We start from the raw sequence: 129251 nt of genomic DNA on the forward strand, positions 1-129251 counted from the left end.
AACCCACAAAACTCTTGCCTGCAAATTAAAGCTCTTGCGAGTAGTAAAAAAAATCCACCGTTAGCTGGTGCTTTTTTAATTTGCTGTTACTCGATATGAGTAATACTGCTGGTTTGAAATAAATTCTTGTGGATCATTTAGATTCGCTGGTTATACCAAACACAAAAACTTAAACGGAGGAACTCGTTTTGAAACGGTATTATAGTTCATTAAGAACGTATTAATTCATTAGGTCATTGGGAAAGCAATGTGTGTTTAAAAAAAACTGCAATAAATATTCTAAAATACCAATCAAATCAAACCTTCACTCACACTCCACGATGCCAGCTTGAAACAAACTAATAATAATCTGCTCCATTTTCTCACCCATTCTTCCTCTAGCCCTACAAAAAGCTACAAAGCATCAAACACTGTGTGTGTATATATGAGTATGTTTTTCCAAAGTCGAAAAATGTGTGGAACATAAACGCTGAAAACAATCCTGCTAGACCCATTTTTTTTTATTATTATCCTTACGATTGCCAATTCATTGTCGGATACGCCTGCTTTCGACACTTTACGCTTGCCATCCTTACCACCGCGTCTTCTTTGTGTACTGCAAAAGGACGCCCAGTTGGTGTGGAAACTAAACACAAACACACACGCCACATTGAGCACAGTGGACTTTATTTCATTACGTGTCACCGTAATCGAGCGACAAAGTTCTCTATCGAAACTTGATTATTCGCCGTCGTTGCCATATTTCATAAATTTCCCTCCCCCCCCCCTTTCACCGTTCTGTTTCGTCGCTTTAAATCCCTGACTTGGTTTTTTTTCACATTTTTTCCGTCGTCCCAAAATTGACTCGCAAGCAGTTGAGTGTGCAACAGCTGCGTGCTCCTTAGTGAGCGTTGCACGGTCTGGCTGGTCAAGCTTGTTTGATCGCTTTCATTTCATGCAAAGGAAATGGTTTCATTCGTTCTCGTTGGCTCCTTTTCTGTCCTTGCGAAGCAAACCACACTTACAGTACGCCCCCATCCGATGGTCAGCGAGCGGAGAAAAATAAGGAAATGTATCCCCTGCCTGATTAAATTATCCCTCCACATCGCAGTTGTCGCGCGGGCTAAATCCCGAAACACGAAACAATGGCCCGAGAGAACCTTCGGAACGTTGCAATTTCTTGCACAAGGAAACCACTGGACCTTCGGGAGATTGTTTCGTGTTCTGGGTGCTGGAAGTAAGCGCCGGCAGAAAAAGCACTCGATGGACACAACTCAGACATCCGCGCGAAACAATAACAATATTTCCATTGATTTTTGAATTATGATTTAGGTAACCGTCCGGACGGTCCAACAAGGATGTGGAGTGAATTGTCTAGGAGGGTGTGTGTGTGTATGTATGTATGTATTAAAATCGATGTCACTGTGAATTTTACGCTCGACAAGCTGAAGGGTGTTTTTGTGTGGGTATTTTTTTGGGTTACGGTAGTAAAAATATTTGACAAACTTCTCTCGAGCGCAGTATGAAAATCGAATTTACGTACAGTATCGGACATTAAGATAGGACCCTTTTTTTCAATGCACCGTGCACTTGTTTTGCCCCGTTACTTGTGTTTGTGTGTGTGTATGTGTGTATGTGTGTGTGTGTATGTGTGTGAGTGTGTGTGTGTGTGTGTGTTTGTGTGTGTGTGTGTGCATGTGTGTGTGTGTGTGTAGTAGTAGAAAGAGAGTGTGCTTTTTAATGTTTATTAGCAAGTTCGCGGGTTTGTGTCTGAAAAACATAGCTTGCCATGATGTCATATTGCGTTGAAATTATTCTTATTATGTGTGTTATTATGTGAAACATTGTGCGTTTTCACTTGGATAAAAACTAAAGTTTGCATCGACAGCAGCGCTTGTTCCTCGGACGAAAACGCAGGTGTGCTGTTTCATGAATGTGAATGCGACACCGGTGCGAAATGGACACGCGCACAATAGCAATGAACTCGGCATTCCCTCACAGGTGTTTCTCCAGTGCACGCCATTGAAAGGCCTTCGTGCATCTCTGCGTTGCACGTTGTGTGCGAATGGTAAACTTTGTGCGTGCATTGAGCTGGCGCGCACTTATTCTTTTCAATGGGCGTTTTGTTTCATGAGCGCGGCAGTATTCTTTTCTCGATTTTGAAGGGAAGACGCTTACTCGCGTACTCGTTGATAGTTTTTATCCATGCGATGTTTTTGCTGCTCCAAAACGATGTAATTAATCGCGTATAGAAGTAGAACGCAGGCAGAGCACGGGATCAGCCGTGTCCAAGTTTTTAACCAGTGCGTTCTTGACGGTCCAAGCAAGCAATGTTAGTAACAATGGGTCGAGGTAAACGTTGTACCGATCATCAGCGCCATGTGTAAAAGCGAATGGCTGCTGCTGGCATTAAGCGCAAAAGGATCGAGTTCGTAATGGAACGATCGCGCACTTTTGTGGCAAACGCGCTTTGGACAACCGAAACGTGCTTAGACAACTGAAACGCGTTTGGACAACCGAAACGGGCAAGTCAACCGGACGTCCTCAGAAGACCACGGCGAAAGAAGACCGTAACATTGTTAATACATCGAAAACACACTGATCGCGAGGGCGGTGGTCCTGCTTATCACACCAAAAACCTAACCCAAAACACAAAAAAACTACTTACAAATCTATTCGAAACGACCTACTTGTGAAACAAACACACACATCAATACACATTCAAACATACATCCACACACACATACACACACACACACACACACACACACACACACACACAAACACACACATACACACATACACACACATACACACACACACACAAACACAAGCACATACAAACCACACATAAACTTGGCCCAACGGGTGCACGGTGCGTTAAAAAACCAATGCCCTATCTTTCTGTCCGATACTGTACGAGCTCGCCTTGCTTTGCGGCGCTCAATAAGTATGCATCTTGCTCGGAGCGATGATAGTCCGAGTTCCCTATTCGCTTTTTGTTTTCATTTCCATATTTTCCTCCACTAGGACAACGCCAAACAGTAAAACTATTGATCACATGCTGAGAGCGTGTGCGTGGGGTAGGGAAAAGAGTATAAAAATGGTAGACGAGAGTTTATGACAGCGAAAGCCACTTGAGACATCGCACCAAAGGAAGGACACTCAGGTTCACGACAGGGACGACTTCGCTTCGAACCAGGGCCTGCACTAACTTCCGCCCGAAAGAACATGTTTGTCGACGCAGTATTTGGAGCAAATTATGCCGAAGTGGAAAATAGTAGTTTAAAACAACGGTTTGCCAGCGAAGGTTTCGAACGGTTCAAATATTTTGATTTCCACTCTTTTTTTTCTACTTCCTCCATTGCATGCTCGCGCTTTGTTCGCTCACGTGCGCATAAAAGCGCCCGTAAGCTATGCAACGGGTGGAACATTTTGCATTTATGTTCTGCTCTGGTTTCTTCCACATGCTCTGAGGACGACGGTAAGCTTCCCTATCAAAGCGGCGCTTCATGAGATGTAGGATTGCTCTGACGACTGAAAAGACATAAAACAAAGCGATAGTGATGGAGCCATGGATTTTGCGCCCGACTCGTACACAATCTGTGTGGGACACCGCAAAACGGGAACGTGTGGGAAAAATTACATCACGCATTCGTCACCTTGTGCCGGAGAGACTGGACCGAGTACGGTAGTAAAAATTTTGAAATTTTACGACCCCGGGTGCGAGAATTATTGAGGTTGAGTTTGCCGGTCACTTGGCTGTGTACGCCGCAATTGCTTTGCATTATCGATGACGCCTGTGTCCATAAGTGATCCATGCGCTACTGTGTGGCAGCAGCAGTTCCAATGAAAATCATAAAATGCTCTCCGCACAATAGCCATGCACAGTTAACTTTTGAGCTTTTTATGTTCAACAGCTGCAGCAAAAAAAAATCAATATGCATTTTGTTCGTTTAATTATTAACGCCCACCAGGGTCCACAATGCACTTGCTACCATTGCTGGAATTAAACCAAAAAAATAAAAAAATAAAACGATTTATTGGCACACTCGCGAAAGGATCATCGCTTACAAATGCATAATGAAGTACAATTTCCCACACACACTCAGACACATAGTGCTTGCGCTGCATTAAATCCAGATACGTTCTGCACTTAGATGTGCAATTTCCCACCCAAACGAGGGCGAACAAAAACTGCAAATATAACAATCATTTATTACACGGCAAGCGAAAAAGAGAAAGAGGAAGAGAGTCAGGACAGGCTGAAAATTACACCGCACCGGAGGAAAGGTGGAGAAAGGCTAGCGAAAAGGTGGGGACGATTTGCGCTGTGGTTGAGTGCATTATGCACTGGCAACATAATTGTTATGACAGCATCACGACTCCCCCGGAAATAGCGCTATCGGTAAACTATTTACTCCACTCCACTCAGGAACGGAAGAGGAAAGGAAGCGAGAGTGAGCTAGGGGAACGGATGAATTAGATTAGAAAAGTAAATCCAGCAGCCTGTGCTCGCAACAAAGTGGTATAACAACGCGCGTGTTATGCGCGCGCTGTCCATTTGCGGACGTGCCCGGCCGTTAGCCTACCTTTCGGGCGCCTGTACAGACGCACTGGTAAAGATGCGTTTTTGCTAAAACAACCGATTTACATATTACACACACACACACACACATACAACCCATTTGACAAATCCAGTTGCAGTTTCCTCTTCCAGCTTCCCTTGGCCCCGTTACCACCTTCACACGCACTAAAAACGCATCAAACAAGAGTGTGTGCGTGACTCATTGGGCCATCCCTTCGGCTGCAGCTCCTACGCAGTGCGTGCATTAAAATGAATGGGCAAATAATTTACATAGAACAAACCCCCCATTCAGAAACTACAACACGGCCTTTCTTCCGGGACTGTTCCCATTGTGCCAGTTTTGATTGAAAAACAACGAGCCATGCAACTGCAATTGCATTTGATGGACTTTTGTTCCCCGCACGTTGCACGTCATCTCGCCACGAGATGCACCACCGCTTCTTGTCATCGCCTGATTACAATCGGGCAGGCTCGATGGATTTCGGGGGGGGGGAGTGATGAAACGCAAAATTTATAACCCACCAGGACAATCACCATCCCCCATCACCCCCATCACGGCCAGGTTTAATCCATAAAATAAATTCGAAATTATTTTATATTTAAATCAAACCGGTTCGGCGGCTAGCAACGAGCCGGAGGAAGGCTGCCTGGCAAGCAAATGATCAACAGGGGGCTCTTACATGGTGATTGGATGTCGATTGCAACTGCCTCTCCTTCCGCTTCGCAACGTTCCACAGGTTCACTATCGCATTCCATCCATCCCTTGCACGCTGCAACTGCAATTGACTGCATGAATGTCCAGTGCCGAAGTCCGTGGATTTGCAATGCAAATGCTAACGACAGTGTCATTGCTGCGATTCGGGAAACCCTTGGCTTGAATGGTTTATTTCCATGAACTGGACGGCAGAAGACGGAAGATTCCCGATTAAGGACGCATCGCTTTAGGCGGCGCTCTGGCAGCCATCGAACAAGCCATCAGACTCGAAAAAACTTTACAGGTTTTTTCAAGTCAGCTCAATATCGTAACACTATTTTTCGAACACATTAAACGATTGTCAAAATCGTACATACAATTCGAATACATAAACCCTTCTCAAATTGGTAACAATAGGTTTGGGACTCGTAAAACCCTAAGGGTTACATATGGATCCTTTCTCTAAAGCTTTCAGAACACTAGCGCTATCTGTTAAAATAATGTGAGGTTTTTCATTTACGGTGGCTTCTTCAGTTGCTGTCATAATCGCAATAGCCTCTACTGAGAATATTGACGTATTATCAGGAAGCTTAATACTGCAGAGAGCATTTTGTAATATGTGATACCGCAGCCAGCAGCACTATTATATACCAAGCCATCCACCAGTTAAGTTTACTATTTTAGGAACTATAACAAGATCGAGAGGTAGTTTTCCACTACTGTGTTTGGGCTAGTGATAAAAGCTCCTGTATTTTTTCAAAGCAGAGTGGTACATTGCGGCTAACTTACAGCCTAAGGTGGAATTGCCCTTGGAATCGAATTCAATGCCGTACAATAATTTTGGAATAAACCAACCGTTAAAAATAGTAAGAAGTGTGTGTTTTGTAGATCTCTTATTTCCACAGCCTAACAAATGAAGAATATTTAATCTGCTTTTGATCATTTTTTCAATGTAGAGAAAGTTCTGTAGAAATTTTAATCTTGAGTCATTGATAATCCCTTAAATGTCTATTGCTCTTGCGTTTGGAATAATATCTTATTCAATTTTTATAGGTGTTAATGCCCTTTTGTGAGAGTTACAGGGTTTTCCAATTGATTTAGACTAGCCGCATACTTTTTTGGAATAGTCGCATTAGATTCTTGACTAGCGTCCTCTATTTTTGATTACGAGCAATGGATTATTGACTAGGAGCAATTGATTTCAACAGGTCCTTGCATGACAGCCTAAGAGCGTCGCGTTTATAACACCCGGTGTGACAGATCGACTTGAATAATAATCTGTGGATATTATTTAATTTCATCCGCTCATTAGTTTAACGTGTTTGTTTTACTACTATATATCGTCCACAAAATAAGATATATTTTATCTGATAGGTTTTTGGTGCTATTGTTTTGATTTTACATATTACACATATCTAAGATTTAATTTTTTGTTTTTGATAGTTCAATCTAGTCATGGGTAAAGTTGGCAAAAATCCGGAGTCGACTCCGATCCGACACCGATAAATTCGGAATCGACTCCGGAAGGTAGTTCCGCGCTGCAATATCCGGAGTCGTTCGGAATCGTCCGGAGTTGTACGGAGTGGCCCGGAGTCGCCCGGAGTCGAAGTCATCCGGAGTCGTTTGGAGTCGTTCGGAGTCGTCCGGAGTCGTTCGGAGTCGTCCGGAGTCGTCCGGAGTCGGAGTCGCCCGGAGTCGGAGTCGTTCGGAGTCGTCCGGAGTCGTTCGGAGTCGTCCGGAGTCGTTCGGAGTCGGAGTCGTCCGGAGTCGTTCGGAGTCGTCCGGAGTCGTCCGGAGTCGTCCGGAGTCGTCCGGAGTCGTTCGGAGTCGTTCGAAGTCGTTCGGAGTCGTCGGAGTCCTTCGGAGTCGCCCGGAGTCGGAGTCGTCCGGAGTCGTTCGGAGTCGTCCGGAGTTGTTTGGAGTCGTTCGGAGTCATTCAGAGTCGTCCGGAGTCGCCCGGAGTCGGACTCGTTCGGAGTCGTTCGGAATCGTTCGGAATCGTCCGGAGTCGTTCGAAGTCGGAGTCGTTCGAAGTCGTTCGGAGTTGTTCGGAGTCGTTCGGAGTCGTCGACTCCGGACGACTCCGGTCGACTCCGGACGACTCCGAGCGACTCCAACTCCGGGCAGATCTAGTGGTTCCATTTTGCCGGAGTCGGAATCGAACTAACAATAGTCGGAGTCGGATCGGAGCCGTGGGTGCGCTCCATACAGCACATCACTAGTTCAATCGTCAATTAACACCAGTGATAAAATTTATTGAGTGCTTTTTGTAGATTAATTATTTTTTGTTTCCGATTTATCTGAAGTAATTAGTATTATTTCACCAGCGTCGAATAAATTAGCAGGGATAGAGAGTAATATGGTTTGCATGCTTATTATAAAAAGGTAGGTGATAATATAGCCGTTCTTCAAAACCTTGATGTTAGAGGTATATGCTCCAACCAGTACTTTAAACGTTCGGTCTGTTTTTCTTAGTTTTTTTATTGTTAAAAGTTAGTCCTCCTCCAAACCCCCATTGCTTCAATTGCTCAAGAACCATCGGACGCCAGATACAATAGGTTGACTTCTGCTTCGATATTCGATAGGTTGACTACTGCACAATTATTATGATTATTTTTATTGTTGGCCTTAGTGTACCAGGGCCGATTCTGTATGCGTGCTGTTTATTACTCAACAAAATTCTGCTCTCTAGCTCCTCAATTAGTCGTCGGTTGACTAAACGTTCCAGGACTATACTCATACAACATAGCAAAAAGATCGGTCTATAACTGTCTGAAGTTGTTTTTTTCTGCCTTTGGAATTGGGACGATCAGACTAGTTTTCCAATTATTTGGAAGTTCACCTGTGTTTCATGTGTTATTATATTTTTGCGGAAAGCAGTGTAATACATAATTGGTTTACCGTTTGAGAAGCGGATAATCGATATCGTCTTTCCATCAGCGTTTCCTCTACATTTTCTCAAAGCACAGCATGGTTTTTTCTATGGAAAATAGTTTGTTATAGGATTAATTATTTGTATCATCATATGATACGCATGATAGTTTTTCAGTTTTGTGGGATTAGGAAGCTGAGTATTTAGAAATTGCAGATGTCTCATAGAAATATTGTGCAAAATGTTCTGCAACGCAAGATGGAGTGATTGGTTCATTGTTATTCACCAGTGTTGGAAATAAGAATTGACTATTTTCTGCCGATTTTTTTCAATATACTCCAAACTTCTTTGCATGATAGAGATGGGTCAATGTTTATGACGAACTTTTCCCAACTTACTTTTTTTTGCTTTTCCTATTTCAGTTTTGGCTAACTGCTATTGCTTCCTGAAGTGTATGTGTTTTCCCATTGGCGTTTGTTTACATTTTTATTTATATAATTTAAGTGATGCGGCCGGTCTGGTGGTACAGTCGTCAACTCATACGACTTAACAACATGCCCGTCATGTGTTCAAGCCCTGACCGTGCCCTCACACGTAGGACTGACTACCTTGCTATGGTAACAATAAGTCACTGAAAGCCAAGCTCACTTCACTAGTGGGTACAAAGGCAGGCCTTGACGGACAGCGGTTGTTGTGCCAAAGAAGAAGAATTTAAGTGATGTTTTGATAATTATTGATGTAAATAACTACAATTTCTTTCTTACCTTTATGTCTACAAGATAATCATTTAAACTATTAAACTTCATTTTCCAGTTGAAAATATAGTAAAATCCCTCATAACGAGTTCCCCTTATAATGTACAAATATAAATACTCAACAAACATCTCGCTTAACGCTTAACATTACTCGGATGCAGAATAAATTTGTTTGTAGCTTGGACTCGGTAACTCGGTAAGCTTGGATCGGCTGAGTATTTCTTTAATTTTAATAACTTTGTGCTCCGACAAATGAGTTTTCATTCTACGAATCGTTCAATATAAAACTATTGCCAGGAGGAGAAGTGCCTAATAATTGTGCAGAAGTGTACTTTATTAACGAGTGTTGTTTTGCGTTTCGCTACTCAGGTGTTATCAACGCATGATCTACCAACTGCTAGAATTTGTTGTGAAGACATTTTCAATTTTTCAACTGCATATACGCCCATTCTTGTAGCACATTTTTGACCCTGGAATGAATAATTTCACTTTTCATACAAATCATATGGAATAGAAACTCCCGAATACGAATTTTTCGCTTAACGAGTGAGCGACTGGAACGGATTAAACTCGTTATGCGGGGTTCCACTGTACATGTGTTTTGCAGTGCTTCGTCACAGGTCTATACAACATGGAACAGATGACAGTGCACCTATCGAATAGCGTAGAGTTTGTTGGTCTCGTTCGATGGCTGCCAGAGCGCCGCCTTACTTGCGAGTTTTGCAATAATGGTTGCACACCTTTCAGGCGGTTTTAAAAAGGATGCATTACTTTAGCCGGTTGGTTTCTTTGTTTCTTATCCAGTGTTAGTATTTCCCCCTTCCAACCGATCTGATGCGTCTCTTGTTTGTGGCTTGTGTGTTCTTCTTGATATTCTTTTTGTTTGCTCTTCTTCGGTGTGCGAATCGTTTGTAATTACACGCGTGATAATTACGGGCTTGTTAAGGCGATTCCGATCCCACGCCACGCCGATTCAGTGGCCACACGTGTGCGACCACAATCATACTCACACACACACACACACACACACACGCAGAAAGTGGTTCCGAAATCGGGACAAAGGCCGAGACGCCGTTTTGCGATTTTCGTTCGTGATTTCCAGCGCAACCCGTGTCGATGGTTTTAATTTAATTACCTTTACCCTCTTGTGTTTTTTTAAGCTGGTCAGCGTGTGGTCACTGCTGTGTCCCTCCTCCTTCCATTTTGTTCCCTTTTCGCACGCCGTTTCCGTTCCGCACGCATGCGACCACTCTCTGCGACTGATTGATTTATCGGCATTATCGATATGTGCGAAACGAGAGGGGTTTGCCCATGAACCACGCTATGCTGATGCATTTTTGATGCACCCAAAACCCATCTTTCTGTATGTCGCATGTCCCATGGGGTTTGCAGTCGATCGGTCAGCAGTGGTCAGCAGCGGTGCAAATAAAGCGTGTCCGGGGACTTGGTTATGGGGCGGGGACCTTCAAAAGTGATGAAGCTGTCAATAGGGTCCGTGTTTCTTCTTTCGCCGTGGCCTTGTGTGTCGCGTGTGTGTGTGTGCGCAAACCTTTTTCCCGCACTAGACGATCTTCCCGAGAGCTCGTACGTTGTCAAGTGTTAGCTTTGATTAAACTGTCAAATTCATTTGTCAATGGCACGCACCGGGTCGGACCATGTCTGGAGGATGGGGCACGCTCTGTGCTCAAGATTAATGGACACTAGAATGGCTGTGGCAAACCCGAACTACCGGGGAACTACTTAGCGAAATTAGTCCTCCCACAGTTCTCTGTTCGCCGCACACACACACACACAGTTTATGAAAATGTGATGCGGGAAGAAAAACAATCCGGGAAACATCTACTATTAATAGCCCTGAAGAACGATGTAAAGGTGCTGGATGGTCGGCTGCGGCTGGAAGGTGGAAGCACAAAATGAAGCCATAATCGAACCGTTTTCCCGGGCACGCTGTGAAAGAACTTCACTGGCACTGGTTTCGGATGACTTATGCTAAGTGAGAGCGTCATCACCTCCAAGCGCACAATACGGTCGTTCCACCCGCTTCAGGTTTGCGGTCTACGGTACACGGGATGATGCACACGTGGTGAATTGCCAAGTTCGGGTGGGTTTGTCCGTGGGCACACCATTTAATATACACACACACACACTGGCACATACCTAACACAACACAACGAAGCAACAACATCAAAAAAACCATTTATCATACTCACTTAGCGTTTCGAGAGAGACGAGCGAGGAAACGCTTTTCCCCCGTGCTCCGGCCTTTCCACTCCTTCTGTCATCCCTTCCCGACACGTACACACAGCACCTCAGTCGAGAGGGAAGGGAGTAAGCGGGACACACATATATGTATGACAGCGCAACGATTATTTATCTTCTCCAATTGTCTCCGCAGCTTTGACAAACCATTTTACTGGCAGGAATGCGGGAGGGTGGGTGTGAGGGAAGGAAAGGAGAAAACTATCATGTCCATCCCGTCCCGATCCCGTTGGCTAAGGCGGTGTGGGGGACGGTTCGTGGAAATCGTACGTGGAAAATATAATCCATTATCGCTCATTAAACTAAAAGCATCTTTTTCGCTCCGGTGGTGCCCGGACGATAGATGGCGGAAGTGGGACAATGCCATCCTTTCCGTCCCCACTCCCAAGTAGCAGCCGACAGTTTTGAACGGGTTCGAGATTGTTAATTAACTGTCAAAAAATTCATCAACAGATAAGTTTAACTTGCTAACGGGGGAAGAGCGTATTTAGACCTTCTGCTGAATTGGAAACTATCGCCAATACCAGCTATTGTGTTTTTACGGACTGTCGTTGACATCTGTGTGTCTAGCTGGAAGGTGGACTATGATTTAGAAACTGAAAACAAAGTAACATGATGAACATTTACTAAGAGTTCATCTGGATAAAGATCTTTCTTTGACCAGTACCAGTTTTGACCCTACCTCATCTAAACAGAAAAAGCCGAGCATCGCCATATAGTCATCATTAACCACTTTTTTTAAATATAAATAAGCAGTTTATTGGTTCCAATATTCATTCGTTCCCAACTGCTTGCGCCTGCCAGTGGGAATTACCCGTTAGGGATTTACCCACCAGGTTTAACCGTCCATACAGACCTTCCTTTCTTTATTAGTGATTTAATTAATTTAACTCGCAAAAAAAACGATACTGTGTCGTATTCCTTCGATTATTTTTTCCGTGAGACCTTACTGTCCTTCCGTAGCTCATCATTAACCACTTTGCGGAGTAATACCGTTATATGCGTTACGCCTTCTTTCGAATGGACCTCAAAAGCTCGACAGAATGTCGCCTTGCATTCTCATTAGATGACGCTTTTGTTGGGAACATAGTTTAACCTAATTTCCTTTAGAGGGCGCTCTCGCTAGATGTTTAATTTGAAAACATTTTATTCAGCTCACCGGCGACCCGAGAAGTCAAATCAATTTTGATTGCTTACACCTTTTTTAAGCCCAAATAAACAATATTAAGCTGATTTTGTAGATTGTTCAACTATAAGTAGACATTTGACGTCTAACTGAAATACTGATGCACAATGCCTGCGTAGGAACGAGGTCAAATATTAGCCAACATCGGTTTGGCTATCTTGGATGCCATTTGACAGCAGAATGAACTTGAACATTCATCAAAACCGCAAACAATTATTATTACTAGAAACATACATACTTTTCATGTAAATTTTTTGAACCAATTAAAACAATTTCCTTGCGATTACCAAACCGATTCATCATTATAATCATATTTAAAATTTGAATCAAAAAGGGCATTGACAGTTTGACATCTAAACTGTCTGCAACGAACTTTTGGCTACTTGTCAAATCGTTCTACATTACGGGACCTCGTTCCTACACAGTCCTTGACTGATGCCTATCTGAACTTCGTTCAATCGTAACTAAACAAGTGAAACCCCTAATTTGATCCGTACAGCGTTATGACTTTTGTTTGTCGCTGCATTTAGAAAAATTGTTTCAATTTATTTGCCTATAATTTATCTCGAGACCTTTAAAATTAATAATTGACTATTAACTTAGTACAAAAAATGAAATGAAGTTCCAAACAATTTAATTATTACAATTAAATGAATAAAACCGAATTAAATCAATCGAAACCGAGTGATATTATCATATGTTAGTATTCTTCTGCTTCTTCTATTATACATATCATGTACATGTATATGTTAATATTGGTTAAAGCAAATGTTAAGTAGCGATTGAAAATTGTTCAGAAAGGCATTTCATTTGTGCTTCATAAGTTCAGTTGACCGTCAAATGATTACTTATAGATGAACAATCTTCAAAAGTACCTTAACATTGTTTACTTGCGTTCGAAAATGCTTTATTACTCCAATTTTAGCAATCCGGTTGAGTACATTAGAGTGTCTCCAGCTTTCCATGTATTGAAAGAAGTCATAGAAAGAATTGTGCCAGGCATCACCCTATCCTTGTTATCCCTCCGTTTTCCTGAACTACAGTATGTAACATAGTATCGAGTAAGCGGATTTCCATCCCACGTTTGTTTGCTAACTACATCATAAAATCTAAAATAATAAATCAATTTATCATAAAATGAATCAATTTATCATAAAATGATAAATATAAGACTTAAGTGATGTGTTTTAATAAACATGTTATTTTACTTGAATTTACTTGAAATTCAGAAAATGTGTGTAATCCACAGGCATCATTCTCCGATTTTCATTCTTTTAATATCACCATCTTCAATTTTATTTTTATTTCAAGGTAATGGTCATCGGTTGATGTGTGCCTGCGATGCATCCGGGGTTCGTTTGCGCGGTCAACGGGGCTGACCGGCGAACACGCTGCACATGGTATGCGGCAAGATTAAAGAGCGCGCGTGATGGGGAACGGTGGGAAGATTGTTTTATGTAACTTTAACATTACGTTAGAATATATGTTTTATTATGTGTCCTTAGGTTAAAAAGAAAAACATGTGTACCTCAGTATCTACGACAGAAAGAAAGGAACATATCATTCTAGTTTGGAAATTGTTCCAAAATTGCGCCCATTAAAAACATGTATATACACGCCCATTAACAACATTTATTCATACAGGAAGGATGTAGAGCTTCAAATTATTGAAGAACTAAAAGGGCCTATGCATGTTTATGAATTCATTATTTTATCCAAAAATTTGAACCTTTTTTGCTCAATGTTTGGTTTCTCCTTCACCGACTCTAAAAGTGGAAAGTGGAATTATACATCCCAAGACCCATGCGGTGTAAAACGTGCATGAAGGTTGGTCACATCAAAAATGGTGTAAATGGGATAGAATATGTGTCAACTGTTGCAAACGTGTGACGTGTGTAAAAAACAAAGTGTGTATTGTGTGGAGAACCACACACCACCCTTGACAAAAACTGTCATATCTTCCAGGACGAAATGGAGATAAGCGAAATTAAAACGGAAAACAGTACGTATACAGAAGCAAAACGTATTAGAAGAAGGTAATGCCCTGTAATACCTAGACTTAACGCAACAGAACGTACATTTGCACGAACAGTGAATCCACCAACGATACTATCTGTATCCAATGCAGAGAATGTTAGATCCACCACCATTTAACATCTCTTGTGTTTTCTCCAGATCAATCCGTAAGGGTCCCACCATATGGAAATCCGCTTTTCTCATTCCCATTCACAAAAATAACGATCACTCTTTATGTTCTAATTACCGCGGCATTGCGATGCAATGCTCACTATCCGAAATTAAGGATTCTATTGTTCACTCGTTCCTGTCTCCTATTGTCTTCAGCTATATATCTCCTCTCCAGTATGGTTTCATGCCCAAGAGCTACCGGTAAAAACCTTATGTGTCTATTATCTGTTATATTGCCAGCTCTTTAATCCGCAAGCCAAATTGACGCCATATATACCGATATGAAAGCAACATTTGATAGCATACTACACAATCTTCTGTTAGCTAAGCTTAAAAACCTTGACTTTGGAGGTTACCTCTTAGATTGACTTGGATGTTATCTTCGTTCGTTCCTACAAAGTACGAGTCAGCGATAGTTTCTCCGAAAAATTCATAGGTCTCTCTGGCGTGTCTCAAGGAAGCGTACTAAGTCCTTTGCTTTTTGTATTCTTTGTCAACGGTTGTGTTTCTGTGCTCCCTAAAAATAGTTGTCTCCTCTGCGCCGATAGTGTAAAAATCGTTTAACCTGTTGCTTGCTGCCGCATGACTATAATGTCTTCCTGAATTTTCTGTTTGGTGTTGCTTCAATGGTCTCCTTTATCTCCTCAAAAATGCTCTGTCATATCGTTTGGTCGTTCATACCACAAAGTCCTCTCGAATAACTACAATTGTGGTTCTCAACTTGTTCGCGTCTTTTCCATCAAATACCTCAGTGTATGGTTAGACGAAAAATTACTGTTTAATTTACATGTCGAATTCGTCTTAAAAAAAAGACAACAAAGCTATGGCCATGGCAAGGCTAGAGAAAGTCCAACGCAAGTTTACTCGTGTCTCTAATCGCCGCTTCCTTCCCGATCAGTCGTCTATTCACCATACCATGTCCGTTGTCAGCTACTTAGTTTGGAACCTATCCAAGTCAGGCACTGCATCATCCAGTCCCATTTAATTGCCAGTCTTCTCTGCTCTGATCTTGATTCCCCATCTCTTTTTTGTCGCGTATACCCCTTTATGTTCCGTCTCGTCCCTTACGCCCCAGAGCTCCGCCATACATTGAATTTCGCCGAACCCATTACGGCCAAAATGACCCACTCCTACGAGCGTTAGCGACCTTTAATGGCCACTTCGATCTCTTCGACTACCATATACTACCTTCTCGTTTCTGCTCCTTGTATCGCAACACTATCACCCTTCCCACTCCGTAATTCGTTAACCCCGCTACATTCATACCTTTCCTTAGTTTTTAAGCCAAATATTGTTAAGCCTTAGGCGGCCAATTGACATAATTAAATAAATAAATAAAAAAACATAATGAATTTCCAAAATCACAGGAAAAAACAACTGCAACAAGAAAAGACGTAGCTACACCACAACAAGTAAGAACCTAAACAAACAATACTAATGCACAAGAATACACAGCCAAGAGCACAATCGAAAAACAAAACATTATGTACGAAATGAACCCGTTCGATCCGAACGATGCGTTGGATACTGTGGTACCCTCAATGTTTGTCTGTCTCGGTCCGCGTCCTGCATCAATCTTGCTTTATCATGTCGTCCCTTTATAGTGATGGTCCTTCATCCAGTCCCCTGTTCCATGTTGTAATCCCATCCGGATTGATCTAATCCGATCTTCTTTGCACCGCTAATCTTTGTCATCATGTTATGGTGATGGGTAGCTACAGTTGCCGTACCACATCACTTCCTTCTTTTTTTCTTTTTCACTGTTTGTTATGAATTCATATCTCTTGTTTCTGCATTATTTCTGTTTACCTGCCTTTCTCTAATACAATTCACAACCTAATGTTATATCACTAATCAATTTCGTAATCCGCTAATTTGGCTGGAGCTTTCCTTTGCCGTTGCCCACGACTCGTTGTTTCCTCTAAATTATTCCTAGTTTCTTCTCGAGGTTCTCTGAGTTATGATTCTCTGATGTCGGTGTTGGTAATTTTCTTTAAGTGTGCTGAGTTTCTTTTGAACTTTTTACCCGTCTCTGTATCCATAATAGTCACCCTCGGCCCTTCCTTTTCTTTTACGAGAAACTCCTTTGGATTAAACGTGGTTTGCAGTTTGTTTCCTGGTATTGTGTTATGTGTAATTACTATGTCTCCTTCTGCGATGGACGATCTTCGCGCCTTTCTTTTCCCATCTTCAATTACTTTACCCTTCCATTTCTTTGCTTGATCCTGATCCTCAATCTCCTCCCTAGATATCGCAGTTTCTATGTCTTCTAGTGCCGGTATTTTAGATCTGATAGTTTTTCCGTATAAAAGTTCAGTCGGCGTTTTCCCTGTAGTGGAATGAGGTGTCGTGTAATACATCATTAGGTATTCCTCCGAATCTTTCTTCCACTCCCTTCCTAGACCTGCGCTAATTTTTAATCTTTTGAGGAGCGATCTATTTTGGCGCTCGACCAGCCCATTTTCTTGTGGCCAGTATGGTGTTAAATGATTTAAATATATTCCATGCTCTAGGCTGTAAGCTTCTAACTCGGTACCAATCAGTTGTTTAGCATTGTCCAAAGTGATGGTTTTAGGGTACCCTAATCTTGTAAACATTTTCGATAATTTCCCGACAGTTTCTCTAGCTGTAATCCGACTCATTATTTCGACTTCTTTATATCGGCCGATCACTATTTGGTTGGCTTAGTGATACGTTGTAGAATAGCTCGCCCCCGCGCCAATGGGGGCGGAGAAAACACGCAGCCTCGGCTCAACACGGACTCTCTAAGGGACATTACTGTCCAACAGGAATTCCAAGCCGCTTTAGACTAGTCTCTACTACCAGAAAACAGATATGAAACTACGGGCGAGAAGTGGAACGCTATAAAAACAAAAATAATAAACTGTGCAAGAAATATACTCCCACCACGTCGTGGCAACACCAAATCTGGCTGGTTCGACGATGAATGCAGACAATTGACCGAACATAAGAATACTGCATACCGAGCAATGCAGCAACGGCATAGAACGCGGGCATGCACAGAGGAATATTCACGGCTCAGACGCGAAGAGAAACGAGTTCACCGCTTCAAGAAGCATGATTTGGACGAGCAAAACATGCGGGAACTCGAGCAAACCAGAGAGGCGTACGGACCAACACGAAAGTTTTACCAAGCGATAACAGGTCACCGAAATAACGTTGTACCTAAGGTAACCTGCTGTCGCAACAAGGATGGAGATCTGGTTAGTAACCAGCCAGAGGTCCTCTCGCGGTGGGCTCAGTACTTTGATGAATTACTCAACAACCAGTTAAACGAACAGCTAGAAGCGCCACTAGCAGATAGTGTCATGCTACTGCCACCTAGCATAGAAGAAACACGAAAGGCTATCCGTCGGCTGAAAAATAACAAGGCACCCGGAACCGACGGAATTGCAGCTGAACTGGTCAAGAATGGAGGTGCACGACTAGAAAACGAAATCCATCAAATAGTTACTGAGGTGTGGGATAGCGAATCGATGCCTTGTGATTGGAATCTCGGCATCATCTACCCCGTATACAAGAAGGGAGACAGGTTGGACTGCAACAACTACAGGGGTATTACGGTGTTGAATACCGCCTATAAAATATTCTCCCTGATCCTCCAGGATCGGCTTGTCCCGCACGTCGAAGAGATAGTAGGAAACTATCAAAGAGGATTCCGAAACGGAAAATCAACCACTGATCAGATCTTCACCATGCGGCAGATCTTGGAGAAGATGGCTGAATACAGAAACGACACATACCATCTCTTCATAGACTTCAAAGCCGCATACGATAGCATAGCCAGGGTAAAACTGTACGACGCCATGAGCTCATTTGGAATCCCAGCCAAACTAATAAGGCTAGTTAGAATGACTATGACCAACGTCACATGCCAGGTGAGGGTGGATGGAAAACTCTCAGGACCTTTTGCTACCACCAAGGGTCTGCGCCAGGGGGACGGGCTTGCCTGTCTCCTATTCAACTTGGCGCTAGAGAGGGCCATCCGCGACTCGAGGGTGGAGACTACGGGAACCATCTTCTATAAGTCAACCCAGATCCTGGCATACGCTGATGATATAGACATCATTGGTCTGCGGCTCTCCTATGTAGCAGAAGCCTACCAAGGGATCGAGTAGGCGGCAGAGAACCTCGGATTGCAGATAAACGAGGTAAAGACCAAACTGATGGTGGCAACATCAGCGGACCTACCAATAAATAATCCGAATCTACGTAGGCGTGATGTACAGATAGGTGAACGCACTTTTGAAGTCGTCCCAGAATTCACCTATCTTGGGTCAAAGGTCAGCAATGACAACAGTATGGAAGTTGAGTTGCGCGCAAGGATGCTGGCTGCCAACCGGTCATTCTACAGCCTGAAAAAGCAGTTCACCTCAAAGAACCTGTCGCGACGGACGAAGCTGGGACTATATAGTACCTATATAGTACCAGTACTCACATACGCCTCTGAGACATGGACACTGTCCAAATCTGACGAAACCCTCTTAACCGCGTTCGAGAGGAAGATGCTCAGAAGGATACTTGGCCCCGTATGTGTGGAAGGACAATGGAGGAGCCGATATAATGACGAGCTATACGAGATGTACGGCTACCTCACTGTCGGACAGCGTATTAAGCTCGCCAGGCTCCAGTGGGCTGGCCATGTTGTACGCATGGAAACGGACCCAGCCCGTAAAGTCTTTTTAGGCCGGCCACAAGGACAGAGGAGGCGTGGTAGGCCCAAATTGAGGTGGCAAGATGGCGTGGAGGCGTCCGCCATTAAGGCCGTGGTAACGGACTGGCAGACGAAGGCGCGAGACCGTGAGCGGTTTCGGATACTCCTGCGGCAGGCCAAGACCGCAAAGCGGTTGTAGCGCCGGATAAGTAAGTAAGTAAGTATATCGGCTAAAGTAGTCTACTACCACTAATAAATATGATCCGCATGGTAATGGTCCTAAAAAATCAAGTGCTACATCAACCCATGGTCTTAAAGGTAATGGGTGGCGCATCATTGGTTCGGGCTTACCTGGAGTTTCGACTAATCGACACACCTCACAGTTTTTGACATGCTGCTCAATTTCTTTATCCATTCCGGGCCACCACACTCTGTTTCTTAAACGGCGTTTCATCACCGATTCTCCAGGGTGTCCCTCATGAGCTAAGTTTAACATTCTTTTGCGAAGTGTATCCGGTACTACTAATTTGTTTCCTCTAATAACCATTTCTCCAATCATTCCTAGCTCTTCTTTGAACGGGATGTATTGTTTAAGTTCTATTTCATTCCAACAACCTGAGTGTAGACTGTGTTTAACCTTTCCTAGTACTTCATCTATACTGGCTGCATTTTCTAACTCCTGGACGTCAATTGCTGCTGATTCCATTATTACCCTTATCGTGTGATGTGTTTCTTCCTCGTATGGTTTATTATCTGTGTCCACTACTAATCGTGAAAATGGATCGGCGATATTATCACAACCTTTCTTATACTTCACCACATAGCTGAAAGACTGTAACCGTAATAACCATCTTTCTATTCGAGCACAAGGACGAGATGACGGTTTGAAAATGACCTCCAGTGGCTTATGATCTGTCTCCAGTTCAAATTTACGACCTAGTAAATAAGGCGCAAATCGTTCCACTGCCCATACTAGTCCTAACGCTTCTTTCTCGGTGTGACAGTATCGTTTCTCTGTTTCGGTCAGACTTTTGCTCGCGTACGCAATTGGCCTTGGCAAATTATCCCCTGCACCTTCGAACTGCACTAACACTGCGCCTAATGCAACCGGGGAAGCGTCAGCGATAACCCTGGTTCGCAAATTGTTATCGAAAAAATGTAAAAGTTTTGCATCCGCCACCAATCCTTTCAAAGTGTCGCACGCATCATTTTGTTTCTTCTGCCATTCAAACTTTACACCTTTACGCGTTAACTCGCGTAATGGAGCTGTTACTGTGGCCAAGTTTGGCAAAAATCTACCTAAATATGTGATAAGGCTTAGGAAGCTTCGAACTTCTTCCGCGGAGGAAGGAGCCCGAAATTTCCGTAACGCTTCTATTTTCCTCTCCGTCGGTTCAATTCCTTGGCTCGAGATTTTATGTCCTAAAAACTCAACCTCGCTTACTTTCATAATACATTTCTCTTGGTTTAATAGTATTCCTTGTGTCTTAATGGCTTCTAATACTTCTCGTAGGGCTTCATCATGTTCTTCCTCGGATTTTCCGAAGATGAGTATGTCGTCGATATAATTTACGGCATTTTTGCATTTCGCCAAAACTTGTTCCATGATTCTTTGAAAGACTTCCGGCGCGATCACTATTCCAAACATGAGACGTTTATAACGGAAAAGGCCCATGTGAGTGATAAATGTCGTTATAAAACGACTTTTCTCATCTAGCTCTACTTGATGAAAAGCATTTTTCACGTCCAATCTACTAAATATTTTGGCTGAAGCAAATCTCGGTAGAAAATCTTCTATGGTCGGCATAAAGTGTCTTTCTATCACGATAGCAGCATTAGCTCTGCGCATATCTACACACAAACGGACATCCCCATTGTCTTTCATGATTGGCACTAATGGTGAAACCCATTCGCACCCTCCCTCTACAGGTTCTATAATGTCTGCCTTCAATAGGTACTCTATCTTTTCTTCAATTTTTCCTAACAACGCTATTGGTGGCCGACGTGGGTGTTGGCATGCGGGTTGTACGTCCCTATCGATAGGGATTTTAAGCTTTATCCCTTTTATCTTAGGAAATGGTTTTACTCCTTGGAATTCTATAGCTCTTACCCCATAGGTACTAGGTAATCCTATGAACAGAACACCTAGATCCGTAGCTGTAATGCGACCCGAAGTGATTGCTCACTTCCTTTGATAATGTAGAATGTCGCCTCTCTGATAATTTCTTGCCCTTTATCCTCAATTCCAACTATGGCTTCAAATTTCCCTAAGACCGTGAGTGGTTTGGCATTTTCGCCATATGGCAAAAACACTTCTTTGCAATCATTCGTTTCGCCCCATCTTTCTAGTGAGTTTGATTTTAAATATTCCCAAGCCTTCTCACTGATAATATTCTTGTTGCAGCCCGAATCCACCAATACCTGTAACATTACTCCCCCGATCTTAATTCGAAATCTCTCGCCACCGTCACTGATATTGTAAATAAAGTTTCCATTTCCCCCTTCACTTTCACCCTTATTATCTACGGCTCTAACTTTTTCTGATCTAAACCGTTTGGTTTCTCTGTAGCTTTTCTGATCATCTCGCCTTTTCATCGACCCTGGTGTGCGGCATTGCGAACCGAAATGACCAACTTTCTTACACTTGTAACATTCCTTGTTACGAGCCGGACATTTCAAATCTAACGGAGTGTGGTCCCTTTTCCCGCAACGGGAACATTCTCCTCTGCCTTGCACCACCCGGTTAACCTGATCGTCGATTTGGGAGTAGTTTCGAACCTTCTCTCTTCCAGGTGCCAATATTTCCCGAGCTTGTCTTTTGATCGACTCATACGAACTGATAACCTGAATCATTTGCTCCATATCCATCGCTTTTGGCTGAAGTAAACGTTCCTTCAATTCGTTTGGAGCGAATAAGATAACCTTGTCGATTATGCTATTTGCCCTGGCCTCCTCTTCGGTCTTCCCGAAACAGCACTTCTGAGCTACACTTTGACACCAGAAAGCAAACTGCTCAGTTGTCTCGCCCTGCTCCGGTTTTAAAGTCCAGAATCGGTTTCGTTCGAACTTCGAAGACATCATGTTGTTTTGGGCAGAAGTACCCATCCAACTTCTCTATAGCCACCACGTACGGGTCAATACCCTGGCTCTTGTCTTCCGTCACTTCTGCCCCTGGCAACGATGCATAAATCTCCTGGACATCGGGTCCGGCTCTTGCCAAAAAAATATTCCGTATTTTAGTTCGATCTTGTTCTCCAGTCGCGGCAATGATGAAATCGAAATTCCTTTTATATTTCACCCATTCACTCCTTATGGAGTTTCGATCCATCGACCTAAAAAGAAAATCCATTCAGAAAAGTGTCCATTCCTTGAAACATCCATTCATCATTAGCACATGTTTCAGTTCTATTGTTCTTTCTGCCTCGCCATTTTCTTTTCCCTATCGGTTCTCCGACCGATCCTTTCGGCGTTTCCCATCTGCTCTCCGACAGATAACCTTGATTTATTTCCCCTACTCCAATTGTGAAAATGCTCTCCGGCATTCACCACCTAATTTTGTGATCCACGCAATTACGGTGCGATTCTAATATGTTTGCTCTCCGGCCTTTCTTTCCTTTTTTTTGTATTGTTCTCCGACAATCCTTTCTTTCCGATCACCCGCTCTCCTGCTGATGATCATAACACATATACTATGACACGGTACAATTGGACAATCACAACTATCACATTTATTTGTTAACCTTTTCTTTTTCACGTTTTCACTACTTTTCACTAATTTCCTCGGTTTTACTTTTATCCTCGTCGCCAGATGTGGTACCCTCAATGTTCGTCTGTCTCGGTCCGCGTCCTGCATCAAACTTGCTTTATCATGTCGTCCCTTCTTCTTCTTCTTCTTAAAGTTCATTTTATTTTTACACCTGTTCTCACTTTCCTCTGAATCGTTATCCGGTTGCTATGGATCGCAATCCATGAGAATGGATCGCAATCAACTACGTCTGAATCGTTGTCAGCTACGTTTGGATCGTTTTCAGCTACGTTTGGATCGCTCTCAGCTCCCTTTGGATTTTGCGGTAGCTCGCGCAAATTTCATTGCAGCGCAAACGTTTATTCAGTGACCGCGGGACACATTTGCATGCCAAGGAAAGAATTAAATAATTAATGCATTCAATTGTAAAATCTAATCGTATTTTTTATTAGAGGCTTACATCACCATTCATACTTCATTGATTATTTGACCAAGTTTTCCAAAAAAAACTGCACAATCTTCTTCTTTTTGACGTAACGACCTACGTGGTCATCCTGTTTAGGCTGTCCTGTCATGTTTTCGAGATTTAGTCGGATATTCCTGCTTTGCTATGGAGGGGCGGTCTGGATGGGAATCTATTCTGATGCGTAGAAGCCGACAAATCTGTGAAATGTTATTCATTGCCTAAAAATGGTTTTTCAACACAAGTTCTCAATTGGGTTCAAACATAGAACAATATGAAATTGTTGCTTTTCATATCGTCTGTTATGATGTGCAGTACGCCAAACGGCCACTAAATAAACTTTGCGCCGCAACGAAATTTGCGTGAGCTACCGTAAAATCCAAAGGTAGCTGAGAGCGATCCAAACGTAGCTGAAAACGATCCAAACGTAGCTGACAACGATTCAGACGTAGTTGATTGCGATCCATTCTCATGGATTGCGATCCATAGCAACCGGATAACGATTCAGAGGAAAGTGAGAACAGGTGTATGTTTACATTGCTGATATTGGGGGGTCCGCGAGTTACAGCAGTTTTGCTTTTCATCGCCTAATCTATTCCAATTAGTCCTGAGACCGTTCAGTTTTTGCAAGTGGAAATGGTATGAATTCAATATGGTATGATCTGTTTTATCTAATCCTAACTTATACTAATGTTTTTTTTTTATTTTTTTATGCTAAAGATTATTTCTAACTGTACAACTTAACATAATCTTACAAAGAAATGTTTCTGATAATATTATTTGATGAGTTCATACAAGATGTTCGCATTTTTTCTCTATTAGCTATGCTAATATCTTCTAAAGTTAGGGTTTTTGTAATTTCGTGGAGATAAGTTAGCCTAGTCCTTGGTGGTGCATTAGTTATCATTCTTAGAACATTGTTTAGAGTTACTCTTGTACTCTTTTTTTATGCATCATGGCATACTTTTCCCAAATACATATCCCATAAGTAGCTGTTGGGACGAATACTTGTTTATAAATTAGCAATATATTTTTAATTGAAAGTTTGGATTTTCTATTTATAAGGCTGTAGAGATTCTTTGTAAGTATTGCACATTTCTTAACAATATTAAAGGTGTGAGATCTAAAAAGTAATTTTTTATCTATAATTAATCCTAGATACTTAAGTTCGTTCTCCCATGTAAGTGGGATACCGTCCATATTTACAGTTATGCTAGGGTTTAGCAGTTTTTCTTTCCACTTATGTGGGACAATCATCGCTTGAGTTTTACCTTCATTGAGTGCAATTTTCCAGGTTGTCATCCACTTATGAATGATATCCAGGCAACGCTGGGTGGTGTTGCGGATTTGTGATAAACACCTCCCCTTAACTGTCACTGCAGTGTCGTCAGCATATAGATACAGTTGGCAGGATCTTGGCAGCTCTGGCAGGTCAGCTATATACAATGTATACAGCAGAGGGCCTAGTATGCTGCCTTGCGGGACGCCAGCCGGGATGTCTTTGGTAAGCGAATTGATCGAACCAAGTGAAACTTGGTACGACCTTCCGCTAAGGTAGCTCTGCATCAGCTTTGTGAGATGGAGTGGGATGCCAAACCGCATCATTTTATGCAGCAGACCATCGTGCCACACATTATCAAAGGCCTTTTCGACATCGAGAACAACAATGGCTGTGGATTTGGACGCTCGTTTGTTACATTGTAGCGTGTTGTGAAACCGTAACAGCTGGTGAGTGGTAGAGTGACCCTCTCGGAATCCAAATTGCTCCGCTGGTAGGATATTAAGTTCATCGACTACTATCCTGAGCCTCCTGTACACAATCTTTTCGAACAGCTTCCCCAACGCTGAAAGAAGACTAATTGCTCTGTAGTTGGCCGGAGACGTTGGATCCTTCCCTGGCTTCAGTATGGGGATTACTTTAGCGTGCTTCCATGCGTCAGGGAAATAAGCTAGATTAAGACATCTAGTAAGAATGTTACTTACTAAGGTGAGAGCTTTGGCTTTGAGGTGTTTTAGCACGATGTTAAAAAGCCCATCGAACCCTGGTGCCTTAAAATTCTTTAGCCTTTTAAGAGTACATGAAATTTCACTCACCGTTACAGGCGACATATCTTGTCGTCCCTTTATAGCGATGGTCCTTCATCCAGTCCCCTGTTCCATGTTGTAATCCCATCCGGATTGATCTAATCCGATCTTCTTTGCACCGCTAATCTTTGTCATCATGTTGTGGTGATGGGTAGCTACAGTTGCCATACCACAGATACGATGTCCATCTATGTACAAGAAATAAATGAGACACCACAAATTGCCACGGCAATAGTGAAAAAATATATAATTACATACGAGAAAACTGACAAATTTGATAAATTTCACAGCTTTAATTAGCGCACACAAGGAGAACTACTACAAAGTCAAGAACAGACCGAAACGAAATAATGATAATAATAATGAATGGATAGAATACAAGGAGACAAAACTGGTGAAAACAAACGAGAAACAATCTGCATAGTAATGTAATTTTTCCGAGGTAAAAATACTAATTACTGGGTACATATTAATTTGATCGATATTGAGTATCTCCATTTCAAAATGGAGTGTGATGGTATTAATATGAAATTTACAAATACCACGCCATAAGCAAGACAAAGAGGACTTTCTAACTCTGCTGATATTCCGTAATATTGTTTGGAGTTTCTGAAGTAATACTTAATAACGTTTTGTTGAGGAGCATCAGAAAGAGCAAAATTGCATCCTTAACCACTTGGTTAGAATACACTTGAGAGTCTTATTGTGTCCTTGCCGAGTAAACTAGATGTTGTGAATACCTCCACGTGAACGATTTCGGAAGAAGACAAATTGTTCGAATGTACCTAATAAATAATGTAATGTTTCGCATGTCAAACAACACTCAAATAAATAACTCTACAAGACCGAAAAGTTCACTATTATTTTTAAAAGATATTTTATTTAAAATTCCTGCATCTACTTGTTGCGCTTTCTAACCGCATCGTCTTCGGCCGTTTACTTTACCAAAGATGCGACAGCGATTCATGTACGTGGTTGTCATAATTTGCCTTGTTTGTATTTTTTATGTTCCATTCGACTTAACTTTGCATACCCTTTACCTGTTCTCCTCTATCAGGGCTCTAAGTTGGGCCGATAATCACGATTCAATCATGTTTGTTCGTACATTAATCATAAGTAAAAGTTCGATTTGCTGCTGCTGCTGCTGCTGCTGCTGCAGTGAGGATTAAGCTCTTTGTTTCCATGTTTTGTGTTTGCATTCTTTAACACGCCCTTGCAGCTCATCATTGGCTAAAATACTTCCACATACTCTCTGACTGCATTCAACGCTTTCGCAAACACACTGCACAACAACAACTCGCACAAGGGCTCAAGGCGAGAAGCGCTCTCCTTCCTCACTAGTCTGCTAAATAATAAACGAAATAAAATATGAGTAAAACTGCAAACACACACCGGCGTATATTGTTTTGCTTGATCAAGGGGTTCCATTTTTTTCTACTTCGTCTCTTTAAGTGGAGTGAGTTTTTTGATTGGGCAATAGAAAGAGTTGTTGTTATGTGCTGCTGAATTGCGGCACAGTGCGACGGACCACACGCAGCAGCAGCCCTCGTACGTATGTGTCTGTGTGTGCTGCATTAGACACACTCGAAAAGTAAAACAAGAGAACTTGCTTAAAATTCACAACTAAACGAAACAAAGAGAAACTACTAACAAGTGAGTTGTTTGTTTGCGTTAAGAGATTACGACGATTATTTGAATATTCTACACACTTAGCGGCTAGATTTTTTTTTAATATAGCGGCTAGTTTAATGATAAAATGTTTTTGTTGTTGCTCGTGTAATAATTATTAAGCTAATAAAATGGAACAATAGCGGGACGGGTTGTGTGGAGGGTGTTTTTTGAAGAGAAAAATCTAAAGAGTTCAAATTTAAATCGAAAATATCTTTCGTTGCCAACGTATAGGGGCGCTTTGTACGAAGGAAGCGGCTTAGCGTTTCCTCTGGAACGAATTCCCCTTCACACGATTAGACAAAAGTATCTCGGAAATGGTGCGAACATTTAAAAAAAATCAACTGATTAGTAGCAACTGTCATGCTTTTGCTCATGCGAGACAACGTTGGCTACGGCATCTGCAGGATTTCTAATTGTTTAGTAAGCTGCAGCGCTACCGCTGCATCGCAGACGTGAATAATGCACGGTTATAAAAATATATATAAAACATAAAGTACACACGTCGATCGTCAACCCCGTTGTGAATGAATTTAAGGGAAGAAGGTTTAGGACTGATCGCCAGTCGCATTGTTTCTATTTTTCTCCTCTCGCTCACTCTCTCTTTTCTCTTTTCTCTCTCTTCTCTCTCCATCTCTTTTTTCTCTCTCTCCCTCTTTCCCTCACACACACATACACTCTTATAACCTTTGTAAAAGCGCACTATGTAATAACATAAAATATATTACTCTTCCGGGATAGTCTTTTATGCTGCGCGTCCCGGAAGGGGACAGTGAGATTGTGTATGGATGCGTGTGTTGTCGAAGAGAGCGTAAAAAACACACACACACAGAGCTTATACAAACAATTAACAAACAGTTTCTATGTACAAAATCGAACCCCGCCATCGTCTGGCCCCAGCTGCGGAGTGGTAATGGTGGCGCGGCAAATGCAGTAGCAAACACCAGCCAAACCATTTCTAGTCCGGGGCGGAAGGCATCTGTTTTCGTTATAGCAGTCGGTGCGAAGTTTTGTTTTTAGTTTAAAAAAATGCGCGTGCACCACTCGGAACATATACGGCACCAAAGGATCGCTAAGTTATACAGCTACGTACTATAAAAAAGGATAACCCTAAATTATGTTTGTAAAAAAAGTCTAAATAAGGCTTCCTCACTTTTCTCTATTCCTCTGTCTGCTCCTTTTTTCTCCCATCTTGCTCCTGCTGTCGGGCATCCTCCTGCGAAGCATCTTTTCTATACCAGCTACTCTGCGTTTTAACTTACAAGCTAGCACGTTTGCTACACTACGCACTAAAAACAGATATGTGCAATTACAGCGCCATTGTTTAGTCCTTTTCTTCCCTCTTAGATTTTGCTATACACATTCGCGCATATCTCTCATTAAAACTTATATAATACGTTTGCTTCTGTCGAGTGTACTTTAAAAAAAAAATAAAATAAAATGTATCTTTCTCTTTGCCCTCCTCCCCGTTCGCCTACGGTTTTGCGCATGTTTTGTCTGCAAATAAAGGAAAGGGAGGATTTTGCCCTAACACCTAACAGCCCTAGCGTAACCTAAACAAAAGCGCACACAAAACGCGCAGTACGTCAACAACAAGATTCTATTCGGGTATTGTGCCAGGGACAGGGAAGGGAAAGCCTCAAACCCACCCGGCTCCGCGGCCCCTCGTAACCCAAAGTTTCGTTTGTCCATCCGGCCGCACCAGCCGCGCTAGATGTAGATCGCCTCGGAGCCCTTGTTCGCCTGGTGGCCGGCCGCACTCGTTACGTACACGTTGTTGGCCGGCGACTGCACGCCCTCGGACCAGTCGGACGTCGAGTGCGGCGAGGAACTTGACCAGTGGCCGGGCGATTCCGGCGATGGCGTTGGGTAGCTGTCGAGCGTCTGCACCAGATGCTGGGGCGTCACACCGCCGCTGTGCTGGCTCGGCGGGGTGAGATATTGGTAGAAGGATGATTGTTGTTGTTGCTGCTGCTGCTGCGGTTGCTGCTGCTGTTGCTGCTGCTGTTGCTGCTGCTGTTGCTGCTGCTGTTGCTGCTGCTGCTGTAGCTGTTGCTGCTGCATCTGATGATGAGCCTGCTGCTGCTGCTGCTGCTGCTGGCTGTTCAGCTGTGCCTGCTGCTGTGCAACCATTGCCAACACCTGCTGCTGTTGCTGCTGACTCAGCGGCGACAGGTGCGCGGACGCAACCGTCATCGCGGAGTTGGTCGTGCCGGTGGTGTTCTGTGAGGTCGATGCTTGAGATCCTTGACCTAGAAATATGGCAAAAAAGAAAGGTAGAGTTAGTGAACATTCATTCCCTTGTTTCCTTAACCTGTTCGCTCTCTCGCTCTGTCTAACGTACCAGTAGGACTGCAGAATCCGGCCAGCTCGAGCCCGCTGGAACCGTTCACGAAGTTCATCTGCAGCCCGGCCAGCATTGCACTGTTCGAGGTGGCGTTGCCGGTATTGCCCCCGTTGCTACTGCTCAACCCACCGCCCATCTGCTGTTGCTGCGGGCCGCCTCCACCATTGCAGCCTAAGCTGGTGCCACCCTGCTGCTGCTGCTGTTGCTGCTGCTGCTGCTGCTGCTGCTGCTGCTGTAGGTTGCTGCTGGAGATCATCTGTATGTTGTGCTTTTGCTGCTGCGCGTGCCTCATCGCCTGGATGTGGGTCGGTGAGGTCGGCAGGCTGGGTCGCGTTTTGGCGGGTGAGGGAGAACCTGCAAAGGCGTTGTGATCGGGAGACACTGTAGCGCGCCAAACGCAGCGAGACAAACCAAGCGAGAAAGGTTGAAACAAAGCAAGATAGAGAGAAAGAGAAATAGAAAGAGAAAGAGAGAGAGAGAGAGAGAGAGAGAGAGAGAGAGAGAGAGAGAAAGTGTTAGTAAGTATTATATCCATTATTGTAGATTTAAGATTAGATTATAGATTAGATTAGATTAGATTAGACTAGATCATAGCATATTATAGCATGTAACTGTACGGAAAGAAATGAGAAATAAAACCCGGCACTTCTCGTTGAGCCTTGCAAGTGATGATTATAACAGTAAGCTTGCAGAAGGGAATAGCGTAGCTGCAGCACCGAGCGGATTAGTGCGACACTTACCTATATAACCTTGAGGCGAGAGCGCCATGTTGCTCTGCACCGAGTGTGGTGGCGACTGGTTGGAGTACGGCGGGCTGAGACCACTCTCGCCCATCGTGTGCATGGCCGTGTGCATCAGGTTGTTCCCGCCCGGGCCCATACCGTTGGACGCGAGCGACCCGACGCCACCGCCGCTTCCCCCTCCGCCATTGTTCAGTGATCGCTGTTGGCTCATGAGCAGGTCGGAGAATTGATTGCCGCCGCCACCGGTGACGTTGCTCCCGAGCGAGTAGCCGTAGTTGTCGAGCTGAATATTGTGCAGCGATTGCATCGACTGTGCGCTCTGCAAAGAATACAAAAAAACATTAGTCATTAAAGCACACAAACCAAACCACAAATGCTGCGAGCAGCCACTTACCTTTATGCAGTCTTCGTAGCTGGGAGGTTTCTTCGGCATCATGCCGTTGCCGGCAACCGCTCCACTCCCGTTCGGGCTGATCGCGTCCAGCTGGTGGACGGTCATCGCGTTCGAGTAGAGGCTGACCGAGTCGTACGGGCTGTTGAGGTTCGCGATCGGCGACTCGACCGAGCTGAGCTGATCGTCCGCCAGCCCCAGCTCGGTCAGCCCACCGTGCCCGGGAGTTGCACCGCCGGAGCCACCGCCGCCGGACGCCTTCTTTGCCGCACCGGTCGGCTTCTTTGCTACCGCTTTTCGCCGCATGCTGCCCGCGACTAGTTCGGCCGCCCCGCAACTGCCGTCCTGCGGGCTGGTCGGGTTTTGGCCGAGCGACAGCCCGCCGCCCATGTTGGCCACTGCTGCCGCTGCCGCCGCCGCCGCCGCCTGTGCTGCCGCGGCTGCCTGTGCCGAAGATCCTGCCACTACACCGCCCCCACCGCCAACGCCACCGCCGTTCATCTTTTGCTGGCGCTGCTTCTTCTGCTTGCTCTGCTTCGCCGAAGCGATGATGGTCGGGTGCGTGATCATGTGGGCGTGCGTCGGCGACATGATCGTGTTGCCACCGCCGCCGCCGCCGGCCGTGCCCGCCCCGCTGCCCGCCGGTATCGTCGTCACCATCTGGGGCGACCGGGGCACGTGCTCGTCCAGCAGGCGCACTATGTCGTGATGGAGCCGCTCGCTCGCCACGTCCCGCGGCAACCGGTCCATATGGTCGGTAATGTCCCGGTTGGCGAAGTTGTCCAGCAGGGCCCGGCACGCCTCGAACGAGCCTTCGCGCGCCGCCAGAAACAGGGGCGTCTCGTCCTTGTCGTCCTGCGCGTCCCGGTTCGCACCGTGCGTCAGCAGTATGTTGACCGCGTCCACGTTGTTCACCGCCGACGCCCAGTGCAGCGCCGTCTTGCCACTGTTGTCCGCCGCGTTGATGTCCGCATCGGCCTGGATCAGATCCTCCACCATGCCCTCGATCGCGAGCCGCGCCGCCAGTATCAGCGGCGTCGTGCCATCGTGCATGCGCGCGTTCAGGTTCGTCGCCCGGTTGCGCAGCAGTATCTGGAACACGCCCATCGCGTCCGCTGCCACCGCCGCGTGCAACGGCGTCCGGCCCGTGTTGTCCTGGCTGTTCGCTTCTGCGCCCGCGTCCAGCAACCGTTTCGCAGCGTCCGCCCGCGCGTACCGTGCCGCTAGATGGAGCGACGTTTCGCCCGTCTTGTCCATGGTTGCGTTCAGCTCGGCGCCCTGTGCCACCAGCTCCGAGATGATCTGCGCCGCCGAATCGTCCGTCGAGTCAATGTCCTCGCCCGAGTCGAGGCCGCCGCCCCGGACCGCCGCCACCATCAGCGGCGTCATGCCGCATGGGCCGCGCACATCCACATCCCGCACATCGCCGTCGTGGTGCGTCGGCGGCGTCATCATCGCCGGATGGTCCCGTATGTCGGCCGCCTCGAAGTGCTGCTGCGCCCAGACGCGCGGTTCCGTCTCCTCGTAGTCCGTGATCGCCGTGTGGTCGCTCGAGTAGCCCTGGTCGATCGCCCGCATGCGCTTCCGGGCCGTCGGCATCTCCGATTCGTCGTCGCTGTTGCACCACGGCTGCCCATGCCCCATCATACCGTGGCCACCGGCCCCGCCAGCACTGCCATGGCCGCCTCCGTTCGCCACCACCATGTCCACCATCGACGGGTTCTTGTTGAGGTTGCGCATCTCCTGCCCGTCCGGGCGGCGGCGCGACGGCCGCCGCACGTTCGTGTTTGCGGTGAAGAAACCCTCCGGGAACCAGGTGATGCCGTGGGCGCGCTTCCGATTCACCACCAGCACGGTCACCAACACCATCAGCAGCAGGCCGAAGAAGCCCACCAGCACGTAGTTCACGTTCGTCGCACCCGGCAGCCCATCGTCGTCCGGATTGACGCCCTTCACCTGGTAGATCGGGAACTGCTTCGACAGCGAGTGCTTCGAGGCCGTGGCCGCCAGAAACTCGGCCGCCTCGTTCGCCGTCCCGAAGCATTCCGCGCCGCTCATCCCGATGCACTTCCGGTTGTCCAGCTCCAGGTACACCTGAATCCCGATCTGGCGCGTTTCCGTGTACACCACGTGGTGCTTCCGCCCGAACTCGCTGTCGGTCAGGCCCTGCAGTGCGGTGCCACCCTTCCACGGGTAGATCATCTCCATGCCGGCCGCGTTCTTCTTGATGCGAACCGTCGTCCGCAGCTGGTGCCCCAGATCGCGCAGGAACTGGATCGCGTTCAGCCGGAACGTGGCCGCATCCATCAGCAGTATGATCGAGATCGCACCCTCCGCCAGCTGGGCCGGCTCCTTCTCGTTCTCGCAGTCCAGCCCGTCCCAGTTGCACTCCGCATTGTTGCAGCCGTAGTCGCAGAACCCGTTCGCGTAGTGCTTCTGGCAGTACGCGTCGTAGATCGGATTGCACGGCTGCAGCTTCTTCTCGCAGTCGCGCCCATCGAACAGGCAGGCCGCATTGTTGCACTCCTCGTTGCAGAACCCGTCCATGAACACCTCCCAGCAGTTGATGCTGGCGGTGCAGTTCAGCCACGGATTGATGCCGAGCGAACAGTCGTTCCCGTCGAAGTCGCACGCGTACGTGTTGCACTCCTCGTCGCACCGGTGGTTGCCCTGCTTCTCCCGGCAGCCCTTCTTCACGCACTGCGACCGCTGGTACTCCAGGTCGATCGCGTAGATGTTTGGCAGAGCCGCGCCGCCATGCTTGTGCCCACGGCCGCCCTGCTGCTGCGTCGTATCGTACCAGCCGTGGTAGTGCGGATCGTACGTGCCGCACGTTTTGCCGCTCCACTTCGGCGGGCAGAGACACTCGAAGTCGCCCAGCTTGTTCTGGCACGGGGCGCCCTTCTCACACGGCGCCGATGTGCACTCGTCCAGTATGTCCAGCTCGCAGTTCACGCCGCTCGTGCCGAGCGGACAGTCGCACCGATAGCCACCATCGTCCGCGATCTGGCACAGCCCGTTAATGCAGGGATTGGAGTCGCAGTCGTGGCCGCTGAACTCGCAGTTCTTCCCGTAGTACCCGTCGGCGCACACGCAGTGATGGCCGGACTGGCGCGTCGAGCACTGTCCGCCGTTCAGGCAGGGGCTGTTGGCGCAAAAGTCCACCTTCACCTCGCAGTGTCGGCCCATGTGGCCCGGCTTGCAGTTGCAGTGATAGTCGTTCACCAGCTGCACGCAGTCGAGCGTGCCCGGATTCGAGCACGGATTCGACAGACATTCGTTGATGTCGCCCTCGCACCGGGCCCCCACAAAGCCGGGCGGGCAGCGGCACTCGAACCCGCCGACCTTGTCCACGCAGCTGCCATTGTTGTGGCAGGCGCCCGGCGTACAGTCGTCCGTGTTGATCTCGCACAGCACGCCGATCGTGCCGGGCGGGCAGGAGCACTTGTACCCGTTGACGAGATCGTGACAGATGCCACCATTTCGGCACGGGTTCGGCTTGCACTCGTCGATGTTCAGCTCGCAGTTCTGGCCCTGGAACCCGGCCCGGCACTGGCACCGGTACGAGCCGATCAGGTTCTTGCACGTGCCCCCGTTCCGGCACGGTTGCGACTCGCACTCGTTGATCTCGTGATGGCAGTACGATCCGGTGTAGCCGCGCGCGCACCGACACCGATGCGAGTTGCCAAAGTCCTCGCACGTCCCGTTATGGCAGAGGTGCTTCGCGTCCACGCCCTTCCGTGCGGCCGCATCCTTGCACGATACCATCTCCACGTCGCACAGCTTGCCCGTCCAGCCGGCGGCGCACGCGCAATGGTACGTGTTTTCCTGCTGCGTGCAGGTGGCACCGTTTTCGCACGGATTTTGCGAGCACCAGTCGACGTACTCCAGGCACTGCTTGCCGGTGTACCCGTACGAGCAGTGGCACGTGTAGTCGTTCTCGTAGTCGTGGCACGTGGCCCCGTTCCGGCACGGCTGCGAGTCGCACTTGTTGATGCGATACTGGCAGTTCGAGCCGGTGTAACCCGTCTCGCAGGAGCAGTTGTAGCTGTTGATGCCGTCGATGCAGGTGCCCCCGTTCATGCACGAGCTTTCCGTACAGTCCTCGTCGTTCGTTTGGCAGTTCATCCCGCTGAACCCGAGCGGGCAGGTGCAGGTGTACGAGTTGACGTACTGGTTGCAGGTCGCGCCGTTCTGGCACGGCATCGACAGACACTCGTTGATGTCGACCTCGCAGTGCTTGCCCTCGAACCCGTCCACGCACAGGCAGGTGTAGTCGCCGATCCCGTCGAGGCAGGTGCCCCCGTTCTGGCACGGGAACGACGCACAGTCGTCGGTGTTGATCGTGCAGTCCCGCCCCTCGTACCCCTTCGCACAGATGCAGTGGTAGGAGCCGTTTGTGTTCCGGCAGGTCGCACCGTGCCGGCAAGGCGACGACAGCGCACACTCGTTGATGTCCTCGTCGCACAGCCGGCCGGTGTAGCCTAGCGTGCAGGAGCAGGCGAAGTCGAGATAGTTCGGGCTCGGTGAGCATTTGGCCCCGTTCCGGCAGCGGTTCGGCTGGCACGGGTCCATCTTGGACTCGCAGTCGCGCCCGGTGAACGGTCCGCGGCAGACGCACTTGTACCCGTTAACCAGATCGATGCAGGAGCCCCCGTTGCGGCACGGATTGTTCACGCAGTCGTCGATGTTGATCTCGCAGTTGCGCCCGGTGTACCCCGGCATGCACTGGCAGGTGTACGCGTTGAGGCCGTCGCGGCAGATGCCGCCGTGCTGGCACGGGTTCGAGCCACACTCGTCGATGTCGATCTCACACCGCCGTCCACCGTACCCGGGCGGACAGTGGCAGATGAACTGGTTCACGCCATCCTCGCAGCGGCCGCCGTTGATGCACGGGTTCGAGGCGCACTCGTCCACGTCGCTCAAGCAGCGGGCGTCGAAGTAGCCGCGCGGACACTCGCACCGGAACCCGTTGACCAGGTCCATACAGACGCCTCCGTTCGCGCACGGGTCCGACGCACACTCGTTGATGTTCGTTTCGCAGTGGAAGCCGGTGTAGCCCGGCACGCACTGGCAGGTGTACCGGTTGATGCCGTCGATGCACTTGGCCCCGTTCCGGCACGGGTTGCTGTGGCACTCGTTCACGTTCACTTCACAGTTAGGACCGGACGTGCCCGGCTGGCAGCGGCACATGTACCCGCCGACCAGATCCTCGCAGTGACCGCCGAACAGGCAGGGATTCGATTCACACTCATTGATCTGTATCTGGCACAGGTAGCCGGTGTAGCCCGGATTGCACAGGCAGGTGAACGAGTTGTCGCCGTCGATGCAAGCGCCCCGATGGCACGGGTTCGACTGACAGTCGTTGATGTTCGTCTCGCAGGACAGGCCCGTGTAGCCGGGCTGACATTCGCACGAGTAGCCGGCGATCGAGTCGTGACAGATGCCGCCGTTACGGCACGGCTGTGACATGCAGTCGTCGATGTTGATCTGGCACCGCAGCCCCGAGAAGCCAATCGCGCACGTACACTTGAACGAGTTGACCATGTCGCGGCAGATGCCACCGTTCAGGCATGGGTTCGTCGCACACTCGTCTATGTCGATCTCGCACTGCGTGCCGGTGTAGCCTGAAACATGGGCAAAGAAAAGAGTGTCATTAAACGGAGAGTTCCTCAGGGATGTTAGATATACTAGCTGGCATTACAGGGTTTTCCAGGGGTTCTCATAGCTGTGGGACACTTTGTTGCCTCCTTTTTACTTGATATGAACTTAATCTAAGGCGAATTGGAATCTATGGCACCCTTGTTCGACAAATCTAGAAGGAATTTTGAATAAGCCTGTTCAAAAAGGGTACCATATAGTCCAATTTCCATCATATGAAGTTCACTTCCCATAAGAAAGAGTCTGGGAAGTGTCCCACAACTATGAGAACTCATGGACAACCCTGTATATGAATATGGGAATTAAAGAGTTTCCCGCAAAAGCGTGGGATATTTCAGACACTTTGGAATGATTTTCGTAAATATTAACGCTTTTGGTGACATATTTGTATCTTCTCGTCACAATAGAATGTCTTGTGTGTAAGAGACATGAAGCAGTGCTGCAAAATGTCATGAGCATCGCGAGATTTTCACCAACGAAAACAACGAAAACATATCCGTGGTAGCTAGATGCTCATTGCTGATACCCAATAAAAGTGCGTTATGACATGCCAAACGCGACATGCGAATTATTAAATCCAACGTGATACTCTGACTGACAAGCTGAGCTTAATGCCGTCGCAAGCATTATCATGACTTTTTCTGGCTGTGAACAATGCTGCCAGGTGCCACTGTTTCAGTCACCAACACTCATGACTGAAACGAAACTCAAATCAGATCACGTACATAACTGAGATGATCAGTGACGAGACTCAAACAGTTGGAGAATCAACCACATGCTTGGTAACATTTTGTTTAGCACCCAACTCTTGGTCACTCACTTGGTCACGACATTTTTGTCGATGATAATCACGACTTGGAATATACTTGGCGCGTGGGCTCAAGCAACAAAATGAGCATGCTATCTTCTTCTGTCTGTTTTGATGATTTGTCGGGTCGAACAGAGCGCGAAACCATACTCATTATGTTTCTTGGAACCATTCCCAAACACCGTATATCTCCCATGCCTATCGCGATGATCACCGACTGAAAATGTCGCGACCAAGCGATGGCATGAATGGCATGAAGCATGTATTGGTCACACCAACCATTCTGAGTATCACCTCTGATTATCACAATTTAGTACGTGACGCTGATATGGATTTTGTTTCTGTCAGATTTTTTTATGACATTGACAGGGACTTTCTGTAGCACTGCCAGCAAGAGAATAGAGAACCTTCTAATGCGATGTTCAAACTGATTATAATTACCCAATGCCGTAGGAGTTCTCAAACAGTATGCTTTACTACAAGACTTATAACTAGACTAGAATTATAAACATTTCATCTTCTTTCTTTTGAACGACGACTCCAAGCGAGAGACATATATGAAGCGATAAAGTCGAGTGATCATAGTTGCGAAATGCCACGTAGAACTTCTCAAATACTGTGTTGAAGACTCTGTTGGAATAACACAGACTTCAGTCTTTGGAGTTGATTAAGCTTAATAGGGGTGTTAACTCCGTAGATCCTAAAGATTTCCGAAAAAGATTTGAACGTTTGGGCACACAAGAATAACAATTGCTTGGACATTGCAACATTTGATAATATCGACTGAGGACTTCTCAAACACTTTGTTAAACAATGATCGAGTACTCTTCAAGAACTTGGACTTGGAATTCAAGATGTTTGCACGAACCAAGAATTGTATAATGTCAATTTCATTTTCCCTTTTCCACTGGCACCGCACGTTGTACAACGTGTGTCACTTGAACTCAAACGCTCGGTCCAGCGTTTAGCTCCGGTTCAGATTTCATGGACGACGTCATGAGAACAAACAAAATATAGCTCTCGATGGGGGCATTCTCAATGATGCATGTTTTCTCTTCCTCTCTCTTTCTCTCTCTCCTTCCGTCTCTCTTTGTCTCTTTTTTCTCTCTATCTCTCTCTCTCTCTCTTTCTCTATCTCTCTCTCTCTCTCTCTCTCTCTTTCTCTCTCTCTCTCTCTATTTTTCTCTCTCTCTCTCTGTATCTGACTCTCTAGCTCTCTCTGCTGCTTTCTTCATTCCGACATTGCGTCACTCAAAATTATGGTACAAATTATGTGCCATGCCTGAAGCCTGCGAACCGAATTAGAAGTAAGGCATACCGACCTAATGGCATCGGAATGGGGAGGATGGAATGCAAACATTCATTTCGCCCTCCCCGCCGGCCGAAACTCGGACCGCAACACAGCCCAAAACGTTCCGGGCGGATGTGTGTGCGAGCGCGCACACGCTCGCGAGACCACAGCCGGGCTCCCGCTCGACAAGACGCCGGTATGTGCGTTATTTCCGAGCGAAAGGGGACCAGGGCGAAGTGCGCGAAACCGCATCATCATTATATGACGGTTTGATTGCACGCGTTTCGCCGCGTTTACGATGTTCGCTTCGGCGTTTGCTGGAAAGGGAACCGAGTGTCCATCGTGAGATTTGCAAAACTGCGATATCCAGAATATGTTTCTCGCCGAGGCGTACCCCAAGAACACAGCAAGACCGTGAAAAATTACTCCACTGGCTACGACGTGAGCGTATGTATGTGTGTAGGGGGAGGAGAAGTAGGAAAAACCGCAAAAACCCACCAGACTGCAGGCAATTAACTGCCAAAGAAGAGCATAACAGGAATAGTTGCTGCAGTGCCAAGCGCTCCCAACGGCGACGAATGACGAGCGCGACCGCGCGGCCTAATGGGGGACGACCCGAGGCGAAAGGAAGGCACCAGAATTCGCAAACCCCGCAAACTCGCTGCAAGAGCTGACCAAGGAATGCAACAGAGTCTGGACACTGGAGCGGCCCGGGGTGGAATTGAAGTCCCGTTCCGAGGGTGGAGGCTTGTGTGGGGCATGGGAAAACTGGAACCCGATTCCGAACGAAAGCACAGCCAATACAGCGGAGCAGCGAGCGGTGCATACGATTGCACACACAGTGGCCAAAGGAGTTGGCGCAAAACGCAAAACTCAAGTGACTCGGGTACGGTTGCTGCGCAGGGCCTAGAGCACAAGTCGGCCACCGCCAATCCAGTCGTTCGTACGTGATTTGTATGTAAATTGGCCACCGCGACTCGCGAGAGTTAGCGCGTTCCGTTTCTTGTTTGGAGAGGCTGGTCCGGAGACCCCTCTGGCTGGCGCATTGCTCGAGCAGATACTGGCGGATACTGTGGGGGGAAGGGGGGGGGGCGGTGTGGGAAATGCCGGGAATTCGTCAAAGCAGACTCCAGAGCAATAACCGTGGGACACACTCGCCGCGCAATATGACAATAAACCATGTCCAAGGCAGGACCAGTTTTTTTTTGTCTTTTCTCCCCAGTTTTGCTCTCGCACAGCTTCGTCCCGCCTTTTGTTTCTGTGGGCATGCTCGGCCAGCAGAAATAATGATCCTGTGCGAGCGGAGCACGCGCAAATCAAGATCGGCGGACCGGCGACACGATCGAAATAAGGTCAGTGCACGGTGCGGATCAACATATTTATCATATCTGCGCGCGGCTGCCTCGGACGCGTTAGTGGACTTCCGCCTGGCGAGCTGAAATGGATCCGTCCGCTACGGCACCACTCCGCTAAGTACAACATTAATCATCAAGATGGAGTTACCGAACGGTGCGCGCCGCTCTAGCAGGAGTCCTGTGCTTTGAGCGCGTGGTTGTGTGGGCGGTTTCGGCTCGGCTCATGCGGAACAACATAAAGCGTTTTGCTTTAAAAAAACACTCCCCATCCTAGCAAGGAACCGGTTTCATGTGCGCAGTCGTTGGTTAATGTTTGTCTGCCCCCACCCTACACCTCTAGATGTGATTCTAGAGCGATAGGAGCATTACACAGCGGCCCCACGAACTACACAGTCCATGACCGTGGAGTTCCGGGAGGTTCGATAGAGACTCGCACTGTGGGGTTCGCTGTCTACTTTCGCGCACACTTGATTTGCTACAGACACTTACCTGGCATGCAGACACAACGGAAGGTACCGGGATCGTCCAGACAGCTGCCCTGGTTCTGACACGGATGTGACTCGCACTCGTTCACGTTCGTTTCGCACCGCGGTCCGGTGAATCCTTGCGAGCAGTTGCACGCGAACGAACCGGGCGTGTTCACGCAGATACCGTTGTGCTCACACGGCGAACCTGCAGCAAAAAATAGACAAAAAGGATCAGTTTTAGCCTTAAAGCCTCTTCCTTTTGACACCCTTTTGGTGACACTTACCTTGATCGCACTCGTCAATGTCTTCCGAGCAGTCGATGCCCTTGTACCCGACGGCGCAAGAGCACGTGAACGAGCCGTTGATCGGGCTGGTGTCGCAGATCGCGTCCGCGTGGCACGGGTTCGACGTGCACGCATCGTCCAGATGGCACAGCAGCCCCGTCTTGCCGGGCGTGCAGCGGCAGTAGAAGCTGCCGACACCGTCGATACAGGTCGCCCCATTGAAGCAGGCCGCGTCCACACAATCGTCAATGTTGTTGCTGCAGTCGGGCCCGTTCCAGCCGTTCACGCAGATGCAGTTGTAGCTGCCGTGCGTGTTGGTGCAGGTCGCCCCGTTCTGGCAGATCGATGGCCGCAGCGCACACTCGTCCACGTCGTTCTCGCAGAACTCGCCGGTAAAGCTGGACGGGCAACTGCAGTGGTAGGCGTTGATGCCGTCCACGCATGTCCCACCGTTCTGGCACAGGTTGCCCGGGCAGTCGTCCGTGTTTTCCTCGCAGTTCTTGCCTTGAAAACCTGGTGTAGGAGAAAAAATAGATAGAGAGATTGTGTGTGTGGGCAATTAGTTAACTTGATACGTATGTGCACGCGGAAAGTGTGGGAGACAACAGCATATCCAGCATCCAACCCTATTTAAAATGAAATTATAACAACACCAAAAATAGCGTAAGAGAAATAGAACGAATGACTTGAATTGTGCCCCCAACCCAACATTGCAGATGACAAGCGACGAACCCGAAAATGTCTCTGTTCAAATGAATTTCGTAGTCGTCCAACTTTTCGCCTCTGAAATTACAGTGATACTGTGCGTGCATATTCTCGGCGTTTAAGTGTGTGTATCTGAAAGATTGTAAAGCGTATTGATGGAACCTACAATGCATGACGTGATCAAACAAACATGCAAACCCTTCCTCCTCTCACGGTGCGCGGATGACCATTAATTCGTTTGACGATTAAACACAAATAAGAAAAACAACACACAAGCACGCACGCACACACACACACACACACAACAGACCATTTTGATTTGAGCTTTGTGGTAAACGAACCGTCTTCTTGAGCGCTGCAAGCAACGGTCGCCAGCAGTCGGTGCGCCAAACTATGCACAGCTATCGCGTGCACAGGTCATTTAGCCGTAATTGTGTAACAACACAGTCCGGCGCATTGTTGGCAGACATACCTACAGTCCCGGAAAGTTTTAACGCCCCTGAAGGAAGTGTACGGCATGATACATTTGCTACATTAAAATATTATGATCACGCATACGTGCGTAGATTTTCAAGCCCGATTCGGAGGGCATTATCATGAGCAGAAAGAGGCAGCAAGCAACGGCCAGCTTGGAACCACCGACACCGTGGTTTAGCGAGGGCAAGAATCGAACAGTGGTCGAAGCATAGCAACCCGAACCAACACACGAACACATCGTCCGTAAGGACAGGGTTTTGATTGCAGCAGCAGCAGCAGCAGCATCAGCAACAAAATCTAACAACGAGAGAGAAATGTTGATGCCCGACCGGAGAGCGTGCAACGGCAACCGCGCAGGAGTGGTGTGAGCAAGCGCGGCACACAACAGAAATAGAAAGGAATAATTCATCTCGATGGGCAGCGAGCGGTGAGCTTGGAGCTCTCCGCGCAAAAGAGTCGCACCCGGCCTGTCTGCCTAGGAGAAGGTCTAGAAAGAAAGGAAAAAAACGCGAACGCGCTAGCGCACCATCGTTCCATTCAAAACGCCCCGATTCCTCCACACATAGTGCGCACATACACACGTGTGCGCATTAGGAGAGTGTGCGTTGCGGAACGGACGCAGGGAGCAGCGGGCCAACAGCATCACGGGCAGCGACAGACACACAACAGCCACAACAGCTTGTCTGCGTGGTCGCTAAGCTAAGGGAAGAACAGTTTCCCACGGTTTCATATCTTGCTTTCCGTTTCATTCCCTCTCGATTACTTCTGCCTTAACATTAATCATCGATCGCTCTCTTTTCCTCTCGCACATTGGTTGTTTTTTTTTCTTTTCTGTGCCTGTATGCTCACTCACTCATTCATTCGCTCGCTCGCTCGCTCATTCACCCTTTTTGCTCTTTCTTTCTATCTCTCTTTTTTCTCATTCTTTTTCATGTTTCTCTCCCATAAACGACATCTGATCGAAAGGAAGTAATCTTTTTTTTTCCCTGTTATATTCATTACACTGCGTTCACGCACACATTTTTCTTGCATCCCATTCATCGGTGGCTGTTCGTTCGTTCATCCGTTAGCGGGCTCATTCGCCGTTGCTTCGATTCATGGCAAAAGAAACAACAACACCAATGTTCTTTTCAGCTCTTGCACTCACACATAGCTGCCTGTTTGGTAAAATTCGAGCAGTTTAACTAACGGATGAATGCGAAGTGTGTTCATTCACTCCTGCTTCACCATTCAACAGCGATTCCATATTTTTTTTAGACACTGAGGGATTAAAGAAGCGACTGAATATTGAATGTAAGATCAGACATACCCATAACATCACACATTCCAATTCCTTTTTGTGAAAATAAAAATAGCAACATGAAGTGCAGAAAACATTGCAGGCAAAACCCAGAGCAACTTGGCGAGGAAATTGATGTTGTTATGGAAGCGGGTTTGTCGCATTACCCCTGCACTATTAATTATGTTTGCTAAAATTATGCTATCACTCCAACAATGACGTCAAAACATTAAAGTGTATACCTTAATATCGACGTTTGGTTCTATTTTGTTTTAGTATGGTCTCTGTTATGTATTGTAAACGCATCACATAGAAGCCATACTAATGCTCTGCATTTTCAGTGGGTCATTTGGCCGGACAATCTCATTCCCGGATTATTTAAAAATACCATACCAGGGTGAACAAAAAACAATAAACAAAACAGAAAACCTTGCAATTTTCAGCTGCAATGCAGTACATTGACCACACCGACAGGCGCATCTTAGAAGCAAAGCAGCTTCTCAACACAAAAGGAACAGATCTGAAGAGGACCGAAAGAATCAAAGCCGTCCCTTTGGAAATTAAACAAAACAAAAAGCCGGCAACGCATCGTCCTAGGCGGTGCTAGGACTTTTCGTTCTCGAATTTCTTCTCGTTTTTCCTGATTTTCGTTCCACACTATACGGCCATGTATGTGCAAAACAAACGCCCAAAAGTTGGTTTAGATTTAGATTTTTGAAGGAAATTTGACCCCGAAACGAAACATTTTCTTTCTCTCTCTCTCTCTTTCTCTTTCTCTCTCTCTCTCTCTCTCTCTCTTTCTCTCTCTCTCTCTCTCTTTATCTTTCTCTATTTCTCTATTTCACTCTCCATCTAGATTTGTCCATCAGCAGGTACTGCACAAAATCCTGCCGAAAAACGGGTCGAAAGTAAAAGCTTTTCTGTGGCAAGCACCTAGATGCAGATGCAGCTACAACCCAACACAAAACGATTATGCCGATGCGCCTTTATTGTTGTGTACTTTATGCCTGGTCGTCCTTCTTCCTGACGGTTGCAAACCTTTGCACCAGAGGGCAAGTATTTGTATTGCTGGTTTGCAAACTGGCAAATGTAAAGTTGCATTCAGCTTACTCTTGTTCCACCAGGCACCCGAAAGGGGTTCGTCGCTTAAGTCTTTCGTACTGAAAATGCGCCTGTGTAAATCAAGTCACCGCTGAGCGGGGCGGCCACTGCGGAACGAAAACATACCTCGAGGCTACACGTCCCGGGCTGACTGTCTGATTGCACTGCACGCAGATAGAGCGAGCGGGAGAGGCTGGGAGATCCGATGGCTCCGTGGCTGCTGGACGGAGTAATCATTGCAATTACGTATCGCTCCGATCCGGTATAAACTAAGATTGAATTTTGCGGTTCTGCACAAACTGACACATTCGTTTGGAGAAGGAGAGAGATAGAGATACAGAGTACGAGCGAGGGAACGATCCAGACAGCATACAGCATACATTAAAATGGGGAAAGAAATCACCATTCCTAAACCGCTCGAGGCGGATTTCCTTCGTTGGAAAACGACGATAAAAAAAGACGACCCGACGGAACAACGTGCGGCCATGCAAACACACAGAGACTTATACACAGGATATGGCCCCGAATGGCTCCTGGACTCGCCTTCTTTTACGCTGCTTTTAATGGCTGCACCATGACTTAAGCGCACGTTCTCCTGCGGGGCAAAACGGAACGGAGCCCACTGTGTAACCATGATAAATGGTTTGATTTTCGCATCAGCAGCGGCACCGTCAGTGCCTTTATTTTTCTTTTTCTTTTTTACGTGCCACTCGTGACACCCGAAAGGCTTTTCCCGAAATCCCGCAGACCGCCACGCCAGCTCGAAACCCGGAAGTCCCGGACATGGCGCGATGGAAAATCCTGCTCAGCGGAAAATCCTGCAATCTACCGTTTTGTTTTGTTTTTTTTTTTGTTTTTTTTTGCCGAAGGCTTTCGTGAGACACGATGCGACTGGGAGAGTTTATGGAGTCGCTAGAACAGCGCCAATCGGTCCAACAAATTCAATGTTCCCAGATCCACTTCCTGGAACTGGGGGAATAACGAGCATGAAGAGGGCGAGATTGTGCAGGCACGTGAGTCGGCGGGGGGAAAACATTGAAGCTCGCAAGAGAATCAATCAACAAGCCGGTGTACGCATTCGAACAACATCCGGCTAATCAACAGACCACAGCAGCACGCCAAAGAGTTGAGGAGCTGATCCTCATCATCTCCCCGCGCTGGTTGTCATCGTCTAATTTCCAAAACCTAGCCCCGCTCCGGAAAAGGGCCATAAAAGTGGCCGAATTTTCCAAACTCCGGCAAAGAGGAGCCATCGTTTTATTGAGGGATGGTTGTCGCTACACAGTACAGTATCTCGGAAGCGTCGCGGGAAGACCTAGGCCTAGACGACGAACCCACCACCCATGGTCTCGCTCTCACATCAGTAACTGAAAGGCCGCCCCGAAAGCAAGAAACAAAGCACTAAAGCCCAATTCCAACAGGCCTGCTCTGCGTTGGCCCCATGTTGTGGGCCTGCTGGTACGATCGCCAGACACGACACTCACACACACACAGGGGATGAGCAAACCACTGGGAACCGGGCAATTATGGACGTAGAGAAAATCTTCGACTCAATCAGTCAGTCAAGTCTTCCGTCACATCTTTCCCACCCGCTCTCAGCGCCCAGCCTTTCGCCATCGCTGGGCCTTCTGCTCGTTCGAAGTTTATGGAGATCGGAGCGTGTGGAATTGGCCACCGCGGCGGCAACCTGGGAATTGAAAGGTTGCTCCTCGTGCTCCTCCTGAAAACGCCATAGAACCCGACAACCCGAAAATGATCATCAAGGTGGTGGTGATGATGATGATGATGATGACGATGATGATAATGCTGGAAAGACGGTAGTGTTGGGGGGCAGCGCTTTCGTCTTTCGTGATTACCTCGGGGCGATCTGTTTCGATTGCCGGATTTGCGAATATTGTGCAGGGAAAACGCAACGATCTTTCGAGGAACGATGAATCGAGGTGACTCCCCTAGAGAGGAATATTTTGAATAATACATGGCGAGAGAAAGAAGGAGAGAGAGAGAGTGAAAACAAGAAAGTATGAAAAAATACATTTCGGTTCACTTCCTTCCAGGGGCAAGAGCGGTAAGAAAGAATGTTATTACAGATCGCAGGGGGGATGTGGTGTGGTACACAAAAAAGTAATAAACGAGGAATGTTAACACGCACACGCACAAATGAAATGTAAGTGTGACTGCGTGTACGTATTTGGAGAAAACATGACAAATTAAAAGGAAAAGAAATCGAGAACGACGAAAATCTAAACCTGAGCGCCCCGTGAAGATAGAACATGCGCTCTTACACACACACACATACATTTACAAAATAAAAATGTTCAGGAGAGTGCAGCGTGTGGGGGTAAACGGGGCAAAATTGACACCTTTTGTTTAAGGCATTATTTGACAGCAAGGATAAATTCCAAGGCTCAAAATGTATTTATTGAAGAGTTCAATGAACACCATGTAAGTTTTATAACCAGTACCTAACAACTAACCAAAAAAAAATAGAAAATAAGATTTAGCAGCATATTGGTATTTATAAGTCAATAAAAATACAAAAATGCTTCACATGGGGCAAAATGGGTAGATGCTTTTGACATATAGCGCTCGGTGAGGCTATGGTGTTGTATTTGTCCACACAATTATGCTAACAGATACAGCTTCTACAGATTCAATTTCGTTGATTAAAACATGTGTAAAACGTGTTCTATTTAAAAAAAAAATTTTTTGGATACATTTGAAGGGCTTTTTTGAACAGCAAAACAAAAGATAGGAAGAGAATACGTTTCACTAATCGTACGCAAAAGCTTTGACCATAACCAAAGCGCTGTTGTTGTGGCCCATACTGCCGCGCGTGTCAAAAAAGCATCTCATGAAACATCTACTTTTATTTGACACTTTTTTTCATATGTTTACGTTATTTTCCAGCTGTGTTGCAATTTTAATCCATAGAAAAATGGTGGAGGCATATAAAATAATGTAAGAATGTTTATGTTTCGTGGCAAATTCAAAGGAATAGTCATTAAACTGCTTAACATGTCCATTTTGCCCCGCTTTCCCCTATTCGTATGCATTTGCCCCCTGTTAAAGAGAAACGGTTCAACGGTTCCTTTAAAAAATATTAAGAACGGCGTCGACTGTGTATAAAAGGTAATCCGCACACAGTACAAACCGTAAGACTCACAAATAAAACAATATTATGAGTGGCCTGTTGCAACAACCATAACTTCCTCGCAAAACTAACGCCCACCGTTTCATGCTTTAATTTTTTTTTTTTTTTTTTTGGTAACGACTTGAAGAGAGCATTAAATTACATTTACTAAGTAGAGCTATTAATTAGAAAGGAGAGCAGAGAACCTGCACCAATCAGTGATTTGCTTAGTCGGGTCACAATACCACGCCACTGTTCGATCCGCTTTGTTTCTCGATCATGTTAAAGAGCGCATTTAAAACACATGACACCATCATGACCGTTTTGGTTGTTGATGACAGGCCGATGGTACGTTGATTGAAGCAACTGTTAGCAGTTCGCGGCAGCCCTTCCGGTTGATTGTTGATGATGAATGTGATCGTTTGATTGTTGATTGCTCGTCGGCCGGCAGGGGCCTCTGCAGGGTTGACACGGTGCAGCAGGATACTCGTACCTACAGAAAAGGGGAACATTCCTGCCCCAATGTACACATTGTAGCAACATTTAGCAACAACAACTTGTGCAGCGCCGCCAGAGATTCTTACACCACCACCACACGCAAGGTGCGCCCAAGTGCGAATAGTTTATCAAAACCTCAGAATCGAATGAACCGGCGGCAAACGAAAAGAATGCACTGACTTGCTCATTCACTAGGAATGATGGATGGATGGTTTTCAATCGGTGGGGAGATGCCGCCAAGATGTTTGCCGCAATCACTGCCCGGCCCGATCGGTACTGCAACATTTTAACACAACCGTCACACACATACAACACTCTGGAAAAGGGTGTGAGGTGGGAAAGTGCGCAATTTAATTCGATTTCCATTTCATCAACCACCCCCCCCCCCCCCCCGCGCCAAACCCTTCCGCGGGCACCTTTTGCGGATCGAGTGCAACATACAACAACAAAAAAAGCAATCAAGACACCGCCCAATCCCCAACTGCACTCTCCTTTAGTTCCCCATTTCTTCTCGACCGTTTCATTACAAAAAACACAACCGATTGCAAAACGGGGTTGGAGAAAAAGGCACAAAATATACAAAAGAGCCGGGTGCCGTGCAGAAGAGGGGAAAAAATGGAACCGCAACCACAATCACGCTCTTATACTTCAATTCCCTTCCGCCCTACCCCTTTCTACACCACACACACATGTGCGCGCGGGCAGAGATAATGGATGATCGGGACAGTGGGGGAGCAGGGGGGCAACAATGTAGGGCGTGAAGGTGACGACGATCGATGTGAGAACGGTTCCAGCCGCGCTTTGATAATTGCAATTTGAATGCAAGCACGAGCAATACGGCGAGGGGTGGAGAGGAAAATAGAGCATTACGAGTGGGGGTGGGGGGGGATGTTGTGTGTTGCCGGCGCAACAACAATGAGGATGCGCATTTATGATTTATGTCGGCAAATCGGCCCCGCTGCCGCATTAATGCCCATGTGTGTGTGTGTGTGGGTTCGCTTTCTGTTGTGTTGTGCCGTTGTGTTGCTCCTTTCTCCTGCCCTCGCCCCAGAAGGCAAATCGGTTTGGAAAAAACTTCCCATCCGGCGATGGTTATTAATCCTGCAACGTGTTTCCCACTATACACACACACACACTTACCGGGTGGACATTTGCATTCGTAGGAGTACTTTGTCGATTGCTTGCAGGTGCCGCCGTTCTGGCAGGGCGAAGGTGAGCAGGGAATGTAACCCGACTCACAATTCTTGCCCGTGTAGCCCGGTTCACACATGCACCTGAAAGATACAAAGAGAGAGAGAGAGAGGGGAGAAAGAATGATTAGGCGTTGGATTAATAGATTAAAAATAAATATAAAAAGGGGCAAAATGGACCACAGCATTGGACTTATGGTTTTGGTTTAAGCTGTTGCATCCAGGTAGAATTGTGAGAGTAGAGATTTTTATCTATTTTAAAGCGAATATACAGGATTTTTCAATTCAGTTTAGACTTATCTGTTGATAATATTTAATTCCATGCGCCCATTTGATTTCATGAATGCACAATCCAAATCAAAGGCACTTAGGGGAACTGGGGGTAGTTTCGACACCTTTCGAAGGTTTTCCTCTGATTGCAATACTTTTGCTAATGTAAACTTACTAGTAGACATCGAAAAAGCTTTTTTGGTGTATTATGTACCATCAAAAAAAAAAAAAGTACCATCTTACGAGAAACTACGGTTACTGGATTGATTTTGATAACATTTTAATAAAAATAAAAAAGTGTGTTTTTTTGTTGCGTCACGACTGCAGTGCGGGTAAGTTCGACACCATGATGGGGTAAAATCGACACCTCGGGGGTGATTTCGACACATTGGTTTTAGCTTTTAAAATAACAAACTCTGATGGCCTATAGTTTTCATTGAAGTTCAACAAAGTATTTCGTACCAATTTTAATGAAAAATTAACACAAAACATTATTGAAATATACGAAAAAAATGAAGTTACAAGCAAGAACAAAAATTTCATTACAAATAGCATCGGACCAGACTCCATATAGTAGAAGCTGCGGCGATAGCATCTTGTTTACGGAATAATTGGTTAAGATTCCTTTAAAACAGGGGTCTCCAAACTACGGCCCGCGGGCCGCATGCGGCCCTCAAGAGCTTATAATGCGGCCTACGATGACTTTGCCAGAGTTAATATAAGTATTACGTAATTATGACTTTTTCAAATAGAATTGTATTTTTTACTTTTCTTAGACAAAAATCAAGCTTTGGTAACTAGAAGCTGTACAAGTAACGTTAGTATTTTGTTATAAAAACGAGATTTAAACGTTCAATCATCATTTAAAGGTAGCGTCAAATGGCCCTCAACATAGTTATTTTTGAACCAATGCGGCCCGAGAGATGAAAAGTTTGGAGGCCCCTGGTTTAAAAAATAATCTGGCCGCCATCTTCCAGTAATCTTTTTCATTTTTTTTTTTTTTGGCTCAACAACCGATGTCGGTTCTAGGCCTGCCTGTACCCACTTGTGGGCTTGGCTTTCAGTGACTAATTGATTCCCCCCCATAGCAGGATAGTCAGTCCTACGTATGGCGGCGCGGTCTATTTGGGGATTGAACCCATGACGGGCATGTTGTTAAGTCGTACGAGTTGACGACTGTACTACGAGACCGGCTCCATTCATTTTTTTTTATAACATCGAAAAGTGTTCAATTTTTCTTAGCCAACTCGAAAGCCAAAAGACGAACATCGGTCAATGTGATTCCAAACAAGCGACTATTTTTTTCTTCAGTTAATTCCATAATTCCATAATTATAACTTCCTAGGTTTGTTGACATCTTGAATTTTAAAGCTTCTACGGTATTTTTAATTGCGTGTTTGTTCAGTTTGATTATTACGTTTGTCGTACATCGTTAAGGAACATCTGTATAAAATACAGGCATTTTCAAATTACGATATAAAAAAAGTTAACATGCTACAAATAAGCATTACACTACTACCAAGTGGGGTGTCGAATTTACCCCCATTGGTCGCACAAGTTTTAGTGACATTTTATATTATATAGTTTAATATAAAAATTACGCCCTGTGATACAGAACTAATCAATAGTATTTATAAAACAATTCTATTAACACGGTGCGAGACCGTGAGCGGTTTCGGACACTCCTGAGGCAGGCCAAGACCGCAAAGCGATTGTAGTGCCGGATAAGTAAGTAAGTACTATTAACACGGAAACTATAATTTTGTTGAAATAACGCCACAATTCCTTAAGTCCCAGAAGTAAAAACTTACATCGACTGTCAATCAGAACCACCATGTGTTTATTTTGTTGTTTTTTTGACAATTGACAGGTTTCTGATCAGTGAAATGTGACTCAAATATTCGAAACAGTTGACATAAATAATATGTATAAGTTTTTTGTCTTCAAAAAGTTCTATAAATACAAAAACGGCAAGGTGTCGAACTTACCCGCAGTGTCGAACCAACCCCGACTTCCCCTAACGGCTGAATTGAAACATGCAGTAGTGAACCCACAGGCATAACCTAACCATAAGCTGGATTGAGGTAGTGGTTGGAGAATCGCCGCAAGTGATTTTGCCGCATGCGGCAAGAAATTAGTTTTCTCAATTTTATAACAATTGAAGGTATTATTATACAACATTATTGTTTCATTAAAAAGATAATCATTATTCAATATGATTTTAACCATTTGACATCTGAAATAATATCGCACACGGCGATGCGGCAATATTAAATGATATTGATTTTGCTGCATCGCTGCATGCGATAGATTCGCATTTTTTTCGAGACGGTGAAAATTACATCGTTTTGAAGAAAAAAATTATTTTGCTAATTTAGATTAGAATTCAATCATTAGAAGTCATAATAAACGCGTGAATATGCCAATAATGCGGGTGAACATTTCACCCCACCTAACCATTTTGCCCCACGTTCCCCCCTACACTGAGCACGGGTTATTTTAGCGCATCACACAGCACATGCAGCTTTGAGCAGATAACATATCACTATCCCCTCTCCCACACACACACACACACACACACAGTGAACTTATCCCTTCCAGCGTTGCTCCCGCGCATGGCTGGCAGCGATAGAATCTCACACAGCCTTAAGCAAAGGGCCAAGAAGCCAAGGGGCCATCGACAGATCGACACGAAATTTTATCACGTCCAGCAATGTTGCCACATGAAAAGACACACGCACAGGCACATCAAATGTCCACACAATTCACATTCTGCGCGCGCGGAGGGGTACTTAAGAGCAGGGCGTTGGGAGTGCACAAAAGAGGGGACTATGCTCCACCAAAAGTGGACAAAACGGAAGCGCTAAAAGGAAACTTGCTCCCAGGGCAGAAAGGACGAAACGGCCGCCGCTCGTTTGCCCTTTTTTGGGGCTTGCTAAGGTACCAGTGGTGTTCGCGCGCGCACTCCATGAAAGGGTTTTGTGCTGGTTGCTGGAAAAATGCACTGCAAAATGGTGGCTCCCGGGGCGTGCGCGTGCACCACACGCGATTTTCTCTTTGCGTTGTCACCGGCCGGAGGAGAGCCGGAAGGGGGTGTCAAATGAAGAAACGGGGCAGACGGGCAAGGGTTTGACCATTGCTGGACACAGTAAGCTGGACACACGACGGCCGCAAATGGTCGGTTTTAGAGAGGTATGCGCGCCCGGTTGCATGTATGGTGGATTCTTTAGCATTTCGTTTTGCTTTTGTTTGTTTGTTTGTTTGTTGGTCTTCTTTTTCTGCCTGTATATTTATATATATATTCCCTTCGCTTGCGCATTTTCGCTTCTCTCTGTCGCGTTCGCTGCTGTTAGACGCATTTGTTCCCATTTTTGGAACGATCCGAACAGGATCGAACTGGGACGAAGGAAAGGGGGGAGGGAGAATGGCAAGAAAAATAGCAAGCGTTCGCGATAGCCGCTTGCCGTACGAAAGACTGCAGGCGACGAAGCGACGAAACCCTTTTAGTAAGCATACAAGGGGGGCGAATCGGCTGCAAACCTCTGGCAGACATTGCGCCCTATCCCTGCCTCCCTCTCGTCATCTTCCCAAGCTGGCCAGTAGTTGACAGAATTAATCAGTGGACGGCTGAATTAGGAAACTTGTGATACGCAACCCGCGCAACCGCGTGCGATGGGAAATGATGCGCAGCGCAACAGAGAAAGCTTATGGATGGGGAGGAATGGTACGGCTGGGTGGAAAACATCACTCCTGCACTCCCAAGTTCTTAGACCTGTGGGGCAAAAAGTCCAGCAAACAATTCATAACATTCGGCTTCGTTTTGAAAATGAGAATTTTCACTTACAAATTGCACTGTGTGTGTTCGGCTGTACACATTCCTCCTTTAGGGCTGTTTTACTTTTTCTTTGTTATTGTTTTTGTGTTTTTTTTTTTTTTGCAGTACGATTTTTTTGCAATCCACACGATTTAATTTTTCAACGGTTATTAACAGAAGAGGAAGAAGGAGGGCTATAAACAATACCATCCCAGCTAGCTATTGGTTTTCATTTTATTTCTCTTTGAATGGGAGGAAAAAACTCCCTTTGCAAGCAAAACCTCACAGTTGGTGCGTATTCAAACAGTTTTCGTTCACTTTTTTGTTCCTCAATAAGTTGCCGAAAATAGCGTCCAAGTTGCTACATTTTAGCCCCCCTCATCTCTCCTTAAAAAGCACCCCGTCATCAGAAACAAAACACTACGGCAGGGTGCTTGCGATACACTTTTTTTTTTGTTGGTAACCTAGAGTCGCTTCAAGGAAATTGTATTTTTTTTATAAAAATAAATAATTTTACCAATTGCTTTAGGAAAAAATAGCTTTCCCTGCGTTTAAGCTTTGGGAAAAGTTCTGAAGAATGTTTTCACCTGCGTCCGAAAAACATTCACCAAGGACGACGGAGTCCGCAAAAGCTAGAAACTCATTTTTTGGAGAGAGAAAAAAAAACAAAAGAAAAAATCATTTCTTTCGGGACTGGGAAAAACGTCAGGCCGCGCTCATTCGTTACAAATACCAACGAAAAAAAAATCTTTAATGAAAACTGTTTACAGCGAGAAAAGCGCACACACCGACACAATTGAGGGTGCCGTAATCTTTTGCTCGTTTTTACTTTTTTAAAACATTCACGCAAACAATTTTGATGCAACCTGAAACCGTCCTGAATCCCCCACTTCCCCCATGTGTCAACATTTGGCGGCCCAGGAAAAGAAGGTGCCATCGTATGCGGAGGCGTTTTTGTTTTGTTTTGTGCCCTCGTCCCTCAAAAGCAGTGGCGGGTTTTTGAGGTTAAGTGCTTCTGGAGGAGGAGGTTCGCTAGTGCACGGGACTGCCATGAACGATCGTTCTGATTGTGGTTCGGGTTTGTATTGATATTTGTGTTCGATTTTCATTTTATTTTATAAGCAAAGGAAAATTGGAGACTTACAAGAATGGTTTGATTTTTTAGACGAACAATGGGAGCAGCCAAAAACTGAAACTGTACATATTGGTAAGATGCCGCACAAAGTAGTATATTGGAGGCCACATTCTGGGGCTGTTTTCGTCACACAAAAGAATTATGCGTTAGATATGGCGAGGTTATGTTTGTCTATTTTCACCTGAAGCGTTACCAGCGCTACAACACTTTCTTAAACTAACCGTTTCTGTCTATTTCTCGCTCCGTTTCTGTGTGTATGTGTGTATGTGTGTTATTGTTTTACCAGACAGTTCAGAACCGCCTAGCCACGATAACACTTTTTTCCTCCACATTGTTACGTCGACAAACAGTCATATTTGCTAAACATTTACAGCCAACGTCGCGCTATCTGCGGAAAACATCAGACAGCCCTCCGGTTTTCCGGAACGTCCCCCTAAACGAAACCAGTGCGCTCTGCTGGGGCTACAAGAAGCGATCGCACCATATCCGCCATGCCGGTGCAGATCTTGCGGCGGTGAAAATTTGTACACCGATTTGTACCGAGCCGTGGCGGCTGCCGATGCGACATATTTTGTATTAGGGCCGTTTTAGGCAAGCGCGAGCTACCGAGTGGCAGGACCCCGATATGGCGCGGGGCTGATTAATTCGCTTCCCTTCGGTGGACAAATCAGCAGCGACTTTTCTCACGGCCAGAAAAGCGCAACCGTACCGCCACAATCAGAGCACCCCCTGCGAGGCATCGAAGCACTCCAGAAACGCTCCCGCTGCACGTGTTGCACTGGTTGACTTCTTGCGAAAAGCGCAAAACGGTATGCAGCAGGTTTGTGAGTGGGTTTGGGCTAAAAAAACCACACACACACAGCACAAAACTACAGCCTCCATAACGCTGAGGTACTGTCTACACACACTCATTTGGTCATACAAAAAAAAACATCGTCTCCTGTGCACCGGCGAGACAGATTTCAACCACTTTCTGCTCGACACGATTGCTAATTGCACGCTATAATTTCGAACCGCTCCACCGGACACTGTTTGCACCCGGAGCGCCTGGGCGAAGGATGTCAGCCAGCTAACCGGTGGCGGAATTTGCGCACAGATTGAAAAGTAAATTGCAGGGTTTCGGAAGCTGCAATCAGGGGCTGCCCGGTGCTCCCTGTACTGGGTGGAGAAGCACGAGGCGCTACTGGTGCCTGCAACGCCTCAAGGTCCTGATGCGAAGAGGTGTTTTGCTGTGTTTTTTTTTTTTAAGTTTCTACTCCTAGATCGGGTTTTGTTGGTTCGAGAGTACTCGACAGATCTTTCGTCGAATGGTGCTTGCCGTCCACGAAACTTAGGATCCACCATTTGGGCCCGGATGACGTGAAAGCGTCATCGTCATGGCGTGTTGTTGTATTTTTCTTTATTTTTCAGTCGACTAGCGAAGAGCTACACACTTCACTTGATTGACAACTTCCCAAAACCACGCTGGGAACGGTTTCGGGCAGGAAGAAAGCTAATAAAACACCGCAGCCCGCTCTGTAAGCTGCTTGGCTAGGGCACGAGGAGATGGAAGCGAAATAAAAACACACACACAAGAGTTCGAGAGGGCATATCCCAGCCTAAAACCGAATGTGGGATGACTTGAACGACTCCATGCTCGGCCCCGTGCGCGCTAAAGTCTCTTTTTGTTTTGTCCCGGGACGCCCGGTACGAGGGGATAATGTGTTATGGAGATCGTCATCACCATCATCATCATCATCATCATCATCGGGGAATCATCACCTTTCACCGTGATTTTGTTGCGCACAGAGACGATGACTTGCCGTCAACCGGAGTCCTCCTTTGAGATGCTCCGGTAAGAGCCACCGATCATGCTCGCGCTCTTTCTACCTTCATGATCGCATTGCGAGCGTCTCGTGAAGCGTTCACTGTGCGTCGGACGTGCTCGTAACACGCACGCACACACACACACACACACACAGGGTGGAAGGAATGGATGCTGGCGACGGTAATTCATTCCCAAACTGAGCAGATCGAAGAGCAACGATCGAACGAGAGTAGCACACCACAACCACTTCTCGGGTACGCTACCAATTGGCTGGAGCAGCGGCAGCTGTCTTAGCACCCGAACGAACGCTGGAAGGCATGGGGGAATGGGCGAGTGGGGTAGTGGTCAATGAACTGGAGTTATGAATCTGCCTGCCTGCCCAAAACAACAAGCTCATTGCTGGAGCGGTCTCGCGCAGCGGGTCGGGTATGTATGAGATAGCAATTCGGGCAATTCTTGGGTCTACGAACGGATATTACCTTGAGGTACGTGTCTCATCATCGCTCGTTGGCAATCAACGACAACACCAACAACCAAATCCCCCATATTTTTACAACCTGTGAGCGACATATTACAATAGTGCGCACTCCCAAGGCGCTACACACACTGCTACTACACACTCACACACAAATAATAAAAAAAGAAGCAATCCATCTAAATTAGCGCACCCTGACTGACGAATTCAGCGAAGGCCATTCCATTTCCCATCCCACCAATGGCTTTATGGTTTCTCTCTTATTAAAAAGAAAAATATTTATTGTACACACAGTTTGGGATTAGCTGCGCCACGAACTGGAGTGATAATATGGCGCACCGCGCCGAAAAGTGGAGCGAGCTCGCGCTGCACCAATAAAACATGATATAAACAAAACTATAAGGCAATCAAATGGGCGAAGAATGCCGTTCTGCTGTAAAAATAAAAGGAGCAAATCATAAAAACAAGCCTTTTACATCCCAACCTGTGGAAAAAACGGGCTTGCGCCCCCTAGCGGCAGAGACAATGCGCGGGCAGATACTTCTCGGCAAGCAGTAGCGGTGCTAATAGCACCGGACCACTGCTTTTACGAGTGGGATAAACATTATATCACAATCGAGAAGGAGATCAAGAGAGAGAGAGACAGAGTGAAAGAGAGAAAATTGCCTTCCTTTTGCTTCTGCACTTGGACGGCGCTTCAGGGGGGGACCCACAGTTATCTTCGTTGGCACCTGTAGTTGTTCATGGGGGCAAATTCAGAGAGCGCTACCGAAGCATCCATAACCCAAGATGCAAAGTCAGCCACCTCCAGGGGAACCAATTGGAGATGCGGAAACCCACACACATACAAACACAAACGCTAGTTTCTAGTCAGTTCAACGATCCGCGATTGATTCTTCGGGTATTAGGAAGAAGAATCTCAACGTTCCAGAGAAGGAGGAACCTATCGCTTCCATACATATACATCCATTCCGGAGCAACGCCACGCAAACCTCCCCGGCAACCATCTGGCGTGCGCGCACTGTGTTGCCGAGATTCCGAATTCACCCGGCTAATTAAACTCCGGTTGCGAAAGCGAAGCCGAAACAACAAATTAGGCTGCGGATAATAGTGCTCGATTCGAGCAACAGCATTGGAGGGACGAGCACATTTGCCCGGGTAGTACACAACTGGTTTGGCAAGCCTAAGGGGGCGCAATACTCACTGGTACGATCCGTGCGTGTTGACGCACTTGCCGTTGTTCTCGCACGGATTCTTCAGACACTCGTCGATGTCGTCTGCACAGTACATGCCGCGGAAGCCTTTCGGGCAGATGCACTTGACGTGCCCATTCGGTGACAGCGTGCAGGTACCACCGTTCCGGCACGGGGACGAAGCGCACAGATTCTGCTTGTCACAGTGTTTGCCTGTGTGGAAATGGAAATTTGGAAACAATCAATACGGATCGATCACATTGGCTACACACCAACCATCCCACTCCTCACACTCACCCGAATAGCCGGTCGCGCAGATGCAGGTGTAGTCGTCGAGCGTTTTCAGCTTGCAGTTGCCACCGTTGTTGCACGGCGAGGAGTCGCACGCATTCTTCACCGGTATCTCGCACAGGCTCGCGGTGTACCCGATCGGGCACCGGCACGAGAACGACGGCACTCCGTCCCGGAAGGTCGTCTCGCAGATGCCACCGTTCTGGCACCGGGGACCGGCAGCCGTGTGACACGGGTTCGGGAAGTCGCAAAAATCTCCAGTATAGCGTGACGTACAGCTAGAAAGAGGGAAAGGAAACGTTACAAGTTAGTAGCTGTTACATAAAATATAAAAAGTAAATTTAAAAAATATATATGAGCACCCTTAATTACTATCCCACCACAGGCGCCACTGGACGAACGAGACGGAAAGATATAAACATATCTCCGGGTGAAAGAAGATAATCCCACGAAAACTGGCGATTGCGGACGACCACACACATCGGTTGCAACCGGGTGCGCACACACGCATCGGGGTAGGGTTCCTTTAAACGATTTTGTGGAACACTTCGCCACCGCTGACGCTATGACGCGGGACTTTCCGGAGGTGCAGGCGCACCACGATGCCGGGAAAGAATTGGCTTTCTCTCGTTCCGATGTGATTTTATCATGCGATGATTACTCAAAATCCGGAATTCTCACAGCTCCAATACATTGGGAGCTATGACAATTCCCCAAACATTAACAACTCCGCAAAGTGTCCCAACATTCCAATGTCTATGAGCGTTCTATTGCGCTGTCACCAGTATTGGCAATGGGAAATGTAATTAAATGTATTTAACCTGCACAACGATCGTGTCCAGTAGCGAGCCATCTTTAAGCTATTTCCGCCATCACCTTCAGACTGTTACGTTTTTTTTTCTCTCGCTCTTTCTCTCTCTCTATCTGTGTCATCTGGTGGCTCGGCATTAACTGGTAAAACCAAGTGGACGAATTTCGGACAGGTCCCAGGGTCCACAATGACACATGCAACACGTACAGCGCGCGAGTGAAAGTTATGCCGCAGTGCATAGGTTTAGTTCATCTCACGCCACACGGACTCTAAGCGCAGTCGTTCAGGACCAATTTGAAATTAGCAAATCGCAGCGAACCGAAAGCTGAAGAATAGTAGCGCGCGCCAGCCGAACACAGAGACCAATTACACGTGAGCAAGTAATCTTTCCTTTTACACACACACACACACATACACACATACACAGTCAGAGGATAACCGTGGGAGTTGCCTGTGGTCGCGTGAGAACTTAACCGCAACCGGTTTAATAAATTGCATAGCTCTTGGTTTTACCCCAACGCCGAAACGGTCCCCATGAGAAGATTTCTCAAGATGTCTGGAAGAACACGAGATTCAATCTCAGACCTCAGACTTTCTAGGGTTCTTCTCCCAAAGGTGTTCTAATCGAAGCGCGACGAATTCGCGACCAAGTGTGGCAGTGTCCATTGTCCAAGTCTCCAACCGTTGCCGTAGCCATCATCATCATCGTCATCTTCATTTCGGAGCATCCAATTTCCAGCAGAGTGTGCTCAGTGACTTTGTCTCCAGCATTGATCGGGTTGATCTGTTTTCTCGGGAGTTCGCGCGAGATGAACATTCTCAGGATCGTCGTACCCTGAAACCACCCGCCACACTCATCTTAGCTACCATCATCTCCCCACATCCCCAACCCCCTTGTTTCGTTGTGCCTAGGTCAGCAAACGAGCCTGCGCAGGTTTAGCTGTGCAGATTCGATTTGCTGAGTAATCGAAAAGCCTGCCGGCCCGATGACGAGAGCCCATTAGCACCGCAGGCAGCACATCTCAGCAGGTCACACCCAAATCTCCCCTTCTCCGCACTGAATAGAAACTCGAGTGTGCGTTAGCGCATACCGATACTCTCGTAGTTCCTTTGTCTATTGGGTGACTGCTGCTTTATAGCCCCTTATATCCACGCCAACCAGCCAGCGTAAATGGGTGCGCGAGCGCTCGCACACACCAAGAACTGTGGAGAAACGGTCCCAGGGCACCGTGCCGTGGTTCATTACATTTTCTTCTCAAATTAACTCCCCACGCGGATGTTGTTCGTCGGTGCCAGAACGAACGAGCGCAGAAGCGCAACAGAAGGTAAAAACATGAAAATGCCGCTCACCATTAGGTATACCCGTCGTGCCGCGAGTGTTCCGACACGGTTCTAGCGCGTTGGGTGGTAAGAATAGAGCTTTATGCTCGGCTATTAGCCACCGTGGGGAGTGCACAACATTATATTGTACCTGACTGAGGGCTGTTTGCTATCGGCAAGAATGAGAATGGGCCGTTCGTTACAGCAGGGGTAGCCCGCATCGATAAGTACCTTCTCTAGCAGCTAGCAGATGTAGCTGAAGAGTTAGTCACTGCGAAAAAATACAATTCTAGGAGCTCCACCACTAGATCGGTCGAGCATCATTTCAGCAAGGCTATAGATGTCGCCATCGACAGCAACAGGTCAAAAGACCACACCATCATCGTTATTCCTCCTAAAAAACTACTCACACAAAAAACATCCGCCTCGACACGTCATCTTTCCGTTGTTTATTATGTTTTGCATTATTTTTCTGATCTTCCCTGCAGCGACACTTGCACGTGAAGGGTTTCGCCTGCATCCGCTCGGGTGGATGGTTTTGTGTGCTGTTTTTTATTGCTTCATTTTGCTTTTACGGTGACCACTTCCAAATGGTTGTCATTCAATATTTGTGGGATATAGTCACACCCAGCGACCGTACGAGCCTTGTTGCAAAACGGCTACCGTTCCAACCGTGTCCAGAAAAAAGGGATTAAATATTAAGTGAAGAAGAAGCATTATCTAGATCATTCTAAAAATTTTGGAACGCGCGCGATTTCTAAGGTCCCGCGCCGCGGAACATCTGTGTCACACATTGCTATTTTTTCAGATGTGTCTCGACAGCGTTTGAAACATCTTTCAGGAATAGGAACATGATCTTGCTACAAAACGAGAGAGTGATCATGAAACGAATGTTAATGCTTTTCCTGTTTGGATGCCATTCCAGCACCTGAAACCTTGTCTAAAAAGGAGTATTGAAGCCTACTAGTAAGAAATTTTACTTTATAAGTGTGTGTATATGTGATTTGACTTTATTTTAGAATTCTTCACCCACGACTTTATCGGTCTCTATTAACTAATAAATGTAAGCATAAATGCATGATAGTCTGCCCGTCCTTACAAGATAGTTTATTTTTGTCGGAAAAAAAGGATAAGTAGTGAGACGAAAATCAGCCGAAGGTCTTCAATTGATCGGAACCAATTTCAATCCAGGTCGGCGATGAAGCAACAATGTACGCCTTGATGGCAGAGATCTGGATGTATTATCTGGAAATGATGGAACTTGCAGGGCTCGCTTTTTTACCGATCACGTTATACGATACCTTTTTGCGATGCAAACACAGTATCGAATTTCCACAAAGTGAACCTCAAGCTTCCTATATATTCAACTCAAATGTGTCGTCGACTGGAGAGTTGCTGGAAAACATGCTGGTCCACCCCTTAACCACTTCGGCAGGCTTCTCGTTCGGGAGGCAGTAGCAAAGTTGGTAGCCGTTGGTAGAACAACTAATGCCTGCTAGACATCTTGACAACTTGAGGTGAAGTTTCAACCCACCGAAAAGCCATACCACTTGCTTAATGGACATATTACCGTACCGTAAGATCTCCAAGCGTCAGTTACCGTCAGAACCGTGGGCGTTCTGGTGAGATATCTGGACCCGCACCACGCTCCGGACAAGACTTATCAGCCATTCACAGTCTATCAGTGCGGCAGTAAGGAACACCGTTACGTGTAGGCGGCCTCTTCCAACCTTTTTCTCTGACGTCTGACAACACCAGGCGAGCAGTGGTAATTAAAGCAAAGAGGAGACGTCCAACTACAGGGCAGCAGAGGCAAACCGGTTTTCCGGAACATTCTCCTGTTTCCAGCCTTCAGAAGCTCCGCATTTTCAGCACTACTCCCTCCTCCTCTGTGGTTCACCCATTAAGCAAAATGCTAGCATGGTGATAACAATTAAGTACACTAGGCGACGAACCTGAGGTAGAAGAGTAAAATCGGAGCACAAGTAAGCGAAAAACAGCAAGTTGAACCCTTCTAAAAAATGGAACATTTAAAATCTGTCGAGTGTTGAGGATTGGCTTTGATTGGGTTGGGAAGGATCGGCTATGATCGATTGATTTTGTTGTTGTTACACTTTCGGGTTTAATCGGTAATCTGAGATTCAACGGTCAACTCTCAACGTGCAGTTGACAGGACAGCCAGGAATGTCAACCTTTTCGTTCCAAAAAAAAAGAGCCTCATCACAACGATTTGACAGGTACTCGCCGGCATGTACTCATATTACCCAACGTACTTCCTTTCACCGCCAAAGTCATCTCTAGTGCATACACACACCTGCATATATACACACTCACCAACAAAGGCATCTCTTTCATCAGTAGGGGTTAGCCGTACGAGGTTTTCACCTCATATTTTAAGAACCGAGGCTTATATATTAATATACGCATAAAGTGTTCAGCCAATTAGCAGCAGGAGGGCAGCAAAAGACCTGCCTAAGGCATCAATCTTCGCGCAATGAACAATCTCTGCCGAGTCTGCATTAGTTTATTGCATTTTATAGCGGTCTGCAGCGGCGTATTTTTATTGCACTTCACCGAGAACGATCAGCTCAACCTCCCAGTTTTACGATCGTATATGCTCCGCCGAACCGGACCCGACATGACACTGGCTCGCGAAGGTTTTGCAAGGAAGGATGCAAAGCGCATGCGAAACAACCGATTGCACAAGATAAAAAAAAAACTGTAAATTGCTGTTTAATGCGCTTTTACAATCAGTGAGTGCATTCGTTATTGAGGGAACCCAAAAAAAGACGCAATAAAATCCATCCCAAAACGGTACAGGTTTTTCACATCTTTGCCGCCCCGACCGCGGTTGCCTGATCGGTCCAATAATGAGCGAAGGATATCCGCGAACGGCAGCGCGATTGGGGGAAAAGATGAAAGGTTAAGATTTGTTTGTTGGTAAGATTTGTAATAAATTCCAACATGCGGCTAACTCAACGTCCTGTACGAAGTGACGTGCAGCACAAACAATTCTAGCACGTCTCACACCAACGTTCAACAAACCAACATTTTAGCGCTTTATCAACGCTTAGGCAAAAAAAAGGAACAGCAGAAACAACGAGAATTACCATGTGCGCACGAAACGCGATGATGTGTTTTTATTAATATATTTATCCCACCATCTCTCCTTGCTCTGCATGTTGCTCACATTCCAAATTTTGCTTTACGAGCCTTGCTCGACAACAAAACACGCTAACATGTCGTACAGCACAACCAGCTTGGGTGGATTTTTATGAGCGATGCTGAGCATCAGGCACCTGAGCTCGCGGGCCCGAGCGAATGTCGCCAAAACGCGCGGAGACGGTGCAAAAAGGTCGTTTTACACTATCTTAAGCCGTTAAGTGCAAACTCGAAGCACCAGGCGGGGTCAATGGACGTTTTGGGTCGGCCGAAAGTCAGCCAGCAACTCAATAAGAAATGAGTGCCTTATTCCTATTCAGGCAGGGGACCATTTTGTTGGGAAAACATTTTGTAATCATAGCCAGCTCGTATACACCATAATGTGTGGCTCTTATGGATATGTCTTTCCTCTCTCTTTCTCACTCTCTCTCTCTCTCTCTCTCGGTTGCTCTTTCTATATTGGTGTTGTTTTGTTTGGTTTACAGATTATTTTTGGCGGACCGGATTAGTAAGATTTTGTTTCGAACACATTTACGAACAACAACGCCAACTTGTGACAATTTTTTATTCATCAGATTCTTCTTTTCTTCGCTCTTTCATCGCTCCTGCTTATTTTCCATTTCGATTCAGCATTCGCCTCCATTCTTCGATGGCACCTGTTATCAGCGATAGCGCGCCGGTTTATCGTAATAAAAAAGTAAATTATTTCTGCACTCCACGATTCAACCTCCAACAAACAATTAGGCGACAGGGCTGGTCAACCGTCAGGGATGCTGATATCATTTGAAATGTTTCCACTACATTGGAAAAACAAAATAGTTACTTGTTGTTTATTTCTCGTTCAATGGATAACAATGATCCCTGTGGACGTTCACAATGTTATGTTTTGAGAGCTGCAAAATTAAGCAAGTGCAAAATATTCTATTCACCCATTTTTTCTCGTTCTCTCGCTTTTGCAAAACACATACTCAACACTCACTATCCTCCTTTGATCGATCAGATTTTCCATCAACCAGCCGACAGCGCCCGGGGAGGTTGGGTGTCACTTCTAAGAGGTGTTAATCTATGCCATTAAGATGCTATCTCAGGCGTTACAGGCCATCAAAATGGCGAAACATTCGCTCACCCACGAAATCCATCGACCCGCACAGTTTATCAAGCATAAGCAACAGCGGCCAAAAAAAAAAGTTAAAAAGCTATCCACCGAGGTAGGCCGGAAGCGGCCTACCCCATACGAAGCCGCCGGCAGTGAGCCAGAAAATCATAATAATAATAACAATAATAATAATAATAATAATAATAATAATAAAAGCAACAGAAAGAGATGAAAAAAAGCACACGCATCAATGGTCGATCGCGTTTGGCGTGTCTGGAATTTGATCTTCGGTTGAAATTGAAAGAAGTTGGCGTACACAAAATAAAACTCAACATCACCGGGGTGGGGGTGGTGGGGTGAGGGGGGGGGGGGGAGGAAAAGCATTCCGAAAACTGCCTGCGCTTACAACGGGAAATGATGATTCTTTCCATTCGTTTCTCACATTTTCCTTCCCCGGGGAGGCGTCCAGAAGAAAATCTCAATCGCTTCGGATCCTCTACCAAGAAATGAACTGACGAGTGTGAGTGACAGAGAGAGAAAGAGAGAGAGAGAGAGAGAGAGAGAGAGAGAGAGACAGAGCGAAAGAGAAGCAAATCTCAATCGCTATAGATCCTCTGCCAAGAAGCATGAGTGAATGCGAGAAAGAGTGGGAGAAAACGTTTCGGTGAGAAATCGGAATCGGAACACGCATGAAACGGTCGTGATCGTCTACCATCGGCACCAGCATCACGGGAAACTATTCCAGGGTGTGAAGGAAAGAGACCGAAAGTGCAAATAAGCTTCCAGCTCGGGACCATAAAATGGCATAATTAAGTAATTTAATTTATACGGCTGTGTGTGTGTGTGTGTACGCGTGGTTTGAAGGCAAAAACGAATAGATGTGTTTTTTTTACCTCGCCTTCCCCCCCTCTCTCTCTCTCTCACCATTGCCAAAAGACTTTAGCGTACTTGGTTTTAGAGAAAAGTCTCACAAGATAGAGAAAGCAAATAGTGTTTTTAGCTAATTCTGAAATGCGACGCTGTGGAGCAGGCGAACATAAATGGCGCACATCTACAGCAAACAAGTATCTTTTGGGTAAGTTTTGAAAATCAACACATTCCAGATTCATGTAAGGATATTTCATTTTAATTTGAACTAAACTGACAATAAATCATACTCGGATGGTTATTGAGGCCTACAACACCCTTATGTGGTAATTTTATGAAAAGTCCAATACGGCAGCAAGCTTCTATTAACAGCTCTATCACTTCTGGTTTTTATTTATTTATTTATTTATTTCTTTTGATAGAGACTGGGAGAGTCATTATTTCATTTTTTCCATTACTTGTCTCATAATCTACAAATCGACGGAAAACCAACCCCCCGCAGTCGTTGCTCGTTATCGTTATTTGCAAAACATAATGGCTCACGGCTAAACCAAATCTTACCCGTTTCCAAAAGAGCGGAAAACGACGAACCCCATTTGTGACTTAATAAGGAAATGTGCTTCGATGAACGGATTGGCCAGAAAGAGACAGACAAGGGAATGAGGCTGTTGATACCGACCGAAAACCCGTTCATCCCAACGTGGGTGGAACGCATCGGCCATTCCATGTGGTGTTATTTTTGCATCAGCCCTTAGCGAGCGAGCAGACACAAATCTGCGCAGAAACTGCGTCGCATGGAAAAGTGCAAGAGCCATGCAAAAAAATAGCAATAAGAAGAAGAAGAGGCAGACTAAGAACCAACGCACAACGGTTCGCTCATCATCGTCCGTTGTCAAGAATCTTTGTGTTGGCATGGACCCGCGTACTCACCACCCCTATCACCCAGGACTCCCAGGATGAGGCTTCTCATTTTCTTTCTTCTGATTTATTCTTCCTTTTTAGGCAGACTCCTTTTTTTCTTATAAATATATATATACATAGGAGAAGCTAGGAGACCTTGAAGAAGCTGGCAGCAACGGAGAATGAAAAACAATGGCGAAAGGAAGTGGCCCGATGCCTTGAAGCTAAACCGAGCAAAAGGCAGACCAAACCGCTGGGCCAAACGATTGTTGAACGTCGCGGGCAAAGAAGCACACAACAAGCCCACACATATATTAATGCACCGCCCTTAAGGACACTGCGAGTGGGAAGATTGCGCATTTGCCAAGACTACCCCCCAAAAGGTAAAAACAAAAGCCAGCCGAAGTACACACTGACGGCACACAGGACGAAGCGCAACGGCCCGGGCCAAACCATGTTAGGTTTGCTGGCGGCTGCCCTTGGGGCGGGCGGGAACATGTCCGAGAATAAATCCCTCGTGTGCGCTCTGGACATGACTAAACGAAGAACAACAGTGACACACCAAGCGACGAACCGGTTTTTCCCTCCTGTAGTGATTTTTTTTATTTTGGGTGTTGCGTTGCTGGTTTTTTTTTTTGCAATGGTTTAGCTTTGATGTGCGAAAGGCGTGCAAGGCACGTGGATGAGATGGTCTTTGTGATCAAACTATCAAATGCTGTGCGAAAGCCGAAACTTTGAAGCTCGGAAATAAAATGCTACAGCAACAAATAAAATGTTTTATTTTTTAAGCTAAATGGAACTAAAATGCTACAGCAACAACACTACATTTGTGTTCATAACGAGTTGATGCACACAAAGCATAGCGCGGCATCCCGAGACTAGCGCACCGGGAAATTGACAGCATAATAATAAGTGATAGGGGGATGGGGGAGGGAGAAAGAAGAAAGGGAGTGCACGATGATAGGGAAGGACAGTGATGCGAACAAATATTTTATGCAAGAAAAAAAACGCAACAGAAAGCTTTACCGGCGCGCGCGATTCGCCGCCTGTAAGCCCTCCTGAGAGCAGAGGAACAAACACGATGACCATTATCGGGCATCATTTTCCCAAAGGAATAGTGTAGTGTCTTGGTTGTTGTCTGTGTTACCGGTGTTGCGGTAGCTAGGGTTTGTATTTGTCAGACGATTTGCGCTCTGCGCTTGGACGTTCGTCACTTACGTTCTTTTATCAGAAAAGGTCTTTGCGCGTCAGAAAAAGATGATGAAAATAAATGATTTAAAATCAACCCAAAATAATGTGCTAAATGTATTAAATATACATCAAAAATCTCATTCTCGAATTGAGCTGGTACAAGACACCGCCTCACGCTTCTTTCTCTTTACTGCTAATAGCGTTCAAATTAAACATATGGCGAACCGACTATCTAACACACGCTGCTTTTCACCCCACTTAAAGTCGGATGACGCAACCACAACGTCCGGCACACGTTCGGCTAAGTAGAAGATAACCAACAACAATGTTGAACACATCTGCGTGCATTTGGGTAGATTAGTGTGTGTGTGTCTGCATTCTGTCCGCTACCACCAAGTGTGGTGAAGACGAAATAGAAAACACGCTTTTCCACTCAACAGTATGCGCGCCAACCGTCGAAAAATGCACAGAAGCTTTCTTGTCATATTTGTTTGTTCTGGAGTTTATTGACCCTTTTCTCATGAAGTCTAGTACCCAAATGACATCCTGTTCCCAGGCAGCATTAATACCTTTCTTCCATATTCACGTGACATTGGCTTTGATATTTCTAAATCTGTTTCCTCGAAATAAAATTCAATCCTGCAAAGCGGTTGCGTCGTCGTTGTGTTTAAACTTTTTTAAATAAATTGTACCAAAGTGCCATAAAGACAAAAAAAAAACACAACAAAACTTGTCACCAAAAGCACGGGATGGGGCAATAAAGAAAGCAACCATACCTCACCCATCACCATACCATCCCGCGGTGATTCATAAACATCACCCATCATAATCATCATTGCCCGATAAGTGTCATTTGTTTCCCCGCTGTGTTGACTATCAAAATTTGGGATGTGTGCGTGTGTGTATGTGCGTTGTATCATCCGCTCACCGGGGACACACACGCACGCACGTTAATCGAGCAATAAAATAAGGCAAAGAAACAGCCAAACAACGCGGCAAGAAACCACGCTGGAACGACCATTCAAAAATGCCCACGCTCACCATGTGAGGGACACACACACACAGCATCATTATGATAAACGACGAATATTTATTTATGGCGGGATATAAGGAATGTGGAAAAATAAAACAAAATAAAACGAACAGCATTTGGAAAGGATTTCTGGGAAGCGAAAAGCGTTAAAAACCCGCCTACACACGGTGGGGCGAGACGTTCGCGATATGTGTAAGGCGCTACACAACAGTGGGCTGCCTTTTTAAAGCTGATTTTTGTGTTTCTTGCTTTGACGACACAACAACAACAACAACAACAACAACAGCAGCATAAAAAAAAGCCACATTTCACTTCCACCGATTTCTTACAGGAAGAAACAAAAGAAACCACCATCAAGTAACAAATTTCGCTACATTGTGATAAAAAGGCATAGGGAGGAGGAGGAGGAGGGGGATGTTTCGGTCGCTGTGTCGTGTGCTGTACCGGGTGCAATAAAAGTGCAATCAATCAGGCGAACAACAACAACAGCAGCTCTTTCGCGAGAATGGAACACACAACGAAGAAAGAGCGAATAAAAATGTTTGATTTACATTCCCCTCTTAGCATTCTTCGCTTTCCCCCGCCGTTCGTTTCGCCTCACAGGCGAGGTGCAGTTATATGGCTGTTCGCAGATCAACACACACACACACACACGCACAACACCACACTACATCCAGTTTCCAGCAAACAGAGAACATCTTCGAACCAAGACTTCTGACGGCAGCAAGGTGAACCAATAAGGCACACATCGAGAGAATAAGAAACTCGCAACACACACACCCATACAGAAACATTTCAGGGCTTTTTAAAAGCTTGTTCATAAATAATTATATTCACGTTCTGTGCCACGTCAGGGCTAATTTGAATAATTTATCGACATCGGCGAAACGTTGTCCCAAGAGGGGAAGCGGCGGGTGGGCGACGCGACTGACCGAGGCGAGCTCGAGCGAGTCCATGCGCACGCCTGGCTTAGTGGGCAGACTAAGAGGGGGGAAAGGAGAGGAGCGGGACGTTGTGTGCACTTATCTTTATGCCTTTTTTTAATTTATTTGTTGTTTCATTTCTTTTCGCGGATCCTCTTCCCAATTTTTGTTTCATTCCATTTAGCTCAGCTCTGTCTGAATCTGGTGTTCTGTTCTGTGCTCTTCCTTCTTGCTTCTTCACTTTATCTTTTTATCCGTATTTCCCCTTCTTTGTTGTTAACATTTTATAGCTTTTTTAGCTCACAGTGCGTGTATCTCTTGTGTTCTTCGTTTCTTTTCTTGTTTGCAAGCTTTTGTTTTCACTTCCCATGTGTTACAAGTTTTAATTTTTGCACAATACTATTGTGTTGTATTTTTTATTCGTCCTTATGTTTTTTTTTTTACATCATCCCTCCAGCTGAGATATTCTCTTCTTATCTAAAAAGCAGCCCCCCCTACATTAATTTGCATAAATCTGGAAAAAAAAGCTGTCGCTCGGAGGCGCTCTTCTGGCCTCCCACACAGCAATACCGTAACGCACGCCCCTGCGGATGAATCTCGCTAATGCAGCTATGGGTGTTTTTAGCAATAATTTATCGCATTTGCGTGAAACCGTCTTAGAATTGTTTTTTTTTTTTCTTCATTTTCCATACTTCTAGATTACTTCATTCTAGCAGAAACGGAAAGCATTCGTTCTTTCGATCACTGTGTTTTGTTGAGTAATACTAAATATATAAATAAGGAATATGATTGTTCATTAATCTTTTCTTTCCTCTCTTTATTCCTTCTTAAATCGATTCTTCTTGCTTTCGTTAACTTAACTAAACTCTTCTACCCATTTGTTTATTTCTAAAACTTTCCCTGTTCACCAGTGTAACATTTCCTAATTGGTTGCGAATCCAAACCCTTTCCCTAGTCCCACTTGCTTGTTTCCCTGCCCGCGACCTCCAACAACAAAATTCAGGCAAACTCCGGAAGGCACGGGGCAGCAAAAGAGAGCGTGCACGGAGGTTCATTTTTATCAATTTACTTTTGTTTTGTGCACTTTCCAAGCGCAGTGTCTCCGCGACCCAGGTCTCTCTCTCTCTCTCTTTCTCTGCCACCCACCGTTTTTGGACGCCAAAGTGGCAACATTCTATCGCCAGTGTTTGTGACACCCTGGGCATTGAAACCAAACCGCCCGTTGTCCGTACGGCTCTGCTTCCTCCACAGCCCACTCCGGCTAATAAATCGCGTGATCGCGAAAACTGTCTCCCCCACACGACACTCTCCGTTCGCAATTGTCACTCGGTATGCCCTGTCTCTTTCTCTTTCTGTTTCTCTTTCTCTTTCTCTCTCTCTCTCTCTCTCTCTCTCTCTCTCTCTCTCCCTCTCTCTCTTTCTCTATTTATGTAACATACAGACAAAAAGTTATGGGAAGAGAAAAGGGATCCGAGGGGGAAAAAGGGAAGAGAAAAGGGATCGATTCAAAAGGCGACTGCAGCGAGCGCTAACGAACGAACACGCGCCGAACAAGGGAAAGAGAAACTAAAATACACATATCCACAGTGGTGGCTACTTAAGTAAGGCTGCAGTCAGCTTTGTTGTATTGAAATATTTAGATTAAAATTGAGAAATGTATTTATTTAACTCATTTTTTTTAAGGAAAAACAACCTAACAAGCAACATATAACACATAAACATTATCATCGAAAATAATGAAATAACACTTGGTGAGTCTTACTTCTCTGCCCGCCACTGTATGCCGCACAATCCTCAGCGAATTTGGATCGTTGGTGTTCTAATGGGCGAACGAGAACTGTAACTGCAACCCGCGCGCATACACACACACACACACACACACACACACACACACACGGGCGCAGTGGGGACACAACAAGGGTGGTGCACAGAAATTTATTGCCATTTATCGTCCGAGTGCTATGGTTATGACCGCTGTTCGGCCATTATTATTTGGCAGGCCGTGACTCGGCCGGAACTATGGCGCGCGCGTTGCGCGATTTATGGCAAACGAACGTTTCGCACTCCCCGCAAAGGATGCGGAGGGAGTTGGAGGAAGGGATGGGGAGAAAACACCAATTTCTTAGTGCCACCAATTGGTGATTTTTGTTGTTGTTGTTGGAAGCGGAGTAGGAAAGGAAAATATATTTAAAAAAAAACAATCCTCTCTCACACACAAACCCAAGAACGAACTAACTTTTTGAGACGATCGTGACCGAGCCGCGAACAATTAAGCTAACTCAGACACATGCGATGATTTAGACTTAACAGCAACGGCGAACCCCCCCCCCCCCCCCTGTCGGCACAAAGCGCCAAATTAAAGGCGCTGCAGCCAAATATCCATGCATCTTAGGTGCATCATTTGTGATGTTTTATTTCCCTGCCAAAAGTATTTGTCTCACACGTGTGTCCGGGATTTGAACTCTTCCGCCTGCGTGTGTTGGATCTCCTCGCGGGCATTTGTTTATCCCGGGAATGGACGAGACTTTACTGCCTTTTAATTAGCCAGGGCCCGTCGTGTAGCCTGCCCGCACAACTGAACTGAGCCGTCGGGCGTCCTACGCAAAGCTACAAAATTCGCGAGGCTTTGTCAGGTTGCAAAAAAAAATTGTCCAATTAGCAGCAAATGAATCCTTCAACGCGGGGTTCCGCTCCCCGTAGAGTCCCCCTGCGGAATCGAAAATACTTACTTGCAGTAGGATGCACCGTTCGGGCGGCTGACGCACGTGCCGCCATGCTTGCACGGAGACGGTGAGCACGATAGGAAACCTGTTGAAGAGAAGAATAAGAACAAGAGGTGAGAAAAATTAATGAATCATCCGCTTGGAAAGGGAACGCGTGCGTCTCGCAATCGAGCCTCTCGGCGAAACAGCAGCAGTACAACAAAGTTCTGAATAAGAATAACAATCACACGAGAGCGACTGTTGAATTGCCGCGGCAATGCCGGCCGGATGTGTGCTGTCGCGTCCTCTATTTGCAAACGCTCACTGCCCGCCAGCCCGCCCGCCCTGACCGTTTTAAATTGTGCGAACACAATCCAACCCTCGCCCACCCCTCGGTTTGCGGGGCGGTGTATTAGCATACATCAATTTGAATCTTCAACGAGGTTGCGAGCGGAATGGGGGACACTTTTCTACCAGAATGAGACCATTTTTGTTTGATGCCTTTGGGATAGCACATCCCTCCCTTCATCTCAACTAGAAACACACGTCCAAAATGCATACTAGCATCGTTTAATCATCTATCTTTCGGCTGAGGTTATTGGCCCACAAAAAAAGAAGAGAAAAAGAAAAAAACATAAGACATAATTGCAAGCATAATTTTTGTACTCATTCTCACCGTGCATATAGACGTAGAGCGGTTTTGTAGCGTAAAAGACTCGACATTTCTAAGAGTAGCTCAGTTTTGCAAACAGAGCTACTTGAAACAGAGCTTCATTTTTGGAGCAGTGGAATAATCTAGTTTGTTTACAGGCCAGAAAAAAAACAAAAAAAAACTCCGAATAAACCTTAACACATTTTAACTTATTGTGTTAATGTTTATAGACAAAAAAACGAAGCACTTTAGGAAATGAGCTACTGCAATCTACGTGATGTAAAATTTATAAACGTCATTCATCGAAAACGCAACAAATTTCATCGACAACCAGCGTGACGTGACATTGTCGCGCTACGTCTGTTTGCACGGTACATTTTTTTTCTCTTTCTTTCTTTCTCTCTCTCTCTCTCTCTCTCTCTCTATCTCTCTCTCTATCTCTCTCTGTCTTTCTGTCTCTCTCTGTCTTTCTGTCTCTCTCTCTCTCTCTCTCTCTCTCTCTCTCTCTCTCTCTCTCACACTCTCACTCACTCCATTATATTATCAATCACTGCCACTGACAGCACGTTCCACAGCACGCTTAGGACCCGAGAAACGGATATCCCATCCCTTGTTTATGCCTGCCCGTGGACTAGAGCTGGGAAGATCAACTAGTAACTCGAATCGGTTGTCTTGGAATATTTAATTTTTTAGTTTAGCCGATGAGAGATCCTACAAGACATGCTCTGGAAATAATAAAACACTGTGTTTATTCAACTGTTCCCATCTTTTTGGCCGTTTTGACACGAAGAGCATTGCATATCGTTAGGGGACTCACATACAACTTCATGGTCGATTATAGTGAGCGCATTTGCTCAAGTTGCTCATCCCTGGCGACTGGAATTGGTGGTACCGATCGAACGGGCAACGTGTGCAGGGGCAAAGTGGATGCGCGCGATGGAACATAAATATGCTGACACCCTCAAGATATCATTTAACATGCTGTCAACTATTCGTCTCTCGCTTTCTCTCTCCCTCTCGAGCGCCTACAAAGGTCGACACAAACAGTGTGTGTGTGTGTATGTATGTATGTGTGTGTGGACACGCTGACGCGAGATTCTAAATAATTGGCCGGAATTCAGACCAAAGGGTTGCGCGGGTGCACGTCGGGGGTTATTGGTGGACTGCACCGTGAGCGCGTGCCGAGCTCCCAGAATTATGCGACATTCGCGGTAAAGAGCACGGGCTCAAAGGCTTGGTTTCCGTTTGGCAACGCGTACTCCCCAGCGTCGATTACACATTGACCACCGGCACCCCACCGAAAACGGGGAGGGGTTGGATTCAGGTTTTGTGCCACCTAATAATGTGCGCACACCCCAGCGACACTCAAACGAACCGGACCAGAACCGTTGACACCGCGCATTGCAGCGGAATGGTGCTACTGCTGCTAGCGAAGTTGAGAGCTCTGGATGCTCTTTTGATGCGGCTCTCGACAACTCCCAGACCGGCCAACGGGAACAGATAGCTCGAACGGGCATAGGGAACAATGTTTGGGAAGCGATATGTTATGCCTCTCCTGTTTATGACAAATTACATTCCTACGCGACTGCCAAGACCTCTGCACACCCGACGGCTGCACTCCCACAGGAGCAGTACCACATGCGAGTGGGCTGCGCATGTGTGATTGGTAAAACGATTTGTGATGTATCTGTAGTGCGCTAACCCAAGCCGTTTTATTAATTTCTTTACGCTCGTTTATGTTTTTCACGAATCTCTTTTTTTCACTTTACCATCCGGTAGAGAGAAAACAAGATGTCAACAAGTTAAATCACACCATAAAAAACACGCAGACACCGATGATAATCATTCTTTTGGGTACCATCTTCTATCCCCTGCCCCCTGCCCTTCTCAACGCATCCGTAACCCCCAGCCAGTGAAAAATCCTTTCCTCGAAAAGTGACAGAGGAAGCAAAACATTGCCGGCTGCGTAATTGTCGAAGGGGCTATGCGTCGACGACGTCATGGGAAAATCCTGGTCACGGCACCACGGCAACCAACAACAAAATTTGGGAAATAAATCATGAACCACACGAAGATTGTCGCTTTTTCTCTTCTTTTGTCTCTCGGTCTCTCTCTCTCTCTCTCTCTCTCTCTCTCTCTCTCTCTCTCTTTCTCTCTTTCTTTCACTCCAATTTTCCTCTTTTTCCGGTCGGTTTGGATATGCCTCGTCTCGCATCAAATTGATCAAAGACCCGTTTTCCCTTCGTCACTACCACCAAACTACACCAGCATTGTACGAAATTGGAAAAATCGGTGCGTAAGAATGCGGTACTGCTGCGCCGCCGCCGCTCAAGTGGTTTTTACTTTTGTCGGTGCTTTCATTTTGGGCGGCTTTTTGTGTACATCCGAGATGCAATTGACGCACTGTGCGCGCATCATCATCGTGACGATGCAAGCGGGGCGCGCGCTGCTGATGGGAAGAGAGGAGATGCACGCGCGCCACACATCAAACAGAACGATGAAACAAAAAAAAAAGGGGGGGAGCACCAACAACCAAAAAGGGGGACACATGCGCAACCACCAGCCACCAAACAATCAGGGACCGTCGCGTTCTAGCATCACCCATACCGTGTTGTACGTTGGTGTGCGTCTACTTTCTTTCTGTAACCGGATCGTGCTCGTTAACAAGTGTGCGCGGCCTCCCGGTAAAGCGGACTCTGGTGGCGGAACGAACGAGACCGACTTGTGTGTGTGTGTGTGTGTTTTTCTTTTGCCTTTGTTTTTGCTGTTGTTGATGTTCGTTTTCGTGCGAGATTTTTGTTTGGCCTGTGTATCGTCCGCAGGTGGTGGTGTGTAAGTCGTGTTTCGTTTTACTTTTTGTCTGTCCCTGTCTGTCCCCGTTCTTAATTCCAGCCACTGGTGGGCAACATAGTTGCGCCCCGGTTTTTACGACCACTGGGGTTTACAGCATGTCCGGGAGATGGCAAACAGATGTCTCCGCTGCCTCGCCGTGCTGTCGTTGAGTTGTTATTTGATGGTTTTCGCGGCAGCAGCAACCGTGAGATGGAAATGCAGGACAGCACATAATTGCTGTCGGATGCCGGTCCGGGGGGAAATTGTCGCGGTTGAAATTGGTTATTGAAAAAATCGAGACGAAACGGTTTGGTGCCGTGACCAGGAGGGCATGCAATCCGTTTGCTTCCAGTGATCCGTGGATGGATTATTTGCATTACCAAATGTTTAAGGTGAAAATCACATCTCACCAAGGACCTAAGGGCAATGTGTGCGCATTCCTGCTGATACAAATTTCCATTCCATTCCCTAGATATGTGTACTCGATGCAATAATTATCTCCCTCTCAACCTTTGTCTCTCTCATCCTCATTTTTGCTGGAATTCTCGTTTCTCTTACCCATCCAGCGTAAGTGTGAGTGAAAAGCGATATTAGGAAGCATACCAGAAAATGCAACATACAATTTAGCATAACGGACCCGTAAGAATGAAAACCCATTCGCTATGACTCTCTTTCTCTCTTTCTCTCTGTGTTTCGATTTCGCCTGCAGTACAATACTGCATCAATGGAATGATTCCAATTATGAAATGAACAAAAAAAACAGTGGAAAAAAATCACACAGTTTACGTCACTGCGATGCGTTTAAGCTGTAGCGCGTTTTATTTTCAGCAAATGCGCTGGAGTTGTGTTGCAGCTAAGCAGCAAAGTTGAAAGAAACACTCCGAAATTGTTGTGTTTTGAGTTGGCACTGAAATCCGTCTAAGTTTTGGTATGGAAAATTCTAGATTTACTGCTGTATAGTTCAGGAAAAATGAAGAAAAAGACGATTCAACATATTGGCGAGTGTTTCGGATGTTCTCCTTTTCCATTTCCTATTTGCTTCTGTTTCTAGGTTTTCAATTTTATTTACCATATCCCTATTAAGAGCTTTTTCTCTCTCTCTCTCTAATCCTATCTATCTCTCTCTCTATCCTTTGAACACACACAAGCTGTACAAGAAATTATGTTGCTCATAGCGGCGAGCTACAAGCGAGGAACCCCCGTAAAGGGGCATACGATCTGTAGCTTCGTGTGTTTTTTTCCCGCTTCTCTGTGTGAGCCTCTTTACATTTCCTCCTGATCTGGTGTATTTAAAAAGCTGCACACTTCGCTTCGAACACGCTCCGACGGGAGACAGCACATACACATATGGCAGCGTACAGCCACAACGGAAGGAAAAAAAGGAAGCAAAACTACAAAACCCGCCAAACGCCGTGTAGGAAAGCCAGAGCAGTCAAATGGGATCGAAGATCGGGAAGGGGAGAGATAAAGAGAGATATAGAGATAGAAAGAGAGCGAGAGAGCAGACCACACGAAACACGACGTAAACGAAACAGCTGAAAACAAACTCGTGGGAAAATGTCTCTCCGCCACTTGTTGGCATCAATCTGGATGAAATTAACGGCCAACCACGGGCTGGAGCAGGCTGAAAGAGAGATGCGCGGTCCAGGCAAAGGACGAAAACAAGAAAGAGAACGTGCGTATCCAAATACTATAGAGAGAGAGAAAAAATTTGGAGGCAATGAGAGAGACAGAGAAAACAAAGAAAGAAGGAAAGGGAGAGAAAGCCAAGAGACAATTTCAACGGATGGTAGATGACGAAAGCGAACCCAAATGGTAGAAGAGAAGGTAAAGCAAGAAAAGGCAAAACTCCACCGACGACCCAACCAAAAGGGACCAACAACGGGCAACGTAACCGGAGCTTACGCAAAGTGAGTAAAAATAAAACCGATCTCGCCGGAAGACTCAAACACACACACATGCATACACGCACACACGCAGCTACAAACGTGTACAGTTGAGCACACTAACACAGCAAACGTGCAGGCAATGGACAGGGCGCAAACGAACGAAACAAAACATAATTGTGACAGAAGGGAAACATAGAGAGAAAGAGAGTGAGGAAAAAAGAGAGAGCGGGAAAGAAAGAGAAATAAAAAAAACTTGGGCTGTGGCCCATCACCCATTACGGTGTTCGTGTATTCCCGCAGGCTGTAACAGTCGATCGTCGCAAGGTAAAGACGCAATGGGAAGCAGCGAAGAGGACGAAGGGAAACGAAAACAATGATGGAAAAGGGAAGGTATGTTTAGCCGTGTTCAGCAGAACTGCAGCATAAAAAAAAAATCCAGCCACAGCTCACACAGGACGTGCACACAACCGTACACCCAAGACCCACAGCTAGAGAGCAGGAAATAATAATACTCTACTCTGGGTCTCTAGCCAGCGGTACCCCTGTGCTCGAGCTGAGCAGGAGGAAGATGGTGATGATGAGGATGGTTGGTACAAACGCGCTCAGCAACACACAAGCATGCCTTCAATGCGGGCAATGGGAACGTACGGGTGACGAAGTGGTGCCTCGCTTCCCGTCTGGGCGTTCAAGACCTTGGTTGTAACTTGAACCACACACACACATACAGACATGGAGCTGATGTTTGGTTCGTCGAGCCGAGTTGACGAAAGGGGGAAGAACAAGTTGAACAACATCCGTTAAGGACACACTCTGAGGATCCGGACGACGGATGTCAAAAATAGACTTCAGTGAGTGAGGAGAACCTGAGGAAATTTTACGAAAAGTACTCCGATTACTTGGCAGATGATGTGGCGATCAGTTTAGGAAGTCTCTTAGGTATAAGAGCATAAGTAAGAGAGAAAGAGAGGGACATAGAGAACGAAGGATCTCTGCAGCGGTGTGAACGAAAAGATATGCGCTGTGATCAGGAATTCCCAAAGTGTTTCCAAAAACCGACCAAGTGTAAGGTATGAGCGAAGATGTCTCCGAGAGAGTGGGACTTTTTTAACAGATGAGGAGATCTGCAGCTCATCTGGATATTTATGTTTTCCAACAAAACCAAATGCGAAAGCCTCAACATGAAAACACCAATGAGTAGCTGTGGGCAGAATTATGTAGGCTCATTTATTACAATGAGACATGGCAAACTCTTGCGATGCGCGTTTCCCGAGGTTTTCCGGGAGCTGACACCGTTCTCGCGCAGGTTATTCTCTCTAAAGCACGACGACACAAGACGAATTGTGTGCGTGTGTATATGTGTGTGTGTGTGAATAGCCCCATAAATAACATTCGCACGCCAACATCGTCGAGAGGTTCCACACAGTGCCGAATGTCGGAATTGTCTTTTGTCACTCAAGCCACCATTCTCGGCTTTGGACATTGCCCCGTCCAGAACGTCCGGCAATCCAACCTGTACTAAGATCTGCGTCCCGAACTTCAGCCGGAGCAGAAGGAGTTCAAAAGAGAGCAAACGAAAAGCACGATTACAGGGGACTTACCGTTAGCGAGTGCCTACCTTCAAGATACTCACAGAATGCCGATCTCTAACCATAAGAACCGCACAAAACTATTACTCTGCCTACTGGTTCAGTGTCCGGATATGCGACTCGGTGACCACCACGAACCTCTGGTCGTCTGCTGCTTGATGCTCCAGTTATAGGCAAACCCTAACCTCCACTAATGATTTGCATGCCAGGTTGGCACACAAACACATCTTCGTAGAGCGTGTATGTGTGCATTTCTATCTCATCGGAGCTGCTTTGGAGCTACGGGGAGTTAAAGCTGGTCTTCGCAGCCCCCGATGGGAGAAGGGTGTGTATGTGCTGCGGAGGATGCACGATTTGCTTTCTAAAATATGTCGATCGAACTCACGACACAGATTGGCCAGTCGCTCCGCATTTGGCGTTTGGTAAGTGCCCTGCCGCAGGCTGCTGATCCAGCACAACTTACCCGAGCAGACCCAGGGAGATGCAAACGGGCCCCGCTGGTGGATCACTTCAAATAAACGGGAAGGCCTTTCATGTGTAGCTGTGGCACGACACACATAGCACTCCTCCGCTCTCTAAAGCGGTCCGCTTTCTTCAGCCACCGTGGTATCTGAAGCAGAGGCAGAGATAGAGAGCGAAGAACTAACGAATGGCTGGCGGCCTCCACTTGCGCCTCGCTTGACATGAAATTAAAATCTCATTTACATTTTATCAAATAAAAAAAGTCTTGTACCGGCGCGATATCTTAGGCCCCTTACAGTATCCTCAAAGTCTTCCACTTCTGCTGCTCAAGCAGATCGATGTCGCTCGAAATGCTTACACGCTTAGAATGCTTCACAGTTTCAAGCAGTGTTCGGGCTATTCTTATCGCCTTTATTCTTGCACCTGCCTCGCTATGCACACTGCATTGGGTGCATGGGTTATCTACGCATGTGAGTTTGCAATATAACGCTTATAGACTATCTTTGTTTTGAACAATTCGCAACAAATTCGTTAGCCAATTTGATTTGGATACAGTATCAAAGTTGGTCAACCTGATATTACTTCAGAAACTGAAAATGAAATGTGAACATTTTTACCAAGGATTTTCTACGTTTTGAGTGGATTGTTGTTTAACTTTAATTAGAGCAAAAACAACTGCTAAATGGATTGATGGTTCATTTTTTATTTCAAATACAAGGGGTGAATGAGCATTGGGCGCTTGCGATGCAAACCTCTGCGCCTTCCCAACAACCAGATCGAACTGCAGAACTCAGAGATGCACAATCTACTTCCGATTCTTTCCACCGCGCGGTCGACGAAAAACGCAACTATGAGATATATCCCGGCACCTCTTGCTCAGAGCGGTCCAATCGCTTACTCCAGCAGTTTTCCCAGCCAGTTGCCTCTGCGCGGCGCAACCCGCCCGGTATTAATTACGTATAAATAAATTGTAATTTAATTTACTACCCCTTCCAGCCGACTCTTGCAAGCACCTTCAATGCAGCCGCACCCCAACAAGTGGCTGTGTGTGTGTGTCCCATGGTCGCGTAGCGATCGTTTCGGTGCCTTGCAAACGAACGAGTTTTGCCCAAGTGAGAAAAGATGGATTGCGCGAGATCGATCGAGCTTGGAGCGAGAGCGTGGCAAGGCGAGTCGGGCACACCGCTGATACCGCCCTGCCCTGTCCCACACCTTGCGGCACACCAAACGCGCTGTCATGGGAACTGAGTACGAAAGCTCCACATGGGCGCTCTGTGTTTTTTTTCTGTTGTTGCTTGCCCCAAGCTCCCTCTCCTGCTGCCCGCTGGAGCGCAGGTCGAGCGTGACCGGGAACTTAGGCGTGCGCGCTCGTAATGTGGCTGTGTCTGCCGCCGCAAGTGAGCGTGTGAGGGAGCCGACTTTGGGCCGAGACGAGACGGGAGAGAAAGAGCTCTAGTTTGGTTGCGGAGTCGGTTGTGGAGAGGATGTATAGATGGATGTTTTGCGCTCGAGGCGATTCAGCCAATTATGGTAATTAATTAAGTTAACCTAGGCTGATGTACCCAGGAGAGCATACACACACACACACACACACACACACACACACACACACACACACACACACACCAGACAGCATATTTTTGGGCACGGGAGGGCTACAGAATGTTTGCAACATTCGCCTCATAGAGACGACTTCATGCTAACCCCAGGAGTAGTCTTAAGTAGGGACGAACACCGATGATCAGCCTCTCACTTTAGCCGATCTAGTAGAATCGCATCGGTAAACTATGCGCAAAACCGATGCCCTACATCCAACAACGGAAAGTACAGGCCAGTGCACTATCGCCGAGCAAAGCTGAGAACCTCCAAAACATGTTCATTCCTGCTGTACTCGTCCGTTTGGTGGTAGCCGGCGCGCGAGTGATAAGAGCCTCCTGCTTCAAGCGCTACTGTGCACGGGGGGGGGGGGGGGGGGGGGGGACTGTGAAATCCATCCGCATATGTGAAATGTCCCGCGGCAGTCGGGCTGCAGTCTGCGATTAAGATGCGGATGCGGTTAGCCACACGCAACACACACCACAGCACCTTCCGCACGATTAGCATCAGGGCCCGTTTTTTTTTAGTGGGTCCCAGCAGCCTGGGAGGGAAGGCATGGCGAAGGTTTGCAGACGAGTGGGGAGGTTTATTTTCACACGCGATAACTCGATCACCAGACCGACCGCCACCAGTAGCCCGATTTGCACGTCCGTCTTCCTGTCCTCCGCCCAGAAACAACCGGAACCTCAATGGGAAGAGGGTGGGAGGGATTCTGCCCCAACAAGATTAGGACGCTCTCAGCCGCTGCGCGAACTAAGCAGCAAGGCCCACACGGCGGGCGTTCGTCTTCTGGTGCCGATACGTTTTGATAGTGGCAGCAAGCAAAGACGCGCTCGTACACGCTTCACCACCAGAGTCACGATAAGTCGCGGAGCCAGCCGACTGGTGAGCGCAGGGGATGTGGTCGCCTCCCCAGGCTTATCAGGTTCGCACGCCCACGCAGGATCTCCTCCCGGCCGTAAACCCGACTCTGTACGGTCAGGGTCACGCAACCCAGAGCACCATTCACACACATCCACATACCCGCTCGGGTATGTCCACATGTCGCATATCAGGCCAAGACACCTTGTATAGGCTCGGTCGGTCAATTGATTGACGTCCGCGGGCGGCATACTACGCCTGCACGTTCCGCAGGAAAAAAAAGACAGCTTGTCCGCCGGCCCATCATTGGGAATCATTGAGTGCTAATTGAATTCTAGCGCCCCGGGTCCCCAGACTCAGACGGAGCCAATTGACAGAAACGGCGGCAAATGTGTGATACGGCTTGCGAACGGTTCAATGATGACCCGGGTCAGTATTTCACTCTCTATCCATAACGTCTTCATACAGCCCGAACGTCCGGGGTAATGGGGGTCCGTCGGTTAGTAATGATTTAATTTATCGTTCCATAGCGTTCCGGCGAACTGATTAGTGATGTGCTCTCTGGAGCGCGCCCAAGACTCCGATCCGACACCGACTATTGTAAGTCCGTTTCCGGCTTCAGCAAAATGGGAACCGCTAGTTCCGCCCGGAGTTGGAGTCGTCCGGAGTTGTAGTCCACTTTAACTCCGGACAACTCCGAACGACTCCGAACGACTCCAGGTAACTCCAGACCACTCCGTGTGACTCCAAGTGACTCAGGACGAATCGTAGTCCAGGCGACCCCAGACTACTCCGGATGACTCCGGGTGACTCCAGACTACTCTATACGACTCCGGGCGCCTCAAGGTGACTCCGGGCAACTACGGGCGACTCCGGGCGACTCCGGCGACTCCGGGTGATTCAAGATTAGTGGTGAGAGCTCTGAATATGACCTACCCGATTCCGATGCTGGATTCCGTTTCCGCAACCGATTCCGGAGACGATTCCGAAGACTCTGGAATCAGAATCGGCTAAGGAATCAAAATTGACTCTGGAATCAGAATCGATCTAGGAATCGCAATTTGCTCCGGAAACAGATTCAGAAATAACTGCAGAATTTGAATTGACTCTGGAATGAGAATCTATTCTTGAATTGAAATAAGTACGGGAATCTCCATGGGAATTGATCTCGGGGCGACTCGTACTCCAGGCGACTCCGGATGACTCCAGACCACTCCGTACGACTCCGGGTGACTTCGGACGAGTTCGGACGAGTTCGGACGAGTTCGGATGACTCCGGGCGACTTCGGATGACCCCAAACGGTTCTGAGCGAGTCTCGGCGATTCCAGATTACTCCTGATGACTACGATTCTGGGCGACTCAAGGCGACTCGGAACGGTTTCAGAAGATTCCGAACGACCTCGGATAATGTTGAGCGAACCTACCTTCCGAAGTCGGTTCCTAAATTATCCGAGCTGGATCGAAGTTGACTCTGGAGCTTAATCAACTAAACCCATCACTAGATCTAACACTTTGGAAGGGAAAAAGTGGGGAGGGGGGGGGGGTTATTATTTGCGCCATCCCCAAGGCAAACTGATATTCTCGCCAAAATGCCCATTCACCCCGTTACACACTCGTACCTTGCAGTACGTTGCGTTGCGCGCCTTGGCGCCTATTGTTTTGGGTCGTTTAAATTTAAACTGTGCTCGGCAATATATGCCGCTAAAACTTGACTCGTTTTTGCTGCTGGCTTGTTCTGTCCTGGTTCTGTCGCACCGTCCAATTGCACACACGTCACAGCATTTGCATATCAATCGGTACACCACTTTCTTCCCCTTTGTCCTGTGTGTGTGTGTTTTTTTTTTATCGTTATTTGCTGATCTACTTCAGCCGTCTTACGTACACTATCAATCGTGGTAACGATCTCCGCCGCTTACATAATCCAATCTAAACGCATCCAATCTTCCTCGGCGTATGTACCACACTCACACACTTGGTTGTCGCATTTTAGGAGTTACAATATCGCTCTTCTGCCACCTCATATTGGCAATGAGTTTCAATCGCCGGTCGGGGAAAAAGAGGGTCACACACAACAATCAGGGCCGAGACGATGCGGCCCAAGAAAGAATCAATTACAAATCTAATTTACCATTGGCAAACAGCTCTAATTACCCGCGAGCACCTTTCTCTTTCTGGCCCACTCTGCTATCGAGCAAAAAATTAGCTCACACACACGCACACACACACACAACACAAAATTAACCAAACACCCTCGGCGTTGGGCGCGAGATACATCAGATCATGTATAATTTTAAACGACTTTCCCAGCATGCTCTCCACCAGCGTGCAACTACAACGCTACATCAAAAGGACAGCCTACACACACACACACACATACACCTTGATTCGCACATTCAGGTGACCGTAGCACGCGAGATTGCGCAAGGGTAGGTAATAACAGTTCTCCTCCCTTTCCTCCAAACAACAACAAAAAATGTACACTCACCGTTCACACACACACACACACATCACAATTGCTTTGTTGGTGCAGTTGCCAAAGCCCACCCTTACCGAAAATCTCGACGCGAATGCACACAACAGCCACCCCAAAGCCACAGAAGTAAAAAAAAAAAGAAAAAAAGCAACCGCGTGATCACCTGAATTTGGCGTTTCTCATCACACAGCGGCTCGTCGTTGCTGCAAAAGTCATCAGCCAATGGAAAGGAGAGGTAAGACTACAGCAATACCTTTCCCTCCCGCCTTGGTCGTCGGATACACGCAACCCAAAGCCCATGCCGCCCGGAGAAAGGGCCGGACATTGTGCGGTTCAAAGGTTGAGCAAAACAACCTATTTTTAAGCGTTTTGTTTTGTGGGTTTTGTTTTAGCGGGTTTTTGAGTTGCTTTTTTCTAACTTATGCAAGTCTACGCTCCCCCTTGTTGGGGGGGCAGAAATTATGTCAGCCCTGTGCTGCCAGGGCTTCACCAGCAAACTTGCCCCAAAAGATCGGAACCGAATCGCTCAAAGTGTGCATTTGGAGATGGGTACTGTCAGTGTCCGATTGGTTCCTTTGGGGGAGGGGGGGGGGGGGCGGTTCGGAGCATCCTTCGGGATTGTCACGGGCGTTTTGTTGCCGTCCGGTTGTCGGTGGAAGAGACAAAACAGCGTTACTAAAGCGCGTAACGCTGCCACGGATGATACTGCGCTGCTAATTGGGAGAACGTACAATCGTCGGCAAACCACCGGTTGTTCTGTCATCCCGATTGCACCCGAGCAAAGCGGTTCAACGGACGGCGAGAGCATGTGTGTGTGTGTGTGTTTGAGCTTTTTATTAACATTCACGCTCGACACAACCATGAGTCCACACACGCAGCAGTCTGCACCTATTGATATGGAAATGCATCCCCTCACAGGGTGAGGCAGACACAGGGGAGAGGAGGAGGGATAGAGATGTGTAACGGCTTCTGTGGCAGTAGCCTGGCGACACACATGCGGCCCAAAACATCGGCCCCATCCCCCTTCCGAAACGCCCCAAATATGGCATACCGGGGTATGCGCACGCAATCACCCCCTTTTTCCTGTGGCGCGCGCGGTCAGTCGAAACTGGCCAAACAAAGGCTTTATTAACCGTGTAAATAAACACCGTGCGCATCCACATACCCACTCACCTTGCTCGCGCGCTTCCTCGAACAGCCCGTCGCCGAACGTTCTGTCGACGGCGCATCCACCCCGACCTTCAGTTTCGAATGAAACAATTTCATTCATTCGCTGTCAATTAGCGCGCAGGGGGGGGGGTGCAAACCAACATGGCGAACGCCGAGTGAGGCGCACACACACACACACACACATGGTGGTAGGTGATTGAATGGGCAGGCGGGTAGTAGAGCGCAGTTGTATGTTTGACTTTCTCAGGGATCTCGGAACGAATTCTTCAGCGCATCGGCTTTTGGGAGCGGAAGGGTAGACACACAGACAGAAAAAAGCAACCCAATTCCAGCCTACTAAAGGTATGGAGAGAAGGGGCGAATTTTCAAACGCATTTTCCGATTCAAACGCTTTAAAACCGAAAAAAGTACGGTTCATACATGAATATCAGAGTTTTAATGAGCTTCCTCAAACTTTTTCGGTGAAACATATCTGGCTACTGTAATGTATATAACCAGTTAAAGCCATATGCTTCCTACTTCGAAAAAGGCTCGCCCCTCTTCCCCAAGAAGCTGCCCCCATAGGACAAGCATAGCTTCCCGTCTCTTTCTATTCCGACCATGTGTCAACGCGTGAAGCGCGTATATCTGTCTAGGGGAACTAGGGAAAAGCCACCAGACGGGGGGGCGCGAAAAAGGCGGAACGCAAGAGCGAGTTGACGATCGCGGCCCAACACCGAAACAGATGGTTGACATCCGGCCCTCCCCTCTACACACATGCGAGACGACACACCGTCGTCTAGCGCGCGGTCCCACCACTTGTTGCACGGGTTGGCGGCGTCGTATTGCATTGCATGTGGGAGGGGGGGGGGGGGCTGGGGGGGGTGTTACAAAAATAAATACAAATCAAGCGAGTTTTGAAGCCGGGAAGCCTGTTATAGGGACCGTTGGCCACCAGCTGTAGGTAAGTTGAGAAATGTAATTCCCAATGTACAAGTGGCCATTTTACAGCGAATCTTGTATTGCACTTCATGCAAGAATGTGTCCACCTCTAACGACACCTTCCCGTTGCTAGTAAAGAGTGAAAAGAAGAAGAAGAAGAAGAAGAAGAAACACAGACCGGAAAGCTTACCCGCACAATACAAACAATCAAATGCATTTATCGTCCTTCGCATAGGGGGTAAAAACGCGACGCGAGGCCCGCATCTATGCCTCATCGTTTTTTTTTTTTTAGTTCTCTTTCTGTTTTCTTCGCTATATCACCCTTCTTGTCGAAACCCCAAAAGCGTCTTGGGGCGCCACCAAGCCGTTTCATGGGTCCGGCGACACTAATGGTAAAAGTCTACGCACACACAGACCCAGTGCAACAGTGCCAGGTAACGAACAAGTAAGTACCTCAAGAACGTCTTAACGGGCATGTCCGTGGCACACAACAAGCCGTTCGCATCGTCATTTTATCACCCTCCTCGCCGGGGCCACGCAAACACACACACACACGCTGTCGTGCGCAAAAATAAGCATCAACAAATAATGGTAATAAAATTGTGCGCCCGTTCTGTATTTCCCCCATACTAAATTCTCTCTTTTGCTTTTTATCGCAAACACACACACACACACACATATGCACATGCGAAAACTCCAAGAGGAGTCTCATGTCGCCTTGTTCAACAGTGGCCCGCGCGTTAACAGTTGAGACCTTTTTTGAAGAAAACCGATCGGTACGGGGTGACGGCGGGCGATAAGACCCCACGGGCCCACCATCATCCATCACCTTCGCGGGTGTGCGCGCGCGCGCGCGCGTTCGCCCATTTGCGTACACAGTAACTCGCCCCTAGGGCACAGGAATAGAGTGATGGCGTCGTCGGGCTTCTTGCCATTGGAGCGGCTTCAGGTCGCACCCATTTTTTAGGTCTTTTTTTTCTTTTTCCCCCAGATCCACTACGCCCCGAACGCTCCCCTGGCAAGCGAAGATAACTGCGCTCTGATATTTGACCGCTAGGCAAATAGAGTTTTATGTGTTAACCCCTCAACATACTGCCGACAAAACATACCCAAACAAAAAAAGGGCGACCAACCTGTGGAAGTGTTTCCAGAAAAGATTCTTTTCCATTGGTGCTATCGACAATAGGCTGACAATATGATTAAACGCTTTGTTCCTGCAGGGTCAGTGCTGCAAAGTCACTGTCACTGTCAAAGTCATAAAAAAAAATCTAACTGAAACTAAATCCATGTCAGCGTCCCGAACTCAATTGTGATAATCAATGGTGATACTCAAAAACAATTGGTGTGATCAATGCATGCTTCGTGGCATTTTTACGCTTGATCAGTCACTATGTCATGACTTTTTTTTTACTGTGATCAGTTCTGCAAAATGTCACTGACATAGTCATGACAAATTCCAGCTGCCACAAAATCAGAGGTGAGCCTCAAACAGTTGTTACGATCATCACATGCTTGGTGACATTTTTGCGACCAACTCTTGGTCAATCACTTGTTCGCGACATTTTCAGTCAGTGATCATCCCGATAGTCATCAGAGATATGCGGTGCGTGCGAGTGGTCCCAAGAAACAAAATCATCATGGTTTCTTGCTCTGTTTGACCCGATAAACAACTAAAGAAGACAGAGCGAGCTCATTTTGCTGCTTGACACCCCTTGCCAAGTATATTCCAAGAATGTCATATATAGCACCGACAGAAAATGTCGTGACCAAGTGAGTGATCAGGAGTTGGATGCTACCAAAAATGTCACCAAGCATGTGATTGGTCCACCAACTGTTTGAGTATCACCTCTGATCATCTCAGTTGTGTACGTGGTCAGATTTGAGCTTCGTTTCGGGACAGCAGCTACCCGGCGCAGTGCCGGAGTTATCAACCGTCAAATGAGATGTTCATCCGTGTAACGTTGCCCCTTTCGCCCCAATTCCCACTTTGCTGCGGTACAAAACCACCCGGGGGCGGGGGGTTTGGCAACAACAGGTCTTACGATTGATTGGAAATCCGACGTTTGGAAGCGCACGCGACGCGCACTGTCGTTCCGATTTGTTTTTTTGCTCCGTTTCCCACCGAAACAGTCGCATGTCTATTGCGAAGCGTCCACAAATGTTCCCATCCACCCGCAACCAAACCTGAACTGACCGTCACTCTCAGAGTGAATATCTCCCATGCCTCCACCCGTTTTTGCTCGCCCACCGAAATCTCCGTGGCGACAAAACGGTAGCCGGGGTGAAAGAGACACTACTTGGCACAGGGGGGTTCGCAATCACAGCGAAGGGAAAGCAATTAAAATGCTTCACGTTGATTAAATATCCCCAACAGTCCCCCCCCCCCCTACCCTGTCACAATCATCTTTGCAATCTACCTGCCAAAAGAGCAACAACAAAAAATCGTCAAAAATACGCGTAAAAGATGATTTTTTTGTGTGTTTTTTTTTAATTTCGCTGTGCAGTTCGACATCGGTCCATTCGTTTGCCCACTTGAAAGGGGCCCATTCCCACAGTGCAGGCAACCCGAGTGCGAGAAAGAGGGAAAGAAAGGGAAAAGAAGCGATTGGTATTAACCACTTGAACGATGACTTTGGACATTCTTTTTTTTTGGCTTCAACCCTTCTCTCTTCTCTCTTTCTCTCTCGCTCTCTCGCTTACGCTTTGATGTGTCAATGGTGGAGGGATGGATCGTCAATCTCCTCCTCATCCATTCCCATCCGCCCACTCCCACCAAAACAAAATGCGTTTGTGGGATCGAATTTTAATCGATTGATCGAACTCAAATGAGACACACTGACTGGGCAATTTTTTTTCTCATTTAACCGTTTTAGATAGTACTTTTGGTTGATTGTTGTTGCTGTACGCATTTTTTTTTTTCGGTACAAAACTAGACCACAACACCCACTTACACCAACATTGCTACTACCACGTTTCACCCTCTTTCGCAGAGCTCAGCTCATTGCATCCGCTGGGGTAAAGAGATTCGTGAAAAAAAGGACCGCAAATAAACACAGATTTGGCCGACAATTTCCACCGGTTCGCTCGCTCGCGGAAAAGTCGATTCGAAAAGCGTTACCGAACAATCCACCACCGTGAGAAGGATGTGGACTAACCGCAGGGGAGAGGTAAGGTTAACACGTGAGCAAGGTTCAGTTTGGGGCTTCTGTTTTGATCGCTCTTTTACTTATCAGTTTAAACCAACTCGTCACACACACACACACGCACGCACGCATGCGACAAGACAACTCGCTGAGAAAAAGTAAGTGGACAGCGAGAAGCTCGGTGGCTCGCTTTCCCCCCCCCCTCCCCCCCCCCAGCACAAAATCAGCCACAAAACCAATGGCCATTTCATCTTCAATCTTTATAGCTTCACCCCACGCTTCCCGCCCTCCCGTCCTCCCTGGTCACTGGTTGGCATGATCACTTTTATGGCAAATTTGTCCGCCGCACCGATCGCAACTGGTTCATCTCGTCCGCAATTCGATCGAGCGTCGGAGCGGTCCCCCTTTCTATCCCCGGTGGTACCTACACCAGGTCCCAGGGCAACCTTTTCTCTCTTTGCTGCGGCTTTGGTTGTTTGGCTGCACATTTTTCCCCATTTCGCCCTTCCCAGTGGGCACCGCACCCTGACATTTATTTGCGAAATATTAATTTGTACCAAGTGTCGCCGAGTTTTAATTAATTGCTTTTTCTCTTCTCATTTTTTTCTGCCTTTGGTCTTTCTCCTTTTCGCGCTCTCCCCATCCCCTCTCTTTCTCTCTCTCTCCCACTCTTTTTTGGATTTTTTTTACGAGTGTTTATTTTTCTGCCAATGAACGGTAACTCAATTGACAAAAAAAATCACAGCTTACAACACGGGGGTTGCAGCCACAAATTCGAAGCCTCCGGGAGTCGTACAAACTTTAAATGGCGCGGTTAGCGATCGTAAAAAGGCATGAAAAAATGTAAAACGAGCGGTTCACGGAGGCAGAGGAATAAAAAAATGATTTTACAACAAACGATTGCAAAATCAAGGCAAAACCATATGCAGTGTGTGTGTGTGTGTGTGTGTGTGTGTGTGTGTGTGCATGTATGTATACTTCGTTTTTCGACTCCACCTTCCCCTTTCGCCGCCTAGGCTACCAGCCGAAAAGCGAGCCAGCAACAACTGCGCAGCACTCTATAAAATAAACATTAAAAATCTGTTTCCATCTTGTGCGGATCATCTCACCAGGAGCATTAAAAATTGTGTACAACCAAAAAGAGAACGGGAGGGGGGGGGGGGTGTTTTTTGAGAAAGGTGCGGAGAGTATCATAATTGCAGGAAAGAAAGAAGGTGGAAGAGAAAACTTGACAACAACAGCAAGAAAAAAAAGTGGCAACCAGAAAAAACACTGGAACCGATGCCGCACGTTCGGTCTGTTCGAGAGCCCCAGCCCAACGGTCCACTCCGTTTAAGGAGTGAAACAGAAGGAGGAGGAGGAGAAGGAGGCGGCGGAAGCTTCAGGTTGGCCAGAACCAGAGGGAAAACCGAGAACAAAGCCGCACGCAGATCTGTCTTCTCTCCGGGGTCGTGTCGAGTTCGATTAAGGGCAAAAACACACACACACACACATACACACAGACAAACAGCAATAAGTAGGAATATAAAACTAAGAACAGGGCGCGCAACAAAGCAACAAACCCTCTTCCCGAGTGTGGACCAAGAAGGGGAGCGAGAGAGAGAGAGAGAGAGAGAGAGAGAGAGAGCGAATAAAACGGCCCCGGGGCATAAAACCGGAGCAGTATAGCGGTGGAGCATAATTTTTTTTTCTGTTTTAACTTGCGTAGAAGAGAATATCCATATAGAAAGGAGAGCATAGCTCGGCGAAGCATTACATTGTGTGGTGGCGGCGTCCACGAAAGTGGATGCACGAATGCAGGGAAGGCGAAGGCGCGATTCGCTGCCTCACGGGCGTGTGTAATAAGGCCGGAATCTGAGCCAGGCGAGCGGGCGCAAGAGAGAGAGAGAGAGAGAGAGAGAGAGAGAGAGAGAAACTCCACCGATGCTGCTGCTTCTGTCCAGAGATCAGGGCTCCCACAGCATCAGCATTCGAGCCACGGTGCTTTTATTTCGCTTCATCATAATCGGCCAGCGATGGAAACCAGAGAGAGAGAGAGAGAGAGAGAGAGAGAGAGCAAGCGAGGGGAAGAGAATACTTCTTTAGTATTAGTATTATTATTATTATTATTATTATTTCTATCCTTTTTTTGTTGAAGAGCGTTGACCAGACATACCGAACAACACACATCGGAAAGGTTTTCGTAAAGCGGACCATAAAGAAGCAGCAAAGGTAAGAGGAAACCCAACAAGGAAAACAGAAACAGCAAACGAACAGCACTGGAAGAAGCGAATGGAACGCGAGCGTGCGAGAGCAGGTGAGATAAAAAAAAAAGGAGAGAGAGAGAGCGAGAGAGAGAGAGAGAGAGAGAAGCCTTCCCCTGGCAGCGAAGATAACGGGCAAAAGGAGCGAGCCGAGAACCGCAGTAAGAGGGAGGGAAAAAGAAAACGGAGCAGCACACGGACACTTCACGCACATCGCGCACATTTGCCGCGATCGTAATTAGGCAGCGCTTCGCGCATCTAGCGAACCTCTAGCACGAAATCCGGATCGCGGGAGCGACGTCGGCGACATCTGGAGGGAAGGGGTGAAGATATTTAAACATTCCCGGAAATATTCATAGCAGCACACACACACGCACACACGGCGTCCAATCTGCTAACATTGTATGCAAAACATCTTCGTCTGTGCCGTACAGGCACGTAACCGTCCAAATAGACATACAGCGAAAACGTCGCGCGAGACGACGTCGCGCGCGACAGAAAGTAGCTCAATTTTGCAAACAGAGCTACTCGACGCGCGCGACATTTTTGCTTCATCCGAAATAATCGAATTATCTTCTTTTTTATTAGCCAGATTAATGCCAAACGCAAAAAAATAGATTTGAACACATTTTAACCTATTTTAGTGTGTTTTCAAATAAAAAACAAGTTGGTTGACTGAGTCAAATGAGCTACTTTGATCTACACCGAGTCAAATTTTGAGCTATTTTTCGTCGCGCGCGACGTTGTCGCTCTATGTCTATTTGGACGGTAACGATGGGCGAAAATGTGCACGCCCGTGTGTGTGTGTGTGTGTGTGTGTGTGTGTGTGTGTGTGTGTGTGTGTGTGTGTGTGTGTGTGTGTGTGTGTGTGTGTGTGTGTGTGTGTGTGTGTGTGTGTGTGTGTGTGTGTGTGTGTGTGTGTGTGTGTGTGTGTGTGTGTGTGTGTGACCATAAACTATCGGTACGATTTCGGTCGCCCACGGTCCCGATGTGATCATCGGCAGCCGCCATCAATGTATCGGGTGTGGCGCGGACACCGTGTGCGCTTTTCCTCCACGAACTTTTTAATGTTTAATAATTCTATTCCATGCCTGCGTTTTTGTGTTCTCGTGCTGTTCTGGTGGCCGAAACAACCAAACTCGTAGGCAGAATGAGCTCCTACAAGTGAGCAATGCCGCGCAGGATACTGGGGCAGGCACCGGTCAAGGTGCACCCGTGCTGTGCTCGATCGAAACAAATCTCAACACAACCCGAGCACGAGAATACACACGGCAACCGGGAACAAACGTAACGTTAACAATAAAACCAAAAGGAAAAAAGGTAACATAAGCAAGGCGAGAGAAGCAGTGGAAATAGAAAGAACGAATAAAAGCGGCACAAAAACAAATGGTAAGGATAGAGAGAAAGAGAGAGAGAACAGGTAATGAGAACGAAATGGAATAAAAACGATATCGAATATTCCAACGCCGAAGGCACAGCACAGAAGCAAAAATAACGCATCACAAAATAAGCATAGGAAAAAAAGGCAGATAGAGAAACCACATAGAAGGGAAAAGTATTACAAACGAACGAGCCCAAGGAGCGCAGGGATTGAACAGTCGTAGACAGGGAAGAATTCCCTTCTGGGGATTGAAACTTTTCATCGACTGGTTTTAGCTTTTTTTTTTGTAATGGTGCTGGAAATGTTACTTCCCATAAAGCTAGCGTCAGCCCTTTTGCGCTATCGTTCGCTCTTCCTTCCTTCGTTTGCTTTTCCATTTCCATACACACATTTACACACGCCCGTCGCTGTCCTCAACTATAGCGCGATAATCGAGAGTTTGCGAACAAGCGAGGAGTCTCTCTCTCTCTCTCTCTCTCTCTCTCTCTCTCTCTCTCTCTCTCTCTCTCTCTCTCTCTCTCTCTCTCTCTCTCTCTCTCTCTCTCTCTCTCTCTCTCTCTCTCTCTCTCTCTTTCCACATTATCAACACTGCCCACTACCAAAACCAACGCCCACGGTAAAAGGAGATTTTTATCCGTCACTGTGCGCCTTGCCACCTTGCCTGAAATGTTTCCCTCCTTTCCACCATTGCTGCAAACTATTTTCGCCCTCATGCGCTCTCGACTGCTACGTAGGCAGCGTACAGGGGAAAAAGGTGCAAGACAAACTCACCGGACAGCAGCACCTATGCGAGCGAAGAGAAGACCGTCGACCGATTTTGCGGAAAGCTGAAAGGCACCGCCAACTAACAGAGAGTACACACTCCCGCCGAGAGCAGGATTTACAGATGGAAATAATGAGCGTGTCTTGAGGCGTTAGTTGCCGCAGTTAGCAGGGATCGGAGAACAGAGCATTTCTTTAGTAAAAGCATTTCTTTCTGTCCGAAGGTCCCCTTTCGGGAACTGGATCAAATTCTGCCCAAAAACCCATCCATGTGGATCGAACGGATCGATGGTTTGGGATTTTCGGCCAAACCGGAGATCGGATTTCGCAAACAGACGTATAATCGCCCGCATGGGCTAGGGTGGGCGAAGGTGCCAGGTGCATCTTGTGCAGGAGCGTGCAGGAAAGAAGGGAAAAGGAAGCACAAACAAACAAACAAAAAAACACACACAGTGTAGACCCAAAGCAGGTAGTGGCAGTGATTTTGCGAGGATCTCTTTTGGTTTTGTTGTCGCTTTAACGTTCAGCCATGAAGGTACGCCACACATACAAGCATACGCACGCATGCGTACACTGTATTCAATTTCCCATACGCAGCGCGGTCTGTTCTCCGCCGTATACGGACGATGGGCAAACGTACGACTTGCGCGCCGTACCAAGCGACGAACCCGCCGGAACCGGGCGAACGGGGCGTTGCAGTAAAACATATTAAAATAAGCCGTGTAATACAACGCTGCCCCACTGCCCATCGCTCGGTTGGCGCTGAAGGGATGAGCTGAATTTTAAAACCGCCTCGAAAAACTTGTAAAGGAAGAAAATATTTAAAAGAAGAAGAAAAAAAAACCTATAACACCGTGTGCGTGGGCAGAGCTCCAAGAAAATGTCAAAACCCGGGGCCCACTGGCGGAAACAATATTCATCATCAGAAATCGGTCCCCGGTCTCCCTTCCCCCCTTCGGGTTGGTGTTTCGGAAATGGTTCTCGATTTTTTTTCTTTTAATTTTGCTTGTTGCGCGCGCGCCTGATCACGTCGCGCCGGGGCACACTGCTTTATTGCAGATTTATGCTAATGTATGCATAGGCTCAAATTTCGAAGCTTATAGACATACGGACAGCCCCACATACACACACATACATACAAAGGAAGAGGTGGTGAAGCTTGAGAAGCTGCTCGCGAGTCTCAACGTTGCACTCGATATTTGCTGTTGTCACAGAATCTCGCTGTGCCGAGCAAAAGGCATAGCTGCAGGAAGAAAAAACAGCACACACATAGGCGCATGATTGGTGAAGTGCCTGTGCTGCATAAGAAGGTGGGCGGTGTGACCTGTGTGTAGGAGATGCACACCAGCAAATAAAGCATAATTCAGATCATCTCGCTCGAGGGGAATGGTTTTTTTTTTTTTTTTTGTTACTTTTTGCTGTCCTCTTCCTCCTCACACTCCATTTTTTCTCCAAAGCCCTTCTACTTTTTGCTCGTTCGTTTGCTACGCTGCTTTCGGCTAGCATAATTCCTTTGATACGGATTTTTGGCTCGGTTCGTCGCTTGCACCGGAATTAACAGCTACTAAACGCATTTTTGTTTTTCATATTATTATTATTTTTGTTTCGTTCAGTCATCCACACATACACACGGGAACAGCTACAACCAAACAAAAAAATAGACAGAGCAAATTTTAACATGCAAAGCATCACCAATCGCCGAAGCAACAGCCACAAGCAGACGAGCGCGACACGCCACGGCCCACTACACACCACGCCAAAAGGGCGACCTACATATTTAACTTTATTTCTCATTTGACTTTTACTGCGGTCGCGCGATCACCCCAACACACACACACACACACACACTCACACAAAGGGAGATCGTGACGACCAGCAGCAAAAGAAACGGCATGACTATCGGAGGCGGCAGGAGGGGAGGATAAAAGGGAATGGTTTTGGCCGAGCGAATGGGAAATGGTGTGCTCAATCTCGCCCCACTCGCCGTATCTGCATATCCCTGAGCGGGTCCGAGAAAAGTGCACACAGTGCCATACACAGATACATTAAAGTGTGTGAGGGGGGTTTGTTTCCTTCAAAGCATTGAAATCTATTCGTTTTTCGTTATTGAATTTTATTACAATGCGTGTTTTTTTTTTTCCTAAATCCTAAACAGATTTATACAAATAGAATAATATATACGTGATCGATTGATGAACATTATTATTAAATGATAACTAAGTTCAGATTTAAGCAGATTCATGGCTTTAGACACTTTTCTTTTTTTTTGTAACTCTGCTCAGATAAAATTTACGTAAAACTAATTGTGTGCTCCATCTTCAACCACACACACACACACACACACACACACACACACACACACACACACCAAACCCGGTTGCCAAGCTAAACGGGTGCCCTTCCCTTTTTTCTGTGTGCTGGGCTCGAGTCCATCCGAAACACTTCAACCGAAAACCGAGTGTCCGGGAGTCTGCGGTTGGGGCTATTGTGCTTTCGAGTGTGTGCTTCTCTGTGGCAGGCGCAAACTGGTGGAATGGTGGGTACAACCGCACGTACTTGAAGAGTTTTTACCACACAGCACAAAAAAGCATCCAATAACACACACACACACACACTCTCCAATACATATAAAGCGTATAAGTTAAGAGCAACAGAGAAGGATAGAAGCGAGGAAAAAAGAACTGCAGCACATCACGCCAATAGTTGATTCGTGTCGTCCGGATTTCTTGTACCGTTTCTGCTTGTGTCTGTGCTGCTCGCTCTGTGTGTGACAAAACTGGATGGGTTCAGCTCGGGGAGGGGGGTTTAGGGTGAAAGGGGAAAGGGAACATGTATCCCCATTCACTGTCCATCTAGATTGTTTGTATGTGTGTGTGTGTGTGTGTGTGGAACCACCGTGTGGCCGCGAGCTCAGGATACCGCGAAGACGGCGCAATAGGAAGGGGCAAAGACATAAACGACGGCATAAGAAGGAGGCTGATGACGACGACGACGACGACGATGGGGCGGCTTGAAGTGGACAATCAAGCGAGAAAACCTGTTTTCGGTTCCGCCGCCGCCACCGCCATTCCCCAAACACTACGTACGGACCACCAACCCGCCCGGTTGTGCGCTGTCTGAGAAAAAATATAGGCAGTGCGCGGGCAGGCGAGCGAATAAAAAAAGGGTCTCATAAGCAAAGTGAGCCTCGCTCGCTTCAAACTTTGCGCAGCAGTACCGCTACGGGGCAAGGGTTGGTGTATGCTACACACACACACACATTCCGGTCGCCAGGGATTTTCTCGGCGTCGGCCCTCTCACCGCACACTTCACCCTCCCCTGCGGGGCGAAACGCGAGCAAATCAAGCGAAGGGTGAAAATACATACCGAGCAAACGGTGCTTGAAGGGATTTGTTTTTTTTTCGGTGTGATCAATTAGCAAGTTTGCATGTGCAGTAGAAAGAAAAGTCTCCTACCAATCGGGATCGAAATATCGTCCCCGGCCCAACTCGCACGGTGCAAATGGAACGTTTGCGTCATAAAGGATTCATGTCGGCACTCGGCCCACACCAATACAGTTTTTGGCATTAAATAAGATTTTGAGTACGCATTGAAGGTACAGCCACTACCGCTAGTAAAGCTTAGCGTACTGTTTGGTGCCGTGACTAGGATACGACCGAGGGATTTCAACATTGGGCCGGTTTGTAGTTGAAGCCAGCGAGCTGAAATTTCAGCCTGTCAGTAGAACAGTACTTATCATCCGGGTTGCATCCATTTGACAGGGCCGCCATTTTGGATTTCAGCATTTGTGTACAAACAAAGAAGCGTTTTGGAAATCGTTTCCTTCAGCAAAAAACATAATTTTTCAGGTTGAAATAATCTAGGCTGAAGATCTGAGGCTAGTTTTGTGTGTAGTTTTGTATGGAATGTTGACAAGATTTCAGCCGCCATAAGTGTCAAACTCCATATACGAAAATATCTAGTCAGTATCGTAAAACCCTCCATTGATGGTAAAATCAATAGCGATTGCCAGGTGCTGCAAATTTTACTGCTATTCTGATCGGTGGCTGGTGCCGTGACCAGGATGTAGTTAATAAAAAACGCTTTAAAAACACCAGCACCGGCTTATTCAGTTGTAAAGCTTCAAACATCTTTATCGTACACATTCTCCGTCTCTCTACCTCTCTCACACACACACACACACAAACATACCCACATACGTTCAAAATCATACGAAAGTGTTCTATTTCATGACCAGGTGGTGTCGTTTCGCTCATTGAGTGGCGAATAGAACAATACTCCGTGAAATAGAACAATCGTTCTATTATTTTTTTTATATCAGGGCAAATTTCAAAGTGTCACATTGATTTTTAACACAACAATTTGGCAGGCTGTGTTTATAATCGCTCAGATTTTTTGTTTTTTTTTTTTTTTTTTAATTATTTCTTGCTTTCTTTCCTTTATTTCTGTTCGAGAAACATCGCACTAACAGCTTCCAGCGGAAAGTAAGCAACTTTAAAACAAATCCGCTTACTTGAACAGGCAAGCCCCAGCACAAGGCGAGAAGCTTCGCCTTGCCATTTAATTAAGCCGCTTTGGTGCCCAGACGTGCCCAGACCGGTGTGAATCTTCCTTCGATGGTTTACAACAGTCGGAAGTGATTTTCATTAAACAAGAAAAAAAAAACCATCTAAGCGTCATCGTGTGTTTGCGTGTGCGTTACCAGGGTTTTACAGGCAACGAAGCAACTGCTCAACAGACGCACCCAGAGACATATGGGCTTACAAGGGCGCGCACACACACACACACAGTGAACGGCGCAGGACATTCCACCACTACCACTGGGGAAGGACAACGGGCGATCCTTTTTTCCCATTTCCGTGCGTGCTGGGACGTGCTGGGACAGCAAAACACAAAGATACACCTGGGCCCGCATTTCACCCCAGATGGTTTGCTCAGAAGAAGGAGAAAAAAACACACACACACGACGATCCTTTTCTTCGTCGTTTTCGTTCGCTGCATGTGCCATTGAGTGTCCTGAGCCAGGATTCTTACGTTTCGACGCCTTAAAATGCATTTTAAAGAACGGAAAAACAAAGAATTCGTTCGAGCTCGAACGCATACTTACCGGAGGCGCTACCGATGGAACCGCACAGCACGATGACGGCGAACAGGACAGTGCCGCTCGTGGTGCCCATTATCCTTCGCGAAGAGCTCCCCATCGCGGACGGGGGTTCTGTGAGTACCACTGCCTTCCTGTTTCTTGTTGCCCGTCCCGTAGTTTGTGCCGCTTTTCTTTTCTCGCCTACCGCCGAAACGCGAAAGCCCGAACGGTTGACACGTGGAGCTCGGTCGCAGGGTTCGTCGCCGCAGCAAAGCGACACTGTCCAACACTGTGCTTTCCACGGGGTCGCAACGGGCACAGGAGGGAGGGTATGGGATCTAGATTAGGGCGCTTTTCCCTCTCTCCCTCGGCACACTCGCGACACAGAGAGAGAGGAGTTGACCGCTGGGATTGGGAATGGGAACGGCCTGCTCTAATTGTGGCCGCCCTTTGCGCAAGTCACAAACACGGACGCGCGCACACCCCCACGGAGAGTCCTTTTTCCACCAAAAGCGGGGGATGGGGTGGGCTCCCTCGCACTCCCTCGAATGCTGCTGGTCGGGCTGGCGCACACTTTTTCTCTATCGCTCTCTCTCTCTCTCACACACACACACACGAAAATGAAAACCCCGTCGTTTCAGCAACGACGCCCACCGAGCGGTTTAATCCTGCGATCGTTTCTGCGTCGGTTAAACATTGCGCCGCGCTCGCCCAAACACACGCGCACTGCGCTGGGCCAGATTAAACCCTCCCTCGCCACAACACACACACACACTAGCAGGCTAACGTGCACACATGCGCACGTGCCCATACGCTCACAGGAGACACACGAGAAGTATGGAAATCAATCACTTTTTTTCTAAAAAACTAATTTGCTTTTACAATATTGTGTATGTTTGTTTTGTATCTCAATTGATTTGCTTTATTTCCTGTTTTGATTTGCAAAAAAATAAAAGAATGAAGTAAAACCACAAATGCAATTAAATTGTGAAACAAACATAAAAATATTTCTCTGCGTTTCGTTGCAGCCGATCATTTTGATGTAAGTAAGTGTGTAATTGCCTCGCCCGTTTCTCTGGCAACGCTTCGAAACAATCGTGCTTATGCTGCAACGGTTAGTGTCAGCGCCACCTGGCGGTGAAGGCGAACGCGCACCACATCCTTCCAGCCGGATGGTGACTGTATTGAAGGAGTGTGCGTGTGTCTGTGTTTTTTTACTTCTTCTTCATGTTTTTCTATGACCATCACACACACACACAAACACACCCATTCGCACGAATACAAAGACAGCCAGCAATAGCTTTCACATTCTTTTTTTTAAATTACATTAAGCGAGCCCACAACCGCACACCTTAAAAGTGTGATGTAAAGGCAAAAATTTAAGTAAGAGAAGAGAAAGTGCAGAAGAAAACAAAAAAATAGAAGAATTTTCATTAAAAAAAAATAACAAAAAATGCATCTCTCTCTCTCTCTCTCTCTCTCTCTCTCTCTCTCTCTCTCTCTCTCTCTCTCTCTCTCTCTCTCTCTCTCTCTCTCTCTCTCTCTCTCTCTCTCTCTCTCACTCACTCTCTCTCCCTCTCCCCCTCTCTCTCTCTTTCTCTTTTTGAATTAAAAAAAAACAATAAACTTCACATTTTTCGTACACGATCACGGGTCTCGCGCAAGGATATTACGCACACAGGCAAAACACACCGAAGACAAATGCTTTAATGGAGCGGGGAGGGTGGGGGTATGCTTGGAAACTTTTCCGTTTCAGGTATTATTAGGGATTTTGCCGAAGGGCCCGATTCACTCCACGCGCACTCAATTCCATTATTCGCACGGATGTTTTTGGTTGACTGTCGATTTTCAAGAGGCCGATATGCTCGTGTATGTTCGGGTTGATTGAGGGAATGTGGAGCGCGCTGGAGCCTGCTGCCGCCGCCACTGCTTTCAAATGTGTGTTTGTGGTAAAATCTCCTTCCTTTTTTCACCCTACTCTTCTCCTTGCTTAAGCTCTTTTATGACACCGTTTTCTTCTCCGATGCGGGTTTCCTTTCCCAGCAATGGAATTATTTTATTAACAATCACTCACGTACACACACATACACACACACACACACACACACACAACAGCACGGCACAAAACACTGCGAAAGCCCAGGATTTGGTGATTTGATCGAAGATGCGAGTTTTTCTTTCTATCGCGGCATGCCGCCACCACCGGACGTTATTTTTCTTCTGCCGACAGTGGCTGCCGAACGGATCCTACGAAGTGGACCGGTGTCTGCATCAAGTTTTGTTTCCAATTTTCACACACACGCATTCGCGAGACAATTTTTCGCTGGTATATCCTTGCCGACACATCCTTGACGGATGTTTCATAGCACGATCACATGAAAAAAGCACATACAACACACACAAGGCAAAGTCCCATTCGCTGCTCGGCTTTCTGCTTGCAGCGGAGAAGGGCACGGGAAGGGCAGGTATTGATATTGTAAATAATATATTACACGCAATTGATGTACAACGTTCCACCGCTCCCGGGCAGCACCGCTTCGCTTTCAGTCCTTGGTGCTGGTGCTAATTCTGCTACTGCTGCTAGGTATGCTCGCTCACTCGACACGGACGACGCACACGCACGTCCGCACGCCTCAACTGTACAAATCAAACTACTCGAACCGTGCTCGAATTTTGCTCGAGTGTTGGTATTGCCCTATGGCCAGCGTACCGTACGCGGTGATCCCACTGTTCCCGATAAACACACCAGACGCACACACATTCGCGCACACTTGAGCGAACGCGTCGCTACAGCGGACGCGCTTGTATGCGAAGCGAAAGAGCGCGAGCATGCGAAAGAGAGCGCACGTTCGCGAGCAGGCTGCTTACGCACGGCGTGTGACGTGTGCGCACGATTCTGTTGCTAGATGTGTGCGTGTTTAAACTGCGCGCAGGTTCAAGATGGCGACGACCACCGAATTGCCCTGCAGCAGCCGCATAGCGAGTGCGCGAAAGAGAGACAGTGAGAGAGAGAGAGGTGAAAGAGAGAGCGATCGATGGAAAGAGAGTGAGAACGCGGCAGGATCCGTTGGAACCGAATCCGGAATTTCACAAGCCGTGGAGGCTTTTTCGAGCAGTGGATAAAATCTGCTCGAAACAAGGAATTAGAAAAAAAGAAAAAAAAAACATCGTTCTTTATTTCTCAAGCATCAACACGCACACTGGTTAATAATGAATGAGGTATGTTTATTTTATTTGAATTTTTTTTAGCACCGCACCATGGTTTATTTTAAGCTTTATTTAAATGTTCGCTTGTGAAGGATCAAACGGTGCATAAACCTGAGCTGGCGTACCAACAAGATTGACTGAGAACGATTGCAGTGCGAGCGAAAAAGTGCTCGATAAATCGTCATTACATGCACACACATACACACACCCGTGCACACAGCAACCTCACAAGCCAGAGCAAAACGGCTAATCAGAATGATGGCGTAGAGTGCGCTATACCGCAGGGTTTCACAATTTTCTGAAAACCCGTAACCGAAATCGAGCAGTGAGACACAACCACCACTACCACCATCAACACCACCTTGCAAACAATCTCTCCGGCTGCTTGTCTCGTTCGTTCTTTCGACCGTGCCCGCTTAAATGCCGCTTCCTTTCAGCGCGCGCACTCGACGGCAGCCCCTTTCGTCGTTCGCCTTTAGGGGTCGATGGCAGTAACTGCGGTGGTTTAGTTTTTTTTTTCTTCTTCTTCTTCTCCTCGTTTGCTGGCCGTCCTGAGCCTGCTACCCACCAAGCGAAATTCTACGGGAAATCATTCCATCTCACTCGCTCGCATTACGGAACGGCGCGCGTTCGCGCACTGTCTCGCCATGGTACCGCGTGCACCTCAACAGAACCAAAGCAAAAAAAAACAGGCTCTTTTTTCCTTTTTCCAGTGCATGTTTTGTGTGTGCGAGTCTCGAATATATTGGAGCATGAACATTTTGGCTTTGCTCTCATCGCAGGCTCGATCGTTGTGCTCTGCGTCCCCGCTCCCTCGCGCTCCGGATGCTGATGGATAAGTCTATCTCATTCCGTCCTGCGCTGCATGCCGAAATAGTGTGCGGACGGTGGTGGTAGCACACAGCACGACAGCAAAAGCTTGTGTTGTTTTCTTGTTTGATATTCCATTCTTTTTGGTCTATACATTTTTTACATTTCTAGGTTATGTCCGTCCGTTCGTCCGTTTTGGGCAGCTTAGGTGGTGCGTTTGATATAGGGGTGGATATATGCCTGCAGTTTTTCAATGGTTGCAATGGGATGGATTTACTGGCTAACTCTCCCTTGCAAGCTTTGCACTCTTCGGGGATCTTGAAATGCCGAATCCTGTCGGAAGACCCCTTTCGATTTTCGGAAAAATGACCGATAAAGGAGAATCAAAATGGTCCAGAGTTTAATTGCAGCAAATTGACAAGACACCTTGAGACCAGCACCAGCCATCTTTTCGAGTTCACAAACTCCTGCATTAACGATTGAGTTTGTTGTCGACCATCAACAACTTCTGATGGTCCACCGTCGAAATCGTCCAGCATCCTGGGTTGGCATCTTTAGAATGTTCGTTCCAGTACAACAATGTGGGAATGTTTACTGCAGCGCCTGGAGGGAGTCAGTACTGGACCCATTGGCAGAACTCATTCGGTCAGCACAAATGTGCACGGATGTTTGCTTCATGTTTACAATTTACGTGCGGAACAAAATTCCTCCCGTCCCCTGTGTTCTGTACCGAATCCGGCCACTTGTAATTAAAACCACATGGTCGAAATCCAAATAGACCTGGACCACCGCCAGCGTTTGAGATTGTTTCCAAACTCAGTGTCAGAATAAGTCAACAATCTCGAAGAAGCTGCTGACGAGAGGATCTTAGCAAGGCGACAAAGAGATTGTGTTATTCTCGTCGTCTCAGCAATTTCAAACGAATGTTGTTCCTTCTTGGAGAGAATTTGTACAGGGCTCGAGGACTGCTTGTGCAGTAGTTTTAGAATCTAGAAGAACAGAACATTGCAATCCCTTGAAGGCCCTTTTTCCAGCTCAAGATCGGCAATCATCCGTTCTTGGAATGGGATCGACCGATGTAGGACATAATAAACCCAACCTGGGACATGAACGCGTGCCCAGACGCACCCAGAGCCAGCTTCGCGGCACGCCAAAACAGGCGGTAATCGAGTTGCTCTACTAGCCTAGGCTATGTGCCTCGGAGACGAAATCCATTTTTGTAGTGGCGGATAACAGGTTTTCCAAGCGGGTCATACTATCGGCAGCACCTTATTTTTGGAAGACGGTAAGGGGCTAACCCTAAGCCCTCCGATCGGCCGGCGCAGTTAAATGTCCAGACGGATGTCGTAAAATGAATTGAGCAAACTGGAGAGAACGAGAGAGAGTCGAAAACTCTGTGTGCTACGGAATGAACTCTCATCCGTTGAGCCGTTAAAAACGGGAGAATGAACCATTGCTGCTTAATCGAGCAGAAATCGAGCAGTTTGAAAAGACTGATGAGTTGTAAGTTGCGATGAAGTTTGGTGTTGGAATGCTAGCGGCACGTTGCAAAATACGTTGATCAGAAAGGATTTGAAGTTTGGTTGTTATTTCCATTCCGTTTTCAACGCGCCCAACAGCCGTAACCATGCGAACCTTTTCTAGGCAACCGAGAGGTAGCAAACGACCCTGAACAGCTCCTGAGCTGTTGGGTCGATATCGACTGAGCAGTGGGGCCAGCTGCCGACGGTTTCACCGTCACAAACCGTGGTTCCGTCGTGTGTTGACCATCATCGCGGGCGTGTTCACCCACCGAGCGACCCATCATGTCGACGCCGAAACCGATCCTGAATGCGGAAAATCTCGCCCTCACCAACAAGCGCATCGGCGAGCTGAAGAAGAAGGTGATGCTGGCCGAGGGCCAGAAGAAAGCGTACACCGAGGAGTGGAACGACAAGAAGAAGGCCCAGAACGACCGGATGGCCGAGCTGCGGAAGGAGGTGCGGGACCTCACGAACAAACTGTCCTACCTGCACAACCCGACCAGCGCCAAGGCGCAGAAGAACGTGCAGGAGATCAAGCGGCGCGTACCGTTGCCACCCGGTGCCAAGTCGGTCGCGGACGCGCTCCGCATCGTCGACCTCAAGGTGATCGATCTGCACAAGCAGACGGACGTGGCCGAGGACCGGATGCGGAAGCGGGAGCGTCACTTCAAGCAGCTGGTCGAGCAGTACCAGGCGCTGGTCGGCTACCGGGACGCCAAGTGCGACGGCTCGAACCCGCCGGAAACGATCGAGGAGGACGCAAACCGGAAGCTGATCACGCGGCTGGAGAACGAGATCCACCGCACGACGGTGCAGTGGATGGAGGCGGAGCACATCCGGAAGAAGTACCGCGGCATCAAGTCGTCGCTGATGCGCGACGCGGAAAAGTTCGAAAGCTCACTGCTGGAGCTGGAGCAGGCGATCACCGAGCAGCAGGCAGAGATCAACAAGCTCGAGGAGGTGCACAAGGAGGCGGTCCAGATGCGGGACAGCACCAAGACGATACTGCAGCGGCAGGAGCAGACCACGCACTACTCGAACAAGGCGCGGGAAAAGCAGGCACAAGACTTCCGCCGTCAGGTGGAGGAGCGGAAGCTCGAGCTGGAGCGCCTGGAGCGGAAGATCTTCTCGTCGGGCAAGACGCTCATCCACCAGGAGAGCATCTTGTCCGGCTCGGGCGAGCACGGGCGGGGCGGCGAGGGCGGGGACGACGGGAGCAGCCTGCACGACAAGGACGGCGCATCCGAAATGGAGCAGAAGTTCAAGAAGCTGATGCAGGCGACCGGGGTCAGTGCGGCGGGCGAGGTGGTGGATCGGTTCCTGGCCCAGCGGGAAGCGTCCGCCCGTCTCACGTACCTGCGGACGGTGACGGAGAACGAGAAGAAGCAGCTGGAGGCGCAGCGTGAGCTGATGAAGGCCCAGCTGGACGCGTTCAAGTTTGCCGACGTGAAGGACAGCGATGTGTAAGTGTTTGCCGGTTTGCCCCGGGGCATAATGTGTATCCTTTTTTTCATATCCTCTTTATCTCCGCCGCAGCAACCAGGAGGAGCTGGAAAAGATCAAGAACTCGATCGAGGAGCAGAAGCAGCGGCGGGAGGAGTGTGACAAGGCAATCGAGTACACGCGCAACGTGTTCGATACGATCAAGGATGCGCTGATCGAGCTGCTGCTAAAGCTGCGCGAGATCGAGGAAAGCCTCGACACGGCCTCGCCGTACGGCCGCCGGACGCCGCTCAAGCCGACCGAGCTGAAGGACATCACCTCCGGGAAGCTGGCGGTCGAGGAGCTGGGCAATCTGCTCGAGGAGCGCATCAAGCTCGGCCTGATCGCGAGCGGCCAGCTGACGGCAGACGCCGACAGCGGCCTGTCCGAGGACGAGGGTGAGACGGACCGACCGGTACCGGCCGGGGTTACCGTGTCGCCGACCGGTACGTCGACCATCACTCCAGTGCCGGCCACGCCGACCGCACTGCAGCAGCTGTCGCCGGGTCCGGGCGTTGCAGCCGCGGCGGCGGCGTCGACAGCGCCAGCATCGGCCGCCGGAAGTAGCAGCGCGCTGTCCACCTCGTCGCCGGCGGAGGATCGCGAAAAGCCACCGGCCTACCCGCCGGTGTACATGAACCTGATCGCGGGCCGCACCACCACCCAGATCTCGTCCACCTCACCCGGCCAGGGCACGACCGTGGTGCTGTCGGACGACGAGGGCGACGTGCCGTCCCGCAGCTATCTCAAGCGGCAGGCGAACATGATCATTGAGGCCAAGTCGCGGCGCAAAGGCTTCCGGATGCCGGTACCGAAGCGACGCTAAAGCTGCGGCTCGTTTTCGGACTTCTTTTGCTGCTGAAGAACGATCCAGACAAAATCAATAAATAAATAATCGCGTACGCGTGCTGTTTCGTTTGGCTAGTATTAATTTCTCCTTTTCTTATATTTCTTCTTTTCTTTGTCGACTTTTCGATTCACCATTTATCTTGTTCGCGGTTTTAACATACATACATACATTCATACATAAATTACATTTGCTTGCTAGCTGTTCCGGCTTGCCACAAACGATTGGTACGCCGTTGTCACGCTTTTAAGCGGATTATCTATGTACACACACACACACACGCCAGTCCTGTACGCATCTCACTCCCTCTTCCCCACCGACACTTTCTACAACTTAACAACTAATTGACAGTCGATTTTCGAAACTCCATCTACACAGCAGGTGGTTGGCGGGGGTGCTGGAAAACGCGCATTGACTAATCCCTGTTTAAAGTGTTGCGATTGCTTCTCGCTACTGCTGCTATCCGAGTTTTCCCTCATTCCCCTTCCCCCCTGCCATACCAGTGCTCCGTCACTGTGGTTTTTCGGCTTGCCCTATTTCCATCCTCTGCCGCCCGCGCCGCACCACGCAACAGCATCAACATCCGTGTCTGCTCTCTTTGTTTCGTTATTTGTCTAGCTTATTTATGCATAAATATGCCTTTTTCTCCATTTAAAAAAAAAAGGACCTATCGGTGGTTCAGTGCGGCAGGCACGAGGGTGTGGCGGGTGGGCAAATAAAAAGGATTCTTTTTCGGAGCAAACCGAAACCACTTCAAACGAAACAAAAAAAAAAGCTCGGGGAAGATGGTTCGCAGGCGCAGAATTCGCGTATTATTGGCGACCTATCCCGGTTTATCTTCCTATACAATAGCGCGCTACCCACTGTTTGGCTTGGGAGAGAGGGGAGGGCAGGAAGGATACCGTTTTCAACCCACTACTCCTAGACTGACCGTAGCTTTTCCACGCAAGCTGTTAGTTATCACCGTTATCACATCTCATTGGCAGTGTTGGTGTGTGAGGATACGTGTTTAATGGTGCGGTGTACGAGTGTGGTTGATGAGTAAATGGACACAGTCACCCCTAATTTCACCCCCACCCACCCCTGGATTTCAGTTCAGTTTTCGTATCGGAGTGGGGAAAATGTCCATAAACTTCCGCGGCGAGTTTTTTTTTCTCGCGTTCTTCTCGGACTGTTACATGTCCGTCAACTAACTTTCTCTTATGCTGAATAAAATGATTCAATTTTCCTGTAAGCGCTTTGCGAAAATATTAGCCTAAGCATTAGACACATAAACGTTATCCCTTTTTTGCTGCTACGACTCCGCTGTGCCGTTGAGACATCGTATCTTGTGTTTAATATTAAACCTAGCGAGGCAGTGAAAAGTTACGACGATAGCTTCTAACACAGTACCAACAACTTAAGAAAAACAAAAACAATCGAATAAAATATCCCCCTCCTCACCCCTCATCCCCTCTCTCACTTTTTACGTTAAATTGTTCTAGAACGTTCTGCGGCACTCCTTCCGAGTGCCGAATTTTGGCGTGGAAGAGTAATACAGCGCCTATTCGTTACATAATTCCTATTAAAGTAAGCTTGCTCTTCCTTTTGCTGTTTGCAAGGGCACCGAACTCGAACTCGATTGCCTTTCTTTTTTGTTTTTAAATAAACGCACATCGGTGCTGAGCAATCGCCTCTTCTTCCCAGCTATCTTTCCTACAACTCGCTTTTAGCATCTGGCGTTCCATCGGTTCTCTTCCCTTCCCTCTCTTAGGCTAGTATTTTCTACTGCTTCTGCTGTCACCGGACAGCCTGGCAGGGCAGGGCAGTGTGAGCTTCCAGCGCTTGCTCGCTTTTCCTTTGCGCTAATTTCCGTGCTTGTTTTGCAAATAAGTGTAAGTTTTGTAAATCGTTTTGGATTCTGTATTTGTTTTGGGGTTTAATTCATTTAACAGACTTATAAAGTTCAGTGCAGGAGGTCGTTTCAAAGCGTTGGGATAAATAAACAAATACGGTGGGTTTTTTTTTGCAATAGACCAACAAAAAAAGGCAAATAGTGACCAATGTCACCAATGTCCGAGCATCGCAATTCTAAAGGTTAATTTGCCCTTGTTGGGGCTTTTTCTACAATTCATTTTGAAATTAGAGATCTTGTCTAATAGACGAACAAAGCATGAAATAATAATGTACGATTATAAATGCAAGGAGATGAACGCTAGCAGTTGTAATAAATGAAATATAAATTAAATACGTAAACTTTGCCTTGGTAAAGCGACGGTCGCATTCGGCGGAACCGAAGCGAACTATTTGAAACTCGTTGACTCGTTCGTAGCTTCTTCGGGTTGGCCCCTCTGGCTGAATGTTTTTCCTTTTTTTTTCTTGCTGCCGCGTAAGGAACTATAATCTTGGGTCGTTAGGGCCCGCATTGAAATCTTGCAATAAATTAAATTCATGAAATAAACGGCGTCGAACGGAAATTTCAACAATTATTGTATGAATTTTCAGCTCAAACCCGGCTCCCAGCGCACAAGTATAAGTGTCCTGCTCTGTGTTTGAGTGTTCCGTTTGTACTTTCTCGGCGTGTTCTCGCGAGACACACTCAAACACGAACAGCTTAATTCATTCAACGAGTTCAATATAACGCGAGCCATCCTCAAAAACCCCATTTGGATGATCATCATTGACCACAAAACGAACAAAAAACCTTAACAATGCATTAAAGTGAAGCTGTGGACAACAAAAAAAAAATATCCTGGCGAAAATACCGTACCGGCGGTGACGAATGAGCGATGAGTGAAACAGGAACGGACCGTATGGTAAACAATGGATCGTCAAATCTAAAAAAAAAGGTGGAGAAAAATCGTAGTTACTAAAACAGCCACCTGTTGCGCGGTGCAAAATCGTTAGCTCACTTTGGCGTCCTCAGGCTCACTGCTCTTCCCAGAGCAGCTCCTGTTTTCCATTGGGAAGTACGCGCTTGCCGACCACGGCAAACATGGGGCGGGACGTTCTGTTGCGTGTTTGCACCGGTTCCCGGACGGCCGTCGGATCCCAGTAAACGCCACTGACCATGCAGGAGCTGTTACTTGTGCTTGAGTAGTAGCCACCACTACCGCCACCACCCGCCGCCCTCGTCCGGCCTGGGTTCTGCTCTTCCGCAGTTCCGTTCGAGACGTTCAGCTCGCCGGCCAAGATGGCGGTGTCCGAGTTGCGGCGCCGCTTGTGGCGCTTCGTGTCGCTGTAGTTTTTGCTGGCCAGCGCCACCAGCCGCCCGGACGAACGGCGCCCGCTCGCCATCGGTTTGTGGTCCTCCGTCGCGGAGGTGTCGGATGCCACGCTGCCACTGCCACCGCCGACGGCTCCAACCTGCTCGCTGCTGGTCGAGGAAGTGGAATAGGTATGGGAGCTGCGCGCCCGGCGCCCGGAGACGGCACTGCCGCTGCTGGGCCCGCTCGTGCTGTGCGCGCTGTTATGTCGCTGCACGTTCTGCACCGACAGCTCGCTCAGCACGGAGTTTTCGTCGATTTTCTGCAGCTGGCCGCCGGTGGAAGCTCGGCGCGACAAGTGGGAAGCCGCTGCTGCCGGCGCTGCGCCCGCCCGCTTGTGCTGTGGAGACGAAGAGTGAGAATACGAGTGAAATCAGTAACACGTCCCTCAAAATGTTTTAGAATTAAAAAAAAAAAACTATGAGCCCCACCAAGAATTCACCCGACGTCAGCTGCCGCTTCATGGCCGGCCCTTGCCGGTGCCCGTCGACGGTGCGGCGCTTCACGGAACCTTTTCGCCCGCCCCGGATCCTTCCCAGCCCGTACGGTACCGGCGGTTCCAGCCGGTAGAAAGGATTGTTCGCACCGTCGAAGTTGGCGCGCGGAGGAAACAGCGACTCGAGTCGGTCGCGCATCGGCAACAGCACGGGCGCGATGAACCGAATGCCCCGCTGTTTGCGCTTCCGGGCACCGATCAACCGTGCACCGTTGGTGGCATTGAACGGCACCGTACCGGATGTTGGGGATGAGTTTGAGGCAAGCGATGCGTCCGGTACCCTCGCACCGGCGGTTGATAGGGGCTGTGACGCGCCAGTAGCAGCGACTGCGGTGCTGGCGACGGTGCCGGTGGACTTGCCGTCCGTGACGTCGGGACTCGCTGAAGCGTGGAGGACCGCCGGAGGCGCGATCAGATCGGCAAAGTTGATACGCGGATCCGCGAACGATGTCGGTCGCTCGGCGTAGTTTAAACCCAGCATCCGCTCCCTGGTTGCCGCATCCATGAAGAAGTTCTTCTCGTGGTTGCTGCAATGGAGAAAGCAAGCGGAACGTTAACGGTGCGGACCGAGGGACCGACACAGCACAGAGCAGAATCTTACGTGCGGGGCAGAAAGCAAGGTACTTGCAAGCACGGGGGCAGCATCCGCAGCAGGTGCTCGGTGACGGTCTCCTCTGCGCCGAGCGGTATGGTCGTGGCCTTCATCGGCGGGGGCAGCGCTTTCCGCAGCGTCCACAGGTTGGCAGGCTGGGACACTTCCCGCCCGTTCAGGAACCGGTCCGTGTTGTACCGGAGCGTCAGCTGCAGCAGATCGATCCGCTCGCTCGTGGTTAACTTCAGGGCCTGGTGGGGTGGAAGATTGAAAGCAAAGTTTAAAGGAGAAACGTGCGCGGCGAACGAGAAAGCATCACAACCCGTACCGATGACGGCAGCTGTAGCGCGCGCAGATTGTCCTCGATGTACGGCACGATGGCGAGCCGCAGATCGTACAGCCGGCAGCCGTTCCGCATGATCAGATTGTACAGCGCGAGGTGCACGAGGTTCACCGTGCCCAGCTCGAACCGCCGGACGAACTCGTGCCCGTGGTTGCAGATCGAGCAGATGAACAGGTAGAACGTGTCGCCCAGCAGGATGGGAAACTGCAGGCTGCGTACGCACCGCCCGTGGAACCACTGTTCGCAGCGCCGGCACTGGATCATTTCCCGCGTCCACTCGCCGTCCGCACCGCAGTAGCAGTAGTGCCGTTCCGCGTTCACCCGATGCTCGCTATCCCAGTGGAGGGCGTGCAGACTGTACGGCAGCTGGCTGGCGCTGGTTAGCGGCGAAAACTCATCTGGAATGACGATCGAACGAAATTTAGGCGCCGGTTGCGCTGATGGTGCTTGGGATGCTGCTGATAGGCTGTTGGGTGCGTTATCGTTCGTAAGCGAAACACACTCTTCTTCCGGCTCCTTCTCTTCCACGTGATCCACGAGCATCTCCTGTTGGTCCCGTTCGCCCGAGCATTTCCCATTCGCTGCTGGTCGCTCCGGCTCCTCCTGCTCTAAGTATTCCTCCAAAAACTCCTCCTGTGGCTTCTGGTTCACGTGCTCTAACTGCTTCTCCCGTTTCGTCCGCTCTACCTGCTCCACGTGTTCTTGCCGCTGCTGCTCCGCCTTGTCGTGCCGTTCCTCCCGGTCCACCTGTACCGCCTGATCAACCGAGCGCGGGCAGGGGGACGGTTGCCTGGGGTTGGCCGTGTGCGGATTCCGCACCCCGTTGCCGGCCATGCGCGTAATGCGCGACAGCTCGACCCGCACCGTGGTTTGGTCCTCGAACCGCACCAGACAGCTGCGCTTCGGCTCGAACTCTATGACGGTGCCGAGGTAATACTGATCGTTGTTCGAGATCCGCACCAGCACGTCCTCGCACGGTCTCAGGTGGTCAATCTCCACCGATTCCTCTTCCCGCGCATCACTGCTGCCGTCGCCGCTATCCGCACCGTTGCTTGTGCTGGTGGCGGAGACGATCTGGCACGCCTGTTCCACCTTCTCCGCCGTCGTGGAGGGATGGCAGGGCTTTACCGACGGCAGCGGCTGGACCGCATCTTTCCTCGCCAGAAGCGAAAACGCAGGAGGAGGTGAAGGAGAAGGAGGGACGACAGGAGAAGTATTAGCTGCTGCGGGTGACCTTTTACCCGTCCCGTTTGCTGCTGGCGCACGGACTTGCACATCACCTTCCTGCATCACGTCGTCCTCGTCCTCGTCGTCGTCCTCGTCCTCGTCCTCGTCCTCGTTGTCGCACGCTTTCAGCAGCTTGTCCAGCTCGCCGAGCTTGTGCCGCAGGTTGTGCGTGAGCGCCCGCTTGGCGCTCTGGTACTCGTGCGGCCGGCCAGGATAGCGGCGCTTCTTGTTGATGCTGATCTTCAGGTTGTTCGTCGGCGTCAGGATGGTGATGGAACCACCGCCACCGGCCGCTCGGGGCCGATCGTGGATGATGATGTGCCGCGACTCACCCGATCCGGGGCTACCACTTGCTCCAACTCCAACGCCTCCGCCGCCGCCGCCACTACCGCCAGCACCACCGACACTACCACCGCTCTCGCCGTTCCGGGCTAGACGTTCCTCGCCGGGGCTTCGGGACGCATTCGGCTGGTTGGCCGTCGCACCGCCGCCGGTCGAACTGCGGGCCGGACCACCACCGTCCGCCTGGATTAGCACCACCGAATCACCATTGTCGTACCGCACTTCGACCGGGGAGCCAAGCATGCTGCTACTGCTGCTGGGGCGGTCCGGTAGCCTCCAGGGCTCGAACTGTGTCTGGCAGGATGATCACGTTGCAACCGAGCCGACCATCCGAGCGTGGACACAACCTAGGCCCGCCGGATAAAATGGGCGCACGGCAACAGGAAAGGGGAGAAAGAAGAGAAAAAGGAACCGCTGTCTTTTAAACCACTGCTGATTCAATTGTTTTCTACCATTAACGGTCCCGCTCACTATCTTTGTCTCTGTCTATTTCTCGCTCTAAAATGTTCCCCCATTCTACACCAACCTGCGCGCACACACATTCCAGATGTACGTTTGCATGTGTGTGCGTGCGTTTGTGTATGTGTGCGTTTGTGTGCGTGTGGATTTTTGTCTGAATAGGTGCGTTCTGTCGGACCGCAGCAAGAATGGCCGCTCGTCTTACCTGCGCCCGTTCGGCCGTAGCGTGGCGTGCCGGGGCCACTGCACACGCTGAAAGCAAACAGCTGCACGAACACACAGATTCACTGTCCCTTTTTCATCGAACGGCCCCCTCGCGAGGTTGTCTTCCCAGCAGTCAAAACAAAAAAAACAACAACCCAAAGCAAATTCACAGTACCGCACACGTTCTAGCGGGGTTTTGTTTGCGTTCGGCATGCGCACGCCACACGTCCGTACCTGGCTAGACGGTCTTCACGATTGCTGCTGGTGCCGCTGCTGCTGCTGCTGTTTGCCTGTACAAGGACTGGAAAATTTGGTTACATTTTGCAGCTACAGCTGTCAGTCGAGCGCACTGACAGCGGCTGGTACGTGTGCCTGTGCTCAGCAGCGAGTGCAGGCGGCTTGTGAGCGCTTCCGCACCTTTCGACTGCGAACAGACAGCTCCGACCGGTAGGCGGGAAAAACATGACAAACTCAAACGGGACGGTGGATTTTTTTTTATCAATGAAAGAGAGAAAGAGAGATACAGAAGAAAGAGAGATACAGGAAGACAGAAAAAATAGATAGAGATAGCCAGATATGCAGATATGTATAACATAAAAAATCCCTATTTCCATCGAACGATAAGCAATCAGAAGCTTGATCGATCGCGCAAACTATTTTTTTCTATTCAATGAATGTTACATGGTATAAAAAACAGAATGATACATTTCATCACATCGATACATTTCATCACATTGAAAAAGGATTTCACGCCAAGTTCGAGGCAAACTGTGGAACAGCCATACAAACAATTGCTCATTTGCGATTTTCTTTAACAATATTTCGTGCCGTACATCTGCCGTCCTGGTCCCACCATATGTTTATGTTTACATAGGTCGACTGCTCGAACGATTCGTTCCATGATTTGACAGTCGTTGTTCTAACTGCTCGAACTTTGTTCTATACAATTTAAATCGTCCGTTGTGTTCTAAAGATTAACTCTTAAGTTGACAACCGGAATTCCGGGTATTTTTTTACACTTTCAACTGAACTAACTTTTGATTCATTGCCTGTACTGACTTGTTGCCTTTTCAGTAACCTTCCTTTTGATTTCAATTTTTTTGGTACAGACATTAAGTCAAAAATAAACAAATCGGCCTTAACCCACTGTACTCTAAAGCGCCACAGATTAAGCTTAAACGACTGGAAAAACGACTGGGAGGCCACGGGAGTGACAAAATGCTGACAAATTTTTCAAAATGTGAGCTTTTGTCACTTTTTTGAGCTTTTGTCAAAATTTTGTGACCTGGAGCAGCCGGGAAAAAAAGTTGACAAAAGTTGACAAAATTTGACGTTCGTGAAAAAGCGTAAACAAACAGCTATTTGGCGCAGTTGTGACCCATTGTTATGATAATAATGCTAAAATGCATGATTCTAATTGATTTATGTACCTAGTTAGTGCTTCTTAAACAAAATATCGATGATATTGAGATGTTGGAGCTTTTTGTCGCTCTTGTGTATGTTTTTGTTGCAGCCACGAGAAAAGCTCTTTTTTGCAGTTGACAAGCAATTTTTACAAAGTTGAAATTTTTTCAACATTTTTTCAGCTCCGTGGCCACGCGCTAAGGCCCGTGTCTGTGCTCCATCGGATGCGATTTTATCGGAAGGCCTGTCAAAATTTTATATGGGATTTGACAGATAACGTCGGACGTGCGATTTCGTCGTACGACGGAATCAAAAATGTTTGATTTCGTCGGACGCCGCATCTGATTTTATATGTCAAACTAAATGTGTGGTGTTTTGTAGGAACAATCTCAAATTAATTTTTCATAATCGTTATATTATTCAAATCATCCAGTTAATCGCAATATTATACGAAAAAGCGTTTGACAGCACGTGCGATAAAATCGCATGCGATGGAGCACAGACACGGGCCTAAATGACGTCCCAAGTGTAATAAGTTTTATTATGTACGCTTTATTACGTATACGTCCGTTGCTCTCTAGTCTAGTGATGTGCTGTATGGAGCGCACCCACAGCTCCGATCCGACTCCGACTACTGTTAGTTTGATTCCAACTCCGGCAAAATGGAACCACTAGATCCGCCCGGAGTCGGAGTCGTTCGGAGTCGTCCGGAGTCGACCGGAGTCGTCCGGAGTCGACGACTCCGAACGACTCCGAACGACTCCGAACGACTCCGACTCCGAACGACTCCGAACGACTCCGGATGAGTCCGAACGACTCCGAACGACTCCGAACGACTCCGAACGACTCCGAACGACTCCGACTCCGGGCGACTCCGGACGACTCCGGACGACTCCGAATGACTCCGAACGACTCCGAACGACTCCGAACGACTCCGAACGACTCCGGACGACTCCGACTCCGGGCGACTCCGAACGACTCCGACGACTCCGAACGAATCCGAACGACTCCGGACGACTCCGACTCCGGGCGACTCCGGACGACTCCGGACGACTCCGAACGACTCCGAACGACTCCGGATGACTCCGAATGACCTCGACTCCGGGTGACTCCGGGCGACTCCGTACGACTCCGGACGACTCCAAATGACTCCGCATATTGCAGCGCGGACCTACCTTCCGGAGTCGATTCCGAATTTATCGGAGTCGGATCGGAGTCGACTCCGGATTTTTGCCAACTCTACCCATCACTACTCTAGTCCCCAAGCACGTCTGCTGGATCATTCCCCAAGCAGCCAGAACTGTCATATGCCAGTGTTGCCAGCAACCTTGCTTATTACACCAAGCACCACAGATTAAGTTTAAACGACTGGAAAATTTAATATCCATAGAAAAAAATGAAAGCTCCACAGCTTCATTGGTTTGATCAATAGATGGCGTATTACAACTCATTATTACAGTAGAACGTCGATTATCCGGGTAGCTCGGGACCGGACGGTTGCCGGTTAATCGATTTGCACGGATAATGGTCCAATAAATGTCAAATTCATATAAAATTATAAAATCCACTAATTTTATGATTAATTCACCTTGAATCAATCGATTAATCGTTAGTAGAATATTATTTTAATCAAAAACTATAGGTTTAACAACCGTTCATGAACAAAAATTTATTTCTAAAATACCACTAGACACTACAAAGGTGCACAACAAACTGGTTGCGCACTTGACTATCGCTGCAAATGTTCGCCGTACGTTTGAACAGCTGTCACATTTATGCGCACGGTTAAGCCGCCCGCCGGTTAAACCGCCCCCGGATAATCGACGTTCTACTGTATATTGCTATCCTTTTCTTGCAATGTGTTTCGACAAGGTTCTTCTTATCATGTATAGCCTCTTACCTATATAGCCTTCTAACTCTCTGAGCAAAAATTTATATGAATGGTCGTGTGGTTAGATACGTGGGTATCAACACCAACGACCATTACTCAAATCTCATTTGCTTCAGTGCTGATGGTTTCTGTTGCGTATTGAATTCACTTTATTGAAAAGAATGTAATAATGAGGAGAATAAAAGAGTGGAAGTTCACGAGCCAACGATGCTGATTGATCTAGAGCTCTTTTAGTTGATGCCAGGTCGGGGTGCATCCGGACGGCATCCAGATTGTGTCACGTCATGAGCGATGACAATCATCACCGCTCATACATAGGGTGTTCCATATACAACATTTCCTCCCTGTTGTATAAAGATCCTGGTTCACTCTAGGATGGCGAGTAGCGTAGAGGAGGGCGACGTTGTCTTTGGGACCTGCGGGCTACTGGTGGTGAGTCTTCGCTTGACGATGAGGTTAATTGTTGCGGGCTGTTCATAGGTGTTCCAAACACAATATCTGATGAAATGGACTCATTTGAAGACGTTGCTGTTTCGTTGGCTTCATTATTGATTGGTGGTTGCTGCGTCTCAGTGTTCGTATAGAAGTCCAGTCGACGAGGTACGTCTTCATCGGTCTCTTCGAAGCTGACGTTGCCTTAGAAGCTTCGAATCTGGTCGACATGTCGCTTAAGCATCTTTCCGTTAGATCTGATTTGATAATGAAGATCACCCAAGCAGGCTTCGATGACTCCTACAATCCATTTGTCCGTTCGTGGGTTTCCAGAAAGACAGTACACTTTCTGTCCAACTGAGAATGTACGGAAAGTCGGTTCGAATGTGGATTGTTGCTTCTGATGCATCCGTGTGTTGATATCTTGTGGTCGCACAAGATCAATGCGCGTGCGAATGTTTCGACCTAAGAACAACTTTGCTGGCGGACTTCCTTTTTCGGTGTGAGGAGCCTTTCGGTATTGTAGCAGAAACGTGTTAAGATTCTTTTGCAAAGTGTCTTTTGTTGTACCCATAGCTGTCAACGCCTTTTTTAAGGTTTGAACATACCGTTCTGCTTAACGGTACTTAACGCCTGTGTTTTTGAGGTAAGACGTGAAATCGGCTGATGCAAATTGTGGACCGTTGTCGGAGACTACCGTTACTGGTGCTCCATAAGCTGCGAATAGTTCATCCAGTAAACTGATCGTTGCGTTTGTTGTAGTTGATGTGGTTACCTTTACCTCGAACCATTTGCTGTATGCATCCACAACTACTAATAGCATAGCGCCTGTCACGGGACTTGCATAGTCGATATGTATGCGTTCCCAAGGTGCGTTAGGGTATTCCCAATGGTGTTTGTTGAATTTTGGTGGACTTGTGGCTTGTCGTGCACATTCTGTGCAAGATTTAGCTGTTTGCTCGATTTCGGAATCAATTCCTGGCCAATAGACATATGATCGTGCCAACCCTTTCATTTTAACGATTCCAATGTGAGCTGCATGTAAATCGTTCATTATGGCTTTGCGCATGGAAGCTGGAATTACGACGCGATGCTCGAACATCAGGCAGTTCGCTGTTAGGGTATATTTTGCCTCGGGTGCTTTATAACCCATTCTCGCGAGGTCTCTACCGTGTTCAAGATCTTGGATTATTTTGCCTAGTTGGTTGTCTTTGCGCGTTTCACGTGCAATGTGTTCTGCTCTAATTGGGAGTTGCTGAATCTGTTTGAGAATAAAATGATCGAATTCATCATCCATATTTCCTCCCTCGTGTGAATATTGTCTATTGCTCTGATTTTCTGTTGGCGCATTTGGGATTCTGGAGCAGTAATCGGCGTTTGTATTCTGGTTTGTGGGCCTGTAGACAATATCGAAATTGAAATGTGCCAGATAGTCGGCGTAGTTGGCCATTCGACTAATGCACAAAGTAGGCAAAGACTTTTCTGGGTGCAGTATTTGAGTAAGGGGCTTATGATCAGTGATTAGAGTGAATTTTCGCGCATAGAGGTAATGGAAAAACTTTTTCACTGCCCACACTATCGCAAGAGCCTCTTTATCAATCATAGGGTATCGTTGTTCAGTTTGCGACATTGTACAACTGGCATACGCGATCGGTCGTTCTGATCCATTGCTCAATCGATGTGAGAGAACAGCGCCGAGACCGGTTTTGCTAGCTTCTGTTGCGAGAATCAGTGGTAACGATGGATCGTACTGCATCAGCACTTGTGGTGAAATTAGCGCAAGTTTTATGTCTTGGTAGGCCTTCTCTGCTGCTTGTGTCCACTCAAAAGGATCGGTAAGCAGTACATCTCGAAGAGGACGTGCCCTACAAGAGAGATTGGGTATGAATGAGGAATAATAAGTTGCCTTACCAAGAAATAATTGTAGTTCCTCTGGTGTAGTTGGTGTTGGAGCGTCGCGTATGGCTTTTATGTGTTTGTCTGATTTGTGCAGGCCGTGACGATCGATGCGATGATCCAAGTATTCGAGGGATGATATCGCAAAGATGCATTTGGAACGATTTAGTCGAAGACCGTTTCGTCGCATTTGCTCCAATGTCTCGTTCAGTGCTGCTAGCATCTCTTCGAAGTCTTTCGCAAATACAATGACATCATCAAAAAAACTGACAACACTGGTCAAACCTTGAAGGATCGTCTCCATACGTCGCTGCCAAATAGCTGGTATGTTTGCAGCACCATACACCGCTCTCTTGGGACGGATCAGTCCATGTGTCGATGTGTTTAGCGTCAAAATATGCCGGAAGTCTTCGTCGATTGGAAGGTGCGTGTAAGCATCCGTTACGTCGAGGTGGCAAAACAGGGCAGCTCCTTTCATTTTGTTGAAGATGTCTTCGATTTTTGGTATTGGGTGTTCGTCGATAATCATTTTGGGATTTACAGTCGGTTTGTAGTTCCCGGTTATCCGAATACCTCCGTTCTTTTTAATGACGATATGGGTCGGTGAAGCTCATTCTGAAACTTCAACTTTTTCGTAGAATCCGGAAGCAAGTTTCTTGTCGATCTCTGATGCGTAGCGTTCTCGAAGAGCGAGTGGTACATCTCGTGCTCGAGCGAAAACCGAAGTGTTATCGGGTTTTAAGTGTACCTTCGCTGGTGGCCCTACAAGCATACCTGGAACGTCGCTAAAGATATTGTTAAAGTCTTCGAGCAGTTTCGACAGTTGAGCTGCTTGTTCCCGAGTTGGTTCGATGCTTGAGAGTACGTTTACTGGTACAGTTGAAGTAAACAGTTCACGAAAATTGATCTCATTTGTGAACTGTGCTATCCAATCGCGTCCGAAAAGCGAGTCATACTTCCCCTCTACAACATATAAGAAAAGATTGTTAGATGTGGTTCCAAGTGAAACTTGGACGAACAGGCGACCAATGCAGTTGATACGATGTCCTGTGTAACTCAAAAATTGGCGGTCCGACGGTTGCAGCGAATATTTCGGCAGTATTTTGCGTAATGTGGTTTCGCTGATTATGCCGCATGGTGCTCCGGTGTCCAATTCCATCGTCAGGGGAAAACCGTTGATCTTCACGTTAAGCATTTTCTTGTTCACGGACGGCATATTGTTGATACAATGTAGCGATTGTACCACGTCGATATCGGAGTTCTGCTGCGACTGAACCTGTGCAGTTGGTAAAAGTTTCCGTTCAGATCTACATACCTTTGCCATATGGCCCTTACGATTGCATTTGTTGCATTTAGCGGTGCGAAAACGGCATTGGCTTCGCAAGTGTTGTCCTCCACACCCATTACAGGTGTTATGGCATTATGACCAATATTGCCATGATCTGAAACCGTTGTGCACGGATTAAGCGATAGCGATCCGTCTTGACATGCTGTCAGTTTCGAATAAAAAGGAATGCGCAGCTCGCGCTGCGCATGATTTAGCGTCCAAGCTCCAACCAAACACATCGTGTTTATTTAATTTGAAAGAACATAACACAGGAATTTGTACGTTGTGTGCCGCTCTCGTAGAATGTGTTCGGTGGTCGATTGGATGATTCACTGCTCGTCTGCCGGTTACGGTTAGCAGGTGCTATACGGCGTTGTTGTTGTTGTTTTGTGCGCGGTTTTTCAAACCCAAGCCGGTGTGTTGTTTCTGATACGGGTGAAACAGTGCCTACTTGTCGAGCCGTGTTGTCTGTGGCTTCCATAGCGATGGCGATGTCGAAAGCTTCTTTGAAAGTCGTAGGGTTCTTTGCAACAATTGTATCACAAATTGCGCGTTCATCGAAACCATGAAGCATTTGTTCGATTAACATTCGGTCAAGAAAAGTTCCATATTCGCAGGAGGCAGCACCTTGTTTAAGCCGCAATACAAACTGGGCAATTGTCTCTCCTTGCTGTTGTCGAATGTTCCGGAACTTGATACTTTCCACGAACTTGTTTTTCGCTTGGTCGAAGTGCCGCTGTAGAATTTGGCGAAGTTCTTCGTATGGAATTTCTTCTGGATTCTTGGGCGTTATCAAGAACATAAAGGCGTTGTTAAGCTTGTTCGAAGTCATGCCGAAGAACCCTGTTCCTATAAACCCTGTTCCTCTGAACGGTGTTTCCACGCCATAATATGGCTAAGACATTGAACTGTGTTTTAGCTGTCATCGAGCCGCGCTGACAGCTTCCGTGTGTGGATAAAATAGACAAGAATAAAACGTGGATTTGCGCAGCAGAACAAATTGGTTTGTCCTCTTTTATTTTACTCAGCGAATGGTTTACATTGACTGCGTTCAACAGGTTATGGGCCCAGCAAGTTGACTCAAAACAAGAGTATTACATTCAGCTGAAAGATTCGGCCGAGAAGAGCCGGATAGTGATTTCTTTTCACATTGTAAAATCAGTGCTGCTACGACGTGAAAAATGAGTGATACAAAATTCCCAATCGATAAGCTAAATGGGAGCAACTGGCAAACATGGAGTATTCGGATAGAAATGCTTCTGAGTCGAGAAAATTTGTGGGATGTTGTAGAATCACCCATTCCCCCAGAAAGCGAGCGCACCCCGTTTTGGAAGACAACACTCCGAAAAGCAAAGGCCACAATAATATTACTAATCGACGATAGCCAATTACCACTGTTGAAGAATTCCATGTTTGCACACGACGTTTATGACAAATTGAAAACATACCACCAGAAAACGACACGATCTGTTCGAGTATCTCTTTTGAAGAAATTATGTGCGACAAACCTGGCAACACAAGGTAACGTGGAAGATCACCTGCGCATTTTCGACGATTTATTCGACCGCCTCGAAGCTGCAGGTACAGCATTAGATAAAGATACAAAAGTGTGCATGTTATTGCGCAGTTTACCAGCTTCGTATGATGGTTTAGTTACAGCGTTAGATAGTCGTTCAGACGAAGACATATCTCTTGAAGGAGTAAAATCTAAACTTATCGATGAATATAATCGTCAAATGGAAAGACGAGAAGGTGAATCTTCTAAAACTGAAAAGGCTATGCGGTCTGCTGAGGGTAAGCCATTCAATAATCAATTAGGTGGTGGGGTACGCACATGCCATTTCTGCAAGAAACCAGGCCATTTCAAGCAGAATTGTAGGAAGTTTTTGGCTATCAAGAAAAATGAAGAGCAATCTACTAGTGCCGGTAATAATTCCGGAAGAGCAAAAGCAGCACAAAGCGACTCGCGAACAATAGCGTTCACGGTGGGCAGAATAGAAAAGTCGCATAGCTGGGTTATCGACAGTGGCGCTAGTGCCCATATGACCAATAATCGATCATTTTTTACATCATTAGATGAATACGAAGGTGGATTCATCACCATGGCCGACGGTAACAAATCACAAATTCGTGGCGAAGGAAAAGGCATTATACAGGGCATTGACGGTTCCGGCAAAATAATGCAAATCGAAATGAATGATGTTAGATTCGTACCCGGGCTCTCTACTAATCTTCTTTCTGTCGGGAAATTAGCACAAAAGAACCTGGAAGTGACATTCAATGAAAAGGGATGGCAAATTGTGAGTGCCGGTGGTGCAGTGGTCGCTACAGGATCTATAAACGGTGGGTTATATTTTCTAGACGAAGTAGAAACCTCGATGACTGCATTACTGGTAAAACACAAAGCAGATTGTCAACATCAATGGCATAGACGGCTTGGGCATCGTGACTGGTCAGCGATTGAGAGAATGTATAGAGAAGATCTAGGAACCGGAATAAGGGTGAGTGATTGTGGTTTAAGAATAACATGTGAATGTTGCATGAAAGGTAAATCATGTAGATCTCCTTTTCCAACCGTCTCTGATAGAAAATCAAACAAAATTCTTGATTTAGTGCACACCGACGTATGGGGGCCATCGAAAACTGAAAAACCCAGCGGTAACCGTTACATGATGCACATTACTGATGATTTCAGTAGATATACAGTTACATACTTAATGAAAAACAAATCTGATGCAGTAGAAAATATTAAAGAATATGTACGATGGGTAGAAAACAATTTTGGACGTAAGCCTTGGGTTATTCGTTCAGATGGTGGTGGAGAATTTAATAATACAGAGCTACGTAAATTTTATAAAGAAGAGGGTATAAAGCCACAGTACACCACACCATATTCACCTCAGTCCAATGGTGTGGCTGAACGTAAAAATAGAACTATCACTGAAATGGCTACCTGTATGTTGTTGGATGCAAACATAGACAAGCGTTTCTGGGGAGAAGTCGTTCAAACAGCTACCTATCTTATAAATCGGCTTCCGTCGAGAACTGTTCCTAAAACACCTTATGAATTGTGGTGGGGTCGAAAGCCAGATTTGAGCCATATTCGCCTTTTTGGAAGTCAAGCGTATGTACATATACCCGATGTAAAACGAAGCAAGCTCGATCATAAAGCCTGAAAACTAACGTTCGTTGGATATTCCTTAGAACATAAAGGATATCGTTTTGTTGATTTAGAAACTGATGAAATCACTATAAGCCGAGATGTTCGTTTTATTGAAGATAAAGAAGAAACTTCGGAAGAAGTTAATATTGAATCATTGTTGGAGGAGCCATCAGAAACCAGTAATGATCAAACGGTTAAGGATGACTCTAATGATGAATTCACGGATGCTGAAACTGATATTCAAACAACTAAAGAACAGTTACTACCAGAAAAGAGAAAAGTAAAACTACCTAAACATTTAAACGATTATATCCTTGATTTAGCCATGGGAGTAGCAGCTTGCGCGAAAGAAGAACCAGTTAATTACCGCGAAGCAATGAAAGAACCAAATTGGAAAATTGCGATGGAAGAAGAAATTAACTCTAACAAACAAAACAATACTTGGGAACTCGTACCATTTCCAAAGGGTAAAACGGTAATAGGTTCGAAATGGGTTTTCAAAATCAAAAAGAATCAAGATGATGAAATAGTTAAACATAAAGCCAGACTGGTCGCGCAAGGCTATAAACAACAATATGGACTGGATTATGAAGAAGTGTATGCACCAGTTACCCGTCACACTACCTTGCGAACTTTTCTCGTAATTAAAACAGCATACCTTAATGGAATATTAGAAGATGAAGTATATATGCATCAACCACCTGGGTTTGAAGCTCAAGGACAGGAGGAGCTAGTGTGTCGATTGAAACGTAGTATATATGGACTACATCAATCAGCTCGTTGTTGGCATAAGACGCTAAATGAAGTACATACAAATTTAGGTTTCAAATCCTCTTTCGCAGATCAATGTTTATTTGTCAAGTCGATTCATGGTGGTCAACATATCTTCTTATTAGTCTATGTGGACGACATACTGATCGCAGCAGCAGACGAAGTAAAGGCCAAGAAGATATACGATCATTTAAGCAAGAAATTTGAAATTAATTGCTTGGGCGAAATACGTCACTTTTTAGGTATGGAAGTGATATGTACCGATGGAGTATATGGAATTCGGCTTAAACAGTTCATAGAAAAATTACTAACGGATCACGGAATGCAAGAAACTAAAGTTGCTAGATCACCAATGGACCCTGGATACCTGAAACAAAGTGCCAATGCAGAGAATTTCGAAGATGCTACAATGTATCGAAGTCTAGTGGGTGGATTGCTATATCTGTCCGTTATGACCAGACCAGATATTGCGGCGACAGTAGCTATACTGGGCAGAAAGTTTTTATTGCCATCGCAACAAGATTGGATAGCTGCCAAACGCATACTTCGTTATATAAAAGGAACAAAAGAGTATTTCTTGCATCTCGGTGGATTCAAAAACCAAGGCCTGATCGGATATCCCGATGCCGATTGGGCAGGCGATTCAGAAAGTAGACGTTCAACATCTGGATTTGTATTCACGTTTGAAGGTGGTACAATATCATGGTATAGCCGTCGTCAATCGTGTGACATTATCAACTATGGAAGCTGAATATGTTTCACTTTCGGAAGCATGCCAAGAAGCAATGTGGCTAAGGCAGCTGATTAATGATTTTGGAGAAGATCAATTGAACGCGACTACAATCAAAGAAGATAACCAAGGTTGTATCGCCTTTGTAAAAAAAACAGACAGAATAAGTCGGAAATCGAAGCACATCGATACCCGAGAGCGGTTTATAAGAGAACTTTGTGAGAAGAAGGAAATTGTTTTGGAATATTGCCCTACGACTGTTATGGTTGCAGATATAATGACTAAACCATTAGGTCCGCAGAAACATGACATGTTTCGTAAGATACTGAAGTTAGAATAACTGAGGAGAGAAATTCTTCGACATGAGGAGGAGTGTTGGAAGTCATGCCGAAGAACCCTGTTCCTATAAACCCTGTTCCTCTGAACGGTGTTTCCACGCCGTAATATGGCTAAGACATTGAACTGTGTTTTAGCTGTCATCGAGCCGCGCTGACAGCTTCCGTGTGTGGATAAAATAGACAAGAATAAAACGTGGATTTGCGCAGCAGAACAAATTGGTTTGTCCTCTTTTATTTTACTCAGCGAATGGTTAACATTGACTGCGTTCAACAAAGCTCTGACCCCATGTGTACGCGTGCGTAGTCGGCGTATTTTTCCTTCGGAATGTTGTTGAGTTGGAGCGCCCATTCAAGCCGGTCGAAATAATCAGCGACAGACATCCCTTCAGTTCGTTGGTATGGCTCGTGAGAAAATGGCGGTAGTTTTTGCTGGGACGAAGCTGCGACGTCTTCTCTGGCCTGGCCAACAGCAGTGCCAATTGCGGATTGCAAGGCTCGCGCAATCATGCTTGAAAGTGTTGTCATTGTTTCATTGTCGATGGGAGCCATTTTGTCTCTCTCATTCACGCAATACGCAGTTTTGCAATTCTGTGGATCAGATTCCTAATCGCACTTTTACTGGATCGGCTTTTATTTAGGATCCCACTTCTGACACCAAAAATGTTGCGTATTGAATTCACTTTATTGAAAAGAATGTAATAATGAGGAGAATAAAAGAGTGGAAGTTCACGAGCCAACGATGCTGATTGATCTAGAGCTCTTTTAGTTGATGCCAGGTCGGGGTGCATCCGGACGGCATCCAGGTTGTGTCACGTCATGAGCGATGACAATCATCACCGCTCATACATAGGGTGTTCCATATACAACACCCAAGTGCCATAAATCCACTAAACGACCACTAAACGGGTTCTAAACGACTCAAGTTCTCTACCTAAACGGACGAAAGACTTCGTTTAGCAGACGGCAAACGACTCATGCATTCTAAAAATAGCGAAAAAGCTAATGGCGCTCTCAGTTGGTGGGATACCCCAACCAGTTGAGCTTCATCACTTGGAGGAGAGCTTTCTCATTTCCTCTGTACTGTTGTATGGTTTCGCATTGAAGTTATGCATCGCTAGAACTAGAACGGCGATACGATTGTTTAAATACTAAACTCCAACGGAAACCACCAGCACTGAAGCAAGTGAGATTTGAGTAATGGTCGTTGGTGCCGATACCCACGTATCTGACCACACGACCATTCATATAGATTTTTGCTCAGAAAGTTAGAAGGCTATATAGGTCATGATAAGATGAAACTTCTCGAAACGCATTGCAAGAAAAGGATAGCAATATAATGATGAGTTGAAATACGCCATCTATTGATCAAACCAATGAAGCTGTGGAGCTTTCATTTTTTTTCTATGGATATTCAATTTTCCAGTCGATTAAGCTTAATCTGTGGCGCTTGGGTAGGTATACTGAGCCGACAATTTCATATAGACCAATCGAAATTTCCCATTGTTTTGAACTAATTTATGTTGAGTTTCAAAATTGAGCAGAATATTATAATTTTTTTATCCAACCAAATAAGCTCTCAAAAATCATGCGAACAATCAACCGAGAAAATATTTACACCACCGTATAGCTGAGAAAACGTGAAAATTTTTGTGGGGTTAGTTGAAAAAAACTTTCTTTTTGTCACTGAAAAATTCAATTTCAAACAAGTTACAACTTTTGGGGCAAAAGACCCATCTCTATTTGGAGCAAGTGTGCCACCATCTTTCATAGGCGCGAGCTGTCAAAAATGTTAACATTTTTGTAGCGTTCAGCGGTATGGTGCGCTTTTACGAGCGGATTCTTCTCCGGAAAAACAGACCAGCAGCAACCCATATTGCGATACAGTTTGTGATGAAAAGGGGTTCATTGGTGACTCAAGACATGTAGGAATACATACACTAGTGCCACAAACGTAAATATTTCCAATTATCTAAGAAATACGGTTATTTTAACCAGGTGGCCGTTTTGCCCCATACGAGTGGCACTCTTGCCCCATAGTCCAAAAACAACGTCTTTTTGGATCCTTTTTCAAACGCTTCAAAAACTGTTTTGTTTGCACTTTTTTCAAGCCAAACTCATTTATAAGTGAGGAAATAGATGTAAAATGGTTATGAGATTTAAATCGGCTTTTGAAAAACACGTTTTAGTGAGTTATAACATGAAATGCTTAAGGTGGCACACTTGCCCCAAATTCCGCTACAACATTGAAGTGACCGCTTCTGTGGCCATGTGGTAGAACCCACCAAACTGATAGATTTTTTTTAGCTTTGTTTGATGCAACGGGATTTTTTGTACAAGAAATTGATTTTCATCGAGACAGTATTTCTCCAAACATTCTAGGAATTTAAAGTCAATACAAAATATTAATAAATAAAAGAGCAAAAACTCCCCAGGTAGGCGGTCATTGACAATTTTTTTTTATTTTTTTTATTTTAATAATCTGAAAAAAAGCGGCGAAGCCACGAAGGTGACAAAATGCTGACAAATTTTGTAAAACGTGAGCGTTTGTCACTTTTTTGGCCCTTGTCAAAATTTCGTAACCTGGCGCAGTCAGGAAATAAAGTTGACGAAAGGTGACAACATTTGACGTTCGTGAAAAACGTAAACAAATAGCTATTTGACCCAGTTGTAATCCATTGCGGGTGTTTTGCTGAAATGCATGGTATTAATTGATTTATGAATTTATTTAGTTATTTATAAATAGAATATCGATCGAAATTCGGAGGTTTGAGCTTTTTGTCGTTTATGTGTAGATTTTTTATGCGGCCCCAAAAAATTTATTTTTTGCAGTTTGCAAGCAGCTTTGAAAAAGTTGAAACTTTTTTCAACATTTTGTCACCTCCGTGGCCTCGTGCCTAATGACAAAACTACATTCGAAATGCTGCTTGGAACTAGGGTAACTGTACCAGTTTTCGGCAGTGTACCTATTTTCGGCAGGGTAGCTAAAAACGTGAAATTCTGCACAAATGTGGTAAAAAATTTCACAAAACACAATTTTGTAGTGAAAGTGTAATTATTTGATATTCACATACGAAGGTTCACACCATTTCATTACGTATTTTTCAAAATATCAAATAAATTGTGCTTTTTTTCGGCAGTTTTGCTGTCAGCCAATGGTTCGGCAGGTTTTGTGATTAAGAGAATCAGAACAGTAAAACAATGAAAAAGTGGTGTATATTAAAGATTTTATGCTTATTTAATTTATTCTAACTTGTTTGGAATTTTAAAATCACGATAAACAAGTTATTTTTCACTTTAAATGCTGCCGAAAATAGGTACAGGCGGTCCCCGAGATACACGGTTAATGGGGACCGAAAACGGCCACAAAATACCGCGTATCTCGAATTTCCGCGTAAGTCGAATCTCGTGGTTTCCAGCTAAAATATCAGTAATGTTCGTGTAATTTTGCAAGCAAGGGGAGGTTATAGTTACTTTATAAATTAGTTGATATAAATCTTACTGAATATAACAGTTTTAAACCATTTGAAATAGTTTTTTACATTCGATCAAAACGGAAATTATTTGGCAATTTAAAATTGATGTGTCAAATCAGTA

At 46.9% G+C, this 129251-nt stretch overlaps 3 protein-coding genes across 6 annotated transcripts; 1 reads left to right on the forward strand and 2 right to left on the reverse strand.

Moving 5' to 3' along the window:
* Positions 1–26341: 26341 nt before the first annotated feature.
* Positions 26342–101733, reverse strand: LOC1270506 (neurogenic locus Notch protein). 4 transcript variants are annotated; one of them, XM_061662980.1, is made up of 12 exons: positions 101421–101733; positions 98953–99857; positions 71901–71979; positions 57875–58146; positions 57589–57790; positions 48834–48967; positions 40504–41016; positions 40242–40424; positions 30641–36264; positions 30244–30565; positions 29501–29857; positions 26342–29408 (listed from the first exon to the last, which is right to left on the reverse strand). In XM_061662980.1, the coding sequence occupies exons 2-12, from the start codon at positions 99044–99046 to the stop codon at positions 28867–28869; spliced, it is 8322 nt and encodes a 2773-aa protein (XP_061518964.1). In that variant the 5' UTR covers positions 99047–99857; positions 101421–101733; the 3' UTR covers positions 26342–28866. The 4 variants fall into 4 exon arrangements, with proteins under 4 accessions (XP_061518964.1, XP_061518958.1, XP_061518973.1 ...); XM_061662974.1 differs by having other exon boundaries at positions 29501–29884; positions 101423–101586; XM_061662989.1 differs by lacking the exon at positions 26342–29408 and having other exon boundaries at positions 29505–29857; positions 30244–30563.
* Positions 101734–102823: 1090 nt separating this feature from the next.
* LOC1270507 (outer dynein arm-docking complex subunit 3) lies at positions 102824–106881 on the forward strand. Its single transcript, XM_061663014.1, has 2 exons — positions 102824–105931; positions 106005–106881. The coding sequence occupies exons 1-2, from the start codon at positions 104751–104753 to the stop codon at positions 106774–106776; spliced, it is 1953 nt and encodes a 650-aa protein (XP_061518998.1). The 5' UTR covers positions 102824–104750; the 3' UTR covers positions 106777–106881.
* Positions 106862–114048, reverse strand: LOC1270508 (uncharacterized). The gene is made up of 6 exons (XM_061663000.1): positions 113707–114048; positions 111459–113389; positions 111140–111381; positions 110474–111065; positions 109689–110382; positions 106862–109613 (listed from the first exon to the last, which is right to left on the reverse strand). Exons 2-5 carry the CDS (start codon positions 113283–113285, stop codon positions 109705–109707), a joined length of 3339 nt encoding a protein of 1112 aa, XP_061518984.1. The 5' UTR covers positions 113286–113389; positions 113707–114048; the 3' UTR covers positions 106862–109613; positions 109689–109704.
* Positions 114049–129251: the final 15203 nt, after the last annotated feature.

The sequence above is a fragment of the Anopheles gambiae genome, chromosome X, assembly GCF_943734735.2.
Source record: "Anopheles gambiae chromosome X, idAnoGambNW_F1_1, whole genome shotgun sequence".
Lineage (NCBI taxonomy): Eukaryota > Metazoa > Arthropoda > Insecta > Diptera > Culicidae > Anopheles > Anopheles gambiae.

Bases quoted from the DNA above. Each gene is read 5' to 3' on its own strand.
- LOC1270506 (XM_061662974.1), bottom strand. From the start codon at position 99,046: ATGGGGAGCTCTTCGCGAAGGATAATGGGCACCACGAGCGGCACTGTC. The intron at 58,147-71,900 runs GTAAGTATTTTC...CCCTCTTTCTAG, and splicing joins AACGGTGCATCCTACTGCAA to CTGTACGTCACGCTATACTG. The intron at 36,265-40,241 runs GTAAGTGTCTGT...CCCATGTTTCAG, and splicing joins CCGTTGTGTCTGCATGCCAG to GCTACACCGGCACGCAGTGC.
- LOC1270508 (XM_061663000.1), bottom strand. From the start codon at position 113,285: ATGCTTGGCTCCCCGGTCGAAGTGCGGTACGACAATGGTGATTCGGTG. The intron at 111,382-111,458 runs GTACGGGTTGTG...CCACCCCACCAG, and splicing joins CGCTACAGCTGCCGTCATCG to GCCCTGAAGTTAACCACGAG. The intron at 111,066-111,139 runs GTAAGATTCTGC...TCTCCATTGCAG, and splicing joins CCTTGCTTTCTGCCCCGCAC to CAACCACGAGAAGAACTTCT.
- LOC1270507 (XM_061663014.1), top strand. From the start codon at position 104,751: ATGTCGACGCCGAAACCGATCCTGAATGCGGAAAATCTCGCCCTCACC. The intron at 105,932-106,004 runs GTAAGTGTTTGC...TCTCCGCCGCAG, and splicing joins GACGTGAAGGACAGCGATGT to CAACCAGGAGGAGCTGGAAA.